A 144,179-nucleotide genomic window follows, 5' to 3' on the forward strand; every position below is an offset into this window, starting at 1 on the left:
TTGCTGTATACTATAGGGTGCTATACTGCATACTGTGGGGTGCTGTATACTATAGGGTGCTATACTGCATACTGTGGGGTGCTGTATACTATAGGGTGCTATACTGCATACTGTGGGGTGCTGTATACTATAGGGTGCTATACTGCATACTGTGGGGTGCTGGGGTGCACTATAACACTAGGGTGAGCCGAGCCCTGGTCTCCTTCCTGCAGATCGGTGCCCACTTCCAGCCTGAGCCCAGCTGCCCAGAGCACTGATCCTGAGCCGCTGGAGTCTTCAGAACTTGAAGTATTTACAGTCATTCACTGGACTCTACCAGATGTGTGGATTTTTTGTGTGTGTGTTGTGGTGGAGGGAGTGCTTGCCTGCTAAGGTGTGGGAAGGCGGGATCCAGGGGGCCCAAGTAAATTTTTGCCCAGGGTCCAATCAATATTAAAGACAGCCCTGACTGCACGTTGTAAAGGGAGGCTGTCAGCAGTTTTGACCTCATAGAACTGCTAACAGTACTAAGTAGGCGAGGGTTAAAGCAGTGTAGACCTACCAAGGTAGATGACCATGGCATGACCGAGGGAACCAAGTTTTAATTCAAAAGTATCATGTATGCAGACCCTATCATGTTCGGGGTCCCGGCTCTAAACGCCCCCCAGCCCCTCCACTGTAAGTGACAGCTCTGGAGGCCTTCCAGATGAACACTCTACAAAGTTCAGCTTCCTTCTCCTTAGATCAGGAATGAAAATGGTTAACTGTTTGCAAACTATACAGAAAGTGAAAGCAAGATATAAATAGACATCCTGGGGAAGGGCTTTTCTTTGCAACTTTTACTTGTTCTTCTCGTTACTTTACAAGTATGTAGCATGATGGGAGTTGTAGTTTTCCAGTCTAGGCTGTAGAAGATTACATCATTAGGTGTGTGACACACGGAAGAGGGCGTGCATACCTGGCTCACGGGCCTAGTGTGAAGCTGAATGAATGTGCTGCCTCGGCCTCGCTGAGGTGTCGTCCCGTCGTTGCAGAAGATGGGATTGAAAACGTGGATGGTTCTGCTTTGGATCCTTCTTTTTGTTAAAGGTAAGGCCGGATTCTATGTTACCTGGTTCATATGTTGACAAGGCAGCGTTGTGTTTGTCATTTCTTATCACATTGATATCATATATGTAGCTTTACCTACTGCAGTATCTTAAAGGAGCCCTGGGTCTAACGACCCAAACCAACAGCATCGTCAGGATCGGTGCGGCCGCACTGCAGCTGCTTAAATGAGGCCTAACGATTATTCACCTGCAAACTGAAGAGTTCTGCAGATTTTCATTGTATTTTGCATTTCATTGTTTTGAGGATCTCTGCCTGCTGCCAATGAATGGAAACTTTTAAGTTTACATCCAGAGCTGAAAACTTGTACAGACCTCATACTTCTCACAGCTGAGGGTTTGTTACAGTTACATCTAGTACTTAAGCAACACACAGGACTCCATACTTTGTGGCATGAGTGTCCAGTGTCCAGGAGGTAATGATTGCAGTGCAGCAGCCACCTAGCTGAAGATTTTTCAGGCTGAGATACCCAGCTTTTTTTCAAGCATTTGCCCCCTTTATCAGCAGGCCCCATCCCCATTACTCCGCCACTCCCTATGTTATTGGACACCGGGCCTGGCCCTGATTTTTGGGGAGTTTTGCTGACTCTTCCAGGAGTTCTCCCCTCTTTCCAGTAGAGTTGGTAAGTATTCATTCCTGCCCTGCACCATAATAGAACGTAGTGATAGCAAAGTAGTTAACACCAGCTACCGTACTATTATACTGTATTATATAGCTGGCATCCCGCTTTCACTGCTGGGATCAGAGTAAACTGTGATTCTGGCAGTTTAACCCTTTAGATGTTACTGGTTAGATAATGGTACATCCCCTACTATCAAAGAGTGAAATAAAATGTCGAGCCCTACAGTGAACATCATAAAAACAATAATAATAATGCCAACATTTTTTTTTTTTCAAAGACCTATTTAAAATGCAATAAAAAGTTATCAAAAAGTTGTATGTACCCTAAAATTGTCCCCCTCGGAAACCCCCACACACACACACAAATTTTGAATTCAGTGACCCTAAAGAAAAGTTTTTAATTGGTATTGCAGTAATTGTACTGACCCAGAGAAAACAAGTTATGATGTCACTAAGGCTACTTTCACACTTGCGTTCAGAGCGGATCCGTCTGTTGTCTGCACAGGCGGATCCGCTCCTATAATGCAGACTTTGGGATCCGTTCAAAACGGATCCGTCTGCATTATATTTCACTAAAAAAGTCTAAGTACAATTTGTATTCAGACGGATCCGTCTGCATTATAGTTTAGAAAAGTGTGAAAGTTGCTCAAACGGATCCGTCCAGACTTTACATTGAAAGTCAATGGGGGACGGATCAGTTTGAAAATTGAGCCATATTATGTCAACTTCAAACGGATCCGTCCCCATTGACTTACATTGTAAGTCTGGACGGATCCGTTTGCCTCCACACGGCCAGGCGGACACCCGAACGCTGCAAGCAGCGTTCAGGTGTCCGCTTGCTGAGTGGAGCGGAGGCTGAACGCTGTCAGACTGAGGCATTCTGAGCGGATCCGCGTCCACTCAGAATGCATTGGGGCTGTACGGATGCGTTCGGGGCCGCTTGTGAGAGCCTTCAAATGGAACTCACAAGCGGAACCCCAAACACAAGTGTGAAAGTAGCCTTATACTGCATAGTAAACACCACACGCACACACAACATTTAAAGGGGTTCTGCAGTTTTTTATAACTTATGATCTATCCTCTGAATAGATCATCAGCATCTGATCGGCGGGGGTCCGACACCCCTGCCGATCAGCTGTTTAAGAAGGCAATAGCGCCACGCGGCCTTCTCACTGTTTACCGCAGGCCCAGTGAGATCAAGTGAACACAGCTTAGCCGCTCCCAGGCCATTGATACCAGTCGTGACATCACTGGGCCTGCAGTAAACAGCGAGAAGGCCGCAGCGCTACTGCCAGCGCCGCTGTCTTCTCAAGCAGCTGATCGGCGGGGGGCCCGGGTGTCAGACCCCCGCTGATCAGATCCTGATGATCTATCCAGAAGATAGATCATCAGTTTAAAAAACTGTAGAACCCCTTTAAAAGAAAAGTTATGCAGTAGAGAAGTGGAAGGAAACTGATTCTGTCTAGAATAGTATAGCTGAGAAGACCTTCTACCGGGGAGGTAAGGACTATATTGTCAGCTGCCAGAAGGGGAAGGAGACTGATTGTTTCCAGGGCAGTATGGCTGACAAGACTGCTTCTGTAGGGGACATAAGAGGGGAATATATTTTCAGATGCTAGATGAAGACTTACATTATTATGTACAGGAGAAGACCACTTCTGCAGCAGATCAGACTACAGTATAATGTCAGCTGCTGAGGTGGAGTGGAGGGGGCACAGATTTTATCTGCTAGAACTTCTTTTAAATGGCTATTTCAAGACTTTTAGTAATACACTGTAACAAGCTCAACAGCTATTTGAGCAGGTGTGGATCAGGACAGGTCTGAAAAAACGGATCTCAGACGGAAATGGCTTAAACGGCTGACATCTGATGCAACAGCAATCGTCTGTTTGTTTTTTGTTTTGTTTTTTACAGAAAAAAACTGATCCTATGCACTAGGCCGCTTGTACACGGCCGTTGCAATATCCACACTTGAATAGGTCCGCAGTCCAGAAGGTGCAGTGCGGAACAGAGGCACAGAGCACTACGGAGTGCTTCCTTGGGGTTTCTCTCCATGCCGCCGCACCGCTAAAAAATAGCTGTGCGGACAGATTCGCCTATGACACCCGCTGGTACGGACTGGATCCGCCTGTGGCACCCGCACGGATGGTGCCTGTGCATTGGGGACAGCAAATTGACTGATACTACAGGATCCGATTTCTTTTTTTTTTTTTTTTTTTTTTTACAGTATCCTGTTTTTTTTGTTCTCTTCTTCTGACGGATCAGAAGAACGGAAAGCAAGCGGTTATGTGAACGCAGCCTTAGCATCCAATTTTGCACCAAAATGATGCTGATTCCCTTTTCAGGTGTTCTAGGAAAGATAGGTGACAACCCCTACAGGATGACCGCTGTATTACTTTATCAACCAGCTTTCCACAAGCAGCAACTGAAGGACTTGTATGTGCTTTGTTGTTTTAGGTGTGTCCTTTGCGGATAACTGTAGCGGACATAAGAATATCATGGTTTATCCGGGAGAAGCTATTATTCTTGACATTGATGAAGATGAGGTTAAGGAGAACGCCTTGATTGATGGCAACGGAAAGGACATTGCAAGGATAGAAAACGGAAATTTGACAATAATAGATGAGCGCTACAAAGATAATCTAACCGCCAAACGCTTCTCCTTCCACATAAAAAGTACCGCCATTGAGGGTAAAAAGAACTTTACTGCCAGTGTACTGTATACAAATGGAAGCCACTGTTCCCAGCACTATATGGTCACTGTCAAAGGTAAGTATACTTACTGTATTATAATAATCAGTACTTTCCTGTAGCTTAAAGGGTTTAAATATAAGGTGTATGAGGGAGCGTATGACTGCACCCTCGTCTAACGCACATCTATCACCTATATTATGAGGGCAGCAGAAGCTTCTTCCTTGCTCTTCACTGTAAAGAGCAGTTCAGAGATTTGCCCAGTGGACATAAGAATCTCAGCTTAAAATGACTTCACTGGCTTATTTTTACCACAGCCAGGATTACAATGGAAGGTAACATGTATATAGATAACACAGAATCCACTATTCGCAATAGAATGATATTACAGCTTATCTATTCCTCCTCCCTGCACAGTGACCTCTGCGCAGATCACACAGCATGTTCTCAACACTCTCCCTTAGAAGTCAATAGGTGACGGTCACAGCTCGCCTTCCCACCTCCCTGCACAATGACCGCTGCACAGAAAGGCACAAAGCTTCCTCCGATTTTATCTGGGACATACATGTTTTTTTATGTTTTTATAGACTGTGTGCGTTACATTTCACCTTCAGGGAAAGCTTACTTGTACTACACTGATTTTATTTCTCCTCCAGGCGGTGAGATCTGTAGTGAAATAAAGAAAATTACATTTACACTTGGCGACTATTTCACACTAGACTTTGATGCACCTGGAGTGGAGAACATCACCTGGCTGTTCGGCAGTAATAGAACCATTGCTGTCACCAAAGACAAAGCAAAACTACAGATTTTAGACAGTAATTATGAAGGAAGCTTGAGCGTCATAAATGCGTCCCTACGTAAATACTGTGCAACCAAAGAGGACGTTGGAGACTATACTGCCAGAGTAATATTCCACAATGGCACCCGGTGCCAGCAATACTATTCTGTCACTGAACAGGGTAAGTTCTCTTCTATTCTCCTCCACTGAACAAATAAGTGGAAATCTATTTTGATCATTACAGTGTACAATGTACCAGACCCTTCATCAGGGAGTTACATAATATTGTGCCGCCCACCGCTAAGAACAGTGATTTAAATTGATGACCTATGCCCAGTATAGGTCAGCAATATCTGATCGGCAAAGTTCTGACACCCGGGGTCCCCTCCGATCAGCTTCTTAGAAAGGAGGTGGCGCACCATATGAGAGCTGCTTCGTAGTCATTACACTGCCCGTTGTCTCGGAAGCGCAGTGTAATACAAGTACTTGCACCATTCACTTGAACAAACCAGTACTTGTAATTACACTACTCTACCGCTACAGGGGTAATGACGAGGAAGCAGTGCGCACGTAGAGCGCCGCCTCCTCTTCAAACAGCTGGTGCCGGGAGTCGGACCCCTGCCGATCAGATATTGATGGCTTCTCCTGACAATAGGTCATCAATATACAGTATATATAAGGCCTGTACAACTTCTTTAATTTCATTTTAATTAATTAAATTAGCTTTCATTTCTTTTAATCAAGTGAATTCTCCGTAGAGTAAAGATGAGCGAGTCGATTGTAAACTATTCAAATTCAACCTGAATTTTGTATAAAGCAGAATTTTTGGTTATTCCATTTTGGGCCAATTTAAAAAAAAAAAAAAAATGTCAAAAATGAGAAACAAGTGAGAGTTTTGTACACAAATTTTCTCGAAAATTGGAGCACCTTTAATTTAGATCCAAACCGAAGCAGACTACCGATTCAGTTGAATAAAACCGAATCTTGAGTGATTAGTTGATTTCTGTCCAGAAGATATAGCGGAGCTTGCATGGAGAAAGGCAGCAGCAGCAAGGCGAGGACAGCGGGTGAGACGCGCAGGTATGCGCAGCAGGGATAATTTAGAGAACCGCTTTGGGTTGGAATCTCCTTCCTGCTGGATCCACTTTTTGCCATTAAAAACTCTTCATGTGATAGACTGGGAAAGAACTGCCCCTAAAAAAGACTTTGGGGTATTGGTGAATAATTAGCAAGTAGTGCCAGGCAGCAGCTGCCAAGCCAAATAAAATAATAAGATGCATCAAATGAATTATAGATGCTCATTAAAAGAAGATAGATTTGCCTTTGGAAATTACTAGTCAGACCATGGAATATTGAGTATATTATTGGGCACCTGTATATAATATGGACTTAGATGAACTAGAGCGGGTGATCAAGGTAATTAAGTAAATGGGAGGACTGCTGTACCAACAAGTGTTATCAAACTTGGAGTGATTCAGCTCAGAAAAAAAGATCTCATTGCAATGTACAAATACATGAACAGACAATACAGAAATGTTTCTAATGACCCTTTTATACCTAGACCGGTAACCATGAGATGAGGACATTTTGTGCAGCTAGAGGAAATAAGGTTTCACCATCAATATAGACAGGAGTTCTTTACTGTAAGAGCAGAATGTTCTCTGCCAGAGGGTCTGGATGCCTTTCTTGAATGTAAAAATATTGAAGGTTATGATTTCTAGGGATTTATTCTGATTACCTGATTTGGAACATAATTTTCTCCTTTTTGCCATCCTCCTCATAGGAGTTCCTCTTAATCAACATGGTAGGATTATAGGATGGACATCTGTCTTTTTCCAACCTAACCTACTGTACCTATGTAAAATTTCCAAAGCATGTAGATTAAATTTTGTTAAAATCTTATCCACTCCACTGGTATTGTTATGCTTCAGATTATCCATAGGCATGCAGCTAGCTAATATAGTACGTGTACAGGTATCCTAGGTCTGCTGTGTCTCCTCCAGACAGTTCTGTCCCATCTCGGACCTCTCTGTCTCCTCCCGAGTCTTCTCTCTTCCCCAGACTACTCTGTCTCACCAGACTGTTCTGTCTTTTCCAGGATCCTCTTAACCCCCTCGGTTTCCCCCAGATCCCTTGGTCTCCTTGAGGCTCCACTATCTCCTTCTGAATGCTCTGTTTCCTCCATATCTTTTTTTTTTTATCTCTTTCAGGCTCCCCTGTATTCTCCAGATCCCTCTGTCTCCCTATACCACTTTGTCTCCTCCAGGTATCTCTTTCTTCCCCAGCCCCATTTATGCCCTTAGTCTCCTCTGTGTCCTTCAGAATACTCATCTCATCCAGGCTCCCTTACCTGTCTCAGACCTCTCTATCTCCTCAAGGCTCCTCTGTCTCTTCTAGGACCCTTTGTCTCCTCAAGATTCCTGTGTCTCCTCCAGGTTCTTCTGTCTCCTTTTTCCCCCAGGCCCCTCTTTCCCTCTCGATCTCTCTATCTCTTCTAGGTTCTTCTGTCTTCTCCAAACCCCTGTATTTGCTCAAAGCTCCTCTGTCTTCTTCAGACCTCTCTGTCCATACTTCTCTATCTCCTCCAGACTCCTCTGCAAATGGGTCATCTCCCTGAATCAAGATTCATGCTTCTTTTAATGTCTGTCAGCCTGCATCCATATTATGTACAAGTGTTTTCTCCATTCACTTGAAAGGAACAAGTACTTGTAATTACACAATGCCGCTGCTACAAGCAAAATGATGGACAGTGTAATGAAGAGGAAGTAGTGCTCGTGTAAGTGCCGTCTTCTCTTCAAATACCTGCTCGGCAAGATTGCTGGGTGCTCGACCCTCACCAATCAGATATTGATGACCTGTACTGAGCATAGGCCATCAATATGTGCCTGCGGAACAATCCCTTTAACGCCACAGCATTGGTGGGGGTAAACTGGGTAGTAGCTGGTGGTAATAAACAGCCTTTTAAATTAAAACATGGTCCTCATATTATCCCTTTTTGGTGGCAGATGCCTTCTTCTCAGATGTCTTCTTCTCAGATGTCTTCTGACCTGTAACAAGTTACCCACAATTTTAAGAGATTTGTTGAAAATGAATTGCAAAAAATTTAGATGCATCTGGAGTCCAAATTTTTCAAAATATTAGACAGATTTTATAACTTTAGAATTGTTTCGCTCGTCTCTTTGTCTCTATCTCTATCCCTCTCTATATGTCATATTTGTATGGGATGTCATGTAATTCTGTTTGTGGGAATTCTCTTTCAGATTACAGATGGTGGATTTTTTTTCCATTTAATCTAGATGTAAAAACACTAGCATTAGCCATATTCATATTTGCATTGGTAAGTCTCATCATTTTTCAATGATATATTTTATTAATTGTTTAGATATGAGGTACCTTCCCAGTTTTCACTACTTGGAGCCAAAGTAAAATTTTGACATAGTGAAGGCCGAAATGTGAGATGAATACCTGGTCTGACCTGGTGTAAAAAATATCAGAAGCACTAAACCGTATCCTCAAGGTGAAAACCCACAAAATTGCATATTACAGAGACCCAACATGGCCCCCATGCAGGTCTATAGATTGGTCTTAATGGAGTTAATTGCTCGAATAGCTCTTAATTACCAGTGATGTAATACTATGTGCCTGGCAGGAGTCCTCAGAGGACAAATATACTTTTATGGTGCTATGGCACTGTCACTGGACCATGGCTGTAATTCACATGATCAGTGATAACTTTGTCAGTAGTCACTACCAAGGGGAGGTGGCTTCCTCTGTCACCCCATTGGCTCCTACTCAATGCGATCAAAAGATGCCAATAGGTTGTCTTGGATCTAACAATGGCTTCCATGTGTGCCATCTTGTCTAGTGGGATGCACTGTCTCGCAGAAGTATTGCAGAGTATTATATGCAGTACATAGAAGTTTAATTCTGATAGAAAAAAAGTTTAACAAAATGCTTAAAATATTTTAAAAAAGCATAACGTACAAAAAAAATTCATGTCATGTTTCATGGTTTGTTTACTGTATTGCCAAAAGTGGTTAAAGGGGTTCTCCGGAAATTACATGTTGATGACCTATCCTCTGGACAGGTCATCAATATAAAATCGACGGGGGTCCGACTCCAGGAACTGCCTACGATCAGCTGTTTTATTTTAATTCTTTATTTAAGGGGAACCTCTCACCAGGGGTGTAACTACCATAGCGGCAGACCATGTAACTGCTATGGGGCCCAGGGCAAGAGGGGGCCCAGTCTTAGTTGGCATTAATTCCTCTTCTACTGGGGGTGAAAACTTGGTCAGGACTCTTCCCTCTAAATAAACAACTTTTAGCAAACGAGGCAGTGGAAAAAATGGCCGAAGGATCATTGAAAGGGGTTTAGGAGGAAATCCTTCGGTTCTGTGTGGGAGGCCTGACTTGATCCTTGCTATGGGGCCCTTACTTCTCTATGTACGCCACTGCCTGTCACCATAAAAATGTAGTGTAATCTGCAGGCAGCATGTTATAAAGCAGATGAAGCTGAGCAGATTGATAAAGAGTTTTAATATAACTTGTCATGTATTTATTTACTAGCAGAATAATGCAGCTTCCCATGGGTATATTTCAACTATTTCATTTGTGTGTGTGGTTAAAGGATATCCACAGCGTCCCCATAACAGTGACTTCCACAGCACCCCACACCCTTATCATTGACCTCCACAGTGCCCCACCTCCTTAACAATGACCTCCACAGCAGCCCGCCCCCTACAGTGCGCCACCCCCTTAATAGTGACTTCCACAGAGGCCTGCCCCTTAACAGTGACCTCTATGTAGCCCAACCTCTTAACAGTGACCTCCACAGAGGCCCACCTTTTAACAATGACATTGACAGTGGCCCACCCTCTTAACAAAGACCTCCATAGCACCCTGCACCCTTATCATTGACCTCCATAGTGGCCCGCCTCTTTAATAATGACCTCCATAGCACCCTGCCCTTTACATTGACCTCCACAGCAGCCCACCCCTTTACAATTGACCTCTCCAGTGTGCCACCCCCTTAACAGTGACCTTGATAGCACCTCGCCCTCTTAACTGTGACCTCCATCGCAGCTTACTCCATTAACTGTGACCCACCTCAGGTGGGTGCAGGAGATGCGCTCGCACAATCAGTTGCAGGGTACTGTGCCATATAAGGAGTTTTCAGAAGGAGGGGGCTCCCTCTGTCCCCCATTGGGTCCCTTCTGTTTTGTGGTGGGTCCCGATGGGTGCTATGGCAGCTCGATACCTTACACAGACTTCCAGGTCTGCCAGCTATGGAGGCCAATGAGGCCCGGACCCTCTGCTGGGTCGTATAGGTGAACTCTCAGTGTAATACAGACAGTAACAATGCATTACAATTGAAACAGGGATCAGACCCCCAAATGTTGAAGTCCCATAGTGGGAAAAAATAAAAAGTTATATAAAAAGTATTTTTCAAAAATAAAAAAGTTTTAAGTAAAAAAAAAATGCCCCTTTCCCCTCATCAAGTCATTTAAAATTTTAAAAAATTATAAAAATAAAAAAGCTTTATAAAAAATATCACATGAACTACCTAGAATGCCATAGTAAACCAGACAGAGCCATTTGTTGGTTACCTTGCCTCACAGAAAGTGTAACCTCAAGCAATCAAAAAGTCACAAGTACCCCACAATGGTACCAATCAAAACATCATCTCTACCCTTTAAAAAATCAGCCTGCACACAAGACAATTACCAGAAAAAAACATTTAAAAAAAATTACTTTCGGAAAATGGCGACACAAGAACAATATTATATTTTCAAAAATGCTTTTATTGTGTATAACTGAACAAAAATAAATATAGACATATCAGGTATCACAGCATCCATAATGACTGTTTTATAAAAAAAATTGGTCACCTCATCTCACAAAAAACTTAGTCACTGTACTTTCGCACAATTTCATTTAATAGAGAATGGTGTGAATAACACATTTCTAAATCACTTTATTTAAAAAATCTGCCTGCATCCATCTGAAAAAAGCTGTAAAGTCATGGCCACTAGGGGTCTCGCTTCCACCTAACGTACAGTTCACTGCCTTTTGACAGGAAGTGGAGCATGTCAGAGCTAGCTGAGATCATGAGCCTGATAAAACAACTGCTTCTGAACATCACAGGAGCCTCCTCCTTTTCTGTAAGTGTGATTTATCCCTCCTTATCAGCTTTCTGAGCTCTCAAGAAAAAAACAAACACAGAAGGGAAGTAAGGTCACTGCATACAGTACTGGCACATTCAAGAGATGGAAGCCACTTGCTGCTTGTGAGGGAAATGCATCTTGCTGTGCAGCTGAACCAGGGAATAATATGGCAGAAAGAGAATTTAGAGAAACCCAAACATAAGTGTTCCTTCACAGTTAAGATTGTACAAAGAAGCAAAACTCAGGTACTCTTGAATATAAAAACAGTACCAATGAAAATGTCACCTCATCCTGCAAAAAACAAGCCCTCACACAAGACCATCACCTAAAAAATAACAAAAATATGACTTTCAGAAAATGGCAACACAAAACTGGTATTTTATTTTTCAAAAATGCTAAATGTAGAATAATACCGATACCGCGCGCTCTAGAACTTAGTTTAATCAATTATTACAAAAGGAGGCGGGGTCAGGCGATGTGCTGCCCACCGTATTGCACACAAACATATATACAGACCAGCACGGCTATCTCCTGCACAAACAATGTACCTGTATGAGTGTTGGTCGATTCCTGCTGAAGGCAGATGTCGCTCCTCACTGAGGTCAGGGATCGCTGATATTGCCGGTGCCGAAGTCCGGAATGTGAGCCTGTTTGTAGTCCGCTATATGTATTCACCCCAGAGCCTCTCCAGTTGTCAGCTCAAGATGTGTAAATCACCACATTGGGCCTCATATACATGAAGGTCTTCTACCCCTGATTTCTGATGTATGTACAGGGAAAAGATTAGGGCCACATATAGGTTGTTTCTACAACCAGGAAGCCCAGCATAATGATAAAAGGGCTGACTTTTCACACTGGCACACGATGGGTACAACATATTGGACACTGAAATGCTATATCTGTGTAAGAGCTGCGATTTTTCACTTTGCACCATCTACTGTGAATTGATTTTTGCTAAACATCTGTGGGTCAAGATGCTCACTTCACCCCTTAGTAAATTCTGTTAGGAGTGTGGTTTCTAAAGTGGGGTCACTATTTTGGGAGTTTCTTTTTTATATTTTACCTCAGATCCTCTGCATTTGTTGGCCACTGCTGTATAAATCCCCAAACTACAGTAGGCCTCAAATGAACAAGGCGCTCCTTCCCTTCTGAGCCCTGCTGTGTGTCCATACAGTAGTTTATGACCACTTATGGGGAGTTGTTGTATTCAAAAGAAACTGAGCAATATTTTCTTGTAAAAAAAAAAAAGTAATTTTTCATTTTCCCAGTAAAGGGTTTCTATATTCTATAAAATGACTTTTGTGCTACAGTGATCACCAGGAGTGTTATGAAGTTTCCTAAATGGGCTCACTTTTTGGGGGTTTCCACTGCAGAGGTACCTCAGGGCGTCTTCAAATGCGACATTATGCCTAAAGACCATTCCAGCAACATCTGCCCTCCAAAATCTAATCTTCCTTTCTGAGCCCTGCTGTGTGCCCATACAGCAGTTTACGACCACATAGGGGTTTTTATTCTGTAAACTGCAGAATCAGGGTAATAAATATAGAGGTTGTTTTGCTGTTAACCCTTGCAGTCTTAGAGGAAAAATGGATTAAAAAATGCAAAATCTGCCAAAAAAAATGTAATTTTGAAATTTCACCTCCAGTTTTCTTTTAGGCTACTTTCACACTGGCGTTTTGAATTCCGTTTGTGAGATCCGTTTCAGGGCTCTCACAAACGGTTCAAAACTGATCAGTTTAGCCCCAATGCATTCTGAATGGATAACGATCCGTTCAGAATGCATCAATTTGTCTCCGTTCCGCCTCCATTCCGCTCTGGATGCTGCTTGCAGCATTTTGGTGTCCGCCTGGCGATGCGGAGCCAAACGGATCCGTCCTGACTTACAATGTAAGTCAATGGGGAAGGATCCGTTTTCACTGACACAATATGGTGCAGTTAAAAACTGATCTGTCCCCCATTGACTTTCAATGTAAGTCGGGAGGGATCCGTTTTGACTTATACTTTTTTTTTTTAAGAATAATGCAAACTGATCCGTTCTGAACGGATACAAGCGTTTGCATTATAGGTGCGGATCCGTCTGTGCAGATACCAGACGGATCCGCACCTAACGCAGGTGTGAAAGTAGCCTAAGGCTCCATTCACAAGTCCGCAAAATGGGTCCGCATCCGTTCCGCAATTTTGCAGAACGGGTGCGGACCCATTCATTCTCTATGGGGACGGAATGGATGCGGACAGCACACAGTGTGCTGTCCGCATCCGCATTTGCGGTGCGCGGTCCCGATCTTTAGGTCCGCAACTCCGCAAAAAGATAGAGCATGTCCTATTCTTGTCCGCAGCTTGCGGACAAGAATAGGCATTTCTATGGGGGTGACGGGCTGGTGTGAATGCAGCCTAATTCTTGTGGAACACAAGTTTCCAAAATGGGCTCATTTATGGCTGGTTTCTACTAAGTGACTTTATACCAAAATATTGAGAAAGAGGACGCTAAAATGGAGCAAAATAATAAATGTTTTATTAGTGCTTATATAGGAAGGGGGTGGAACCTATAGAAATCAACTAAGACTGAACCCGTCTACCCTAATATATCTGGCCTCTACTAAAATTGGGTATAACTCCCTAGCAATTAGGAGGACTATATTGATTATAATGAGGGGATAGACGGACTGATATCCCCTCATTATAATCAATATAGTCCTCCTAATTGCTAGGGAGTTATACCCAATTTTAGTAGAGGCCAGATATATTAGGGTAGACGGGTTCAGTCTTAGTTGATTTCTATAGGTTCCACCCCCTTCCTATATAAGCACTAATAAAACATTTATTATTTTGCTCCATTTTAGCGTCCTCTTTCTCAATATTTTGGTGTTATATCATAGGGACGTGTACCGTATATACACAATTTTCTTGTTTTGTAAGTGACTTTATAACTGAATTGGTTCTTTAAAAAAGTGGGTTTTGGAAATTTTCTTTAAAATTTTAATTGCTTCTGAAATTCTAAGTCTCTAATACTGTATAAAAAAAAGACATTTGCAAAATAATGGCAACATAAAGTAGACATATGGGGAATCAAATTGCACATTTTTCAAATGTGCATTAAATGTTTGAAAAAAGGTAAAATATATTGCATTTCTATGATTTATTTTCCAGGTTGGTTTAGGAATAAAAATTTATCGGTTAAAGAGGAAGAAAACACAAGCAAATAAGACCACACCGAGAAATGACAATATAATTATCGAAAAAGGTATTATATTCACCACAGAGTACAACAACCCTTATCATGTAATACTGAATCTCATTGTAAAATAACCTCCAGGGACAATGTGCCGGTTATCTGACTTATCTAAGCATGTGTGATACTGTCTGCTGAGCTGTGTATCTAATCCTATCCTGTGTGATACTGTCTGCTGAGCTGTGTATCTAATCCTGTCCTGTGTGATACTGTCTGCTGAGCTGTGTATCTAATCCTACCCTGTGTGATACAGTCTGCTGAGCTGTGTATCTAATCCTACCCTGTGTGATACTGTCTGCTGAGCTGTGTATCTAATCGTATCCTGTGTGATACTGCCTGCTGAGCTGTGTATCTGAACCCATCATGTGTGATACTGCCTGCTGAGCTGTGTATCTAATCGTATCCTGTGTGATACTGTCTGCTGAGCTGTGTATCTAATCCTATCCTGTGTGATACAGTCTGCTGAGCTGTGTATCTAATCCTGTCCTGTGTGATACTGTCTGCTGAGCCGTGTATCTAATCCTATCCTGTGTGATACTGTCTGCTGAGCCGTGTATCTAATCCTATCCTGTGTGATACTGTCTGCTGAGCTGTGTATCTAATCCTATCCTGTGTGATACTGTCTGCTGAGCTGTGTATCTAATCCTATCCTGTGTGATACTGTCTGCTGAGCTGTGTATCTAATCCTATCCTGTGTGATACTGTCTGCTGAGCTGTGTATCTGAACCCATCATGTGTGATACTGCCTGCTGAGCTGTGTATCTAATCGTATCCTGTGTGATACTGTCTGCTGAGCGGTGTATCTAATCCTATCCTGTTTGATACAGTCTGCTGAGCTGTGTATCTAATCCTATCCTGTGTGATACTGTCTGCTGAGCTCTGTATCTAATCCTGTCCTGTGTGATACTGTCTGCTGAGCTGTGTATCTAATCCTATCCTGTGTGATACTGTCTGCTGAGCTGTGTATCTAATCCTATAATGTGTAATACTGTCTGCTGAACTGTGTATCTAATTATATCCTGTGTGATACTGTCTGCTGAGCCGTGTATCTAATCCTATCCTGTGTGATACTGTCTGCTGAGCTGTGTATCTAATCCTATCCTGTGTGATACTGTCTGCTGAGCTGTGTATCTAATCCTATCCTGTGTGATACTGTCTGCTGAGCTGTGTATCTAATCCTATCCTGTGTGATACTGTCTGCTGAGCTGTGTATCTGAACCCATCATGTGTGATACTGCCTGCTGAGCTGTGTATCTAATCGTATCCTGTGTGATACTGTCTGCTGAGCTGTGTATCTAATCCTATCCTGTGTGATACAGTCTGCTGAGCTGTGTATCTAATCCTATCCTGTGTGATACTGTCTGCTGAGCTCTGTATCTAATCCTGTCCTGTGTGATACTGTCTGCTGAGCTGTGTATCTAATCCTATCCTGTGTGATACAGTCTGCTGAACTGTGTATCTAATTATATCCTGTGTGATACTGTCTGCTGAGCCGTGTATCTAATCCTATCCTGTGTGATACTGTCTGCTGAGCTGTGTATCTAATCCTATCCTGTGTGATACTGTCTGCTGAGCTGTGTATCTAATCCTATCCTGTGTGATACTGTCTGCTGAGCTGTGTATCTGAACCCATCATGTGTGATACTGCCTGCTGAGCTGTGTATCTAATCGTATCCTGTGTGATACTGTCTGCTGAGCGGTGTATCTAATCCTATCCTGTGTGATACTGAATGCTGAGCTGTGTATCTAATCCTATCCTGTGTGATACTGTCTGCTGAGCTGTGTATCTAATCCTATCCTGTGTGATACAGTCTGCTGAGCTGTGTATCTAATCCTATCCTGTGTCATACTGTCTGCTGAGCTGTGTATCTAATCCTATCCTGTGTGATACTGTCTGCTGAGCTGTGTATCTAATCCTATCCTGTGTGATACTGTCTGCTGAGCTGTGTATCTAATCCTATCCTGTGTGATACTGTCTGCTGAGCGGTGTATCTAATCCTATCCTGTGTGATACTGTCTGCTGAGCTGTGTATCTAATCCTATCCTGTGTGATACTGTCTGCTGAGCGGTGTATCTAATCCTATCCTGTGTGATACTGTCTGCTGAGCTGTGTATCTAATCCTATCCTGTGTGATACTGTCTGCTGAGCTGTGTATCTAATCCTATCCTGCGTGATACTGACTGCTGAGCTGTGTATCTAATCCTATCCTGTGTGATATTGTCTGCTGAGCTGTGTATCTAATCCTATCCTGTGTGATACTGTCTGCTGAGCTGTGTATCTAATCCTGTCCTGTGTGATACTGTCTGCTGAGCTGTGTATCTAATCCTATCCTGTGTGATACTGTCTGCTGAGCTGTGTATCTAATCCTATAATGTGTAATACTGTCTGCTGAACTGTGTATCTAATTATATCCTGTGTGATACTGTCTGCTGAGCCGTGTATCTAATCCTATCCTGTGTGATACTGTCTGCTGAGCTGTGTATCTAATCCTATCCTGTGTGATACTGTCTGCTGAGCTGTGTATCTAATCCTATCCTGTGTGATACTGTCTGCTGAGCTGTGTATCTAATCCTATCCTGTGTGATACTGTCTGCTGAGCTGTGTATCTGAACCCATCATGTGTGATACTGCCTGCTGAGCTGTGTATCTAATCGTATCCTGTGTGATACTGTCTGCTGAGCTGTGTATCTAATCCTATCCTGTGTGATACAGTCTGCTGAGCTGTGTATCTAATCCTATCCTGTGTGATACTGTCTGCTGAGCTGTGTATCTAATCCTATCCTGTGTGATACTGTCTGCTGAGCTGTGTATCTGAACCCATCATGTGTGATACTGCCTGCTGAGCTGTGTATCTAATCGTATCCTGTGTGATACTGTCTGCTGAGCGGTGTATCTAATCCTATCCTGTGTGATACTGAATGCTGAGCTGTGTATCTAATCCTATCCTGTGTGATACTGTCTGCTGAGCTGTGTATCTAATCCTATCCTGTGTGATACAGTCTGCTGAGCTGTGTATCTAATCCTATCCTGTGTGATACTGTCTGCTGAGCTGTGTATCTAATCCTATCCTGTGTGATACTGTCTGCTGAGCTGTGTATCTAATCCTATCCTGTGTGATACTGTCTGCTGAGCTGTGTATCTAATCCTATCCTGTGTGATGCTGTGTATCTAATCCTGTCCTGTGTGATACTGTCTGCTGATCTGTGTATCTAATCCTGTCCTGTGTGATACTGTCTGCTGAGCTGTGTATCTAATCCTATCCTGTGTGATACTGACTGCTGAGCTGTGTATCTAATCCTATCCTGTGTCATACTGTCTGCTGAGCTGTGTATCTAATCCTATCCTGTGTGATACTGTCTGCTGAGCTGTGTATCTAATCCTATCCTGTGTGATACTGTCTGCTGAGCTGTGTATCTAATCCTATCCTGTGTGATACTGTCTGCTGAGCTGTGTATCTAATCCTATCATGTATAAGGTCTTTATTCGTTATATGTTGCCCCCACTTCCTGTTGCTCCGCTCCTTCTACATTTATGTGGTCTTGGGGTTCCAGTATTAGGGTTAGCCAAAGTGTGATGTCCAAATGTCGCTGCAGTTCACTTCCGTCTCTTCCCATTTTTTTATTTATATTTTATGTTTTCTAGAAAATTCGCGTAATCGTCTCGTAGAGGAATACTGTCGGCGCAACTTCATGTCACAGAGCCAACCAGTCTGAGGCGTTCATTGCTGGTCCCAGTTCTCTCTCCTCACCCCCAGAACATCTCCCTGTCCTCCTCCAGTAGTATTTACATTGTCCATTCTTGTGGTGGACACAGTCATGTATGGCTGGCCTTGCTGTAATGTGTATGAGCACCTGGTTTGGGGCCACTAAACCGCCAGGATGCCGGGGTCCCAGCAAATGAATTTTAATTTACCTGGGAGAAGAGTCCAGTGATGTCACTATACCCATGAAGCTGGGCAGTACACCTTCCTTCACTGTGCATGTGCCTGACATGCAGCTCATGCGCTGTAAGGGAAGCTAGGTGTACTGCCCTTGACTGCATCTGTGCCCCTGATACCCCTAAAGGAGAATCCTGGACTCTTCCCCAGTATTTCCATATACAGTGATCCCTCAAGTTACAATATTAATTGGTTCCAGGACGACCATTGTGTGTTGAAACCATTGTAAGATGAGTAATCAATTCCAAAGCCCCAAAATGTCATCCAAGATAAGAGAAAATAAAGATTTGAGAAAAATAAGCAGATAACTAAGACAGATAAAACAAGTCCTTACATATAACAGTCAGGAATAGCTGCTAACTAGCAGATTATACATCTATTAGACCAGAGAAGTGACCTTTATTGGTTGGATCTGAGTTTGAGGCATTGTATGTGCAATGGCCAGAATACGGGTTATTAATGTTCAGTACTTATCGTGACGCCAATTGCAGCGTGCGCAGGGTACTATCCCAGGGCCCTTCCAAGGTGTTATCACGCACGTCCCAGATTAGGAATGCCAGAGTGGTGTAATGGCCTATAATGTCTCTATAGCTTGATGTTAGTTGTGTCACAGTGTCTCCTACCTGGGTACGGCCAGACTCCTGGCTCACTTGCAATAAATTTGACTGTAGTTATAGTAGGAGTAATAGAGGAATTTTGCAGAGCAAATGATGTCCAGACCTTTAGATGAAGTTCAAACGTTGCTTTACTTGAAATAACTTGCATCCAAGCGGTATACAGCTTTGGTCTTTTGGTCCCAGCAGGTTTTGGCAATGATTGGCAGGAATGAGTGCTTCTGCTTTAAATGTGACCTCTGCTGTGTGGGGGACAGACTAGCTGAGGAGGGAATAGCTTCTCCTAGGTCTCTGGACTTAGCTCTCAGATGGATTCTCAGGGGATGCTTTCTTCCTGGAACTCTGGAGTTTGTCTGTAGCTTTCTGCTTTTCTCATCCAGCTGAGCTGAAGGTGCTCAGACTGGGAATATGGCCAAGTCTCAGCCGAGACTCTGTCCTTGCTGTCTTCCCTATGCAGGGGAGCTCCCTACATACACACACACACACACACACACACACACACACACACACACCCTACCACTAGCAGGGGATGGGCTACACTAACTCTAACTTCCTTCTCCACCCATGCTGCAGAATGTGGGAACTGCCCACTTCTCTCACAAAGGGGGAGCTAAGCTGGAGTTGCCAATGAGTTGCCCGCCACCTACTGGTAACCAGGCAAATTACATGAATAATTAAATTTAACATGGATTTGTATGCACATTTGTGGAAGACATAAGCAAAATCACATCAGATGACAGTATAAAGCTCTTAGAAGATAGCGGGATAGAGTCGTGTAGTAACAACTCTGGGGTGTTACATATTTATGTTCAGTCTGGTTTCAACTTACGATGGATTGTATGTTGAAAATATTGTATCCTGACGCCATTGTATCTGGAGGGATCATTTGTACTTTTCTTTTGGGGAAAAGATTGTGTTTGCTATGGGCAGATATGGAACCCTAAATCCCATCTGCAGAACAACATGCTTTTTAGTCACCCCCAAATCACCCTTGAAGACTGCCTTTAAGTGCAGATATCCCCTTTTCTCTACGGGTATGGAAACACTTGAAATGCTTTCAGTGTTAATCCTCTCAGTATGCCATTTAAAAAATCAGGAGATTACCAAAATATTCTAAAAGTACATAAAGTGAGCCAAATTTCATACACTTTTTGCACCTTCCTCAACAGTTTGGAGAAGGGACTAGAAAAGTGGCAACGTAAAATGCAGCAAATGTATGAAATTATTATTTTTTTTTTAATCAACAACCGCTGCAGGACTGGGATCATGGGTTTGTTTCCTCCGACATTTCCATTATGAATTTAGGTTCCTTACTCTTAAGGAGCAGAAGAGACTCTAAGCATTGTAAGCGTTATGTCATGTCATTTCTCCCTTGTGTTTTGTAACTGTTTTACTTTTGTATGTCATTTTATTTTGACTTTTTTAACTTTTTGTAAGCACGGGGCCTTTTCCATAAAATCATAAAACATTAATGAGTTGGTCCTTGTATGCTCTAAAATAATCCATAGCCTTTCATACAGAGTTTAACCCTTTGGATGCTGGAGAGCAGTGTGTGGTCCAGACTTATCACTCATATTCAATAAGCGATGACAGCAAGTTGTGTAGTTGGGGTTTGTGGACTGATTTGGGCTGTAATTTATGTTACATTTGCAACCTGAGTGAAAGAAAAGTATAAGATTCTTGAATCAGTGGAAATGGATAACCCTATGTGGAGGCAAATACATGTCAAGGTGCTCTTGGTAAGTTGCTGGATAAATGCTCCAAATTAAAGGGATCCATCTCTGTGACAGATCTCTATGCACACTTTGTGATCCCACTCATACACATGTATGCTTGGCTTGGTCAATCATGGATGTGCTCTCAAAAGGGGGAGGGAAATAAGCTTCTGTTGGTTAAAATTTATCCAGGGGTTTTATGGTGCCAAGACTTGTCAGGTTGAGGCCTCAACCCATGTATATGCTGCCAAGCCATGGAAAGGCACTCTGAAAAGTGCCCCCCTGACTGCTGGATGTGGTTTTTAACTAAAACAAATGGCCTATTGGTGCCAGGAGTCTACCTCTGCAGCTGTGGACAACACCTCTGTAACTATGGGGAATGGAGATGTTTGAGCTGCAAAGGAGGGCTGCAGGCTAACTGCCATGGTGCTGTCTTCAGGGTAACATGACCCCTACGTTGGTATAATAACACTAGCGTCACAGCAACATTGAGATATTTACTAGGACAGAAGCACAAGGAAAAGGGCATAGGTTCTCCAAGCAATGCAAAGAACCAGACAGGCAAAAGCAGAGATGCGTTCCATGTGGACACCTCAGGTAAGTATTGTGAGATGGACACACAAAGCCAACCTACTGTATGAATGTGTTGGATTCAGAACCTCGATTCCAAGACCATTTAGAGAAGAGGGTTATAATGGCAGTTTAATCTTCAGAAATAGGAGTGAGATGGCTTTGTGTAAGCTTTAAAATTTGGAGTCGGGTCATATTTAATCCCATTCATAAGTCCTGTGGAGCAACAGCTATCTGACCGTTTACTACAAATGTCCAAACTATCACATTTATTGGGTACGTTCTGTCCTTAAAATACATAAGTTGCTTCTCTAGGTCATAAATCTATTAGACAGTTCTATACGACTACAGTAGATCTGTTTTTTCCACTTATGGTTGTGAAAGACATGAAGATAATTCTGCCGATGGACTTTGATTTACGGCAATGTTGTATTTGCATTCTTGGTCTTTTGTCATCAATACAATTGAAACATTAAACTGAATTTAACCAGGATTTTGCCACTGGTTGTGTGACCATGCCCAAAAATGTTGTGCAAAGTGCCTCAGATGCTTCAGACGCTATAGCACAGATACCTTAGAGAACATATCAGTTGCAGTAGTTTTTGTGTCAGTTTTAAGTCTATCTTTGCATTCTGTGATTGCGCAAATCTTTCGAAATAAGGCACCTTCATAATATATATGTTGTGTTTGCAATGTGTTATACACCTATATATGTATAAAAGTACACCAGGGGATTGTCTGGCATAGGTTGCGATTTTTTGGGTGACTTGCAAAAGTGGCATGTACGTAGTAAATGTGCCATAATCCACTTTTAGCTCTTATAGAGCAGTTCAAAAAGTGGCAAGGAAAACCAAATGGCGCAGAAAACACCTAAATCGTCATGACGTGTGACATTTTAGAGCCAAAAACAAGATGTAACTCATATGGCAAATGTCCCCCTTTGTGTTTTTAGGATAACCTCCTTGAATCCAACATGCCCAGTCCCCTCTCCTTCTGAATCTGCCAACTTCTACCATCAAGGAATAGTTGAACATCCTGATACACATTAGTAGTATGAAAGATCCTATCCATATCTGCAGACTTGACCAACCTTCATCTAAAACTGCTTATGCACATCAGATTAATGTCAGTCAAATCTGTCAGCTGTTATGATATTGGCTGTCCATGAGCCTCCTACCTTTCCCTTCAATGGCAGATGTCGGAGATAATAATACTAATGTAGAGCTAATATCTGAGAACATTCCTGCTGGGTATGATAGAAAGTTGTCAGTACAAACAGGACATTGCAGCTTGATGTATATAGGGCTGTGTAGTCGCAAAGTTGTCAGAGTACCCATTCTGACCCCTGTCCACTGCCGAAAGCACCTGCAGTGGGCATATGGGCATCAGAACTGGATCATGGAAGAATGGTAGGTGGCTTAGTCTGATGAATCAAGTCGATGACTCTTACCTGGGGAACAAGTGGCATAAGAATGTACTGTGAGAAGAAGACAAGCCAATGAAAACTGTTATTCTTTGTGCAATTTTCTGCTGGATACCTTGATGTTCATGAGAAGTAATGTTGAGCTTGGTACCTACCTCTATGTGCTAGAACATTTGAAAGGTAGAAATGGCTTCCCCCCACTGATAAAAGCTGGTCACCAGGGATAAGAGAGGCTGGAGCTGTGAGGTTCAGTTAGCTTTGTTTTAAAAAGGGTTAGCTTTCATGAGACAACTCATTTAAGGCCCAGCATAGCCTTAGGATAAGCAGGTTGAAGGCTAACTGTAAATTCAGCTTTAGGCCACATCCATGAACATATGCCATGTGCAGTATTTCCTATTCTGTCTTCCATAGAGTTTGTGCCACTAATGCTCAGGTCTCATGGCTAACATCGACTATAGCTGAGGCCTAGTAGAGGACAGTATGTCATCTCAGAAATGGTGATATTCAAGGAAGCAAAATCTGGGTGAGTTTCACAGCTCAACCGAACCTGAAACCTGAAATTTCTGTATAATCTATTTTTTTTTTTGCTATTTTTAAGTTTTGTAAAAAAAATACCACTCTAGGAATAAAAATGGGAAATGGAATGAAATGCAGTAAAGCAAAACTTTTAAAAATGTACTGAACCAGTTTTGCTGATTAAAACCAGAAATCTGATTTCTCTGGTAGCTGTAACTAGATGTTCTGTCTGTGAGGAATTTCCAGGGTGCAGTCATGTCCACCCAACCTCTAGGTCATGTAGGTCATTCTTTAACTTCAGGCCTATAGAACCTGTTTTTGAACCCCCAGTCCCCAATGATAAATGACCAAAAGTGGTGAAAAATGGTCAAGCTGGGCACATCCTGCCCCAGAACTTTTTGTCTTGGGTGTTGGAAAAGCACGACGATGCTGCTGTCTTCAGTGCTTTTCATGATGTTTATTCTTTGGCCATGTAAGCCTTCTTCTTTTATTGCTATGAATACAGAGATTTAGATATTTTAAATCTTGTAATCTGACATTTACAGAAACTAGAGTTCATATCTGTTAGTTCTGGTTCTGGTAAATCTACATTACAAGCAGTATTACTGACATTAGCCACCAAAGGGGTTATCAACTTTCCCTGATTCCTCTGACTTTACAGGACAACCAGGCACATTTTCATATGTAACGTAACCTGTATGATCTTAAATGGTGGTTATATTGGAAGTACTGTAAACAAGTTTCCCACTGTCATTCGTAGAGCTATAAAATTGTAGAGCTTGTATTCCTACTTTAAAATAGTAAGAAACGTGTGTTGGGAATTCCTGTTCTTGGAAGGTTGGTGGGTATAGGAACCAACATGAGAAGGAGTCCTCCCTTTGATTTTTGTTGAGGCCTCCACTCGTTCTTGAGGTGAAGTGTGAAGTCCAAGCAGGGGTCAAGTCCTGGGAAAAAAAAGTGTGGGAACTCACTCAAGATCCACTGCAAACCCCCCCCCCCCCCCCCCCCCCAAAAAAATATATATATTTCGCTGAAAATTCAGTGCAACATTTATTGTCAAGTGCCAGTTTACACAATCAAGTGCAAAATTAACATGAAACAAATATATATATATATAGAACAGTTGGAACAAATTAAATTAACACAGTGACACAGCCCATTAGAAAATATCCCACAAACTGGAATAACGTTGCCCTTGCCGTGCAAGATTTTCAACTTTCCTAGATTTATTATCATCTGCGCTGCGATGTGTGGTCAGCCATTTTGTGACGTATGGTAAAGGATCCCATAAATGCACAGGAGGCCCAATGAGACTGATAAACAAAAGAGAAGACGCGCGTTCAATGCCAAGCCCACTCCTAATGGGTGACATCACCAAATTCATTGTACTGAAGCCCCTTTCACAAACACCGGATGTCACTGGAAGACTGTTAACTGCTGTCACCACTGGTTTCAGATTTTCAGGAATCTCTACACCACCATTATCAATGTAGTCTCTGAAACCTTCACAGATGGATGCATAGTTGAGACGGAATCTTTTGCATAGCTGCTCCAGCTTCACTTCACCTTCAAACCACGGACTGTCCACATTGATTGGCCAGCGTTGTGAATTCCGGATGTCAATTTCAGAAACAAGAGTTTCAAATTCACCCGACTGTGATGAAGCGGCAGGTCTGTTGCTTGCAGTTAAAGCAAAGAGTCTGGAGCGTAAATTATCCACCAAACTTTGATAAAATTGAGGGAGATTTATCCTCACTTGGCCTTTTGAACTCTCTGGGTTGATGGTCACACCTTTGAAATTCCCTTTCTCCAGCGATTCCACGACTTCTTTCAGATGTTTGCCAGGCATGTCTTTAATTTTTTCAATTGCACGAACTGAACGATTGATCAGCTTATAAGCTCGGGGAAGTGTGATGTCCTCTCTTTGTAGCGCTTCAGATAACAGTCCCATTTCCTGAACTGCATCCACAACCCCTGCAAGGTTTAACAAATAATCTTCTGATGTCAAGACCTTGTTAAGACCACTAAATACAGATTTCTGCTTACTGTTATGAGCGGAGCTTACGCTTGCTTTCAGGAAATGACTGTGTAGTGCAGGATATGACTCCCAAACTGCTCGTTGAAGCAACCCATCTAACTGAAAAAACTTTTCCAATTTTAAGAATTTGTACTTCTAATTCTTTTGCACATTCTGAGAGCTCTGCTAGATTTTTTGGTGACTGATGATACACAGCATACAACTTCTCAAAAAATGATGTGACATGATGAAGACCAGGAACAGAATCAATTGTATCTGAAATGCACAATTCAAGCCTATGACACAAGCAGTGCCATTTCACAATCTGTGGATATTTTTGACTGAGTCGTTCCAGAACACCCGACTTTCTTCCAAGCATTACACTTGCACCATCACTGCAAGCTCCAATCCAGTTTTTGGCAAGAAAGTCATTACTGAACCCAAATTTAGAAAGACAAGCTAGAAGAGTGGCTTCAATAGACTGTGCATCTGCTTTAGGCGAATCAAGCAAATCGAGAAAGAAAGTGACTGGGTCTTTTCCATTAACAGAGGCACGGATATAAACGATTAACACTGAATGGGTAGAAACAATTGTAGACTCATCAATATAAACAGAAATTTTTGGAGCCTGCTCAACAATTGCTTTGCAAAGCTTTTTTCTCATGTCACTAGCAATGCAATCTATTATTTGTGCTGCTGTGTACTCACTATGGAGAATACATCCTAAGTCAGCTCCATTTGCAACTTGCAAGCTGATGAGGGCGATTTTTTTTTTTTGCACAAAAGTAGGCAGTGCGAAATACCTTAGTGGTTGACGCAAACTTATGCTTCTGCTGTTCTGCAATATTGGATTGCAGAATCTCCTTTCTGGATACTGCTTGGATATCTCCTGCCTTTACATGTGCTTCTGAAATCTTATGTATGTGGATTTTTTTACGTAGTGAAGTCAACATATCTTTTTTTGTTTTGCCATATGGAGTAATTGTACCAGTGCTCCATTCTTTAGAAATGGATACACCTTGCGAAACAGACACTTCAAGGTGTTTAACCTCCCGACACACTTTGCACCCTAAAAGACCATTGTCTACAAACAGCCAAGGGTACTTTTTTTTAAATTCTAGCCACTATTTCTGGTCCCAACATTCTGGAAGAATGTTATCACTGACATCGGCATCTTCAGCCACATCAGTAACCATGTCCACTACAGCCGATTCACTGACTGGTATAGTTTCTGAAGCGGACACCGCCGCCTGAAGCAAAGGCTCAGACTGAGTGGAGCAACTTGCAGAATCAGCATGTGATTTTTTTATTGGATGCCTTTGTGAAGAAATCCGTAATGCTGGTTTTTCGCTTACTCATTTCTGTACAAATAAAAATAATTTAAAAAAAATAGTGTAAAATCATTTTCTGAGTTTAAAAAAAAAAAAATATTCTGATAAAATGACCTCTTTAGGCAAAGAATTCCCCATCCGTTCTGTTATTACCTCTTATTGTGAAAAACTCTTTCCTTTGTTGTCTCTGGTGGCAGTGGTGGGGTGGTCCGGTGACTGTGAGGTGCAGGGTAAGGCACAAATCAGCACACTTGTATGAAATAAAATCTATCATTATTCTAAAAATTATTTTAAAAAAAGCCTAAATGATCTACCAATTAGTCTCATATATGAGTCTCCAGTTCAGTGGATGTGACACAGATATCTGTTATATTAACCCCTTAAGGACACATGATGGAAATATTCAGTCATTATTCCCTTTTATTCCAGAAGTTGTGTCCTTAAATACATATGGTTTGTGATTTTGTTTGCCACCCTTTAGTGACTGTGTTTTTAAACCCTTAAAGGGGTATTTCCATTTCAGACAATGGGGGCATATCGCTAGGATATGCCCCCATTGTCTGATAGGTGCGGGTCCCACCTCTGATATGCCCCCATTGTCTGAGATGGGAAAACCCCTTTAAAATACAATACATGTGAATGGGCTTTTGAAAGCACAGAAAAAGCACAGAAAATCTAGCATGCTGTAATTTGTGTCGCTGCGGACTGAGCCAAATGTACACATTGTGATCAAAACAAAACAAAAACTCCCCTTATATATAATTTACTTACAGATCTGAAGCCTCAGGGGTGCTGACAGGCTTGGCCTCGGGTGCTCTAGGCAGCTGGCCTCAGGGGTGCTCTAGGCAGCTGGCCTCAGGGGTGCTCTAGGCAGCTGGGCTCAGGGCTGGAAGTGGGCACCTCACAATAAGAAAAAAATATTTTTCATTACACCTCAGGTCAGACCAATCAGACCCCCAATGTTAATAAGACCCCAATAAGACCTCAGATCAGAACCCAATATGAATGACCAACAATCAGACCTCAGATAGCAGCCCCCAGTGCCTCTCCATCAGCCCCCCAGTGCCTCTACATTAGCCCCCCAGTGCCTCTCCATCAGCCCCCAGTGCCTCTACATTAGCCCCCCAGTGCCTCTCCATCAGCCCCCAGTGCCTCTCATCAGCCCCCCAGTGCCTCTCATCAGCCCCCCAGTGCCTCTCATCAGCCCCCCAGTGCCTCTCATCAGCCCCCCAGTGCCTCTCATCAGCCCCCCAGTGCCTCTCATCAGCCCCCAGAGCCTCTCCATTAGCGCCCAGTGCCTCTTACCAGCCCCCAGTGCCCCATTCACTAGCACCCAGTGCTGCCCCATCCACCAGCCCCGAGTGCCCCCTCCACCAGCCTCCAGTCAGTGCCTCTCCATTCAGCCTATACACCTTTAGTATAAAAAAATAAAATAAATTACACTTACCTCTCCTGCTCCTGGACGCAGACGCTCCTCTTCTACTGCTGTAGGCTGCGCACGAAGTGACGTCACAGAGCGACTCACTCGGCTCCTGTGCGCAGCCCCCACAGCCGACAGCCGAGGACCAGGAAGGTGGCGGTGAGCAGGGGCGTAGCTATTGCCTCCCTTAGGCAAGTGACAAACTTTTAAGATCCTACATCTCTGAAAATCAACATGTGTGGGTAAAATATCTTTCGCTGGCAGAATTTGCTATAAATAACCGTGTGAATTCTTCTACTGGGGTTTCCCCTTTCTTTTGTAACCTTGGAATGCATCCTCGATTTAACTCTAGCTCGTTGATACCTTCATCTAATCCTGAGGCTGATAGAGTAACTTCTGAACTGTGCACAGTTTGGGCACGGGTCCAAGTGAACCTGCAAAACGCCCAAGAACAACAAAAACGGATGGCTAATAGGAAGCGTTCTAAGGGGGTCAATTTTGAGCTTGGTGACAGGGTCTGGTTGTCTACTCGGAATCTACCGCTGAAGGTGTCTTCTAGGAAACTGGCGCCACGGTTTGTTGGGCCGTATGAGATTATCGGCGTTATTAATCCTGTATCTTTTAGATTGAGATTGCCGGACTCATTTTGTGTTCATAATGTTTTCCATAAATCGTTGCTTAAGAAATATATTGTTCCTTTGCAGTCAGCTCCTCCCATACAAATTGAAGATAAAGAGGAGTTTGTAGTCTCCAGAATTGTGGATGGTAGAAAGGTCCGAAACTCCTGGCAGTACCTTGTCCACTAGAAGGGTTATGGACCTGAGGAGAGGTCTTGGGTCCCAGCTACTGATATCCACCCCCCGAGGCTCATCAAGAAGTTTCATGATGAGCATCCTGGGAGATTTGTACCCAAGGGCTTGGGTCCTGTGGCCCCTCGTAAAAGGGGGGGGTACTGTAACGGGGCGCCGAAGGTGCACTCGGTCTCCCATCAGCCACAGACCTGCTGCTTAGCTTCGGGAGCGAGGATCTGTGTTCGGCCTTGTTCCCAGGGCGGCTTTGCTAGCTGGGAGGCTCCCTGCTCCTAGGTCTGCCTTGAGCGCTGAGCTGATCACTCAGTGCTCGACCTGTCTGTCGGTCATGTGATGCTGGCCACGTCACATGACCCTCACTCCCCACTATAAATACAGGCAACCTGCTGGCTACAGGTTGCCTGTGATACTGGTCCATTGGTGCTTCCTTGTTCCTTGGTTCTAGTCTGCGGCTGCTTGTTCTGATTGACCTCGACTTCGTCTCATCCTTTGTATGTATTTGCTCTCCTGGATTTGATCTCGGCCCTGACTGTTGACTTTTGCCTGCTCCATTTGTACTCCCGCTTCTCCTGGTTCTGACCCTTGGCTTGTTGACCTTCCGTATCTTTCCTCTGTGCACTTATGTAATTAAGGGACCGTCGCCTAGGGCGGGTAGTGTAAGTAGGCAGGGACAGGGGTTGTGGGTGGAGTCAGAGTGCACCCTCTTTCCTTCCTCTCTGTTCCCTGACATTTTCATAGTCCCTTATGGTAACAATGGAAAACTACTAGCTTCTCAGTGCATAGACTGGAAAGTCTCAAAGTCTCTCAGTATTAGCTGGCTTGTGCATTAACCTTTCCACACTGCAGTGCAAATACAGTCCAATAACAATGCAAATGAACAGGATCTATTACAATAAACATATAAAATGCAGTTCAACATTATGAAACATAAATCATACTGCAAGTTAACCCTTCAAAGTGCAATAAAGTAGGATGTTGGTAGCAGTAATAAGGGCAGATGGCCACAAATGTCCAGACTCCAAAGTACACTCGTTCCAGGTCACTATACTCTAAACCCCTGAAGCACACTGCCCACAATTCATCACTGTAAACCTTATTTCCATTTTAACTCAGATACTGGTTGGATGAAGGGTTTGCTTTACCCCTTCCCCATATTCATTTTGCCACTTAGAGACCAAGCTATTTTTTCATTGATTGGTCGGGCGTGACTTCATTGTAAAGGCGTGTGGCCACCAGAAATGGAGCTTAAGATGCAGTGATGTGGGCTAAAAAATGTGCCAAATTTGTGGTGCACATTTGTAGCATGAGGCCCATTCACATGACCGTAAAAAAAACGGATGCAACAGGGACGTCGTCAGTTTTTTTTGCAGATCCTCATTTTGCGGACCTCAAAATACATACAGTTGTGTAAATGCACCCCAAGTATGCCAACTAAAAGGTGTTAAACTAGACCAAATAGGTGTTAGACTATCTACCTATCTATTTAGGTTCACTAACTATATTGCTGAATGCATATAAACTAACTGCTTTACTGCTTAATACTATAATTTACTGTGGTTTTTTAAAGGCGTTAACCCACAAAATGTATTTATTACCTATACACAGAATAGATGATAAATATGGAATTGCAGGTGGTCCAACCATTAGGACCCAACATCGACCTGAGAATAGGGGGACAAGCTTCAATTCTGAATAGAACCATAGTGTGCATGTCGGTGCACCGCTTCTTTCACTTCTACGGGAACGATGTAGATACTTCCCCTTACTTCCTTACAAGAAGATACTGACAAAAATCAGCTTCTCCTTTTACACTCGACACCATTGTCTCTGTCCATCCATCATGTCCCCAGAGACGTCCGTCTTCTTACTCTGTAAGTACCAAGATCTTCATGTATTTCAGTCCCCATCTGATGGTGAGCAGCAAGAGGGGGTCCAATAATGTCATCTAAATAGCGGCCATAACTACAAGTTACTAGCTGCAGCCTATGTCCCATCATATATATCACTGTGCATAGTGCATAATGTCAGATGTGCACACTCACCAGATAACTCCATAACTATGTACTATTCACATATATTGTGCTTGTAAGATCTGGTTTCAGCTTTTTAAAACTGAAGTTATGGAGGACATAGCTATAATTATCACGACTACATATTGCTGGGAATGGTATCACTCTTGGCCACTCTCTCACGGTGGTATTAGTCAGTATGTTCCATTGGTAGAGGCTGATTCTTGTCCTGATCTTGTCCGGCTTTCAGGCTCTGATAAACTTCTCAAGTCAGGTCCCTGTGTCTGATGGACAGAAATACATGTCCTTGTTCACTGACAGCCTGCCTTCAGAATGGAGATGAAATAATAAGCAAACACAGTAACTACACCTTATAGGAATAAAAGAAGAAAAGCTGGCCTATGTAGGAACATACTAACACTGCCTGAATAGAACGTTAACATTATAATAATAAACCTTTATTGTACAGTTACATTTAAAATTGGAATCCGACACTCTCGCTTATAGAAATAGCGACTCAGGCTAGGGTGTCCCCCCGACTGGTGGAGGGGGGGACTGTTATATCACAGTAATTGTTTACTATCAGGAAATAAATACCTAATAGATAAATTGCCTCACTATACCCTAAATTTAAATAACGCGGTGTCAGCGTGTACTCGCTGCAGTGTTACTATATTGTAGCTTTTAAACACAGTACACATTGCCTGCTAGAACCTGACACCGAGTTACTGATCACTGCCTATTGGAATTCACAGATTATCCCTCATAAAACATAACCTTTATTAGGATTTATATTATTAAACACCCCCCCCCCCCCCCCCCCCCCCCAAGGAAAACAACCCAAAACAAAAATTAGACACTGTTATCACGGTCAGATGTAGTTTAGTTGATCGTCTTGTAGGTAGGGTGATGATGAAAAACTCGGGCACTGTCCCTATATGTGGCCCTGAGACTGTATACCCTGCCTACAATGACAGAATAGCCGCCCCGATAGGGGCGATCCCGTATCAGGAACCTCCTGGATGCCCTAGGATAGCCCTGATTCGGGATCACCTACAAAGATGGCCTATCACTAAATAAATGACCAGACTAACATAAGTACACAAAATAAAAACCAAAATTGTGCACTTGTGATAAATGAAAATGTGAACACAGTTAATAAATAGCAAAAATACCGCAACTAAAGCTTAAATGGTACAACCATGTAATCAAAGTTGTCCATCCATCTGTGGTTATGATGGTTGTTGGTAAAATAGTATATATATATATATAGTATATCAAATCTCTTTATATATGGTCCCAAGTTCCAACGCGTTTGGCCCTGTTCAATCTAGGGCTCCTTAAGGGGACGAAAAAAGGCAATACGTCACAATCGGTGTCACCAACACATACTCAGCACAGATCTAGTACAGGTTAATCATGCCCCGTGTGTCAGAACATTGACGATAACAGCTGGGTACATAATCACTATATGTCCAGATTCAAATATGTGCTGAATGCATTTCTAGATCACATTGTTTATGTAAGCTAGTCAATTGCTGAATACATATTGTTTAAGCTGATTACATATCAATAAGGCTTGTTTTCCTTGGGGTGGGGGGTTTAATAATTTGAAATCCTAATAAAGGTTAAGTTTTATGAGGGATAATATGTAAATTCTGATAACTATATTAGCTCAATGATTACACCTTTTGACGGGTAATTGTCCTAGCTGTGAAGTCTGTTTTTAAATTTATTTAACTGTAATATTATTTACACTCGATATCTTGGGAATGGCTGGATTCTTGAGTACAGAAATAGACAAAGACAGGTCGCTCTTAGAAGCAAATGAAATTTTTTAGGATAAAGAATCTGAGATTGTTTTCTCGTGACACATTGTACTTCAATTTCTCTACTTTTATAATAGACAGTGATACCTCATGTAATAGTTACTACTTTACATTTCCCATATGTCTACTTCATGTTTGGATCATTTTGAAAATGACATTTTATTTTTTGGGGACGTTACAAGGCTTAAAAGTTTGGAAGCAAATCTTGAAATTTTTCAGTAAATTTCCAAAACCCACTTTTTAAGGACCAGTTCAGGTCTGAAGTCACTTTGTGAGGCTTACCGTCGCGGTGGCGAGTGGGGGAAACTCCCCACCATACAATGTCACCAAGTACTGAGCCATAGGCAGGGAAAAGGAAGCTGGTCACCTCCCAAAGCTTCCCTGAAATAGCCCTAGTCTCCTGGCTGAGTCGCCTTCAATGGTAAGGGGCCTCATACCCACGAACCTAGAAGTCTAGGAATCCCTGCATCACCCTCAACATCGTGACAGGGCAGAGACCTCCTGTTCATCCATCACCACAGATGAAAGGCGTCTCCAGCGGCCCAGTAGCTGACAGGGAGAAAGCCAATGCAACCACTGCACGGCAGGTAAGAACACAATGTAACAACGGAACATCAAACACCTGCCGCAGCAAAGATGGAACAACCATACCAAAACAACCTGGACCAAGGTGGCTCCAGGCAAGGCTGCTAGTGTCTTTAGGTTCACCCCTCCGGGAAACCAATGGGACCCCCTTTCGGAGGAGGTAACACACACAAAGGAGACTTCATCTTTCCGCATGACAACGACCCAAAGCATACATCCAAATCAACCAAGGAATGGCTTCACCAGAAGAAGATGAAAGTTTTGGAATGGCCCAGCCAGAGCCCAGACCTGAATCCGATTGAAAATCTGTGGGGTGATCTGAAAAGGGCTGTGCCCAGGAGATGCCCTCGCAATCTGACAGATTTGGAGTATTTTTGCAAAGAAGAGTGGGCAAATCTTGCCAAGCCAAAATGTGCCATGCTGATAGACTCATACCCAAAAAGACTGAGTGCTGTAATAAAATCAAAAGGTGCTTCAACAAAGTATGAGTTTAAGGCCTCATGCACACGACCGTTGTTGTGTTCCGTTCCGCAAAATGGGGTTTCGTTGTTCCGTGATCCGTTTCAATTTTTGTTTCCGTGTGTCTTCCTTGACTTTTTTTTTTACTTTCCTTCATGTCTGGAGATCCTCCAAAAGTAAAGTTTGCCATGCAAATGATAGGAAAAAAACTGACGCGGACGCGGATGACAATCTTGTGTGCCTCCACGTTTTTTCACAGTCCACGTTTTTTCACAGTCCCATTTTCACGGTCCCGTGATTTCAGTCCGTCCAAAAAATATAACCTGTCCTATTTTTTTCACGGAAAACGGTTCGTGGACCACGAACCGTTTTCCGTGAAAAAAATAGGACAGGTTATATTTTTTGGACGGACTGAAATCACGGACGTGGATGACAAACGGTGTATTAGCCGAGTTTTCAACTGACCCATTAAAAGTCAATGGGTCCGCAGAAAATCACGAAAAATGGAACAACGGACACGGAATGAAACAACGGTCGTGTGCATGAGGCCTAAGGGTGTGCACACTTATGCAACCATATTATTTTATTTTTATATTTTTTCTTCCCTCCACCTAAAAGATTTCAGTTTGTTTTTCAATTGAGTTGTACAGTTTATAGGTCACATTAAAGGTGGAAAAAGTTCTGATTTATCTTTGTCTCATTTTTTTTTTTACATCACAGAAACCTGACATTTTAACAGGGGTGTGTAGACTTTTTATATACACTGTATGTGAAGCAAATTAACTGAAAAGAGTTGGAAGGGGAGTGTTGAAAGTGTCAGACCCCACTGATCCTGAGGAGAGGCCACCCTGGTCAGAAAGTCACTGGTTTATTACATGTGCACTTGCATGAACAAATAAGTATTGTTTCACCAAGGTAATTACAACTACATATTATAAGAAAATGTAGCCTTTAACCACTTCCCAACCAGGCGATTTTTCTTTTTTTGCATTTTTGTTTTTCATTCCCTGCCTTCCTGGAGCCATAACTCTTACATTTTTGAGGTTATTTAGCCATATGAAGGCTTGTTTTCTGTAGGAAAAGTTGCACTTTGTAATGGCACCGCTAATACTACTTACAGTGTAGTGGGAAGCTGGAAAAATTCCAAATGGTGAAATGTACTGTGTGTGTATGACTTTTAGATCAATTTTAATACATTTTTTTAAGCAGATGAACTGACAAAAAAGGACGAATCAGCTATTTAGATTTTTTTTCTCATTACGGCAATTACTGCATGGGAAAAATAGGCATATTTTAAGAGTACAAGTATTTTGGGATGCGGTAATGCCTATGAACCTTATTTTTTTTATTATTTACTTTTAATATAGGTAAAAGGGGTATTTTTCATTTTTAGATATATTTTTTACAACTTTTTTTTTTTTACCTTTTTCAAGTCTCCCTAGGGGACTTGCACATTCAATCATACCATAACTGGCTGCAGCAGGAGCCTCCCCCCAATCTTCAGTAGGACAAAATGAATGTTCAGCCCAACTCCCTCAGCTGGACTGTAGTGAAGATTGAACTGATCAGCAGGAGATCAACCCCTATATTTGTTTCCAAAAATGCTGCAGATTGACAATAGGGGAAGGAGTATTGCCTGTGTAGTTGTACCCTTTCTTTCTAGGTATAGTGTTTCTTTAACTTTTATTTACCACCTAAAAAGCTAATTTGTTTCTGAATATTAATTTAAGTGGCCAACAAAAAGGTACAGTAGTTAACATCTCCTTTGGTGCAGGTGTGGAGAGATAGCCATCAGGACAATTTTGCTGATAGTTGGTGTGGACCTTGGTTTAACTGACTCCAGATTTCCAAGCACGAACAGCTACACCTACAGAAGCATCTGTGAGTGGACATTGTGCTGGTCTTATACCTCCTGTTGGGTTACACTAATACTAGTTATACATTTACACTAAGGGTAGCAACTACAGGTGAGCAAAGTTCTCAAAACTTCGATTCGGCTGCTTCGCTGAATTTCACACAGCTGCCCCCTAGTCATTGAACCTCTCAAATGCCATCTTCATAGCTGATCGCGGCATCTGAGATGAATAAGAATTTAAATACTCACCTTATCCATTTGCTCAAGAAGAGTCTGCTGTGGCCATCTTAATTGAAGATCTGATCCAGCGCAAAATCTCACGCGGTGCGTGTGATGACGTCATCAAGCTGGCCGGCGAGGTGACATCATACTTCACCGAGAACAAGATTTCGCACTGGATCTTCAATCAAGATGGCCTTGGCGGCGTCTTTGCACGCAAATGGATGAGGTGAGCATAATTTTTTTTTACCGCCATTTTAGGGAAATTTGATTTGTTACCACGAAGCACAAGGAAATTTGGCTTTGCAGCAAATCTCATTTTCCCTGAAATTCGGATCAAAGTCCACTTTGTGAACTTCGATTCGCTCAACACTAGTAGCAACAACCTCCAATGAACCAGGACTATATGCTTGATAATGCTACTTCTCTTCTGTTTTACAGGTTTGGTTTTCCTACAAGAAGGTAAGCTTCATCCTTTCATGCTTTATTCTCTATACTAGAACCTTTATATGTGGAGAACCGTGATGTCACTTGTATCACACAATGCGCTGTGTAAGTTCATACTTGGAGGTTTAGTCCATGTTCTCGCCATTGTGGTATTTTACATGGATTAACATACAGGTAATTACCATTACATGGGCCAGCCTGGTGTAGCTATTACATTAAAGATGTACATAGACTTATTGTCACGGCCATGCCCATGACCGTGACTCCTTTACCGCAGGCAGTTGCCTGCGGTTTTGTATGGGTGTTCAACCACGGGTGAGGGCCGCTTGTCTGTGGCCTCACTTGTGGTTGGCGCGGGCAACCAGTGTTGTATTTTGCAGCAGAGCAGCCTGAGCGTCGCTAGGCAGCTTGCTGCCCTGGCATGCGGTCACACCTAGCTTCCTTTATGTTAGGTGTGTGTATGTTATGCACGTTGTATGTATTGTGTGCACTTCCCATTTATGTGTCTTTCCCTTCTGTGGTACTGGAAGGGTTAACTTCCTTCCCAGTGTGTGTGTGATGTCACTGGGTGTGTCCAACCCTTGGGTGTGGCCACTTGGGCCTATATAGACCCTCTCTCTAGCAGGGCTCAGTAGGTTGCTTCAGTCTTGCTAGCTGAGGCAGCCTCCTGTGTTTTCCATCCGCCTGTGAGAGCCACCACTGTGGTCATAGTTTATGTTTATGTCTTCTTGTATGTCATGTTGTATGTGATGTTCTGTTGGGACCTTCCTTGTTACTTTGTGCAGTTTACGGTTCTGGATTCCTGTTGCACAGGGATCCAGTCAGCAAGGCTGTGGCAGGTTGGTGGAACTTCTAGTTCGCCTGCCATACCCGTAAAGCTGTTTCTGTTCCCCTTTTTCCCAACAGCTTGGCCAGTGAGACTCCTGCTCCTCCGCGTCTAGGAGGAGTAGGTCGTCTTACCCTGACTCCTAGCGCAGGGACCGGACGGAGGGTGAGTTAGGGATCCGAGGTTCCTGCGCATGGGTCCTCCTACCTTTTAAGGTCGGCCCATGCAGTTAGGAGTTAGGGTCAGGGTAGGGACGCTGTTAGGAGGTGACCTGCTCCCTATCCTGTTCTCCTGGCCGAGTAGGCCAACAGCATCTGGCATCGCACGGCTGAGGATTTCCCCCATCCTCAGCCGTGACACTTATTATTTCAATAAAGTTGAGGAAACCTTCACTGAAAAGCTTACTTTTCAGTTTTCTGGCTTTCGGTCGAGTTCTCCCTTCAAGGGTTTCTGTGGGATTTTCATATTGATGGCTTACCCTCAAGATAGGTCATCAATATGAGATTGGTTGTGGCCTGACACCCGACACCGCCACCGATCAGCTGATTGAGGAAGCTACGGCGATCACCACAGCTCCGGTGAGGGCCGCGTCTTCCTTGCAGCACAGTGCCTTTCATTACATAGAAGCTGTGCCCGGTATTGGAGCTCAGCTCCACGACCTCTTAATACAGCTTACCAGGGTGCCAGGAGTCAGACCCTCACCAACCTGGTAATCAGGATAAGACATCAATATGAAAATCCCAGAAAACACCTTTAACAAACACCAACCAGAAAAAACTTGGGGGCAGGCTGACAATATTCTAATATGTATGGGGTAAGGATGAGCGAATCGATTCTGAACTAAAATGATTGGATTCAGTTTTTGAGAAATTCGGAACCAAAGTTTTCCTGATTTCCTCCAGACTAACCATATAAAACTACGCGTAGAGCCATTTTACTTTGAGAATTGGCAGGGAAATACCAGGAGAGAGGAAAAAGAAGGATGATCACATGACACTGGGAGGAAGAAAGGGGGAGAGATTGCCCTGATTGGTTCTCGGAAAATCCATTTGAAGACTGTCTACATTTCCTCAGTGTAATACATGATGTCTTATAGGAGCCTCCATCAGACCTGTGGTGACCTTCACTCCAAACTACAAGAAGATATTCACAACGGAGTCTATAACAATGACCTGTGATGTGGACTCTACTATAGGAGAAGACCTGAATTATATATGGTACAAAGACTAGGGATCGACCGATATTGATTTTTTAGGGCCGATACCGATAATTTGTCAACTTTCAGGCCGATAGCCGATAATTTATACCGATATTCTGGGTATTTTTATTTTTAAGGAAAAAAATAAATTTCCTACACAAATCTGCTGAAAATTAATGTTTATTGTTAACGTGTATTATTATTTTATTTTTTTTTGTAAATCTTTTTCATTTATACTTAATATTTTTGTGTTTTGTTTTTTTTACTAACTTTTAGCCCCCTTAGGGACTAGAACCCTTGTCCCATTCACCCTGATAGATCTCTATCAGGGTGAATAGGATCTCACACTCTCCCTGCTGCCCTGTGCTCTGTGCACACAGCAGCATGGAGCTGACTATGGCAGCCAGGGCTTCAATAGCGTCCTGGCTGCCATGGTAACTGATCGGAGCCCCAGGCTTACACTGCTGGGGCTCCGATCGGAGGAGCAGGGGAGAGGGGATCCTGTGGCCACTGCCACCAATGATTAGAACTGGGGGGGGGGGCACACTGCGCCACCAATGTTTTTACTATTGGGATGGGGGTGGGGGGCGCACTGCGCCACCAATGATTAATACTAGGGGGCTTGAGGGGTGGGGGGCGCACTGCGCCACCAATAAAGATACCTCTCTTTCATATACAGGAGGCGGGAGCTGGCTGCAGAATCACATAGCCGGCTCCCGACCTCTATGAGCGGTAGCTGCGATCCGCGGCACCTAAGAGGTTAACTACCGCGGACCGCAGCTGCCGTTCATAGAGGTCGGGAGCCGGCTATGTGATTCTGCAGCCAGCTCCCGCCTCCTGTATTTGAATTAATGAAAGACTCATCTTCATTGGTGGCGCAGCGGCCACAGCCCCTCCCCTCCTCTTGTCTTCCGTCCTGTCATTGGAGGCAGCGGCAGCAGCACAGGGGGAGGAGACACTGCTTCCTTCTCCCCTGTGCTGCGGAGGGAACACGGAGAGCGCTGAGAGCAGCGCGTTCTGTGTTCCCAATACGTTATCGGTATATCGGCAAAATAGATGCCGATACCGATAACGTTCAAAATCCTCAATATCGGCCGATAATATCGGCCAAACCGATAATCGGTCGATCCCTAACAAAGACCATGTGCAAGTGCACAGTGGAAAATCCTATACAATACAAAATGCTAAAACATCACACAGTGGAAATTACGGATGTCAGACCAGTACTGGAGAAAGAAGTGACCCCGCTAGACTGGATGTTAGTAATGGTGAGTAATTCCACCAGTTCACTAACTGCTACAGAGTGAATGTTGTGATTTATTGTTAATGTACCAATTTCCTTATGCACTAGTTATCAGTAATGGTTGTCTATGGGCAGTAATTAGTTTAAAACTGGCAATCTTGGTGCAATTGCCTGGGTGATGGGCTGGTTCCACCCCCTTGCTGAGCAGGCCTAGAGAAAGGGCACGTTAGTGTGAGCTACTAAAAGCTAGACCTAGTCCAGGGAACCTTCATCCCGAGACTGAAAGATGCCACGAAAAAACCTACTGAACAGAGAGACTACCCCTGAGAGAGAGAGAACTGACATTTTGAATGGTTTAGATCTACTTTCAAGGCTGTGCTTGGATAAAGACAGTAAGGTAATGCTTGTTTATGGCAAAACACTTTAGTGCATGTGGAAAGGGTTAATTGACTCTGGAGCCCACTACCCTAGTATCTGTACCAGGCAAAATGGGCATTGCAGAAAGTGTTAATGAAAATTGCACGCCTGTGGTTATTTGGGAAGGTTGAACTATAGAGAGAGGCTGTGGGAGGATTCCTAGTATTTTCACTGCCTATACACAGTTATTGGGAAAAGCTTACTCTGGAATATACCTCAGAACTGTGCCTATTGCTGCTATATGTACTGCAACTCCCATCATCTACTCAGCAAAGAGAGACTTTATGTATTGTATCCAAATGGGCTTGGTCATTGATTTCACCATCCATTTTCTATTATGGACTGCCACCAAAAAAGATACCACCTTCATCTTTGCCACTATCACAACTACTTTCCCCCTCCTGGGATTGCTGCCCACACAGCAGGTAATAAGAGGTCATACACGTCCCCTCGTCTTCTACACAGCAGGTAACAGGACTGATAAGAGATCATACACGTCCCCTCGTCTTATACACAGCAGGTAACAGGACTGATAAGAGGTCATACATGTCCCCTCGTCTTATACTCAGCAGGTAACAGGACTGATAAGAGGTCATACACGTCCCCTCGTCTTATACTCAGCAGGTAACAGGACTGATAAGAGATCATACACGTCCCCTCGTCTTATACACAGCAGGTAACAGGACTGATAAGAGATCATACACGTCCCCTCGTCTTATACACAGCAGGTAACAGGACTGATAAGAGATCATACACGTCCCCTCGTCTTATACACAGCAGGTAACAGGACTGATAAGAGATCATACACGTCCCCTCGTCTTATACTCAGCAGGTAACAGGACTGATAAGAGATCATACACGTCCCCTCGTCTTATACTCAGCAGGTAACAGGACTGATAAGAGATCATACACGTCCCCTCGTCTTATACACAGCAGGTAACAGGACTGATAAGAGATCATACACGTCCCCTCGTCTTATACACAGCAGGTAACAGGACTGATAAGAGATCATACACGTCCCCTCGTCTTATACTCAGCAGGTAACAGGACTGATAAGAGATCATACACGTCCCCTCGTCTTATACACAGCAGGTAACAGGACTGATAAGAGATCATACACGTCCCCTCGTCTTATACACAGCAGGTAACAGGACTGATAAGAGATCATACACGTCCCCTCGTCTTATACACAGCAGGTAACAGGACTGATAAGAGATCATACACGTCCCCTCGTCTTATACACCGCAGGTAACAGGACTGATAAGAGATCATACACGTCCCCTCCTCTTATACACAGCAGGTAACAGGACTGATAAGAGATCATACACGTCCCCTCGTCTTATACACCGCAGGTAACAGGACTGATAAGAGATCATACACGTCCCCTCGTCTTATACACCGCAGGTAACAGGACTGATAAGAGATCATACACGTCCCCACGTCTTATACACAGCAGATAACAGGACTGATAAGAGGTCATACACGTCCCCTCCTCTTATACACAGCAGGTAACAGGACTGATAAGAGATCATACACGTCCCCTCGTCTTATACACAGCAGGTAACAGGACTGATAAGAGATCATACACGTCCCCTCGTCTTATACACAGCAGGTAACAGGACTGATAAGAGGTCATACATGTCCCCTCGTCTTATACACAGCAGGTAACAGGACTGATAAGAGGTCATACACGTCCCCTCGTCTTATACACAGCAGGTAACAGGACTGATAAGAGGTCATACATGTCCCCTCGTCTTATACACAGCAGATAACAGGACTGATAAGAGGTCATACACGTCCCCTCGTCTTATACACTGCAGGTAACAGGACTGATAAGAGATCATACACGTCCCCACGTCTTATACACAGCAGGTAACAGGATTGATAAGAGGTCATACATGTCCCCTCGTCTTATACACAGCAGGTAACAGGACTGATAAGAGATCATACACGTCCCCTCGTCTTATACACAGCAGGTAACAGGACTGATAAGAGATCATACACGTCCCCTCGTCTTATCTTATTATGTATTACAGATTATCTCATCCTGCAGACCCCTCTATATGTCTATGAAGGAGATGCGATGACGTTACGATGTCACCACTGTCCTGGATATGGAGGAAGACAGACAACGTTTTACAAAGAGAACAAAGACATTACAGACGGGAGCACTGATAAGGAATTTAATATTAGTAATGTAGACAGGACAAGTGACGGGAAATACAAATGTACAAAAGAAGTCTATTATCGTTCATCGTCTGCATATGGAGCTGAAGCTTCTGTATCTGTAGAAGGTAAATCCAGGCAGGATGTGCACAAAACAATTGGAGCAACATGTATCCTGACAATTCACTACTGTGTCAGGTTGAGATCAGATTAGCCAAATTTGTGACTTTTCTATCCAATAATAATAATAATCTTCATTTATATAGCACCACCATATTCTGCAGCGCTTTGCAATTCATGGAGGAAACAAAATACATCACAACATAACTGGCTAATACACAGCACTAGGAGTCAGGGCCTTGCTCGCAAGAGCTTACAATCTATGATAAAGTGGGAGTGACACATAAGGTAGTTGATTGTGATATGTAGTAGTCAAGCCATTTTTGTACTGAAAGCAGTGGTATAGATCACATCCAGGCCTGAGGAGTTGGTGGGGGAGGGGTTTGAAGGTAGGGAAGTTGGGAATTGACCTGATATCCCGGGGCAGAGCATTCCAGAGAGTAGGTGCAGCTCGAGAAAAGTCTTGAAGACGGGAGTGAGAGTTACGAATTATGGTGGATTTTAATCTTAGATCACTGGCAGAACGGAGAGCACGAATAGGGTGATAGATGGTAATGAGGGAGATGTATGGAGGTGCAGCACTGTGAAGAGCACGAGTAGGGTGGTAGATGGAAATGAGGGAGGAGATGTATGGAGGTGCAGCACTGTGGAGAGCACGCGTAGGGTAGTGGACGGTAATGAGGGAGGAGATGTATGGAGGTGCAGCACTGTGAAGAGCACGAATAGGGTGGTAGATGGAAATGAGGGAGGAGATGTATGGAGGTGCAGCACGGTGGGAGAACGAGTAGGGTGGTAGACGTTAATGAGGGAGGAGATGTATGGAGGTGCAGCACTGTGGAGAGCACGAGTAGGGTGGTAGATGGAAATGAGGGAGGAGATGAATGGAGGTGCAGCACTGGAGAGCACGAATAGGGTGGTAGATGGAAATGAGGGAGGAGATGTATGGAGGTGCAGCACTGGAGAGCACGAATAGGGTGGTAGATGGAAATGAGGGAGGAGATGTACGGAGGTGCAGCACTGTGGAGAGCATGAGTAGGGTGGTAGATGGAAATGAGGGAGGAGATGTATGGAGGTGCAGCACTGTGGAGAGCACGAGTAGGGTGGTAGATGGAAATGAGGGAGGAGATGTATGGAGGTGAAGTTTGAACTGTATTCTGTGGTGGATGGGCAACCAGTGAAGTGACTGGCACAGGCTAGTACCATCAGTATAAGCGGTGGAAAGATAGATGAGCCAGGCTGCAGCATTTAGGACAAACTGAAGGGGGGGGGGGGGGGTTAGTGAGAGGGAATTTCCAATGCACTTGATGCTATATATGGTGAATATTTCTTCTAGATTTTGGTGCAGGCTTCACTTTTTGTCATGTTTAGGTTACAGCACCTGGGACGATAAAACTATGCCGGGTGAAGAGTTAGGGTGTGTCCACATGTAGTGAGTCTGCAGCGGATCTCCTAACATTTTCTAGTTTTTGCATTTTAAAAGGTAAATTCCGTGTAAAGTACAGTATCCCAAGGGTATTCTGACATGCGGCATATTTAAAATCCACACCCCACTGGAGCCAAAAGCAGCCGTGCTGCACAGAAAGTGACAACTCCTTGAAGTTTGTTAATGACTGTGTCATTTGCCAAATAATCTTGCATGGCCATTAAAGGGGCTATCCAAGATTTTCAAATTGATGGCTAATCATCAGGCTAAGTCATCAATTTCAGATTTGCAGGGGTCTGAATCCTGGCACCCTCACCAAACACTGTAATGCTTGCTAGAACTTTGGGAGTGCTGCAGCCTTGCCAAGTACAGTGCTGACTGGTCAATAGTGGCTGTGCTTGGTATTGCAGCTCAGCCCCATTCACTTAAACTGGACTGAGCTGCGCCTAAATCATGTGACAGATGAAAGTGGGGTCACATGGCCTAGGAAGAGGCATAAGCATTCATGGAGTACTATGGCGTCGTTGTACAGCAGATTGGTGAGGGTCCCGGGAGTCGCTCCGCTGCCGATCTCACGCTTTGGGTATAGCCACATGGTCAGCTTTCTTGGTGCATTTTTGGAAGCCAAAATCAGGAGTGGATCATAAGGGGGGGGGGGAGCATAAATAACAGATACTCCATTTTTTTGTTTTAATCTGCTCATGGTTTTGGCTTCCAAAACTGCACCAGAAAACCTGATTGTGTGGCTGTACCTTAAAGGGTTTCTACCATCAGAATTTCTGTTATGTAGCTGACTGACATTAGCGATGTGCTAATGTCAGCAGTACATAACAGTGTGTTTTTAACATTTGTCCTGCGGCACTGTGACGTAGTCGGCGCAGGCGCAGTGAGGAAGCCGGCACCAGGAGCACAGCCTTCACTCACTGCGCCTGCGCCGAATACAGAAGTGAACGGCACAGGCGCGGGATTTCCTCAACGATGCATCAATCAAGAGGAGCGGGGCGGGCAGAACGGAGGACCTGGGCGGGATACATGCTCAGTTCTTCGAGCCTCTAGGTGCTGAATCTACGCCCACGTAGCACCTAGAGGCTCATTAGCATATTGTAAAAGTGTGTATTTTAGCAAAACGGCCGCAGGGAGAAATGTAAAAAACACACTGCTATGTACTGCTGACATTAGCACATCGCTAATGTCAGAACTACATAACAGAAATTCTGATGGTAGAAACCCTTCAAGCTCTTTCCGTCTTCTCTATTTCACATGTATCAGTAAAATCGGATTGTGATTTAGGACAGCCCGAATTTGAATTTTTGGGGAAAATTTTTGAGAAATGTTTTGTACCCGGATGACATGCATAGTCTTCTCTACATTCTCCAATGTTGCTGTAATGTCAAAATGTTACTCGTGTCTATGAAATGTAGTCTACAAATACAAATCACCCTAATATTATATAGTTAACACTTTGTTTTTTTTCTAGAGCTGTTCACAACTCCGACCATAAAAGTGACCCCACATCCTGTTTTTGAGAAGAATAACATGACCCTAAAATGTGAGACAAGTCTCTATCCTTCCAGACAAAACACACAGATACAATTTGCTTTCTACATAGGAGGACGAGTTGTTCAGGGATTTGGTGACAAGGACATCTATGATGTCTCCATGGTACAGCTGGAGCATTCTGGGAAATATTCATGTGAAGTGCAAACCACAGATGGAAGAGTGAGGAAGAGAAGTGCAGAGGAACCAATCCAGATAGAAGGCCAGTATGAATACCATGGACCATGAATGAATTCAGTGTTGTTGAAAGTGTAAAATCACTCTATGTAATGTATTTTCCATCTCTTTCACATTTAGAGCTATTCTCACATCCAAATATAAAAGTGACCAGTGAATTTTTCGAAGGAGATGCCTTGACCCTGACCTGTCCCACAACTCTTAATCCATACACAAAGCCTACAGAAGTGCAGTTTGCCTTCTACAGAGATGGACAGATGGTAGGGGAATTTGATTCATCTAATAAGTATGAAGTTCAGACGGCTCACCTGGAGCATTCTGGGAATTATACCTGCGAAGTAAAATCCTTAACACACCCTACAAGGAAGATCAGTAATTGGTCTAAAATATTGGTAAAAGGTAAGCATTTCACATGTAAAATAAATTAAAACTTCACGCTATTGAGTATGGAACCACCTATGAGGTCTCACCTTGGAAACTGTTGATGTAACACAAGAACGAGATGTTGTAATTACTCTATAAAGTCATGATACATCAGAGACCACATAAGGACTACTTTCTTTTCCTTCATCATAAAATGTATAAGTTCTAAGGAAGATGAAATGATCGAAAAACTTGATGGCGATCTGTTCATCATCTGATCTAAAAGGATGGGTGCGACTGATTTCTAGTCACTATGGAGCACTACATGTAACTGGCATCATGGCATCAAAACAATTTATGGGCCCTTTAATATGACAAAATTCTAGGCTTCTGCATTTAAGATGCACTCATACATTTAACCTAGGTGAGCACAAGTGCCATGAGAAGTGGACAACACATGCAAGAGCTTTACAATTGCTAAACAAACAGAATATTGACAGCCACGAAAACCTAGCACGTGGTGTTCTGACAGCGGGTGGCAGATGAGTAATAAATACATAAGCTTACAAATGGCACCCATTGTTTGCCATGTATAGGAGCCTATTAAGACTCTGCTTTAGGCAGGACCTAATAGTTATTAATTAGCCATACACTGACAGACATAACACATAACAGTAGAAAAGTATTGCAGGAATACTGAAGCGGCCAAGGATTGCACGGCTAAATACCCTAGTGGGGCTAAAAAAATGTGAATAGAAAAGAACTCACATAAAATCTAGTGACATTTTTTAAAATAGTTTTAATTAGAAAACCATTTTTCCCTTACACGCTTTTATTTTTGAAAAAATATAAAAAAGTTTAAAAAAAAATACACATAATTAACCTTGCAATTTTTGTAAAGACTCATACTACATAACAATAACTCATTTATCTTGCATGGTAGGAAGCACCATAAAAAAAAAAATATAAGAAGAACAATTAGCCTTAATTTTGGTCCCCCCCCCCCCCCCAAAAAAAAAAAAAAGAGTAAGAAGTGATTAAAAACTCAGATGTGTATCCCTGAAAGATTCCAATAACAATTAGTCCAGCACAAAAGTTCTCACTGAACTCTGTTGATGGAATAATAATAATAAAAAAGGTATTGTTTTTGAAAAGCGATGAAACAAAACAAAAAGTTATTTTGTAAAAAAAAAGTGACTTTCTTGTGCAAAAGTAATAAGACATAAAACAGATATAAATTTTATATCTTCATAATGACCTTTACAATAAAGTTAGCATCTTATTGATACAGAGTGCTAAACTGCATAAACATGTAAAAAAATTGTCAAATTGCAGATTTTTTCATTTGCTCGCTCTTCCCCCCAAAAAAAAAATTTTTTTAAATCTCAACCCAGGGAAATTTGCATTTTTAAAATTCAGTGTCTTTGCTCTGCCTGACAGAGTTTGCTTCTTTTAGTTTAGGGGAATATAATTATATTGTGGTCACTATTACCTAGTGTTTCTCGAAGGACCTCTTCCAGTACCTGGAGCATGAAAGAATTTAGCTGTCCATAATGAAAGGTGGAATCTGATTGGTTGCTATAGGTTCCACTTTACACCAGGTTGATAAATTACCCCCTTAGTTTTGAGGAAAGTGTAACATAACCCTAGAGATGTATTACACGTTAATTTAACACCACAACAAGAGTCCTTGAAAAAGTCAGGTTAAGATTTACTACAGTTCTGCATTTAATATGGTAAGTGTAGTTTTTCTTTTAAAATGCTGCAGTTTTTGTGGCAATTATTCATTCAGTTTTTTTTACTCAAAGCTAGAACTGGATTCAGAAGGAATGGGGAATATAAAGGAAATACTCATACTTCTACAATACCCCAGACCTGGGGGTATCTGCAATTGTTTTGCCATGTTACGCATTTATGCCTTGTTACACCCAGTACACCAGCATGAGAGGTATGGTTGGCAAGGACAGGTTTAATCACCCAGTTCCTCCCTTCGTGGTAGAAGTGGGCTGATCCTATTTCCTGCCAGGAGGGGGAGTCCTAATCTAGTTAGTGTGGAGGAAGGAAGCACATGCTTGAGCTCCTACTCCAAGGGACCTTGTTCAGACCACTATTCTAAAGAGATTAGAAGAACCACTTCTATCTGAGAAGCTACAGCATGTTAGTCAGCAGAGGGAACAGCAACTACAGCTTTACAGCCTCTGCTGCAGGTGAAGGGATACAGTTCAGACACCCACCACCTAGATTACATCCAGGCCAGACTAACTCCAAGCCTGCATTACACAGTAGACACTTATATCCACAAGTGCCAGCATATTGCTGCTAGCCAGAAGTGAGAGAGAGTTATCATCAAGAAAGCACATCTGAGGTGTATCATTTTAGCAACCATCATGTCCCATCATCTGGGGTGCAGAAATTGCACTTTGTACATACTACTGCTGGGTATACCACAAGTTATATTTGGCACTGAGATACTTTCTTACTTATACTTCTGGCCTGATTCTTCAAATCACCTTTCCACTGCAGGGAGCAATGGCCTGAGGGTGTACATCAAGACACAACATCTTATCAGGGCCACTACCATGCCCATCCTCTGGGGTCCTCAGGGGCTCCCTGAACTTCTCCTTCCTGCTGGATACATTTCTGGCTTTAGCTCAGAAAAACTACATGAAAAACTGCAATGGCATTTTCCCAAAAGATGCTGTGTATGAATGAAATCTTAATGTTAAGTTAATGTTTGCTACATTCATATACACGTTCCCATCTATCCATCTACCTTTTACAAGCTGAGGACTGGGACAGTTATGTGGACAAACATTCGTACAAACGCTTATTCCTGAAAATTGACTGTAAAATGTTAATTTGTCGGCAGCGCACTGCCCTGTGTAAACAGGGATATGCTGCCAACAAACAATTAATCTTCATGGAGGCTAGCAATCACAGTAGCGATGTAATTATGACTGCTCTGTTCCATTTACTTTAATGGGATGGAGCAATTTTAATTATACTGTGCTGCTACTACAAGTGAGATGACACGCAGGTAATTTTGAAGATGAAGCAGTTGGACCGCTGCTATTCCTTCAAACAGCTGATCGGCGGGGGGGCGCCGTGTGTCGGACCCCCACCGATCTGATATTGATGATCTGTCCTGAAGATAAGTCATCAATATTAAACCACTGCACAACCCCTTTAAAGGCTATGGACACGTCAGCGGCATTTGTTATGTTTATTATCAGAGATCAGATCTCCAAATGACGGGACTCCAGAAAGTTATCTTAAAAATTTTAATAAAGAATTGTAAAAAACGATTTTTCCAAAATGAAAAGAATGCAAAAAAAAATTCCCCCTAAAAGTGTTAATAACATTTAACTTGTTACTTCATACCACACAGTAAACCAAAAATAATGGAAATAATAGTTGCTTTTTTGGATCCTCCTGCCTTCCCCAAAAATTATACGAATTAAGCAATAAACTATACAATCATCTAGTTGGGTACCTCTCTGGTATATAACTTGTTGTTATATTACTTCTAAATAAGTGTAGGGGTACCGCGCACCTCCACTGAACTACTGCACACTGTATTGGGAGACCACTACTCGATACCAAACATAAGGCAGGATTTACCTTATTATCTTTATTGGTCCTCCTCGCAGCTGCTTGTTAGTCCATGTGTGGAGTCGTTTTACTTTTATTCTTTAGAGAGCTCAACAGGGATCTCCTCTGATTGTAGGCAAAGTTTTTCAAAGCTCGCCCCGGCCGGTGGCGTAGCTTCTACTTTCATTTTTCGCTCACACTCACAGAATGGAGGATGTAGACATACACAGAATAAGAACCAAAAACGGGCACATATAGAAAATAAAAGTGGTATGTATAAGTACCAAATAAAAGATCACATATCCTGTAACACTAAGGGTGTCATTTACGCTATTAAATGCCCATGTCAAAAGATCTATATAGGCCGAACAAAGAGACCATTGAAGAAGAGGATAAATGAGCACATATATAATATAACAAAGAAAGTAGATGATCATCCGTTGTCAAGGCATTATAGGGAACAGCATAATGGTAGATTTGAAGGTTCTGTGTTTTGTGGGTTGGAAATAGTTAAAGTGGATATACAGTACAGACCAAAAGTTTGGACACACCTTCTCATTCAAAGAGTTTTCTTTATTTTCATGACTATGAAAATTGTAGATTCACACTGAAGGCATCAAAACTATGAATTAACACATGTGGAATTATATACATAACAAACAAGTGTGAAACAACTGAAAATATGTCATATTCTAGGTTCTTCAAAGTAGCCACCTTTTGCTTTGATTACTGCTTTGCACACTCTTGGCATTCTCTTGATGAGCTTCAAGAGGTAGTCCCCTGAAATGGTTTTCACTTCACAGGTGTGCCCTGTCAGGTTTAATAAGTGGGATTTCTTGCCTTATAAATGGGGTTGGGACCATCAATGGCGTTGATGAGAAGTCAGGTGGATACACAGCTGATAGTCCTACTGAATAGACTGTTAGAATTTGTATTATGGCAAGAAAAAAGCAGCTAAGTAAAGAAAAACGAGTGGCCATCATTACTTTAAGAAATGAAGGTCAGTCAGTCAGCCGAAAATTTGGGAAAACTTTGAAAGTAAGGGCTATTTGACCATGAAGGAGAGTGATGGGGTGCTGCGCCAGATGACCTGGCCTCCACAGTCACCAGACCTGAACCCAATCGAGATGGTTTGGGGTGAGCTGGACCGCAGAGTGAAGGCAAAAGGGCCAACAAGTGCTAAGCATCTCCGGGAACTCCTTCAAGACTGTTGGAAGACCATTTCAGGGGACTACCTCTTGAAGCTCATCAAGAGAATGCCAAGAGTGTGCAAAGCAGTAATCAAAGCAAAAGGTGGCTACTTTGAAGAACCTAGAATATGACATATTTTCAGTTGTTTCACACTTGTTTGTTATGTATAGAAATCCACATGTGTTAATTCATAGTTTTGATGCCTTCATAGTCATGAAAATAAAGAAAACTCTTTGAATGAGAAGGTGTGTCCAAACTTTTGGTCTGTACTGTACGTGGAGGAGATTACCTCAAATATATGTCAAAAAAAGAGACACAGTGGATTTTTAATATGGACACATCAGAACCGAGGGGGTAAAATAAAGAAATCGAGTTATTTGGGTTTGATTAAATTATTTACAGCAGAAGAAGGGTTAAACAGACAAGGATCGTAGCTGATAAAAGGTCGACAAAGAAGGCACCCAAGTGAATCCCTGACGAAGAGCACCGTAGTGCTAGAAACGCGTTGGATGATCCCTTTTGGTGTCTGTGAGGAACCGTAGCTCTGGTGACGTCACCCGCTCCATTCTGTGAGTGTGAGCGAAAAATGAAAGTAGAAGCTACGCCACCGGCCGGGGCGAGCATTGAAAAACTTTGCCTACAATCAGCGGAGATCCCTGTTGAGCTCTCTAAAGAATAAAAGTAAAACGACTCCACACATGGACTAACAAGCAGCTGCGAGGAGGACCAATAAAGATAATAAGGTAAATCCTGCCTTATATTTGGTATCGAGTAGTGGTCTCCCAATACAGTGTGCAGTAGTTCAGTGGAGGTGCGCGGTGCCCCTACACTTATTTAGAAGTTGTTTTTTATACAGTAACCACAGCGGAGGTACGGGGCTTTTTTGGAGCACTGCTGCAGAGTTGTAATGAGATAGCGCCGATGGATCGTGGTGTTGCTACACAGTAGATATTGTTGTTATATTAGACTTTTGTGTGTTCTTTCTGAAAATAAACTCACTGAACATTTTTTTCAGGCCCCACAGACAATATCGGGTACACTCGGCAGAATATAGTCCGCCTGACATTATCTGCATGCTTGGTAATAGCCGCTGCTCTATTTGTCTTCTATCATCTATCATATAAAGTGGATGAGGTCTATGGAAAAATCAGACCGCTCTACAACATGGGTAACAACAGAGTGGGTAACAAGATCAGTCAACAGGACATACCGCCATGTATATACCTGGAGCCACCGCATGTATTACTTCTCCAGATTGGACTGACCACACAATATACTACCTCTGTGCTGTGTATCATTCAATTCCAACTAAATGACTCGAAAAGAAAAATTGGGCACAAAAATTTCAAATAACCACATGGCAGCTTTACCACTGAAGACCTCAACCTGGAGGTCTATTTGAAGACATAAAAATGATAAAAGAACACATATGAGATTAAGTATTAAAGGGGCTCTCCAGAATTTACATATTGATTGCCTATACTCAGGATAGATCATCAATATGAGATCTGCAGGGATCTGAATTACAGCACCCCCGGTGATCAGCTGTTTGAGGAAGCTGTGGCACCCGGCCTCCTCACATATACCAAGCAGAGCGCCACCCATTTGATAGCTAGGACTGAGCTGCACCAAGGCCATGTGACCGATTTACATGACATCACTGGGACTCAACTTCACCAAGGCCATGTGACCGATTTACATGACATCACTGGGACTCAACTTCACCAAGGCCATGTGACCGATTTACATGACATCACTGGGACTCAACTTCACCAAGGCCATGTGACCGATTTACATGACATCACATTGGCTAGGAAGAGGCCTCATGTTGATGACCTTTACTGAGGATAGACCATCAATATGTATATCCCTGAAAACACCTTTAAACAAGTGTTAAGCAAACCAGAAAAAAGTTTTATATTTCAGATTTTTCAGTCACCACTTTTGCCTTTTGACAATGTTGACCACTCTTGGCGTTCTCTGTCAGCTTCATGAGGTAGTTGCCTAGAATGGTTTTCAATTAACAGTTCAAAAATGTATTTGTGAAATCAACATTATGGCAAGAACCACTCAACTAAATAAGTAAAGGGAAATGACCACCCATCATTAGAAAACCAGATCAATAAATCCCCCCTATATACAGTATATTGTGTCTAGTTGTAATATCTCCAGATGCTCATCTAAAGGGACTTGACGGTGCTTCTGGAGGTTGCACTCCCCATAGCTTCCAGGGCACCAACACCCAATGACTTTCCACTCCCAATCCCTTATTTTATGTTTTTCTGCTCCTTTGTCCTATGTAGTTATGTTTTGATAGTGAATCATCTACTATGGTTTACTACTTAGGCCAAGATCACTCTTCAGTTATTTGGTCAATTATTTCCATTCGTTATTGGGAGCCAAAACCAGGTGTGGGTCAGAAGCTGAGAACAGGTACAAATCTTCCCATTATACCTTATATCTGAGTAGGCTTCACTACTGGTTTTGATGGAAATAACTGACCAAATAACTGAGCTTGGCCTTCATTGCACATAGTCCCGTACCATCTGCACTTGCACAGTGCCTAACTGCTCTGCTTTGTTCAATTTACTATTTTTTTTTCACAGAATCAAATAAAAGTTCAAAAGTTTATAAAATCTACAAATTTGATGTTGAATAGTAATTTATTTTTTCTAAAACTGAAAGCAGCTGTTCCACAGTAAACAGGCAATGCCTACAGACCTAAGGCAGTTGGGACCAGTGGCGTAGCTATAGGGGTCGCAGCAGTCACAACTGCCCCACGTAGTGCATCTTATAAAGCAAATAGTAGTCTGCAAGAGGCGCGGGAGTAAGGAGGTCTCAGTATTCTCCTCTCCCTGCTAGCTCTTCTTCAGGTCTGCGCTGCACTGTCCTGACTGCGTACAGCGTCGGGACATACAGCGCACACTATGAGGCTGCAGGCAGTCAGGGGACAGTGCAGTGCTGGCCCAAAGAAGACCGCCAGCTCAGAATACAGGGGAGAATGCTGGACCTGGAGAGGAGCTGCGGAGCAAGAAGGGTAAGGGTCTGATGTCTGATCTAGTCTGACATGGAGGTCTGGTCTGAGGTCTGAAACTAGGGTCTGACACAGTGGTCTAAAAAGGCTTTGATCTGAGGTCTGGTATGGGGATTCTAACATGAAGGTCTGATGGGGAGGGTCTCATCTGAGGTTTGATATGGGGACTGATCTGAGATAGGGGTCTGATCTGAGATCTGATATGGGGGTCTGATCTGAGGGATTAGGGGGTATTTTTTATACTGGTGCACAATATAAAAGGGGTATTTTTGTACTGGCTCACATTATAAGGGGGTATTTGCACTGATGCATATTATAAGAGGGTAGTTGTTGTACAGCACACATTAAGGGGTATTTTTCTACTGGCACACATTATAAGAAGAAGTATTAGTACTGATGGACTACAGGGAACATGATCACTAGTATGGGCACAATAAGGGCATTATTACTATTAGTGGCACAGTTGACACATTGCACTCTGGCAGATAATTATTACTATTGGTGGGACTTTGGGGAGCACTATTACTTTGGAGGCACCCTGGCACAGTACCAGCTTAGCAAAATTATTTTTGGGGACAGTATGTTTACACTATTAGTGTTAGGGGCACTATTTTCTGGGTGCAGTTATTTTTAGAGCACTGTGTGCCAATAATTATTGAAGGGGCACTATCTGTGTGGTACTAGTATTTTCAGAGGGACTGTTTCAGCAGTATAGTATTGTGAAGCACAGTGGGCACAGTATTGGGGGTGGCAGGATGGGGTGTTCAGAAGGGCGGGAGGATGATGGGAAAGTAGAAAAATAAGATGTCTTTTTGTGAAACTGTGCAGGGAGAAGAGACGACTAAAAGAAATCATCATGGTGGTCTGGTCTGAATGGAAAATATGAGGACAGAGAACATCTACATCAGAGGAGACGTCTCTGTTACTCTGTATGTTTTGTAGTGTTGTATGTAATGTTTTCTAAGTATGTCTTTAAAGGGGTTGTCCACTTTTTACCATTGATGATCAGTGGAACATCTGATCGGCTATTTGAAGAGAAGATAGCACTGCTATGAGTGCTGCTTACTCTTCAAACAGCAAATCGGCAGGGTTGCTGTGTGTCTGACACAGCAACCCTGCCGAATTGCTGTTTGAAGAGAAAGCGGCTCTCATATGAGCGCTATCTTCTCTTCAAATAGCCGATCAGATGTTGATGACCTATCCCGAGTCTAGGTCTTCAATAGTAAAAAGCAACCCTTTTAACAGTAGGACTGGAGAAAATGTTTAGGCTGAGAATTTGTCATGAGGGGGAGCAGGAAGGCTAGGTGCACCCTTGCCACAAAGTATGGGAAGGGGGGCCCAAGCTGAAATCTTGCAACAGGGCCCATGAGTCTTTAGCTACGCCCCTGGTTGGGATAGATGCCCAGTTGCAGTCCTGCTGATGATTTTGCAGGCAATTGCGATTACCACTGCCTTTTTAACACTAATTAACTCATTAACACTAACGCTAAATTCCATCTGGTCCTTCCACTGTTTCGGGTCACAAGTCTATGTGCAGCCTGGCAATTATTGGTAAATCAGCAGCGCTAACCGTTTTCTCAACTGTATTACTGTATCTGGATGGCAGAGCGGCAGCAGGGTTGCCAACTGTACAGAAATTTCTGGATAGCCCTAAAAATTGGCAACTTTTTTCCTGTGTCCGTGAAAAAACATAGACGTGTCCATGAGTTTTTTGAGGCTTGTGGTACTTTCGATTATTTTGGTGGTAATTATTATCATCTCACAGCCCACTGTAAATGCTAGTAATGGGTTCTTATTACTAATAAATCAGGCTGGCTCACAGAATATTTGCATACACAAAATTTATTATCCCAATAAATGTATTATAAAAATAAAAAAATATTAAAATCAGCATATACAACATATAGATAAATATAATGCGGAGCTCACGCATGTATCTATAAAACTGGAGTACTCCAATAAATGTGACCTCTTTGCTTTCAGATGTTATCAGTTTTCTCCCATATACAAAGTAAGTCGACAACTTAAGATTATAACAATCGTATAACTAGGTGCGATTTTACCAGTAGTTGGAACCTATATGGTTCGAAGGAAAATGTCCTTGTTGCGATTTTTAAATGGTGAAAAATTTGCGCTCAACAACGCTTGCAGATGGTGGATACCTCGCTTTTCAGCCTTTGCTTGTACACTGCTGCCTCATTCACAGTGATCACTTGTGTCGGTCTACGTGGCGTCCCACGTGACGAACCAAGGAAAGGATTCGCTGATCCAGATAGATGTAATGGAATACGCGATTGACTGTTGTGTCACGTAGCTGGTATAGCAGAGTCCGATTGGCGTGATCGATATAGCCGAGGCCTAGAAAGCAGAGTTCGATTTGGTATAAAATTCGATTCGATGTGGCAGAGTCAAATCGGTACATAAAACATACCGGCACAGGCGGATCGGCTGAGATGGTATTTTAGCCTGGTGTCCATTGGTGACGGTATTGGACTCACCGCCCTCGATGTAAATAAATTCGATAGAATAAAAATATTAATAATAATAATCGCAAAGTCCTTTAGCGATAATTGGGAGAAATGCACAGAAAGCTGGGTCACATTCACACTAGATGCGTTTTCGGAACACAAGTTCCTTCCTCAGTAGTGAAATATAAAATGCTAAAATGGGAACCTGCTGGTCATGCCTATAAATACCCTATTTGGGCATATTGCAATACATGGACTGGATTCTGGATTCCACAATGGCAAACTGATTGCAAATTGCACACACACAGTCAATACTTTAGGTATATAGAAATAAAGATATAATATTAGATGAATAAAATAAAATTACATATTATTAAAAAATTACATATTATTATATATTACATATTATTACATATTATAAAACATGAAAATACAGAAATACAAAAAAAATGTTTTATAATATGTAATATATAATAATTAGAGTTGAGCGAACACCTGGATGTTCGGGTTCGAGAAGTTCGGCCGAACTTCCTGGAAATGTTCGGGTTCGGGATCCGAACTCGACCCGAACTTCGCCCCGAACCCGAACCCCATTGAAGTCAATGGGGACCCGAACTTTTCGGCACTAAAAAGGCTGTAAATCAGCCCAGGAAAGGGCTAGAGGGCTGCAAAAGGCAGCAACATGTAGGTAAATCCCCTGCAAACAAATGTGGATAGGGAAATGAATTAAAATAAAAATAAAATAAATAAAAATTAACCAATATCAATTGGAGAGAGGTCCCATAGCAGAGAATCAGGCTTCATGTCACCCACCACTGGAACAGGCCACTGTCAGATATTTAGGCCCCGGCACCCAGACAGAGGAGAGAGGTCCCATTGCAGAGAATCAGGCTTCATGTCATAGCAGAGAATCAGGCTTCACGTCATAGCAGAGAATCAGGCTTCATGTCACCCACCACTGGAACAGGCCACTGTCAGATATTTTTAGGCCCCGGCACCCAGACAGAGGAGAGAGGTCCCATAGCAGAGAATCAGGCTTCATGTCATAGCAGAGAATCAGGCTTCACGTCACCCACCACTGGAACAGGCCACTGTCACATATTTAGGCCCAGGCACCCAGACAGAGGAGAGAGGTCCCATAGCAGAGAATCAGACTTCATGTCAGCAGAGAATCAGGCTTCATGTCATAGCAGAGAATCAGGCTTCACGTCACCCACCACTGGAACAGGCCACTGTCACATATTTAGGCCCCGGCACCCAGACAGAGGAGAGGTTCATTCAACTTTGGGTTGCCCCGCAATATAATGGTAAAATGAAAATAAAAAGAGGATTGAATGAGGAAGTGCCCTGGAGTAGAATAATATATGGTTAAGGGGAGGTAGTTAATGTCTAATCTGCACAAGGGATGGACAGGTCCTGTGGGATCCATGCCTGGTTCATTTTTATGAACGTCAGCTTGTCTACATTGGCTGTAGACAGGCGGCTGCGTTTGTCTGTAATGACGCCCCCTGCCGTGCTGAATACACGTTCAGACAAAACGCTGGCCGCCGGGCAGGCCAGCACCTCCAAGGCATAAAAGGCTAGCTCTGGCCACGTGGACAATTTGGAGACCCAGAAGTTGAATGGGGCCGAACCATCAGTCAGTACGTGGAGGGGTGTGCACAGGTACTGTTCCACCATGTTAGTGAAATGTTGCCTCCTGCTAACACGTTTCGTATCAGGTGGTGGTGCAGTTAGCTGTGGCGTGGTGACGAAACTTTTCCACATCTCTGCCATGCTAACCCTGCCCTCAGAGGAGCTGGCTGTGACACAGCTGCGTTGGCGACCTCTTGCTCCTCCTCTGCCTTCGCCTTCGGCTTCCACTTGTTCCCCTGTGACATTTGGGAATGTTCTCAGTAGCGCGTCTACCAACGTGCGCTTGTACTCGCGCATCACACGCTCCAGTGCAGGAAGTAAGGTGGGCACATTGTCTTTGTACCGGGGATCCAGCAGGGTGGCAACCCAGTAGTCCGCACACGTTAAAATGTGGGCAACTCTGCTGTCGTTGCGCAGGCACTGCAGCATGTAGTCGCTCATGTGTGCCAGGCTGCCCAGAGGTAAGGACAAGCTGTCCTCTGTCGGAGGCGTATCGTCATCGTCCTGAGTTTCCCCCCAGCCATGCACCAGTGATTGGCCCAAGCTGCGTTGGGTGCCAGCCCGCTGTGAACATGCTTCATCCTCCTCCTCATCCTCGTCCTCCAGTAGTGGGCCCTGGCTGGCCACATTTGTACCTGGCCTCTGCTGTTGCAAAAAACCTCCCTCTGAGTCACTTCGAAGAGACTGGCCTGAAAGTGCTAAAAATGACCCCTCTTCCTCCTCCTCCTCCTGGGCCACCTCCTCTTCCATCATCGCCCTAAGTGTTTTCTCAAGGAGACATAGAAGTGGTATTGTAACGCTGATAACGGCGTCATCGCCACTGGCCATGTTGGTGGAGTACTCAAAACAGCGCAACAGGGCACACAGGTCTCGCATGGAGGCCCAGTCATTGGTGGTGAAGTGGTGCTGTTCCGCAGTGCGACTGACCCGTGCGTGCTGCAGCTGAAACTCCACTATGGCCTGCTGTTGCTCGCACAGTCTGTCCAGCATGTGCAAGGTGGTGAGCGGGAAAGCCGAAGTTACGCTGTAGCGCAGACAGGTGAGCAGCGGCAGGATGTGAACGCCGGAAGCGCGCACAGACGGCCCGCACTTTCTGCAGCAGCTCTGACATGTCGGGGTAGTTGTGAATGAATTTCTGCACCACCAAATTCAGCACATGTGCCAGGCAAGGGATGTGCGTCAAACCGGCTAGTCCCAGAGCTGCAACGAGATTTCGCCCATTATCGCACACCACCAGGCCGGGCTTGAGGCCCACTGGCAGAAACCACTTGTCGGTCTGTTGTTCTATACCCCGCCACAACTCCTGCGCAGTGTGGGGCCTGTCCCCCAAACACATCAGTTTCAGAACGGCCTGCTGACGTTTACCCCGGGCTGTGCTGAAGTTGGTGGTGAAGGTGTGTGGCTGACTGGATGAGCAGGTGGAAGAAGAGGAGGAGGAAGCCGAGTAGGAAGAGGAGGCAAAGAATGATGCCCTGCGATCCTTGGCGGCGGAAGGACGTGCGCCAAACAGCTCTCCGCCTGGGGCCCAGCCGCCACTACATTTACCCAGTGTGCAGTTAGGGAGATATAGCGTCCCTGGCCGTGCTTACTGGTCCACGTATCTGTGGTTAGGTGGACCTTGCCACAGATGGCGTTGCGCAGTGCACACTTGATTTTATCGGATACTTGGTTGTGCAGGGAAGGCACGGCTCTCTTGGAGAAGTAGTGGCGGCTGGGAACAACATACTGTGGGACAGCAAGCGACATGAGCTGTTTGAAGCTGTGTGTGTCCACCAGCCTGAATTACAGCATTTCAAAGGCCAGTAGTTTAGAAATGCTGGCATTTAGGGCCAGGGATCGAGGGTGGCTAGGTGGGAATTTACGCTTTCTCTCAAAGGTTTGTGAGATGGAGAGCTGAACGCTTCCGTGTGACATGGTGGAGATGTTTGGTGATGGAGGTGGTGTTGTTGGTGGCACATCCTCTGTTTGCTGGGCGGCAGGTGCCAACGTTCCTCCAGAGGCGGAGGAAGAGGCTGAGGCAGCAGCAGAAGAGGGAGCAGGAGGGGCCTGAGCCCTTTCTTGGTTTTGAAGGTGCTTACTCCACTGCAGCCCGTGTCTCGCATGTAGATGCCTGGTCATGCAGGTTGTGCTAAGGTTCAGAACGTTAATGCCTCGCTTCAGGCTCTGATGGCACAGCGTGCAAACCACTCGGGTCTTGTCGTCAGCACATTGTGTGAAGAAGTGCCATGCCAGGGAACTCCTTGAAGCTGCCTTTGGTGTGCTCGGTCCCTGGTGACGGTGGCCAGTAGCAGGCGAACTGTTTTGGCGACGGCTGCTCTGCTTTTGCACCCTGCTCCCGCTTTTGCTACGCTGTTGGCTCGGTCTCACCACTGCCTCTTCCACCTTTTTTATCTGATGCATTACATCATATACAATTAATTTTGTATGTATTATTCAATAAAGTATATTTATATTTTGCTACTATACCCGTTTTAGTCTCAGTTTATCTTTTGTTTGTGTATGTTTATGTACACTGAGTGGGAACGTTACTATAGGGTACTCTCTATCACATAGGATCACTATTAGCGAACGCAAATCTATGTGTATTTTGTGACTGTCGTATTTTAATCATTCTAGTTAAAGCAGACTTGGTAAATCTCAGAAAATGACAGGTGAAGATACCTAATCCCTTACACTGTCTATGATATGTCAAAATAAAAGGACAGATACACTTTAATAAGTACACTTCATGTACTTTAGTAACTTCCTGTGGTAGTCCCCGTAGATGTTGCTAAGCTCCTTCTAGTCTCCACATCCTGTCTCAGAAATTCTCATTTAATTACAAAGCTATGAAGATGCTGCTGCGTTTGCTGCTCTCCATGATGATTATCCATCAGCCATGTAAGTGTTCTTCGTAGATTGCTGTGAATATTTAAAATCAGGTTCTGCGACCTCTACAAAAACTAGAGTTCATTGGATGACGACCAATATGGCTGACATTCTTTGTGCTTTAGAGTATGTAGAGGTTGCGTATGAGGTGCTGGCTTATTTAATATCCAAATCATGGATTGCATATGTATCAAATCATTTTTTTTTACACAATAAAAGCACACAGAGCTATGGGGACTGGGTATTGCAGATGTGCTAGCGGCCATCTAGCAACCCATGTCCTCAGCTCTATACACAAAATCCCGATGACAGGTTCTCTTTAAAGGCTTGAATATTGACTTATAGGATAGCTGCCTTACATCTGGTGGCATCAGAGGCAGAGCTGGTTAAGAGCTCATTTGCATCCCTTCCTTCCCAGAATTCCAGAGGAGCATGTATAGCCTAGAAGTCTCCTCAAGCCGATTTAAGGTGCTCTCTCCCCAAGCTGAGATAGTACCCCCAAAATCTCAAATTAGACATTTTAGTCTGTTCTACTTTTCTGTATTTGGTGGAAAATCAAAATTATCATAGTAATAATCTTTATCTACGGTATATAGCACCCTGCTCGCAAGAGCTTACAATCTATGAGGAGATGAGCGTGACACAAAAGGTAAAATGGGATTATAAAGTCGTCCAACCATTTTTGTATTAGATAGAGTAGTGCAGACGGAGCTGCATGAGCTAGTACATTGAGTGTGGGGATAGCACTCGTTTCTGAAGAATGAGGGGGGGGGGGGGGGTAACGGGCAAGAGTCAGTTTAGGGAACATGATAAGCCTGCCTATTAATATTTTAAAGTGAAGGAAGTTGTGAATTAACCCCTGCTTGTCCAGGGTAGTGCATTCCAGAGGGCAGGTACAGCTTGAGAAAATTCTTTAAGATGTAAGTGTGAGGTTCAAATTATGGAGGATATTAATGTTAGATCAATGGCAGAATGGAGAGAACGAGTAGGGTGGTAGATGGAAATGAGGGAGGAGATGTATGGAGGTGCAGCAGAGTGGAGAGCACGGGTAGGGTGGTAGACGGAGATAAGGGAGGGGATGTATGGAGGTGCAGCACTGTGGAGAGCATGAGTAGGGTGGTAGATGGAAATGAGGGAGGAGATGTATGGAGGTGAAGCACTGTGGAGAGCATGAGTAGGGTGGTAGATGGAAATGAGGGAGGAGATGTATGGAGGTGCAGCACTGTGGAGAGCAGCTGTGTGAGGGCTTATATACGAGTTCTTACTGGTGGTATGATACTATGACTTTTTGATATTTTTGAGAGGCGAGGGGACATAAAACAGCATTTCTGTTCTCAAGATAGGTCATCAATATCAGATCGGCAGAGATCCTGAAAGTCAGCTGTGAGGATTTACACTTCTTGCTAGGCCAGTGACATCACTGTAGATAGGTCACATGACATAGTTGCAGCTCAGCCACCTTCAAGTCAGTGGGGCTCAGCTGTGATACTAAGCACAGACACTATACTATACATGACTCTTAGGTGAGCGCCTCAGCTCCTTAGAACAGCTGATCGGGAGGGGGGGTTGCTGGGACTCGGACCCCCGCCAATGTGATATTAATGACTTATCCGGAGGATAGATCATCAATATCATTTTTCTGATAAACTTTGATCCTGACCTTTGCAGTATGAGCCCAGCTGTGTATTACATTACTATTGCCCTACCACTTACCATGATGTAACAGTGCATGTTTACTTAAAGATTTACAAATTAATATTTTACAGAAAATAATTTTTTTGGGAAGAAATAAAAAAAAAACACAAATGGTGTTAAAGGATTTAACAAGTGATGGCCTATCTTCAGAGTATGCGCTGGTCCGACATCCAAATCAGCTGTTCTGTAGTAGCTCTGCACCAAAGTCTAAGTCAGAACTATATAGCTCCGTCCATTGTGTAGGTACCAGCTCTGTCCACTACAGAACGGACAGAGCGGTGTAGTTCCAGCGCTGAAGGAACTTGTGGTGTCAGACCCCTGACGATCAGATAGAGAGAGCAGATCCTGAGGATAGGCCATCACGTCTAAAATTGTGGAATGCCCATTTAAGTAAGACTAAAGTATTGAGTCCCGCCACAGAATAATCTACTGAGATTGCTTTCTATCAGGTGTCGTCTATGGTAAGCTCTGTGGACTGGAACATGTATCTGCTGCTGAAGGAGGAGAAGTCATTCTACGTGTCCCTCGGTCAGAGAACACATTCATCAACTGGATTTTGTTACCAAGTGGAACTGTTGTTGCTCCAACTGAGCCTGGAAAACCTATTAATGAAAATGCTTTGAGGAACGAGTATAGAGGAAGAGTGAGCAGTGAAGCTGATGGATCCTTACACATCAATCATTTATCACTGAAAGACCAGGGGATCTATAGAGCTCAATCACCAGATGACAGTATCTGTGTAGTGTTTAATCTCACGGTGTACGGTAGGTTACTCTGTCTTCTTCTCTGTCTTACCTGTCTACACCCCCATCTATCAGATGTAACACCTCTGAAGGTCTTGCTCATTGAAGCTTGGAGCACATCATGATACAGTTGCAAGAAAAAGTAAGTTGACCCTTTGGTGATACCAGAATTTCTTCACTGATGACTAATAAAAGTTGTCCCAATTACTCTCTAGGTCAGAATTATAGGCAAACACAATCTCACATAACTAATCACACCTAAACAGTTGTCTTGTTTGTGTGTTTTATTGAGCGCGCTGAACAAACATCAACATTGTAGGGAGAAAAAGTAAGTGAACCGCTGTGTGAATGACCTCTCCAAAAGTTAATTGGCTAAAGGTGGTATCGTTAAAGTTGTACTAATATGTATGGTATAATTGTACTATTTGTGTACAGAGTGGCCGAACTACATATGTGTATGGTAAGGTGATACTACTTATGTGTGTGGTATGGCAGTTCTACATACACTCACCTAAAGAATTATTAGTGCCCCCATACTAATACGGTGTTGGTCCCCCTTTTGCCTTCAGAACTGCCTTAATTCTACGTGGCATTGATTCCACAAGGTGCTGATAGCATTCTTTAGAAATGTTGGCCCATATTGATAGGATAGCATCTTACAGTTGATGGAGATTTGAGGGATGCACATCCAGGGCACGAAGCTCCCGTTCCACCACATCCCAAAGATGCTCTATTGGGTTGAGATCTGGTGACTGTGGGGGCCATTTTAGTACAGTGAACTCATTGTCATGTTCAAGAAACCAATTTGAAATGATTCGAGCTTTGTGACATGGTGCATTATCCTGCTGGAAGTAGCTATCAGAGGATGGATACATGTTCTCATTCTGTTTACGCCAAATTCGGACTCTACCATTTGAATGTCTCAACAGAAATCGAGACTCATCAGACCAGGCAACATTTTTCCAGTCTTCAACAGTCCAATTTTGGTGAGCTCGTGCAAATTGTAGCCTCTTTTTCCTATTTGTAGTGGAGATGAGTGGTACCCGGTGGGGTCTTCTGCTGTTGTAGCCCATCCGCCTCAAGGTTGTGCGTGTTGTGGCTTCACAAATGCTTTGCTGCATACCTCGGTTGTAACGAGTGGTTATTTCAGTCAACGTTGCTCTTCTATCAGCTTGAATCAGTCGGCCTATTCTCCTCTGACCTCTAGCATCCACAAGGCATTTTTGCCCACAGGACGGCCGCATACTGGATGTTTTTCCCTTTTCACACCATTCTTTGTAAACCCTAGAAATGGTTGTGCGTGAAAATCCCAGTAACTGAGCAGATTGTGAAATACTCAGACCGGCCCGTCTGGCACCAACAACCATGCCACGCTCAAAATTGCTTAAATCACCTTTCTTTCCCATTCTGACATTCAGTTTGGAGTTCAGGAGATTGTCTTGACCAGGAGCACCCCCCTAAATGCATTGAAGGAACTGCCATGTGATTGGTTGACTAGATAATTGCATTAATGAGAAATAGAACAGGTGTTCCTAATAATTCTTTAGGTGAGTGTATGTGTGTGGTATAATGGTACTATTTACATGTACAGTGTTGCAGTCCTACTTGTTTGTACTATATGGTACTATTTATTTGTTCAGTTTGGAAGTACTACTTATGTACACAGTATAGTGATACTACAGTATTTATGTATATGGTATAGCGAACCATGTTTACAGTGTAGAAGTATTGTTAATGTGTATTTATGTGTCTTTTACAGAGAACCTGTCACCTGGAGACATCAAGATCAACCACAGCCTCACCAGGAATGACATTTGCTCACTGAGTTTGTTGTGCGTCGTGGACAAACGAGATGTGGCTATAACATGGAGTACTGCACAGAGCTGCCACATCAATGTGACCGGAGGTGTCCTGTATGTACCTCCCAGTGATGTGAACTTCACCTATACCTGCACCGCACGTAACCCTGTCAGTAATGTCTCCAAGACTGTGATCCCCGGGGAATACTGCCGGAGAGGTAATTCTATGTCCACACTGGTGTCATTCATTGTGGTCCTACATGTAGAGGTGTGACAGCACTGACGGTCCCATAGGGATAATTCCAGATGAAATAAGTGGCGGTGCTAGCAGTGTCAGGCTCTAGCCCCAGAATGCATTTTTCTTGGTGAAAAAAAAACCACATCTCATATTTTGCAAAGAAGATAAGTGAGTGCTGCAGTATAATTCATTTTCTTCATCATTCATTGGGGGTGACCCTAATATAAAGCATATGTCCACCCTTCTTTGTTACACATAGGAATCTGCCTTCTTAACTGTGGGATGAAAACGCTAGTGACTACTAAGTATAGGGCTTCTTTGCACTGAGGACCATGATGCTGACGACACAAACCTAAAATGTTAATATAATCTCATTTAATACCAAAGAAAAAAGGGTTGTCTCATCTGGCCGTTACTTACCGGAAACGGCATATCTTGCTACTCTGTTTCTGTAGCTCTCACCTACCGCAATGGGAGCTACTGAAACAGCAATCGCTGGAGCGCTCTGCTGTTTCCCGGCCAGCTGGTGGTCGGGACCTTAGTATCGGCAAGATGAGACAACCCCTTTAATCATTTCATCTTTTTCAGATTTGACAAGACAAAACCAAAAGGATCTCGGTAGATTACATATGATACGTTGGGTGTTATCCGGTGTTGTGTTATTAATCACCTGCTATGTCTTCATTCATCACATAAAGAGTGAAGTCATACGACCTTCCAGTAGATGCTGAAGACGCCTCTTCAACTAGCTGTGCCTTATGGCAGGAAAGCGACCTTCTCACTTCTCAAAGTTATTTTCTTTACTATAAACCAAAAAGAAGACATTTTTGAAAGCTTGCTCAGCAAACAGCTCATTTTCATCACAGTTAGGGCTCATGCACACGAACGGTTGCAGACCGTTCCTTGCATTGGGGACTGCAAATTGCGGTCCCTAATGCACAAGCACTATCCATGTGGCTGCCGCATGCAGATGCAGGCCCATTCAACTTGAATAGGTCCGTGATCTGTCTGTACTGCAAAAAAATATAACATCTATTTTTTTGCGGTGTGGATGCATGGACAGAAAGCCACAGAAGCACTTCCGTGGGGTTCCATGCCTCCATTACGCACCACTCCTTCCGGATTGTGGACCCATTCACGTGAACTGGTGAACCCACTGTTTGCAGCCCGCAATATAGGCACTGGCCAACAACGGTCGTGTGCATGAGACCTTATCTCCAGCATCTTCATAGAAATGAATGGATCTGTGTCACACTTTTCCGGCCAGCTCCTCCGACCTTTTCAGGGCAGTTCTACAGGGTACGGGGCCACCATTCTCGTGATCGGTGGGGGTCACAGCGGTAAGACCCCCAGCGATCTGAAAGTTATCCCCTCGTTATAACCGGAATACCCCTTTAAGGGCGGGTTCACACTAGCGTTATGGAGTCTGTTATAGCTTTCCGTTATAACGGAACATAACGGAATCCATAGGATGGAATGCAAAACGGAAGCCTTTAAGATGCATTCCGTTTTGCTCCGTCCTAATAGAAGTCTATGGGAAAACATAACGGATCCATCTGGGTCCGGTTATGCAAGACTGAAAACAAAGTCCTGTCGACAGGACTTTGTTTTCCGTCTTGCATAACGGGAACCAGACGGATCCGTTTTGATTCCCATAGACTTCTATTAGGACGGAGAGCAAACGGAATGCCTTTTAAAGGCGTCCGTATTGCATATCGTCATAATGCAAGACTATGGGCAGTAAAACGGATCCACCCTTCCATCTTATGGATTCAACGGAAAGCCATAACAGACTCCATAACGCTAGTGTGAACCCACCCTAAGGAAGATGGAATAGTATGATATTCACCTGTGTCTTTTGTCCTTTCATAGAGCAAAAAATTTATTTCATGAATGTTTTTTTTTATTAAATAATTCATCTGTGTGGATCTTCAACCCCTTAAAGGGCAATTCTCATCTCAGACAATGGGGGCATATCACTAGGATGTACCCTCATTGTCTGATAGGTGCGGGTCCCACCACTGGGACCCACACCTATATCGAGAATGGAGCTGGAAAAGTGGTGGTTGGAGGACTCTGGTCCAGCCACCACCAAGCGCTTTCCCCATAGAAGTTATTGGGAGAACACTGCGCAGGACTGGCCACTTCTATGGGTCTGATGGAAATAGCCGAACCAGCTCTCGCCTATTTTCTGCGGCCCCATAGAAATTAATGGAGGCCGGCTGCGCATGCACAGTGCACCCTCCACCACTTCCAGGGCTCCGTTTAGGAGATACATGCGTCCCAGCAGCAATATGCCCCCATTGTCTCAAATAAGAAAACCCCTTTAAGGACCGGGACAATAATTGTTTTCATGTTTTACTTTTTAATTCTCTATCTTTCAAAAGTCACAACTTTCATTTTTCCAGTATGGTGTTTGTTATGCAGGAAAAATGTTTTGATATTTGAATAGTTTAGACATTTTCAGACATGTTGATACTTGTTATGTTTTTTTTTTTATTGTATATTTTAATATATAACATTAGGAAAGGAAATAATTAGTATTTATTTTTGGTTTTTTATTTTTTACTTTTTTAAAACATTTTCTTTTTTTTATTGTGATATTTTTGTCCCCTTAGCAGCGAACTTGAACATGTGATCTTTTGATCTCTTGTTCCATAGACTGCAATAGAATACTATTGCAGTCTATGGGATTTTCACAGGCTGCCTGTTAGGCTTTGCCACAGGCTTGGCTTTTTAGACTTTTCACTGGGAGTCCGTACAAGGACCCAGGCTGTCATGGCAACTGATAGGAGCCCCATAATTTAGCGGTGGTGACTCCAGTTGAAGGACAGGTCAGCCCGCACCCCCTGTCTAACCCTACAGGATTGCGCAGTCACTATGGACAGCGGCATCTGAGGGGTAAATGTCCAGGATCAGCATCATCTCTGACCCGGATCACTGCCGGACTACAAGTATTTAGTCCTTGTATGCCATTTAACCCCTTAGTGACCAGCCTGTTCTGCATTTTATTTTGCTGTTGATGTAGCTGTATGAGGGCTTGTTTTCAGCAGGACAAGTCATAGTTTTTAATACATAATTTTAGGGTAAACCTAACTTATTGATTAACTTTTATTAGCTCTTTCTCTGGGATGGGAAAAAAACAGCAATACCACCATTGATTTTTTAGGTTGTAAACATTCACTTTGCAGCATAAATAAAATGATAACTTTATTCTCTGGGTCAGTACAATTACAACAATACCAAATCTATATAGTTTTTATAAGTTTTATTGCTTGTGCATAATTAAAACCTTTTTTTTTGTTAAAGAATATATATTTTTGCATCCACACATCCCAAGACTCTGGAACTTTGTGACGGTTTGATTTTTCGGGATCAATCCCTGTGGAGACCACCCTGAAATGGACAAAGCGGCTGGTTGGACTACATGCTGCCGCTCCTTTCATTTCTAGTCGAGCTCTGTACTCGGCTGTCTCCCATAAAAAATGAATGGAGTGGCGACATGTATTTCAACTAGCCACTCTGTCCATTTCAGAGTGGGCTCCACAGGGTAAGGAGTCCCCATTTTCTTGATGGATTTGGATAGGGGATAAACTCTTTCAACTGGAATACGGCTTTAAGTCTTATGGTGCCTGGACACATCCTTGGAGCACATCCCTCAGAGGACACTGTGGAAGATTATATTGTTAGCATGGCAACCTGTAAAAAAGTTGCAGCGCTTACTCTGACGTTGCGGTCCACCCCATGATTGCATTGCAGATAGAGAAGTATTACACTCCATTCCTAGGTGCTGGTGCAAGAATTGGCTAGAAAAGTGCAGTGTAAGGAATATTGCTTCAAAGGGGTTTTCTGGGACTTATTATCTGGATAGGTTATCAGTATCTTAACACGTGGGGGTCAGACACCCAGGACCACCACCAATTAGCTGTTTGAGAAGGCACTGGCGCTTGTGTAGGAACTTCATCCTTCTCGCAGCTTACCAGGTACAGTACCATACACTGTATAGAGGCTGTGGTTGGCATTGGAGCTCAGAGGCATCCACATGAATGTGTCTGAACTATGCCTAGGCTATGTGACCGATGAATGTGACATCACTCCCTAGGGAAAGCAGCAATTGGCAGGGGTCCTTGGTGTCAGACCCCCAACAATCAGATAATGAAGATTAAAAAGTCTCTGACAACCCCTTTAAAGGGACATTTTGGCCCAATAACTACCTTTGCAGCCATGTGACCTGTACAAAACGGTGGAAAGTGCACTTATGTAACATCTGCCGGTCCATGCATGCTGAGAACTGTAACTGATGTGCCTCAGCTTGCATCTTCAGTACAGAAATGTTCCACTGCAAAACTGTTTCCGCCACTGTGCACCTCGCAATTTGTCACCATCAAGGGCATCGTGAACCATCAGAGGCAGGAGAACCCCAAGAGAAGGGTGTCTCCTGAAGGGAAGAAGGGTACATCCTTCCCATCACTGCACGGTGAGTGCTAACTACAACAACCATTCTTGCTACTATCACTCTTATCCTCTCCTCTGCTCTCCTCCTCCTGGGCTCTCTGCAGTACCAGCCTCTGCAGGTTCTTCCTGTCATGACCTCCACTCTTATGACTGTGTTCGGCAGATCACGTGATCTGATACACAGAACAGTTAGTCTGTTAACATTGCCTTGGTAACCCCAGAGCAAGCAAGAAAGCAGACAGCACTCTCATTTCTGCAGTTGTCAGGAGATGAGGATAATCGGGAGTATAATAAGAAAAGGAGCCTCAGAGGTTGGGGTAGTTAGCAATTACTATTTGCTACTGGAAAAAATTCAAGAATACCTTTTTTTTGGTGGAGGGAGAAAGTAAGAATACTCATATGCTTCCAAAGGTGAACATGCCACAATGGACCTCTCTCCAAGTTTTAATTGAGGGGTGCATGTTGCCAACCAGAGGTGATTCTGCTAATATGTGCTTTATAGAGAATGTTAGGTCATATTCAGAGGGCAGTAACATTTTAGCCTTCAATTTGTGAAAGTAAAAAATAAAATTATTAATATTTTATTCAAAAGTCCTAATAGCTCTTCGACACCGATTCTATCTGGAGACCTAGTCCTGTTGCATTCCCTATATTTTTGCCATGCTATATGTCAAAATTCATTGGCAAGTGTTAATGCAAAAATAAATAATAACTGAAAAAAAGCCTAAAATGGGAGGAAATGCTCAAAAACGCCAAACACTGTGGCGTGTTTATAACCAGTGGAGCAATTCCTCCTTATGTGATCCGCTGCTAACGGCTATCCCCAGCAGAAATGCATACAATGGAGGATGTCGACAGCGGACCACATGCACCACAAGAGCATCCTACACAAGATGGGATGCAAATATAAAAATACAGAAATCACTGCGAAAGGTGCACCACAATGATATGCAACTGACAACACTGTCTAATCCCTCAAGCTGACTGTAGCCAATGTATTCCAGTCAGGAACACATCGGAGCCCTTTTGCACCACCGTCAAGGTATCTCAGTGTGGCATGGGTTCCTACCACTAGACTACCTATGGTGTGTGAACACGGTCTAAAAGGTGCTAAGATCCAACTTACAGCCAAGCTCCCACATACCTCCATAGTGAAATCACTCAGGTAGTGGGAGAGATGATAAGGCTGTGAGCCCCATCTATAACAGGCCATGTGACACAGTCTACCAGGTGATTTATGTATTTTTATATTTGCATCCATACATTATCCCATCTTGTGTAGGATACCATTGTGATGCATGTGGTCCGCTGCGGACATCCTCCATTGTATGCATTTCTGCTGGGGATAGCCGTTAGCAGTGGATCACATGCAGAGGAATTGCTCCCCCGGTTATAAACACGCTACAGTGTTTGGGGTTTTTGAGCATTTCCTCCCATTTAGGGCACTTTATTTCAGTTTTTTTTCTTGATATGTTTAGAATGTGCCATTGCGTACTGCTGGTAACATTCTTTTGCACCTGGTAGACTGTGTCACATGGCCTGTTATAGATGGGGCTGACAGCCTTATCATCTCTCCCACTACATGAGTGATCTCACTATGGAGGTATGCTTGGCTGTAAGTTGTATCTTAGCACCTCTCAGACCGCGTTCATATGGCACTCTTGTCCCTTGGACTCTTCTCCCAGATTTTCATATACTATTCTTTGCAGAAACTGACATGTTTGCTGTGGGCAGGTTTGGGACCCTAATTTCCATCTGCATTGCAAGCATGCTGGTGGTTTAGTCACCGCCAAACCAAATGAGAGGTTCCCTTTAAGTGCAGTTACCCAATTTTCTCTTTGTGTGTAGAAACACTTGAAATGTTTTAAGTGTTCGTCCTAGAAATGAGCAAAATATGCTAAAACATGGTGTGTGCCAAATTTATGACACATTTCATACACTTTTTGCACTTTCCTCAACAGTTTTGAAAAGTGACTGGAAAAGACACATGACTAAGAGAAGTCATCAAGTGTAGCAGCTTTATAAATGGTGTGCACAAAAAAAAAAAAACGGACTCTTTTTTATAGACAACCCCTGCAGGTCTGGGGTCATAGGTTTGAATCCAACCAAGGTAAGATCTGTATATAGTTTTTATGTGTTTGTGAGGGGGTACTCCAATTTGTTCCCTCAATGAGAAGAGACTAAGGGCTGTATGTGTCATGACTTCCATGTGTTGAATTGTATGTCATTTCATGTTGTCTCTCTTTTTTAAATGTAAGCATGACACCTTTTCTGTTAAAGCATAAAACTTTAATGAGTTAGTCCTTGTATGCTCTAAGAATCCATAGCCTTTTATAGAGCATTTAATCCTTTGGGTGATGAAGATCAGTGTGACTGACTTATCACTCATATTCAATAAATGTAGCAGCAAGTTGTGTAGTTGGGGCATGTGGACTGAGCTGGATGTGATTTGTGCTCAGTTTGAAACCTGATTAAAAGAAGAGTAAGACTGAACAAGTGGAAATAGATTAATCCCTTGCAGTTGACGTGCATGTCACGTGCAGGGAAGTGTGTACGTGACAGTGTTATCTTGCTGGATAGATGCCTTAAATTAAAGGGATCTCTCTCTGTGACAGATCTCTATAAAGACCTTGCAATCTCATACACGTATATGCTTGCCTTGGTCGATTCATGCATGTATTTTTGATAGGGAGAGGGTATAAGCTGTTGGACATGTTAAAATTCTGCCAGGTTGAGGCCTGCAGAATCATGGAAACACATTTTGAAAAGTGGTCCCACACTGCTGGATGTGGTTTTTCACCAAAACAAAAAAAATGGTCTGTTGGTGCCAGTGGTCCTCCACTGCAGCCATGGCTAATAACTCTGTAACCATTGTTAGAATTAATGTGGGGAAAGGAGATGTTGGAACATTTTCGTAAAAGTCCGGGTTCGGTGTTCGGCGCTTTCTTGGCGCTTTTTGAAAGGCTGCAAAGCAGCCAATCAACAAGCATCATACTACTTGCCCCAAGAGGCCATCACAGCCTTGACTACTATTGGCATGGCTGTGATTGGCCAGTGCAGCATGTGACCCAGGCTCTATATAAGCTTGGGTCACGTAGCGCTGCACGTCACTCTGCTGATTCAAGCATAGGGAGAGGTTGCAGCTGCGACGTTAGGGCGAGATTAGGCAGATTAACTCCTCCAAAAGACTTCATTCAGTGATCGATCTACAGCTGTGGATCATTGAACTGCTGCTATTCAATTGCTCAGTGTTTTTAGGCTGCCCAGAGCGTTTTTCAGTCACTTTTTTCTGGGGTGATCGGCGGCCATTTTGTGGCTTGTGGTGCGCCAGCACAAGCTACCACCAAGTACATTTAACCATCAATAGTGTGGTTATTTTTTGCTATATCCTACATCAGGGTCAAGCTTTCATCAAGTGCATTTAACCATCAATAGTGTGGTTATTTTTTGGCCATATACTACATCAGGGGCAAGCTTTCATCGAGTGCATTTAACCATCAATAGTGTGGTTATTTTTTGGACATATACTACATCAGGGGCAAGTTGAGCCTGTCACCCAGCGCCTAAAAAATAGGCCTCACATTTATATTCATCCAAATCTGTACTGTTTTAGCTGGTCAAGTTATTTTTAGTGACCGTAAAAGCACAGTTTTTGTTCTGGGTTGAAAAACAATTCCCAAATTTGCAATTCTCAAAATTAGTGGTTTCTGCTGTATCAGGCCTACTTTAAATCTATCCCTAAAAGGGTATCTTAGATTCAAGGTGCTGATAGGGTAATTCTGAAAAACTTAACACACACGCTACAGTGCAGATCCAAGTCTAATTCTGTGATTAAACGTATACCTGTCACACAGCGCCTAAAAAATAGGCCTCACATTTATATTTAGCTAAATCTGTCATTACTGGTGTGCCTGTATTAGTGTAATACGGTACCTAAATAGATAGCCAGACAGTGTTAGGTGTCTGTAAAAAAAAGGCCTGAATTTTAATTCAATACATTGGCCCGAATAATATTTTTCTTATTGTGGTGAACGGTAACAATGAGGAAAACATCTAGTAAGGGACGTGGACGCGGACATGGTCGTGGTGGTGTTAGTGGACCCTCTGGTGCTGGGAGAGGACGTGGCCGTTCTGCCACAGCCACACGTCCTAGTGTACCAACTACCTCAGGTCCCAGTAGCCGCCAGAATTTACAGGGATATTTGGTGGGGCCCAATGCCGTTCTAAGGATGGTAAGGCCTGAGCAGGTACAGGCATTAGTCAATTGGGTGGCCGACAGTGCATCCAGCACGTTCACATTATCTCCCACCCAGTCTTCTGCAGAAAGCGCACAGATGGCGCATGAAAACCAAGCCCATCAGTCTGTCACATCACCCCCATGCATATCAGGGAAACTGTCTGAGCCTCAAGTTATGCAGCAGTCTCTTATGCTGTTTGAAGACTCTGCTGGCAGGGTTTCCCAAGGGCATCCACCTAGCCCTTCCCCAGGGGTGGAAGAGATAGAATGCACTAACGCACAACCACTTATGTTTCCTGATGATGAGGACATGGGAATACCACCTCAGCACGTCTCTGATGATGACGAAACACAGGTGCCAACTGCTGCGTCTTTCTGCAGTGTGCAGACTGAACAGGAGGTCAGGGATCAAGACTGGGTGGAAGACGATTCAGGGGACGATGAGGTCCTAGACCCCACATGGAATTAAGGTCGTGCCACTGACTTTCACAGTTCGGAGGAAGAGGCAGTGGTGAGACCGAGCCAACAGCGTAGCAAAAGACAAAGAGGGAGCAGTGGGCAAAAGCAGAACACCCGCCGCCAAGAGACTCCGCCTGCTACTGACCGCCGCCATCTGGGACCGAGCACCCCAAAGGCAGCTTCAAGGAGTTCCCTGGCATGGCACTTCTTCAAACAATGTGCTGACGACAAGACCCGAGTGGTTTGCACGCTGTGCCATCAGAGCCTGAAGCGAGGCATTAACGTTCTGAACCTTAGCACAACCTGCATGACCAGGCACCTGCATGCAAAGCATGAACTGCAGTGGAGTAAACACCTTAAAAACAAGGAAGTCACTCAGGCTCCCCCTGCTACCTCTTCTGCTGCTGCCGCCTCGGCCTCTTCTGCTGCTGCCGCCGCCTCGGCCTCTTCCTCCGCCTCTGGAGGAACGTTGGCACCTGCCGCCCAGCAAACATGGGATGTACCACCAACACCACCACCTGCGTCACCAAGCATCTCAACCATGTCACACGGCAGCGTTCAACTCTCCATCTCACAAACATTTGAGAGAAAGCGTAAATTCCCACCTAGCCACCCTCGATCCCTGGCCCTGAATGCCAGCATTTCTAAACTACTGGCCTATGAAATGCTGTCATTTAGGCTGGTGGACACAGACAGCTTCAAGCAGCTCATGTCGCTTGCTGTCCCACAGTATGTTGTTCCCAGCCGGCACTACTTCTCCAAGAGAGCCGTGCCTTCCCTGCACAACCAAGTATCCGATAAAATCAAGTGTGCACTGCGCAACGCCATCTGTGGCAAGGTCCACCTAACCACAGATACGTGGACCAGTAAGCACGGCCAGGGACGCTATATCTCCCTAACTGCACACTGGGTAAATGTAGTGGCGGCTGGGCCCCAGGCGGAGAGCTGTTTGGCGTACGTCCTTCCGCCGCCAAGGATTGCAGGGCAACATTCTTTGCCTCCTGTCTCCTCCTCCTCCTACTCAGCTTCCTCCTCCTCTTCTTCCACCTGCTCATCCAGTCAGCCACACACCTTCACCACCAACTTCAGCACAGCCCGGGGTAAACGTCAGCAGGCCGTTCTGAAACTCATATGTTTGGGGGACAGGCCCCACACCGCACAGGAGTTGTGGAGGGGTATAGAACAACAGACCGACGAGTGGTTGCTGCCGGTGAGCCTCAAGCCTGGCCTGGTGGTGTGCGATAATGGGCGAAATCACGTTGCAGCTCTGGGACTAGCCGGTTTGACGCACATCCTTTGCCTGCTGCATAAAGTGCGGGCCGTCTGTTCGCGCTTCCGGCGTTCACACCCTGCCGCTGCTCGACTGTCTGCGCTACAGCGTAACTTCGACCTTTCCGCTCACCGCCTCATATGCGACGTGCTCACCAGGTGGAACTCCACCTTGCACATGCTGGACAGACTGTGCGAGCAGCAGCAGGCCATAGTGGAGTTTCAGCTGCAGCAAGCACGGGTCAGTCGCACTGCGGATCAGCCCCACTTCACCACCAATGACTGGGCCTCCATGCGAGACCTGTGTGCCCTGTTGCGCTGTTTCGAGTACTCCACCAACATGGCCAGTGGCGATGACGCCGTTATCAGCGTTACAATACCACTTCTATGTCTCCTTGAGAAAACACTTAGGGCGATGATGGAAGAGGAGGTGGCCCAGGAGGAGGAGGAGGAATAGGGGTCATTTTTAGCACTTTCAGGCCAGTCTCTTCGAAGTGACTCAGAGGGAGGTTTTTTGCAACAGCAGAGGCCAGGTACAAATGTGTCCAGACAGGGCCCACTACAGGAGGACGAGGATGAGGAGGAGGAGGATGAGGATGAAGCAGGTTCACAGCGGGCTGGCACCCAACGCAGCTCGGGCCCATCACTGGTGCGTGGCTGGGGGGGAAACACAGGACGATGACGATACGCCTCCCACAGAGGACAGCTTGTCCTTACCTCTGGGCAGCCTGGCACACATGAGCGACTACATGCTGCAGTGCCTGCGCAACGACAGCAGAGTTGCCCACATTTTAACGTGTGCGGACTACTGGGTTGCCACGCTGCTGGATCCACGGTACAAAGACAATGTGCCCACCTTACTTCATGCACTGGAGCGTGATAGTAAGATGCGCAAGTACAAGCGCACGTTGGTAGACGCGCTACTGAGAGCATTCCCAAATGTCACAGGGGAACAAGTGGAAGCCCAAGGCGAAGGCAGAGGAGGAGCAAGAGGTCGCCAACGCAGCTGTGTCACGGCCAGCTCCTCTGAGGGCAGGGTTAGCATGGCAGAGATGTGGAAAAGTTTTGTCACCACGCCACAGCTAACTGCACCACCACCTGATACGGAACGTGTTAGCAGGAGGCAACATTTCAATAACATGGTGGAACAGTACCTGTGCACACCCCTCCACGTACTGACGGATGGTTCGGCCCCATTCAACTTCTGGGTCTCCAAATTGTCCACGTGGCCAGAGCTAGCCTTTTATGCCTTGGAGGTGCTGGCCTGCCCGGCGGCCAGCGTTTTGTCTGAACGTGTATTCAGCAAGGCAGGTGGCGTCATTACAGACAAACGCAGCCGCCTGTCTACAGCCAATGTGGACAAGCTGACGTTCATAAAAATGAACCAGGCATGGATCCCACAGGACCTGTCCATCCCTTGTGCAGATTAGATATTAACTACCTCCCCTTAACAATATATTATTGTACTCCAGGGCACTTCCTCATTCAATCCTATTTTTATTTTCATTTTACCATTATATTGCGGGGCAACCCAAAGTTGAATGAACCTCTCCTCTGTCTGGGTGCCGGGGCCTAAAAATATCTGACTGTGGCCTGTTCCAGTGGTGGGTGACATGAAGCCTGATTCTCTGCTATGATATGAAGACTGATTCTCTGCTTACATGAAGCCTGAATCTCTGTTATGGGACCTCTCTCCTCTGCCTGGGTGCCTGGGCCTAAATATGTGACTGGCCTGTTCCAGTGGTGGGTGACGTGAAGCCTGATTCTCTGCTATGACATGAAGACTGATTCTCTGCTGACATGAAGCCTGAATCTCTGTTATGGGACCTCTCTCCTCTGTCTGGGTGCCGGGGCCTAAAAATATCTGACAGTGGCCTGTTCCAGTGGTGGGTGACATGAAGCCTGATTCTCTGCTATGACATGAAGACTGATTCTCTGCTGACATGAAGCCAGATTCTCTGCTATGGGACCTCTCTCCTCTTGCCCGGGTGCCTGGGCCTAAATATGTGACAATGGACTGTTCCAGTGGTGGGTGACATGAAGCCTGATTCTCTGCCATGAGACCTCTCTCCAATTGATATTAGTTAATTTTAATTTATTTTATTTTAATTTTAATTCATTTCCCTATCCACATTTGTTTGCAGGGGATTTAACTACATTTTGCTGCCTTTTGCAGCCCTCTAGCCCTTTCCTGGGCTGTTTTACAGCCTTTTTAGTGCCGAAAAGTTCGGGTCCCCATTGACTTCAATGGGGTTCGGGTTCGGGACGAAGTTCGGGTCGGGTTCGGATCCCGAACCCGAACATTTCCGGGAAGTTCGGCCGAACTTCTCGAACCCGAACATCCAGGTGTTCGCTCAACTCTACAGAGATGCTTTCCATGAGGACATCTCAATTAAGTATTGTGAGCACATCCTGCTTCAGAACTTCTCTCTTCTTGGCTGTTCTAAAATCATGAAGATGCTGCGTTGTTTACTGCTTTCCATGATGTTTTTTCTTAAGTCATGTAAATCTTCTACTTTTATTGCTAGGAATATAGAAAATTTAGATTAGAAATCAGCAAATCGATTAGTTAGATTTGAAATTGGACCGGGATTCTGAAAAAAGAGAGAGACATTTGAAACACTTTCGATTTGGGTAGAATAAATTTTTACCTGAATCGAATTTCATGGCCAATTCGGGTGAATTGGACATCTCTAATTTAGATATTTGACATAATATTTTTTTAAAGTTTATGGAAACAAATTTATACCTGTTAGATCTGTTTCTGGTAAATCTGAATGACAACCAGTATGACTGATATTAAAGGACATCTGTCAGCGGATTTGTACCTCTGACACTGGTGACCTGTTGCCTGTGCTTTTGGCAGCTGAAGGCATCTGTGTTGGTCCCATGTTCATATGTGCCTGTATTGCTGAGAAAAATGATGTTTTAATATATGTAAATGAGCCTATAGGAGCCAAGCTGAAGATTCTGGTGCACACCAAGAGCGTAGTTTCTTTGCTTTGAGGACCATGACACTGAGGACAAACTCTTATTATCACCTCTTATAATTGTCAATGCCAAATTTTATCATTTCATCTTTTTCAGATTCTTCCTTGAGAAGACAAAGCCTAAAGGCTCTTGGTACAATTTATATGATACGTTGGGTGTTATCGGCTTTATGTTACTCACCACCTGCTGTGTCTTCATTGATTACATAAAGAGTGAAGTCATACAACCCTCCTGTAGACGCTAAAGGCCACTTTATCACTGAGTGGGATATATAAGGGGGCGGAGGGGGCAGAGGGGGGGGGGGGGATATGGTTAATCAGAATCTGCGACTAATGTTCTCAACTTTAACCAGAAAAGAAGGCAGATGTCAATGCCCATTTTTTTGTGCATTATTTGTGTTTTCAAATTTCGTTTTTTGTGTGTATTCTAACTATGCTAAAAAATTTATTCTAGGTTTTATCTTATATTTATAGTGCTGCATCTACTCTAAAGTGCCACCAAAAAAATTGGTGCATGACAAGAAGTCCATTAAATGGGTTTGTCACATCTTGACCAGTTTGTTCTTAAACTTGAACACCTTTCACCCCCTTATGATAAGAGCCAGGAGCCAATAGTTATGAAAACCTTGCCAAATGAAATGCGCTAAGAGACATTCGTCAAAACCATAAAAATTATTTTCCTCCCGAGAAAATTCTGCCATCAATCTCCTAGCTTAAAGAAAGTTTTGAATAAATTCTCTTCTTCACCCAGGATGTGGAGATGGCATTTGAAAGGATCCACTTGGAGAGCCACCTACTCACCTCTCCAAAAATTGTAATGGTTACCTCTCTGCCTTTTCTTTCACTATGATTAGACTTTCCATGAAAGCCAGTATTGCTCTCCGTGAAGAGCCATACCAAGTGGCACAGTGCTCAGCTAAGGTCTTCTGCTCCTAGTGTATTGGTGGGGTTCAGGTGCTGAGATCACTGTCTATGACACGTGAACATTTTTATAAAGTGACTGGTACAATTTAAGAAGCATACTTCATGCACTTTAGGAACTTCCTGTGGTAGTGCCAGAAGATGAGGTCAAGCTGCTACTAGTCTCCACATCCTGACTCAAAAATTCTCATTTCCTTACGAAGTCACAAAGATGCCGCTGCGTTTGCTGCTCTTCATGATGTTTATCCATCAGCTATGTAAGTGTTCTTCATAGATATCTTTTAGATCTGCCATTGGGAATTTTGGATGACGACCAATATGACTGACATATTCTTAGAGCTTTAGAGGATGTAGGAGTTGTAGTCTCACATGAGACATGGAAAGGGGGAATGAAAAGAATTTCTGTTCCAGGGTGGATGATGGTGGGTGACGAACCCGCATCAGAACGAGGTCTCATTTCCATTTGAGGCCTCTATTCCTCCATGTCCGCCCCACATATTTCTTTCTTTGGGTACAATGTAAAGAGCAGGGTTTTCCTAACCCCTTTCTGTCCACTCTATGAAAATTGGTGGGCTAATAGCAGAGTCCTTGTACCAGGAGCCATTTAATTTACAGGCTGTGCTTGATGGTGCTGCTTGCTCCTGAGCACTGTTGGCAGGATTGGGCTGTCGGATTGACTACTTGATCTTATACTTTGACAGGGAACTGAAAAAAATAAATCTCAATGCCCTGAAGAAACCCCTAAATCCAGCACTCATATTCCACTCTGTGTTTCCAAATGCAGAAGCCATCTCTTCTACCTGCAGGCAGTTGCTAACGATTCCCCCAATTATATAATAAGAATTCCCCGTGTACAGGGGGCTTGGAGGCAGCAGAGAAGACACCATCCACCATGAGCTGTTGTCATCAGATCTGTTAGCAGGAATCTGTACATGGGGGCAGAAGTGAACGCGTAGTGAAAAAAAAATTGATTCATTCATTAATATAGTAAAAAAAATTAAAAAAAATTGCATGCCGTTTTGGACCCTCATGGACCAATTGTAGATATCCTTGTAGATCATTACTTTTCCATCATACATAATGTATGCTACCCAAATAATTACCTCTGGCCATTACCTTTAGTCTACTCTACCCCAACCCAATCTACTTTGTTACCTTTACTAAAAAAATAAATTTGCCATAAAATCACTTCTTATTAGAAAAATCATTCGTTTTTTTTCTGTCGCCATATTCTAAGAACCTTAGCCTTTTTATTTTTCCTTCGAGGCAGCCTTCCAAAACCCTAACATTTTTATTTTCCCCTTGAGGCAGCTACATGAGGGCTTGTTCTTAGTGGGACGAGCTGTAGTTTTTACTGGTGGTACATTACATATGACTTTTTGATAACTTATTTTTTTATAAGTGGGGTGACCAAAACCAGCAATTCTGGCACCGTTTTATTTTCTTTTTTTTTGTGTGCGATATTACTCATACAGGATAAATAATCTTATCGCTTTATGGTTTGTTACCAGTTTTGTGTACTATATTTAAAAAAAATTCCTATAATGGAAAATGTATTATTATTAAAGGGTCAATTTGTTAAACGTTGAAGTTTTATTTTCACTTTCGCAAAACTTTTTTTTGTCCCAATAGGGGACTTGAACATCCAATGGTGGGTATAATACACTGCAATACTTGCTGTATTGTAATATACTTTACCTGTCAGTATTAGACCCTGATTATGGCTTCCATAGATAACAGGGTCATTATTTGGTCTTCCACTGAAATAGAAATCATCGGCACCCCATGATCTCATGATGGGGTCCAATGGAGTGACAGAGGTAGCCAACTACTGAGACATCTAGGGAGTTTAATGGAGCTCTGATCCCGACCTTTGCAAGGGGGCCCGGCTGTGTATTACAGCTCGCTCCCACTGCAGATGGTGAACTATTAATATTAATATTACTGCAGTTTGTGGCGATGGGCTGCTTACCATGATGTAATATTAAATCATGGGGCAGGAAGGAGTAAAGTCCTTTTACGGCCTGTTATTAAACAGTTAAAACACTGCTAGAAAAATAATATTTTATTGTCTATTGGTTCTGTCAATTTTTACTTAAAACTTGCAAATTAATTAATATCCTCCGTAATTTTACATAATAAGACAGGCACGTGTCCCGCAAAATAAATAGTGTAGTGGACAGAGCTGGTTGTTGCAGTGCTGATCCCGTTGAAGCGAGTGCGGCAGTTATCGGAGATTATTGGCACTGACTTCCAGTACCAGAGCTGCACTGAAACGACTAGTGCTGGGTGTCGAACCCCCACTGATCAGATCCTGAGGACAGGCCATCACTGGTAAAATCTCAGAATACCCATTTAAATAAAAATAAAGGATTCCTTCCTACCACCTAATAATCCAATATAATTACTTTGTATCAGGTGTCGTCTGTGGTAAAAACTGTGGATGGGAACATGTGTCTGCCACTGAAGGAGGAGAAGCCATTCTACGTGTCCATCAGACAGGTATTATATTGATCTACTGGGGGTTTTCACCAGAAGGAACTTTTATTGCTACAGCTGAACCTGGAAGACCTATTGATGATGATGATAAACAGGATAGAGTGAGAAGTGACGACGATGGATCCTTACACATCTATAACATATCGCTGCAAGATCAGGGGATCTATGAAGCAGATATACTACTGCGTCCAGAAGATTGGATCTTTGTTTGTTTTAATCTTACTGTATATGGTAGGTTATACCTTCTTGTATACTATATTAATCTGACCATACACATTAGATACATACCTGCTAATCTTGGTAGGACCCAGCTAACTATCTATGTGTATTGGGGTGTCCTGACTTTACCTCGACTGAACAAGTATATTTCAACATGTCCAATCCTTTTATTCTAGCGGAGAAAAGGCTCTGCCAGAGGTATCTGATAGCAGTTTACTCCTGTCTCCACATTGAGGACACAAGCCTACTTGGCTGAGCCCATCGTAGCAGATGAACAAGTGGTTGGGTAGCCAACAGCTATATCTTGTGTTCGGCCAATCTTAGATGTCTTCACAAATTAGAAACACTACCACTGAATCTATACATATTTATGGCAGTGCTACTTATGTGTGCAGTATAGCAGTGCCATTTATATGTTTAGTATGGCAGTTCTACTTACTGTACAGAAGTACTATAATGTGTATTTATATGTCTTTTATATAGAGAGTTTATCATCTGGAGACATCAAGATCAACCACAGCCTCACCAGGAATGATACTTGTGCACTAGGTTTGTTGTGCGTCGTGGACAAACGAGATGTGACTATAACATGGAGTACTGCACAGAGCGGCCACATTAATATGACCGGAGGGGTCCTGTATGTACCTCCCAGTGATGTGAACCTCAACTATACCTGCACCGCACGTAACCCTGTCAGTAATGTCTCCAAGACTGTGATCCCCGGGGAATACTGCAGGAAAGGTAATTCTATGTCCACACTGGTGTCATTCATTGTGGGTGATACTAATATAAGGCAGATATATCTTTGTCTACTTGAAGTGTCAGACACGGCCTTCAGCCATCTTAACTGTGAGCTGGAAATCCTGGTGACTGCTAAGTGTAAGGCTCTGAGGACCATGACGCTGAAGACAAAGGCCTAAACTCATATTATCATCTCTTATAGTTGTCAATTAAAACCAAACTTAATCGTTTCCTATTTTTCAGATTCTTCCTTGACAAGAAAAAACCATAAGGATCTCGGTAGATTACATATGATACGTTGGGTGTTATCCGGCGTTGTGTTATTCATCACCTGCTGTGTCTTTATTCATCACGTAAAGAGTGAAGTCATACAACCCTCTGGTAGATGCTGAAGACATTTATTCCATTAAGTGTGCCTTATTGGAGGAAAGTGACTCTCTGTTCTCAAAGTTATTTTCTTATTCTACTATAAAGCAGAAAGAAGACATTTAGCATTTCTTTATCTTTCACTGTGCTTGGTATCGGAGCTCAGCTCTTTTCTCTTCAATGGGGCTGAGCTGCACCTAGGCCATGTGACCAGTGAACGTGACGTCACATGTCCTAGGAAAGCCGGAGAAGGCCGTGGCACTACTGCGAGTGCCGATGCTTTCTCACACAGCTGATCTGTGGACCCCCACCAATCAGATACTGATGGTCTATCTAGAGGATAGAATTCCAGAAAACCCCTTTAATAGTTAAAATTTTTGGATGTGAGGATGCTTTTTATGTTTATTTTTTATTGTCTTTTTTATATAAAATTGTGAAAGGGGATGATTTTTTTAAATATATTAGTTTTTCTATAAACTTTTTTCTTTTTTTTCTTACTGTCATTTTTATTCCCCTTAGGGGACATCAACATGCAATCTTTTGTTTACTTGTCTCATAGACCACAAAAGAATGCTATGGAATTTTCACAGGTTGCCTGTCTGGCCGCAATTTTCAGGCAGCTCAGTATAACAGCACTGGGAGCCTTCACAAGACCCCAGCTTGTCATGGTAAATGATTGGAACCCCATGATTTTGCCGTGAGAGCTCCGATCTGGGGACCGGAGGAACGCCACTCCTTCTGTCTAACCCCACAGATGACACAATCATTATTGACAGAAGCATCTGAGGGGTTAAATGAATGAGATCAGAGTCATCATACAGCTTGTACCCGTCGTCTATAGAGTAAGCTCAGTATGTGAGCTCCATGTACAGCATTATGCATAAAGGGGTTAAACAAATAATATCAATAGCATAATTCGGTGGAATACTGTATGACATAAATAAAGAACTTTTGACAGCGATACGTTGTGTAGTTTTATAATGGGCCCACTTTGCCCAAAAAATAATATTGAAATCCAAATTAATGCTCAAGATTTTACAGAAATTAAGGAAAGTAATTAGTCCTTGTACGCCATTTAACCCCTTAGTAACCAGTCTCTTTTGCACCCTAGTGACCAAGCAATTTTTTCAATTTTTTGTTTGGCTTCCAAGAACTATAACTTTTTAATTTTTCTGTCAATGTAGCCATATGAGGGCTTAGTTTTTGGAGGGCAGGTTGTAGTTTTTTTAATGGCACCGTTTTGGGATACACAAAGTTATTGATTAACTCTTATTGAAACTCGGGGATGGAAAAAAACATCAATAACAATATTGAGTTTTTAATGTCTAAATTTTGCGACGTTCACTTTATAGCATAAATAATGTGATAACTTTACTCTCTGGGTCAGAATAATTACAGAGATAGCAAATACGTAGTTTTTTTTTGTTTTTTTTTACGTTTTACCACTTTTTTTCTTAAAAAAAAAAATGAAAATATTTTTCCATCACTGCATCCCAAGTGCTATGTAAGTTTTTCTTTTATTAAGTCATCCTGTATCCTAGAAAAAGACTGGCATATTTTATTACAAAATATTCCCCAGACACCCAGAAATCATTTTCCGAAGGGCCCCTACTGTCAAGAACATTTAGCACCTAGCTGCTTGAAACAGCACAAATTAGTCAACAAAGAGGAACCATCCAAGAAAAGGACTCTTTACGGTAAGAGCAGTGAGACTATGGAGCTCTCTGCCTGAGGAGGTGGTGATGGTGAGTACAATAAAGGAATTCCAGAGGGGCCTGGATGTATTTCTGGAGTGTAATAATATTACAGGCTATAGCTACTAGAGAGGGGTCGTTGATCCAGGGAGTTATTCTGATGTCTGATTGGAGTCGGGAAGGAATTTTTTATTCCCCTTAGGTGGGGGAAATTGGCTTCTACCTCACAGGTTTTTTGCCTTCCTCTGGATCAACTTGCAGGATAACAGGCCGAAGTGGATGGACAAATGTCTTTTTTCAGCCTTATATACTATGTTACTAATACACAAAATCCGGACAGTGTGTATGTGGCATGCAGTACGTTGGTTGCACCACACAAGAACTCCATAATCGCATCAACCAGCACCACCATAACATCAAAAAAAGTTTCTTGAAACAAGGGCTCTATAAGCTCTGGACCACAAAAAGATGCTAAGTGTATAATCCTCATTCCTATTGCTCATGTGCCTTTACAGACTTATAATCATTTTGTGGTACTTAGACATGAAATAGCTGAAACAGTGTTACAATGCATTTCTGTATAACACGCCAACTCAGTACCATACATACCTCATAGATTGTAAGCTCTTGCGAGCAGGGTCCTCATTCCTCTTGTTGTAATTGACTTGTCTGTTGCTATGTTATTGATGACTGTTTGTACACGAACCCCTGAACTGTAAAGCGCTGCGGAATACGTTGGCGCCATAGAAATAGAGATTATTATGGCCCATACAGGACTGACCTCTAGTGGCCAGTTTTTGGAATGACAGGCCCCTAGAATAAAAAAAGTGTGTGTTTGCAATTTTAATTTAATTTTATTTTCTGTATCTAAATTATTTTGTTTTAAACTGTAACTATTTATGGAAAGTTTCAACAATCAAAGTCCAACAGTACAGTGTCATAGGCAATCCAAATCTGTTGTCCATGCATGAAGTCCCAACTGCAAGCAGAGGAAGGACTAGTCCATGTGCCTGTGGCTTGGTCATTAAACAGATTTAAATAGTGGACAACCTGCCAAGGGAAGAAGGAGAAGAGAAAGGGAGGAGGAAAAGACAAGGAAGGGAGGATTGGGAAGCCAGAAAAGGGGAAACACATGAGGAAGGGGAGAAACTAGGCAGCAACAGTATCACCGAACCAATCTAAACCGTAATGAAGCAAGTGTGCATCATCAGAGATTGGGTATACACCTAGAATTTGCATTCAAATGAGATTGGGTAGTGAATGTGCAAATCTTTTCCCAGTTCATATATCCCAGCGAGCAAGTATTTTCATCCTGTGAGACAAAGAGTCAGCATAGAGGACCTCATGCTGCATGTACTCGCCACTCAGGCTGCCTATGGCAGTCCCTTATATTTGCAAAAGAAAATGAAAAGGAGTTATGCCGACAGGTGCAGAGTCCCAATGCTTGACCATAAGCATCCCAGCATGCATCGCTCAGGTTGCCATTATTAAAGGATAACTGTCCCATTTAGACCAAAATTTAAATTTTCAGATATGTAGTTACTAATAACAGGATATTCCCGAATCAATAACTATTAGACTGACTTACCCCATATTTAATAAGATTCAGCCCTTAGCAACCAGTCTGCACAAAACTACAATCTCACTCTCTTGTTAAGATGGCCGCTGATGCCCTCACCCTGAGACTAAGCCAGCCTGCCCTCACTACCCACAATGCATTCAGCTCCTCTCATGAACGAGCTTCTGCACCTCAACCAATCGGAGCTCTCCCCACTTAAACACGCCCCCCCCTCCTCCTCCATCACATACACTCCGATCTGATGGTATATTCTAACCCGGAGGCGTTCCCGTGGTGATGGGGACGCACCTCTGACAGGGCGCTTCCATCCGCGGCACCCGAGAGGTTAATTGCGCGACGGCAAAAAAATTGACAGTTATCCTTTAATTCAGTATGACAGCAGGGTGAACACTGTGACAAACTGAATTCATAGTCTTAATATAATTTCAATTCCTTTATAGAATGGCGTTGGCGCTTCATCATAAGTACAGACATAGATATACATAAGGTCACGTGTTATTGATACATTTTATATGAGTTTTCATTTTAGGTGGGTAAGTTAACAGTCACAATAACCTAAGTCTTATATTTTTTTGCCATCACCGTTCTGACATCTTGGGGGCTTGTCCGGGATCATCTATAGCCGGCACAAACTTGCCATTATGTATATGGCTATGACAGAACACCAACTCCTACCAAACAGATTGCATAACATGTCCAGTAACCATGAAAGGGGTTGTCCAGCATAATGATATGGCTTATCCTTAGGATGGGCCATCAATATCAGATCGACAGAGGTTTGACACCTGGAAAACCTGCCGATCAGCTGTTTTCTTGTAGGTTTGGTGCTGGAAAACGTCATGATACTACACAGCTCCATGCACTGGGCAGTAAACTGAGCTAGTGCCTACAACACGCTTTTTCCACTACACAATGGATGAGTTGGGCAGTTCTGGAACCCCAAAACAGCTGATCGCTGGGGTTGCTGTTGGACCGATCCTGAATATAGGCCATCAATATCAAAATCCTGGAATACCCCTGTAAAATGTAGTTTGGAATTGCCAGAGACAAACTTTTCTTGCCTTAGGAAGAACCACGAGTAAATAGTAATTTACTCTGTTTGGGACTGACAAAGATAACCAAGACCTGTACTCATCTATCTCTATCAGTCCTATACAGGTAGAGCAGCAGTGTGTATGCATTAGGCCTCTTTCCCACGGGCGTGTGCGCATTTGCGGATCCGCAATACACGGGCGCCGTTCCGTGGGCATTCCGCATCACGGATGCGGACCCATTCACTTCAATGGGTCCGCAAATCCGGAGATGCGGAATGGTGCGGAACGGAACCACGGAACTGAACCCTACGGAAGCACTACGGAGTGCTTCCGTTGAGTTTCGTCCCGTACTGCCGTTCCGCAAAAAGGTAGAACATATCCTATCTTTTTGCGGAATGGCCGGATCGCGGACTCATTCAAGTGAATGGGTCCACGATCCGCTGTGGCTGCCCCACGGACTGTACTCGTGCATGGTGGCCCGCAGCACGACCACGGGGCGTACAAACCTGTGGGAGAGAGGCCTATCTCCGCTTATACAGGGGACATACGATTTTTGTACTTGTGATCAGTGGAGGTCCAAGCCAACAATAAGACACTCTATTGTTAGCTCTATTGTGGAAGACTAAGATTTCTCAAGAAAAATTTTTGGAGAAAAATATTCAACTTATGTTTAATACACTATTTTGATTTGTATGTGTCATTTTACTATGAAGCCAGTAGGGTGCTCTAAAATACCACAAATTTCCAGTTCTTTTTGGCCGTTTCTTAAAATATATTTTTTACAATTGGGTTACTGTAGACCAAAAACCTAAAATAGTTCCTGAATTGTGATTGGTAGCCTAATTAACTCCTCACCACCTAAAAAAGCAAAATAAGTAAAAGTAAACCAAACAGATTATAACAAAACTGTATTGATCATAGATTCATTGACAATGAAGTAAATAGCGTAAATAAAATCCCGCACCAAGAAGGAGATGTTGGAATGAAACTTTCAATGTGTGAATGTAATGATGAGAGATGCAATTGGTGATTATAGATGAGCGAAGTTCTTAAAAATGTAATTCAGCTGCTCTGCCGAATAAAAAAAATTAATTGCTTAGTGATGAATTACGAACTGCATTACTTTGTAAGTAGCATGCGCAATGACGGGGAACGCGATTGCGCTGCCCCCCATCATTGAACCCCTCAGATGCTGTTCATCGCTGATCACGCCATCTGAGATAAATATTAAGGCCTTTCAGGGGTTGATCAGTTAAATAAAAAATAATTAAATTGTACTTACCTTATCCATTTGAGCGCAAAGAGACTGCTGCAGCCATCTTGCATGAAGATCCAGCGCAAAATCTCACACGGTGCATGATGACATCATCATGCTGGCCCGGCATGGTGACGTCAAGATTTTGCACTGGATCTTCAAGCAAGATGGCCGCCGCGAACTCTTCGCACTGATATGGAAGAGGTGAGTATGATCTTTTTTATTTTTACCACCATTTCAGAGAAAATTGATTCGTTACCACGAAGCACGAGGAAATTCGGCTTTGTGGCAAATCAGATTTTCCATGAAATTGGGATCGAAGTCCACTTAACACTAGTTAAGATATTAGTACAAAAGGATAAGTTTATTTTTGGAAAAACTGCACAATTGAAAGGAGACTCTAGGACCCTGTTGGGTGCCTCTAGACTGAATACAAGATAAGATACGGTTGGGCATGGAGGCATACAGGTTCTATATGGTATCCTGCAGCACATGTGCCCACAGATGTTACAGCTGGGCCTGTAGACCCTACACACTTTTAGGTTGCCGAAGATGGCGTCTAAGCTGATCCCATAAATGCTTGATTGGCGATAAATCACTGAGCAAGACAAGGATGTGCTGTATTCTGGTAGAGACCATGTGTGTGACCATTATTCTGCATGTGGCGGCAGGATGTCCTGCATATATCACTGAGCTGTAGGTGTCCCTTGTAGGGGTGACCGACTGTCGTATACGATGGCTTCCCAGATCATCACACCAACAGTTGGGGTAGAGTGTCACTCCACAGGAAAGTCAGGATTGAAGCACTCACCACGTGGCGTCCATACTCAAACCTGACCATCGTCAGATCCCAAACAGAACCTGGATTCATCACTGAACACGATGTTTCCAGTCCGTAGCAGTCCAGGTTTCTCGCTCACAACACCATTACAAACAAAGGCGAAGGGGGCTGGCTGTCAATGGCAGAAGGCATAATTGGCACTACGACACCTCATTTCTTTATGCTAAGTGCCTGGAAATGGTCCAGGTAGAAACAGGGTTGTGTAATGAAGGCGCCACCTGTGTCTGGATGATGGGTAATAAAACTGTGGGAGCAGCTCATGCTTGTCTGTGGATAAAACAATATTATGTACTGGTGATCTGTCTGGAGGCCCTCACGTAACACGGAGCTCCTAACAGCTAGGGTAGATGATGGACAATTTGTCGGAACGACCATCCTGCTTCTCTCAGTCCAATGATGCCCCCCTTTCAGCTGGGTAGAATCTTTTCAATCGTATTGTATAGACATGTCCAGTCATAATCTGAAAGCCTTTTTTTAGGGCATGGGGAAGCACATTTACACCCTCTTGTGGCAAGACCCAGTCTAATCGCATTAGATTTTTCTTTTGTGCCATGTTTTATTAAGGAAAAACTGTGAAAATTATGAAAGAAATGGATATTTTTCCTTTGTCTTCAATTTAATTCTGTTAAAAAAAAAAGATTTCAAGACAAATTATTTCTAAAACCATTACCCTATGTTTGTATTGCGGAAATGGGCATTTTTTGTATAATGTATCTACTGGATAGGCCCACAGCAAGACTTCAAAGAACCAGAGCAAATTTTGGCAGCTTTTTTTTCTATTGATGGTTTTATGGCACCGCACATCAGAACAGATGTTGTACAGGGCTAAAAGATTAGAAGCCCCTTCAAAGTGACTTTTTTATGTTGTCCTCCTAATTTAATTATCTTGGGGAAATTTGGACAAAAATATGTGCCCGTTTATATATATATATATATATATATATATATATATATATATATATATATATTACGCCACAAAAAAAAATAAACCCGCTATAGTAAATATAGCTAAAACGAATACCTAAATTTTTTCATTTTTTAAGAAAGTAAAAAGAAAAAAAATGTGTGTACGTTAGTATATTTTACACACAAAAAGGGGTCATATATTATCCAGAAGTACACCAATATTAGGCGTATTTCTATCGCAGATTGCACCGCAATGGTTAGTTGCTCTGCAATCTGCTACATTCCCCGCTCACGCCAGGTCTAAAAAAGTGGGTGTGGTGTGGATTCATAATTTTCTACGCCTGTTTTAGGCGTAGAAAATGGTCTAAATGTAAGCCAGCTAGAACACTGGATGTGCCAAAGTTATGTAGAGACCTGCGCCTCTTCATAACTTCGGCAGATCCACCGCCAGGTAAAGGGGTTATTAAGACCAGTGTCTAAAATGCTGGTCTTAATAAATGACCCCCAAAGTCAGCTTTACTAATTCTAAAACAAATATATTTTTTATTTTGTTTTTTTTATTAAAGAAAAAGGGGGGGGGGGAAATGTGTGTATATGTCTGTACGTAGTCTACTATACTATTGCTAATACTACTAACTATAGCTATAACTTTTTAATTTTCTTAAATTTTTAAATTTTTACTTTTTTTTTTTTTTTATGAAGAAAAGGGAATTATCCCCTTCCTTCCACAGTCAGGGCAGTAAGGGGGGGGGGGGGTAATTCAGTGAGTGCAGGCTCACAATTAATTTTACAGCCATTAGGGGTGCTCTCACGTCAAGAAGAGAGCTCCCCTCCCGGCTTTTTCACTTTATACTGCGCTGTATCGTTGTAGCACCCTGCTACAACAACGTCACAGGGAGACCACTTCGGCTGGTCTTAGGCATGCTTACTGCGACTGCAGCTCTCTAATGACAGCTCGGTCACAGAGATCTGCAGAGCCACAGGGCACCGCCAGATCGCTATGTAACCTTACACTTTATACGTTGGGTTACAGATAAGAGCCTACAGCCGTGACATATAAAGTCATGTTGCAGTTAACAAGTGGTTCATTAAAAAAGAAAAGAAAACAGGAGTTCTAGGAGACCTCTGGGTGTCATACACAACTTTTTCAGGCCAGTTGGAGACCTTCAACTCCAATCGAATCTATTTGAAGTCCAATAGAGCCAATTGACCGATTCTCTCAAATTGAACCCAAAGTGAATTTTAGGGAATTTGTTCATCACTGTTGGTGACATAGGGTAACACTGGCTGGTAAAACAATGTGGACAGAACACCCTTATTTCTTTAGTGTATTATCACTTTTATGGTGTCTACATATTCCACGAATTGTCACCACTCATGTTAGTCCCTTTCCCCAAGAGCTCAACAATCTCTATCCCGACCACATTTTGCATTATTTTGCAAATAATGTGACCACGCCTAAACTTCTAAGTCGAGAGGGGAAGTACAGACAGCATCGGCTTCCTCTCAGCTTGTCATTCATCATCACGATGCTGCTTCATCTGCTCATCCTAATGTTCATCTTACAGACTCGTGAGTGTTTGTAGTACTTATTATTTATGCATTATTACTATATTACATAAGAACTAGTTTTAAGATGTCACTATGAGCTTTCCTCTCTATCAGAAGTATTAGCTGTAAGTCCTATTGTGTTCTGTATAGAGCTGTGTGATGGGGAGGACCTCTGTGTACAACCGTGTGGTATAATTTATGTTACCTCAGTACGATCAGGTCAATACCCAATTTACATAGTTTTTTATGCTTTAGTATTTTTGCTTTTATTGCTATATTCTGAGAGCTGTTAGGCTACATTCACACGAACGTAAAAAGAAATGGGCATTTGATGACCGTTTAAGTAACGTCCGTCATACAGCCATTTTTAGAATTTTTTGTAGCTATTCACATGGCTATTTAATGGTCAGTGAATAGCAGCTGACAAAAAATAGGACATGTCCTATTTTTGGCTATTTTCAGGGCCTGATGGGCACGTTTTTAATGGGTGTTTAGACAGGAGTGCACCCTCTAACACCAATTAAAAAGAAGTACGTTAGATCAAAAAAGGTCCATACAGGGGTTAAATAAAAAATAAAATAAAAATCACCTCATCCTCTTAAACACACACGGACCTGATGCCTCCAAGGAGGAGCGAGCGTCCTTGTGCGTTCACATAGCTGAGATAAAAGAATTTGTGGGCACAAGCAGAATGGGGTTCAGAGGGTAGCATTCTTCATACTGGGGGTACTAATGTGGGCATTGTTTCTACTTAGGGACACAAATGAAGGACTTGTTTATACTGGGGGCCACTAATAAGAGCATTCATTATACCGGGGGCAACTAATGGGAGAATTAATCATATTTGGGGTACTATGGGGGCACTTGATGTCCAGGGAACACCGGGGCGGCATCATATATAGTGTAAAACTGCTTTTGTGCTCTCCTAAAATGAACAAATTCCTCCTGAGGTCATTCTGGGCACACAGGCACCTCTTTTGGCTGAACCCAGATTTACCCACAAGTTCACCCAAGCAGCTGGAGTGCGCAGGGCAAAGACATTTTATGGAGTTCTTGTGACGTACCGGGGTTGGTTCTGCTTTGAGAAAAGAAAACTTGGTTTTAAATGGTACCCATTGAAGTGAATGGGTCCGCAACCGTGATGCGGAAGGCCCACGGAACGGCACCCGTGTATTGAGGATCCACAATATGGCAACGGGGTGCACACGCCAGTGGGAAATAGGCCTAAATGGGAGGAAATGCTCAAAAACCCCAAACACTGTAGCGTGCTTATAACCGGGGGAGCAATCCCTCCGCATGTGATCCGTCGCTAACGGCAATCCCAACGAAAAAATGCATACAATGGAGGATGTCGGCAGCGGACCACATGCACCACAAAAGCATCCTACACAAGATGGAATAATGTGTGGATGAAAATGTGTGCTGCATCGGTCTTGATAGGGTCTGGGCTGTCAAGAGTAGGTACGCAGGCCTCATCATAAAGCTCTCCTCTGAAATCTACACCAGCTCAGAGCTGCCATAGATTTTATTCATTATTTATGCTATTTTCTGGCATTAATAATGATAATTGTGTTGAGGGCTGATGGCCCTGCCCACACTTCACCAAACCCTGTTTCGACTGCGTAAATTACTGGTTGCGTCTAATAAAAGAAGTTGCAATGGCATTTAAAAATTCACTAAACTGGTATTTACGAATTTTTAACACCAGAATGATAAATTCCACCCCCCCCTACATATTTGTCGAGATGAGCGAATCTCAATTTGAGCTCAATTTGACTGAATCAGTCTGCTGAATTGATTTTGCCCCAACTCGATTCTACCTGAATCCTAAGAGCTCCAAATGGTCTGAAAAGTTGTGTATGATACTCTAGGGTCTCAAAGGACTCGCATTTATTTCTCAAGTCTCTCAAAAATTCACTAGAATCAAATCACCAAAAATTTGGATGCTGAAGCATCGCATATCTTCAGTGCAGTGCTGGAAATGGTAGGGGGACTCGGGAGCGAGCTTACCTTCTTTTATTATTTTAACACATTTAGGGGCATGGGGTGGTCATATACTGTAACATGGATAAGCCCTTTAAGTTTACAGCAAAATGCCTTCTTGACATCACTAGTAGTTCCTCTCCTCCACTGCTTATCTGTGTTCCTTCAACTTTGGCTTCTTATCTTCTGATATTTGAAGCCAACCAAAATTGAATATCAGGCTCCTCAGGGGCAGGTCTTAATGCTAGCTTGGTGATGCTCTACTGCTCATTGCTATAATGGATCTGCAAGGGAAAAAAAATATATACATATGCACACAATCATCCTGCCACCTAATAATGTAGTATTATTACTTTCTATCAGGCGTCATCTATGGTAAACTCTGTGGACTGGAACATGTATCTGCTGCTGAAGGAGGAGAAGTCATTCTACGTGTCCCTCGGGCAGAGAACACAGTCATCAACTGGGTTTTTTTACTAAGTGGAACCTTTGTTGCTACAACTGAGCCTGGAAAACGTATTAATGAAAATGCTTTGAAGAACCAGTATAGAGGAAGAGTGAGCAGTGAAGCTGATGGATCCTTACACCTCAATCATTTATCACTGAAAGACCAGGGGGTCTATAGAGCTCAATCACCAGATGACAGTATCTGTGTAGTGTTTAATCTCACGGTGTACGGTAGGTTACTCTGTCTTCTTCTCTGTCTTACCTGTCTACACCCCCATCTATCAGATGTAACACCTCTGAAGGTCTTGCTCATTGAAGCTTGGAGCACATCATGATACAGTTGCAAGAAAAAGTAAGTTGACCCTTTGGTGATACCAGAATTTCTTCACTGATGACTAATAAAAGTTGTCCCAATTACTCTCTAGGTCAGAATTATAGGCAAACACAATCTCACATAACTAATCACACCTAAACAGTTGTCTTGTTTGTGTGTTTTATTGAGCGCGCTGAACAAACATCAACATTGTAGGGAGAAAAAGTAAGTGAACCGCTGTGTGAATGACCTCTCCAAAAGTTAATTGGCTAAAGGTGGTATCGTTAAAGTTGTACTAATATGTATGGTATAATTGTACTATTTGTGTACAGAGTGGCCGAACTACATATGTGTATGGTAAGGTGATACTACTTATGTGTGTGGTATGGCAGTTCTACATACACTCACCTAAAGAATTATTAGTGCCCCCATACTAATACGGTGTTGGTCCCCCTTTTGCCTTCAGAACTGCCTTAATTCTACGTGGCATTGATTCCACAAGGTGCTGATAGCATTCTTTAGAAATGTTGGCCCATATTGATAGGATAGCATCTTACAGTTGATGGAGATTTGAGGGATGCACATCCAGGGCACGAAGCTCCCGTTCCACCACATCCCAAAGATGCTCTATTGGGTTGAGATCTGGTGACTGTGGGGGCCATTTTAGTACAGTGAACTCATTGTCATGTTCAAGAAACCAATTTGAAATGATTCGAGCTTTGTGACATGGTGCATTATCCTGCTGGAAGTAGCTATCAGAGGATGGATACATGTTCTCATTCTGTTTACGCCAAATTCGGACTCTACCATTTGAATGTCTCAACAGAAATCGAGACTCATCAGACCAGGCAACATTTTTCCAGTCTTCAACAGTCCAATTTTGGTGAGCTCGTGCAAATTGTAGCCTCTTTTTCCTATTTGTAGTGGAGATGAGTGGTACCCGGTGGGGTCTTCTGCTGTTGTAGCCCATCCGCCTCAAGGTTGTGCGTGTTGTGGCTTCACAAATGCTTTGCTGCATACCTCGGTTGTAACGAGTGGTTATTTCAGTCAACGTTGCTCTTCTATCAGCTTGAATCAGTCGGCCTATTCTCCTCTGACCTCTAGCATCCACAAGGCATTTTTGCCCACAGGACGGCCGCATACTGGATGTTTTTCCCTTTTCACACCATTCTTTGTAAACCCTAGAAATGGTTGTGCGTGAAAATCCCAGTAACTGAGCAGATTGTGAAATACTCAGACCGGCCCGTCTGGCACCAACAACCATGCCACGCTCAAAATTGCTTAAATCACCTTTCTTTCCCATTCTGACATTCAGTTTGGAGTTCAGGAGATTGTCTTGACCAGGAGCACCCCCCTAAATGCATTGAAGGAACTGCCATGTGATTGGTTGACTAGATAATTGCATTAATGAGAAATAGAACAGGTGTTCCTAATAATTCTTTAGGTGAGTGTATGTGTGTGGTATAATGGTACTATTTACATGTACAGTGTTGCAGTCCTACTTGTTTGTACTATATGGTACTATTTATTTGTTCAGTTTGGAAGTACTACTTATGTACACAGTATAGTGATACTACAGTATTTATGTATATGGTATAGCGAACCATGTTTACAGTGTAGAAGTATTGTTAATGTGTATTTATGTGTCTTTTACAGAGAACCTGTCACCTGGAGACATCAAGATCAACCACAGCCTCACCAGGAATGACATTTGCTCACTGAGTTTGTTGTGCGTCGTGGACAAACGAGATGTGGCTATAACATGGAGTACTGCACAGAGCTGCCACATCAATGTGACCGGAGGTGTCCTGTATGTACCTCCCAGTGATGTGAACTTCACCTATACCTGCACCGCACGTAACCCTGTCAGTAATGTCTCCAAGACTGTGATCCCCGGGGAATACTGCCGGAGAGGTAATTCTATGTCCACACTGGTGTCATTCATTGTGGTCCTACATGTAGAGGTGTGACAGCACTGACGGTCCCATAGGGATAATTCCAGATGAAATAAGTGGCGGTGCTAGCAGTGTCAGGCTCTAGCCCCAGAATGCATTTTTCTTGGTGAAAAAAAAACCACATCTCATATTTTGCAAAGAAGATAAGTGAGTGCTGCAGTATAATTCATTTTCTTCATCATTCATTGGGGGTGACCCTAATATAAAGCATATGTCCACCCTTCTTTGTTACACATAGGAATCTGCCTTCTTAACTGTGGGATGAAAACGCTAGTGACTACTAAGTATAGGGCTTCTTTGCACTGAGGACCATGATGCTGACGACACAAACCTAAAATGTTAATATAATCTCATTTAATACCAAAGAAAAAAGGGTTGTCTCATCTGGCCGTTACTTACCGGAAACGGCATATCTTGCTACTCTGTTTCTGTAGCTCTCACCTACCGCAATGGGAGCTACTGAAACAGCAATCGCTGGAGCGCTCTGCTGTTTCCCGGCCAGCTGGTGGTCGGGACCTTAGTATCGGCAAGATGAGACAACCCCTTTAATCATTTCATCTTTTTCAGATTTGACAAGACAAAACCAAAAGGATCTCGGTAGATTACATATGATACGTTGGGTGTTATCCGGTGTTGTGTTATTAATCACCTGCTATGTCTTCATTCATCACATAAAGAGTGAAGTCATACGACCTTCCAGTAGATGCTGAAGACGCCTCTTCAACTAGCTGTGCCTTATGGCAGGAAAGCGACCTTCTCACTTCTCAAAGTTATTTTCTTTACTATAAACCAAAAAGAAGACATTTTTGAAAGCTTGCTCAGCAAACAGCTCATTTTCATCACAGTTAGGGCTCATGCACACGAACGGTTGCAGACCGTTCCTTGCATTGGGGACTGCAAATTGCGGTCCCTAATGCACAAGCACTATCCATGTGGCTGCCGCATGCAGATGCAGGCCCATTCAACTTGAATAGGTCCGTGATCTGTCTGTACTGCAAAAAAATATAACATCTATTTTTTTGCGGTGTGGATGCATGGACAGAAAGCCACAGAAGCACTTCCGTGGGGTTCCATGCCTCCATTACGCACCACTCCTTCCGGATTGTGGACCCATTCACGTGAACTGGTGAACCCACTGTTTGCAGCCCGCAATATAGGCACTGGCCAACAACGGTCGTGTGCATGAGACCTTATCTCCAGCATCTTCATAGAAATGAATGGATCTGTGTCACACTTTTCCGGCCAGCTCCTCCGACCTTTTCAGGGCAGTTCTACAGGGTACGGGGCCACCATTCTCGTGATCGGTGGGGGTCACAGCGGTAAGACCCCCAGCGATCTGAAAGTTATCCCCTCGTTATAACCGGAATACCCCTTTAAGGGCGGGTTCACACTAGCGTTATGGAGTCTGTTATAGCTTTCCGTTATAACGGAACATAACGGAATCCATAGGATGGAATGCAAAACGGAAGCCTTTAAGATGCATTCCGTTTTGCTCCGTCCTAATAGAAGTCTATGGGAAAACATAACGGATCCATCTGGGTCCGGTTATGCAAGACTGAAAACAAAGTCCTGTCGACAGGACTTTGTTTTCCGTCTTGCATAACGGGAACCAGACGGATCCGTTTTGATTCCCATAGACTTCTATTAGGACGGAGAGCAAACGGAATGCCTTTTAAAGGCGTCCGTATTGCATATCGTCATAATGCAAGACTATGGGCAGTAAAACGGATCCACCCTTCCATCTTATGGATTCAACGGAAAGCCATAACAGACTCCATAACGCTAGTGTGAACCCACCCTAAGGAAGATGGAATAGTATGATATTCACCTGTGTCTTTTGTCCTTTCATAGAGCAAAAAATTTATTTCATGAATGTTTTTTTTTATTAAATAATTCATCTGTGTGGATCTTCAACCCCTTAAAGGGCAATTCTCATCTCAGACAATGGGGGCATATCACTAGGATGTACCCTCATTGTCTGATAGGTGCGGGTCCCACCACTGGGACCCACACCTATATCGAGAATGGAGCTGGAAAAGTGGTGGTTGGAGGACTCTGGTCCAGCCACCACCAAGCGCTTTCCCCATAGAAGTTATTGGGAGAACACTGCGCAGGACTGGCCACTTCTATGGGTCTGATGGAAATAGCCGAACCAGCTCTCGCCTATTTTCTGCGGCCCCATAGAAATTAATGGAGGCCGGCTGCGCATGCACAGTGCACCCTCCACCACTTCCAGGGCTCCGTTTAGGAGATACATGCGTCCCAGCAGCAATATGCCCCCATTGTCTCAAATAAGAAAACCCCTTTAAGGACCGGGACAATAATTGTTTTCATGTTTTACTTTTTAATTCTCTATCTTTCAAAAGTCACAACTTTCATTTTTCCAGTATGGTGTTTGTTATGCAGGAAAAATGTTTTGATATTTGAATAGTTTAGACATTTTCAGACATGTTGATACTTGTTATGTTTTTTTTTTTATTGTATATTTTAATATATAACATTAGGAAAGGAAATAATTAGTATTTATTTTTGGTTTTTTATTTTTTACTTTTTTAAAACATTTTCTTTTTTTTATTGTGATATTTTTGTCCCCTTAGCAGCGAACTTGAACATGTGATCTTTTGATCTCTTGTTCCATAGACTGCAATAGAATACTATTGCAGTCTATGGGATTTTCACAGGCTGCCTGTTAGGCTTTGCCACAGGCTTGGCTTTTTAGACTTTTCACTGGGAGTCCGTACAAGGACCCAGGCTGTCATGGCAACTGATAGGAGCCCCATAATTTAGCGGTGGTGACTCCAGTTGAAGGACAGGTCAGCCCGCACCCCCTGTCTAACCCTACAGGATTGCGCAGTCACTATGGACAGCGGCATCTGAGGGGTAAATGTCCAGGATCAGCATCATCTCTGACCCGGATCACTGCCGGACTACAAGTATTTAGTCCTTGTATGCCATTTAACCCCTTAGTGACCAGCCTGTTCTGCATTTTATTTTGCTGTTGATGTAGCTGTATGAGGGCTTGTTTTCAGCAGGACAAGTCATAGTTTTTAATACATAATTTTAGGGTAAACCTAACTTATTGATTAACTTTTATTAGCTCTTTCTCTGGGATGGGAAAAAAACAGCAATACCACCATTGATTTTTTAGGTTGTAAACATTCACTTTGCAGCATAAATAAAATGATAACTTTATTCTCTGGGTCAGTACAATTACAACAATACCAAATCTATATAGTTTTTATAAGTTTTATTGCTTGTGCATAATTAAAACCTTTTTTTTTGTTAAAGAATATATATTTTTGCATCCACACATCCCAAGACTCTGGAACTTTGTGACGGTTTGATTTTTCGGGATCAATCCCTGTGGAGACCACCCTGAAATGGACAAAGCGGCTGGTTGGACTACATGCTGCCGCTCCTTTCATTTCTAGTCGAGCTCTGTACTCGGCTGTCTCCCATAAAAAATGAATGGAGTGGCGACATGTATTTCAACTAGCCACTCTGTCCATTTCAGAGTGGGCTCCACAGGGTAAGGAGTCCCCATTTTCTTGATGGATTTGGATAGGGGATAAACTCTTTCAACTGGAATACGGCTTTAAGTCTTATGGTGCCTGGACACATCCTTGGAGCACATCCCTCAGAGGACACTGTGGAAGATTATATTGTTAGCATGGCAACCTGTAAAAAAGTTGCAGCGCTTACTCTGACGTTGCGGTCCACCCCATGATTGCATTGCAGATAGAGAAGTATTACACTCCATTCCTAGGTGCTGGTGCAAGAATTGGCTAGAAAAGTGCAGTGTAAGGAATATTGCTTCAAAGGGGTTTTCTGGGACTTATTATCTGGATAGGTTATCAGTATCTTAACACGTGGGGGTCAGACACCCAGGACCACCACCAATTAGCTGTTTGAGAAGGCACTGGCGCTTGTGTAGGAACTTCATCCTTCTCGCAGCTTACCAGGTACAGTACCATACACTGTATAGAGGCTGTGGTTGGCATTGGAGCTCAGAGGCATCCACATGAATGTGTCTGAACTATGCCTAGGCTATGTGACCGATGAATGTGACATCACTCCCTAGGGAAAGCAGCAATTGGCAGGGGTCCTTGGTGTCAGACCCCCAACAATCAGATAATGAAGATTAAAAAGTCTCTGACAACCCCTTTAAAGGGACATTTTGGCCCAATAACTACCTTTGCAGCCATGTGACCTGTACAAAACGGTGGAAAGTGCACTTATGTAACATCTGCCGGTCCATGCATGCTGAGAACTGTAACTGATGTGCCTCAGCTTGCATCTTCAGTACAGAAATGTTCCACTGCAAAACTGTTTCCGCCACTGTGCACCTCGCAATTTGTCACCATCAAGGGCATCGTGAACCATCAGAGGCAGGAGAACCCCAAGAGAAGGGTGTCTCCTGAAGGGAAGAAGGGTACATCCTTCCCATCACTGCACGGTGAGTGCTAACTACAACAACCATTCTTGCTACTATCACTCTTATCCTCTCCTCTGCTCTCCTCCTCCTGGGCTCTCTGCAGTACCAGCCTCTGCAGGTTCTTCCTGTCATGACCTCCACTCTTATGACTGTGTTCGGCAGATCACGTGATCTGATACACAGAACAGTTAGTCTGTTAACATTGCCTTGGTAACCCCAGAGCAAGCAAGAAAGCAGACAGCACTCTCATTTCTGCAGTTGTCAGGAGATGAGGATAATCGGGAGTATAATAAGAAAAGGAGCCTCAGAGGTTGGGGTAGTTAGCAATTACTATTTGCTACTGGAAAAAATTCAAGAATACCTTTTTTTTGGTGGAGGGAGAAAGTAAGAATACTCATATGCTTCCAAAGGTGAACATGCCACAATGGACCTCTCTCCAAGTTTTAATTGAGGGGTGCATGTTGCCAACCAGAGGTGATTCTGCTAATATGTGCTTTATAGAGAATGTTAGGTCATATTCAGAGGGCAGTAACATTTTAGCCTTCAATTTGTGAAAGTAAAAAATAAAATTATTAATATTTTATTCAAAAGTCCTAATAGCTCTTCGACACCGATTCTATCTGGAGACCTAGTCCTGTTGCATTCCCTATATTTTTGCCATGCTATATGTCAAAATTCATTGGCAAGTGTTAATGCAAAAATAAATAATAACTGAAAAAAAGCCTAAAATGGGAGGAAATGCTCAAAAACGCCAAACACTGTGGCGTGTTTATAACCAGTGGAGCAATTCCTCCTTATGTGATCCGCTGCTAACGGCTATCCCCAGCAGAAATGCATACAATGGAGGATGTCGACAGCGGACCACATGCACCACAAGAGCATCCTACACAAGATGGGATGCAAATATAAAAATACAGAAATCACTGCGAAAGGTGCACCACAATGATATGCAACTGACAACACTGTCTAATCCCTCAAGCTGACTGTAGCCAATGTATTCCAGTCAGGAACACATCGGAGCCCTTTTGCACCACCGTCAAGGTATCTCAGTGTGGCATGGGTTCCTACCACTAGACTACCTATGGTGTGTGAACACGGTCTAAAAGGTGCTAAGATCCAACTTACAGCCAAGCTCCCACATACCTCCATAGTGAAATCACTCAGGTAGTGGGAGAGATGATAAGGCTGTGAGCCCCATCTATAACAGGCCATGTGACACAGTCTACCAGGTGATTTATGTATTTTTATATTTGCATCCATACATTATCCCATCTTGTGTAGGATACCATTGTGATGCATGTGGTCCGCTGCGGACATCCTCCATTGTATGCATTTCTGCTGGGGATAGCCGTTAGCAGTGGATCACATGCAGAGGAATTGCTCCCCCGGTTATAAACACGCTACAGTGTTTGGGGTTTTTGAGCATTTCCTCCCATTTAGGGCACTTTATTTCAGTTTTTTTTCTTGATATGTTTAGAATGTGCCATTGCGTACTGCTGGTAACATTCTTTTGCACCTGGTAGACTGTGTCACATGGCCTGTTATAGATGGGGCTGACAGCCTTATCATCTCTCCCACTACATGAGTGATCTCACTATGGAGGTATGCTTGGCTGTAAGTTGTATCTTAGCACCTCTCAGACCGCGTTCATATGGCACTCTTGTCCCTTGGACTCTTCTCCCAGATTTTCATATACTATTCTTTGCAGAAACTGACATGTTTGCTGTGGGCAGGTTTGGGACCCTAATTTCCATCTGCATTGCAAGCATGCTGGTGGTTTAGTCACCGCCAAACCAAATGAGAGGTTCCCTTTAAGTGCAGTTACCCAATTTTCTCTTTGTGTGTAGAAACACTTGAAATGTTTTAAGTGTTCGTCCTAGAAATGAGCAAAATATGCTAAAACATGGTGTGTGCCAAATTTATGACACATTTCATACACTTTTTGCACTTTCCTCAACAGTTTTGAAAAGTGACTGGAAAAGACACATGACTAAGAGAAGTCATCAAGTGTAGCAGCTTTATAAATGGTGTGCACAAAAAAAAAAAACGGACTCTTTTTTATAGACAACCCCTGCAGGTCTGGGGTCATAGGTTTGAATCCAACCAAGGTAAGATCTGTATATAGTTTTTATGTGTTTGTGAGGGGGTACTCCAATTTGTTCCCTCAATGAGAAGAGACTAAGGGCTGTATGTGTCATGACTTCCATGTGTTGAATTGTATGTCATTTCATGTTGTCTCTCTTTTTTAAATGTAAGCATGACACCTTTTCTGTTAAAGCATAAAACTTTAATGAGTTAGTCCTTGTATGCTCTAAGAATCCATAGCCTTTTATAGAGCATTTAATCCTTTGGGTGATGAAGATCAGTGTGACTGACTTATCACTCATATTCAATAAATGTAGCAGCAAGTTGTGTAGTTGGGGCATGTGGACTGAGCTGGATGTGATTTGTGCTCAGTTTGAAACCTGATTAAAAGAAGAGTAAGACTGAACAAGTGGAAATAGATTAATCCCTTGCAGTTGACGTGCATGTCACGTGCAGGGAAGTGTGTACGTGACAGTGTTATCTTGCTGGATAGATGCCTTAAATTAAAGGGATCTCTCTCTGTGACAGATCTCTATAAAGACCTTGCAATCTCATACACGTATATGCTTGCCTTGGTCGATTCATGCATGTATTTTTGATAGGGAGAGGGTATAAGCTGTTGGACATGTTAAAATTCTGCCAGGTTGAGGCCTGCAGAATCATGGAAACACATTTTGAAAAGTGGTCCCACACTGCTGGATGTGGTTTTTCACCAAAACAAAAAAAATGGTCTGTTGGTGCCAGTGGTCCTCCACTGCAGCCATGGCTAATAACTCTGTAACCATTGTTAGAATTAATGTGGGGAAAGGAGATGTTGGAACATTTTCGTAAAAGTCCGGGTTCGGTGTTCGGCGCTTTCTTGGCGCTTTTTGAAAGGCTGCAAAGCAGCCAATCAACAAGCATCATACTACTTGCCCCAAGAGGCCATCACAGCCTTGACTACTATTGGCATGGCTGTGATTGGCCAGTGCAGCATGTGACCCAGGCTCTATATAAGCTTGGGTCACGTAGCGCTGCACGTCACTCTGCTGATTCAAGCATAGGGAGAGGTTGCAGCTGCGACGTTAGGGCGAGATTAGGCAGATTAACTCCTCCAAAAGACTTCATTCAGTGATCGATCTACAGCTGTGGATCATTGAACTGCTGCTATTCAATTGCTCAGTGTTTTTAGGCTGCCCAGAGCGTTTTTCAGTCACTTTTTTCTGGGGTGATCGGCGGCCATTTTGTGGCTTGTGGTGCGCCAGCACAAGCTACCACCAAGTACATTTAACCATCAATAGTGTGGTTATTTTTTGCTATATCCTACATCAGGGTCAAGCTTTCATCAAGTGCATTTAACCATCAATAGTGTGGTTATTTTTTGGCCATATACTACATCAGGGGCAAGCTTTCATCGAGTGCATTTAACCATCAATAGTGTGGTTATTTTTTGGACATATACTACATCAGGGGCAAGTTGAGCCTGTCACCCAGCGCCTAAAAAATAGGCCTCACATTTATATTCATCCAAATCTGTACTGTTTTAGCTGGTCAAGTTATTTTTAGTGACCGTAAAAGCACAGTTTTTGTTCTGGGTTGAAAAACAATTCCCAAATTTGCAATTCTCAAAATTAGTGGTTTCTGCTGTATCAGGCCTACTTTAAATCTATCCCTAAAAGGGTATCTTAGATTCAAGGTGCTGATAGGGTAATTCTGAAAAACTTAACACACACGCTACAGTGCAGATCCAAGTCTAATTCTGTGATTAAACGTATACCTGTCACACAGCGCCTAAAAAATAGGCCTCACATTTATATTTAGCTAAATCTGTCATTACTGGTGTGCCTGTATTAGTGTAATACGGTACCTAAATAGATAGCCAGACAGTGTTAGGTGTCTGTAAAAAAAAGGCCTGAATTTTAATTCAATACATTGGCCCGAATAATATTTTTCTTATTGTGGTGAACGGTAACAATGAGGAAAACATCTAGTAAGGGACGTGGACGCGGACATGGTCGTGGTGGTGTTAGTGGACCCTCTGGTGCTGGGAGAGGACGTGGCCGTTCTGCCACAGCCACACGTCCTAGTGTACCAACTACCTCAGGTCCCAGTAGCCGCCAGAATTTACAGGGATATTTGGTGGGGCCCAATGCCGTTCTAAGGATGGTAAGGCCTGAGCAGGTACAGGCATTAGTCAATTGGGTGGCCGACAGTGCATCCAGCACGTTCACATTATCTCCCACCCAGTCTTCTGCAGAAAGCGCACAGATGGCGCATGAAAACCAAGCCCATCAGTCTGTCACATCACCCCCATGCATATCAGGGAAACTGTCTGAGCCTCAAGTTATGCAGCAGTCTCTTATGCTGTTTGAAGACTCTGCTGGCAGGGTTTCCCAAGGGCATCCACCTAGCCCTTCCCCAGGGGTGGAAGAGATAGAATGCACTAACGCACAACCACTTATGTTTCCTGATGATGAGGACATGCGAATACCACCTCAGCACGTCTCTGATGATGACGAAACACAGGTGCCAACTGCTGCGTCTTTCTGCAGTGTGCAGACTGAACAGGAGGTCAGGGATCAAGACTGGGTGGAAGACGATTCAGGGGACGATGAGGTCCTAGACCCCACATGGAATTAAGGTCGTGCCACTGACTTTCACAGTTCGGAGGAAGAGGCAGTGGTGAGACCGAGCCAACAGCGTAGCAAAAGACAAAGAGGGAGCAGTGGGCAAAAGCAGAACACCCGCCGCCAAGAGACTCCGCCTGCTACTGACCGCCGCCATCTGGGACCGAGCACCCCAAAGGCAGCTTCAAGGAGTTCCCTGGCATGGCACTTCTTCAAACAATGTGCTGACGACAAGACCCGAGTGGTTTGCACGCTGTGCCATCAGAGCCTGAAGCGAGGCATTAACGTTCTGAACCTTAGCACAACCTGCATGACCAGGCACCTGCATGCAAAGCATGAACTGCAGTGGAGTAAACACCTTAAAAACAAGGAAGTCACTCAGGCTCCCCCTGCTACCTCTTCTGCTGCTGCCGCCTCGGCCTCTTCTGCTGCTGCCGCCGCCTCGGCCTCTTCCTCCGCCTCTGGAGGAACGTTGGCACCTGCCGCCCAGCAAACATGGGATGTACCACCAACACCACCACCTGCGTCACCAAGCATCTCAACCATGTCACACGGCAGCGTTCAACTCTCCATCTCACAAACATTTGAGAGAAAGCGTAAATTCCCACCTAGCCACCCTCGATCCCTGGCCCTGAATGCCAGCATTTCTAAACTACTGGCCTATGAAATGCTGTCATTTAGGCTGGTGGACACAGACAGCTTCAAGCAGCTCATGTCGCTTGCTGTCCCACAGTATGTTGTTCCCAGCCGGCACTACTTCTCCAAGAGAGCCGTGCCTTCCCTGCACAACCAAGTATCCGATAAAATCAAGTGTGCACTGCGCAACGCCATCTGTGGCAAGGTCCACCTAACCACAGATACGTGGACCAGTAAGCACGGCCAGGGACGCTATATCTCCCTAACTGCACACTGGGTAAATGTAGTGGCGGCTGGGCCCCAGGCGGAGAGCTGTTTGGCGTACGTCCTTCCGCCGCCAAGGATTGCAGGGCAACATTCTTTGCCTCCTGTCTCCTCCTCCTCCTACTCAGCTTCCTCCTCCTCTTCTTCCACCTGCTCATCCAGTCAGCCACACACCTTCACCACCAACTTCAGCACAGCCCGGGGTAAACGTCAGCAGGCCGTTCTGAAACTCATATGTTTGGGGGACAGGCCCCACACCGCACAGGAGTTGTGGAGGGGTATAGAACAACAGACCGACGAGTGGTTGCTGCCGGTGAGCCTCAAGCCTGGCCTGGTGGTGTGCGATAATGGGCGAAATCACGTTGCAGCTCTGGGACTAGCCGGTTTGACGCACATCCCTTGCCTGGCACATGTGCTGAATTTGGTGGTGCAGAAATTCATTCACAACTACCCCGACATGTCAGAGCTGCTGCAGAAAGTGCGGGCCGTCTGTGCGCGCTTCCGGCGTTCACATCCTGCCGCTGCTCACCTGTCTGCGCTACAGCGTAACTTCGGCTTTCCCGCTCACCACCTTGCACATGCTGGACAGACTGTGCGAGCAACAGCAGGCCGGGCTTGAGGCCCACTGGCAGAAACCACTTGTCGGTCTGTTGTTCTATACCCCGCCACAACTCCTGCGCAGTGTGGGGCCTGTCCCCCAAACACATCAGTTTCAGAACGGCCTGCTGACGTTTACCCCGGGCTGTGCTGAAGTTGGTGGTGAAGGTGTGTGGCTGACTGGATGAGCAGGTGGAAGAAGAGGAGGAGGAAGCCGAGTAGGAAGAGGAGGCAAAGAATGATGCCCTGCGATCCTTGGCGGCGGAAGGACGTGCGCCAAACAGCTCTCCGCCTGGGGCCCAGCCGCCACTACATTTACCCAGTGTGCAGTTAGGGAGATATAGCGTCCCTGGCCGTGCTTACTGGTCCACGTATCTGTGGTTAGGTGGACCTTGCCACAGATGGCGTTGCGCAGTGCACACTTGATTTTATCGGATACTTGGTTGTGCAGGGAAGGCACGGCTCTCTTGGAGAAGTAGTGGCGGCTGGGAACAACATACTGTGGGACAGCAAGCGACATGAGCTGTTTGAAGCTGTGTGTGTCCACCAGCCTGAATTACAGCATTTCAAAGGCCAGTAGTTTAGAAATGCTGGCATTTAGGGCCAGGGATCGAGGGTGGCTAGGTGGGAATTTACGCTTTCTCTCAAAGGTTTGTGAGATGGAGAGCTGAACGCTTCCGTGTGACATGGTGGAGATGTTTGGTGATGGAGGTGGTGTTGTTGGTGGCACATCCTCTGTTTGCTGGGCGGCAGGTGCCAACGTTCCTCCAGAGGCGGAGGAAGAGGCTGAGGCAGCAGCAGAAGAGGGAGCAGGAGGGGCCTGAGCCCTTTCTTGGTTTTGAAGGTGCTTACTCCACTGCAGCCCGTGTCTCGCATGTAGATGCCTGGTCATGCAGGTTGTGCTAAGGTTCAGAACGTTAATGCCTCGCTTCAGGCTCTGATGGCACAGCGTGCAAACCACTCGGGTCTTGTCGTCAGCACATTGTGTGAAGAAGTGCCATGCCAGGGAACTCCTTGAAGCTGCCTTTGGTGTGCTCGGTCCCTGGTGACGGTGGCCAGTAGCAGGCGAACTGTTTTGGCGACGGCTGCTCTGCTTTTGCACCCTGCTCCCGCTTTTGCTACGCTGTTGGCTCGGTCTCACCACTGCCTCTTCCACCTTTTTTATCTGATGCATTACATCATATACAATTAATTTTGTATGTATTATTCAATAAAGTATATTTATATTTTGCTACTATACCCGTTTTAGTCTCAGTTTATCTTTTGTTTGTGTATGTTTATGTACACTGAGTGGGAACGTTACTATAGGGTACTCTCTATCACATAGGATCACTATTAGCGAACGCAAATCTATGTGTATTTTGTGACTGTCGTATTTTAATCATTCTAGTTAAAGCAGACTTGGTAAATCTCAGAAAATGACAGGTGAAGATACCTAATCCCTTACACTGTCTATGATATGTCAAAATAAAAGGACAGATACACTTTAATAAGTACACTTCATGTACTTTAGTAACTTCCTGTGGTAGTCCCCGTAGATGTTGCTAAGCTCCTTCTAGTCTCCACATCCTGTCTCAGAAATTCTCATTTAATTACAAAGCTATGAAGATGCTGCTGCGTTTGCTGCTCTCCATGATGATTATCCATCAGCCATGTAAGTGTTCTTCGTAGATTGCTGTGAATATTTAAAATCAGGTTCTGCGACCTCTACAAAAACTAGAGTTCATTGGATGACGACCAATATGGCTGACATTCTTTGTGCTTTAGAGTATGTAGAGGTTGCGTATGAGGTGCTGGCTTATTTAATATCCAAATCATGGATTGCATATGTATCAAATCATTTTTTTTTACACAATAAAAGCACACAGAGCTATGGGGACTGGGTATTGCAGATGTGCTAGCGGCCATCTAGCAACCCATGTCCTCAGCTCTATACACAAAATCCCGATGACAGGTTCTCTTTAAAGGCTTGAATATTGACTTATAGGATAGCTGCCTTACATCTGGTGGCATCAGAGGCAGAGCTGGTTAAGAGCTCATTTGCATCCCTTCCTTCCCAGAATTCCAGAGGAGCATGTATAGCCTAGAAGTCTCCTCAAGCCGATTTAAGGTGCTCTCTCCCCAAGCTGAGATAGTACCCCCAAAATCTCAAATTAGACATTTTAGTCTGTTCTACTTTTCTGTATTTGGTGGAAAATCAAAATTATCATAGTAATAATCTTTATCTACGGTATATAGCACCCTGCTCGCAAGAGCTTACAATCTATGAGGAGATGAGCGTGACACAAAAGGTAAAATGGGATTATAAAGTCGTCCAACCATTTTTGTATTAGATAGAGTAGTGCAGACGGAGCTGCATGAGCTAGTACATTGAGTGTGGGGATAGCACTCGTTTCTGAAGAATGAGGGGGGGGGGGGGGTAACGGGCAAGAGTCAGTTTAGGGAACATGATAAGCCTGCCTATTAATATTTTAAAGTGAAGGAAGTTGTGAATTAACCCCTGCTTGTCCAGGGTAGTGCATTCCAGAGGGCAGGTACAGCTTGAGAAAATTCTTTAAGATGTAAGTGTGAGGTTCAAATTATGGAGGATATTAATGTTAGATCAATGGCAGAATGGAGAGAACGAGTAGGGTGGTAGATGGAAATGAGGGAGGAGATGTATGGAGGTGCAGCAGAGTGGAGAGCACGGGTAGGGTGGTAGACGGAGATAAGGGAGGGGATGTATGGAGGTGCAGCACTGTGGAGAGCATGAGTAGGGTGGTAGATGGAAATGAGGGAGGAGATGTATGGAGGTGAAGCACTGTGGAGAGCATGAGTAGGGTGGTAGATGGAAATGAGGGAGGAGATGTATGGAGGTGCAGCACTGTGGAGAGCAGCTGTGTGAGGGCTTATATACGAGTTCTTACTGGTGGTATGATACTATGACTTTTTGATATTTTTGAGAGGCGAGGGGACATAAAACAGCATTTCTGTTCTCAAGATAGGTCATCAATATCAGATCGGCAGAGATCCTGAAAGTCAGCTGTGAGGATTTACACTTCTTGCTAGGCCAGTGACATCACTGTAGATAGGTCACATGACATAGTTGCAGCTCAGCCACCTTCAAGTCAGTGGGGCTCAGCTGTGATACTAAGCACAGACACTATACTATACATGACTCTTAGGTGAGCGCCTCAGCTCCTTAGAACAGCTGATCGGGAGGGGGGGTTGCTGGGACTCGGACCCCCGCCAATGTGATATTAATGACTTATCCGGAGGATAGATCATCAATATCATTTTTCTGATAAACTTTGATCCTGACCTTTGCAGTATGAGCCCAGCTGTGTATTACATTACTATTGCCCTACCACTTACCATGATGTAACAGTGCATGTTTACTTAAAGATTTACAAATTAATATTTTACAGAAAATAATTTTTTTGGGAAGAAATAAAAAAAAAACACAAATGGTGTTAAAGGATTTAACAAGTGATGGCCTATCTTCAGAGTATGCGCTGGTCCGACATCCAAATCAGCTGTTCTGTAGTAGCTCTGCACCAAAGTCTAAGTCAGAACTATATAGCTCCGTCCATTGTGTAGGTACCAGCTCTGTCCACTACAGAACGGACAGAGCGGTGTAGTTCCAGCGCTGAAGGAACTTGTGGTGTCAGACCCCTGACGATCAGATAGAGAGAGCAGATCCTGAGGATAGGCCATCACGTCTAAAATTGTGGAATGCCCATTTAAGTAAGACTAAAGTATTGAGTCCCGCCACAGAATAATCTACTGAGATTGCTTTCTATCAGGTGTCGTCTATGGTAAGCTCTGTGGACTGGAACATGTATCTGCTGCTGAAGGAGGAGAAGTCATTCTACGTGTCCCTCGGTCAGAGAACACATTCATCAACTGGATTTTGTTACCAAGTGGAACTGTTGTTGCTCCAACTGAGCCTGGAAAACCTATTAATGAAAATGCTTTGAGGAACGAGTATAGAGGAAGAGTGAGCAGTGAAGCTGATGGATCCTTACACATCAATCATTTATCACTGAAAGACCAGGGGGTCTATAGAGCTCAATCAACAGATGACAGGATCTGTGTAGTGTTTAATCTCACGCTGTACGGTAGGTTACTCTGTCTTCTTCTCTGTCTTACCTGTCTACACCACCATGTATCAGATGTAACACCTCTGAAGGTCTTGCTCATTGAAGCTTGGAGCACATCATGATACAGTTGCAAGAAAAAGTAAGTTGACCCTTTGGTGATCTCACGGTGTAAGGTAAGTCACTGCCAAAACATATAGGCAGACATTTATCAAACTGGTGTAAAGTAGAACTGGCTTAGTTACCCATAGCAACCAATCAGATTCCACTTTTTATTTTCCAAAGGAGCTGTCAAAAATGAAAGGTAGTTCTACTTTACACCAGTTTGATAAATCTCCACCATACTCTATCTTAACTACAAAAAACCATTCATGAGAACATGAGCCTCAAACCTACAAAAATATTTATTTCTGCTCCATTAGACTGCAGTTTAAAAAAAATGGACAACTCTTTTACCCCTTGTATACTTTATAGTCAATAGGAACATTATATTTTTTAGAGTGATTCGCTGTAGGAGAAATTAGGGGCCAAAGAGAAAATGAGATGCAAGGTGGGGGCCTCAGAAGCCAAGCCCATGGCAATCACCTCATTGCTGCCGATCTCATATTGTGATGAGGCCCACACCTGCATCTTTTTGAGAGGACATAAAATTACATTTGGCCCTCCTGTATATGCCGTTGATATTATGTCACCCCTCTACCAAACTTACCAACGTTTTAGTTGGTAAATTTAGGACATGTAACCCCTGGCCTGGGACCCCCCACTTCTAGGCAGTGCTTACTTTGGCCCCATCCAAAGTGAATATTAGACTGTTCAAAAAAATAGCAGTGTTTGTATTCTTCTTTACAAACTTAAACACTCACTATATAAACTGAGAAATGTTTGAAGATTTTCTTTCCTCTGAATCCCGTCACTAATATTTAGTTGTATAACCGCTGTTTCTGAGAACTGCTGGACATCTGTGTTGCTCGGAGTCACCACCTTCTGCCCCTGTGACCAGGTATTCCAGCCCAGGATGATTGGACTACATGCCACAGTTCTTCTCTATTTCTTGGTTTTGCCTCAGAAACTGCATTTTTGATGTCACCCCACAAGTCTTCTATTGGATTAAGATCCGGGGATTGGGCTGGCCACTCCATAACGTCAATCTTGTTGGGCTGGAGCCAAGATGTTGCCCGTTTACTGGTGTGTTTGGGGTCGTTGTCTTGTTGGAACACCCATTTCAAGGGCATTTCCTCTTCAGCATAAGGCAGCATGACCTCGTCCAGTATTCTGATGGATTCACACTGATCCATGATCCCTGGTATGCGATAAATAGGCCCAACACCGTAGTTTGAGAAGCATCCCCATATCATGATGCTTGCCCACCATGCTTCACTGTCTTCACAGTGTACTGTGGCTTGAATTCAGTGTTTGGGGGTCGTCTGACAAACTGTCTCCGGCCACTAGACCCAAAAAGAACAATCTTACTTTCTTCAGTCCACAGAATGTCTCTTTAGGCCCGGTCAATGTGCTCTTTGGCCAATTGTAACCTCTTCAGCACACGTCTTTTTTCCAACAGTGGGACTTTGTGGGGGCTTCTTGCAGATAGCTCGGCTTCACATCGGCATCTTCTAATTGTTACATAACTCACAGGTAACTTTACACCTTCTCTGATCTTCCTGGAGCTGATTGTTGGCCGAGTCCTCGCCATTTTGGCTATTCTTCTATCCATTTGAATGGTAGTTTTTCGCTTTCTTCCACGTCTTTCAGGTTTTGGTTGCCATTTTAAAGCATTTGCGATCATTTTAGCTGAGCAGCCTGTCATTTTCTGCACTTCTTTATATGTTTCCCTTCTCCAGTCAACTTTTTAATCAAGATACGCTGTTCTTCTGAACAATGTCTGGAACGACCCATATTCCTACGAATTTCAGAGAGAAATGCACTGTAACCAACATGTACAACATTTGCTGCCTTCCTTCCTTAAATAAGGGCAATAATTGCCACCTGTTTTTCAAAGAATGAATGACCTCACTCATTGAAATCCACACTGCTATTATTTTGAACATGCCCCTTTCAATAAGTGATTGAATTACAGAGACTCAGCAGCATGCATGGCATTACTGTTGGGTTTCTATTACTCTACTACACCTGCTAGTAAATTATTTGCCATGTAGAAATATAATTTCTACTAAAAACAGTGATTGATCAGGTTAGTGATATCTGACTGCTATTATTTTGAACACAACTGTATGTGTTACGACCAGAGGATGTGGATCCTCTGGGTCAGCGGATAGAGGACTGGACTTTAGCCCTGTATTGCTGACTCTTAGAGACAGGATATTGGTGTTTTGCACCAGTCACCCAGGACACTGCTAACCGCAGCAGTGTGAACAGAGTCTAGTACAGGCAGATAAATGGAACAGAAGAACTTTACTGGTAAACAACAGTCACTTGCAGTAGAGGCAAATATAGTCCAGAGTAATGCAGTGTGCAGATTCAAGTGGTCTCGTTGTCAGGCGGTGCAGGGTCAGGAATCCAGACAGACATAGGCTACTTTCACACTCGCGTTTTGTGCGGATCCGTCATGGACGGATCCGTTCAGATAATACAACCGTCTGCTTCCGTTCAGAACAAATCCGGTTGTATTATCTTTAACATAGCCAAGATGGATCCGACTTGAACACCATTGAAAGTCAATAGAGGACAGATCCGTTTTCTATTGTGCCAGATTGTGTCAGTGAAAACGGATCCGTCCCCATTGACTTAAATTGTGTGTCAGGACGGATCCGTTTGGCTCAGTTTCATCAGACGGACACCAAAACGCTGCAAGCAGCGTTTTATTGTCCGTCTCCAAAGCGGAATGGAGACTGAACTGATAGATTCTGAGTGGATCCCTTTCCATTTAGAATGCATTAGAATGCAAACTGATCCGTTTTGGACCGCTTGTGAGAGCCCTGAACGGATCTCACAAACGGAAAGCCAAAACGCGAGTGTGAAAGTAGCCTTACAGGAGGCGATGGGCGGATACGTAGTCAGGCGTTGCAGAGGTCGGTAATCCAGGTGATCCAATAAACAGACGGCAGGCAGATTCGTAGTCAAACTGAGCAGAGCTCAATAGTCCAGGCAATCCAGCAAGTAGGCAGAGTCAGGGTCAAACGAAGAAGAGGTCGGAATCCAGGAAATCCAAAAAACAGACAGTCCAGAACACTGTAGGACGCTTCAGCGGGAGTCAAGAGGCACAACAACCACGCTTGGGCACTTCCTCCTAGTGAAGCTGCCTTAAATACTCAAAGTCTCGCCTCCAGATGGGGACAATAATCAGGACCCAGCTTCCTACTCTATGAAGTATATATCTCTTGCCTATACTCTATATTCTGCCAACTCTGCTTTCCAAACGTGCCAGTAGTACATGCCCATGATTCATTGGTCTGTGTTGTGTAGGACTATGAATACCACCCAAATGTCTACTGTTGTTGCTAGAAAATGGTTCCTTCCCTGCTCCAGCTTGATTTTTGTGATGTTTAGTTTCACCCAGTGTGACTTCAACTTTGTCCATGTATGCCTGTGTCCTCCTACTGTGAGAGTGTGCCCGGGGGCTGCATATGTGTTCTGCTTGACCACGTTGCACTGTATTCGTGTTGTTTATTCTATTGTAATGTGAAAGTCTTTTAGCTGTGGTGTTTACCCCCGGGCAAGGGGTGACCTGAGTGGCCAATTCCAGGTGCAACTTTAGTCCAGGCTACTATTTCCAGGAGATTGGTCACATGTTCCAACATTTTGGAGCCTTCAATGATCTTAGAAATGGTGTGTGCGTGTGCTGTAACGTTCATTGGGTGGTCACTATTTCCCAGGTGTCCCTCAACCTGCACGTCTGTTGTTCTGTCAGGTCTATTGGTTAATACAGTCCTGATCAAAAGTTTAAGACCACTTGAAAAATGGCAAAAAATCATATTTAGCATGGCTGGATCTTAACAAGGTTCCAAGTAGAGCTTCAACATGCAACAAGAAGAAATGGGAGTGAGACAAAACATTTTTTGAGCATTCAATTTAATGAAAACAACGAATAAACTGAAACAGGCTGTTTTTCAGCTGATCAAAAGTTTAGGACCACACCTCCAAAAAAAAACTAAACCCCCCCAAAACAGAAATCCAACTTCCAAACATGAACTCAGTAATGAGTAGCTCCGCCATTATTGTTTCGGCATGCTTGATGCAAGCATTTCCATGAGGTGAGTGGGAACATTTCTCCAAGTGGTGAAGACGGCCGCACGAAGGCCATCTACTGTCTGGAACTGTTGTCCATTTTTGTAAACTTCCCTTGCCATCCATCACCAAAGGTTCTCAATTGGATTTAGATCAGGGGAACACGCAGGATGGGCCAAAAGAGTGATGTTATTCTCCTGGAAGAAGTCCCTTGTCCTGCGGGCATTGTGTACTGTAGCGTTGTCCTGTTGAAAAACCCAGTCGTTACCACACAGGCGAGGGCTGTGTGGTCTGCCTATATGGTAGGTACGCCACTGCCCCAGGTCTCTATCCGCACTATCTTCCCATCCTTTAATGCAACCCCCCTTCCCCGTCCCTAGTTTATACATTCCTCCAGCCTTCTAGCCATCTTCTCCCCCAACACAGCTGCCCCTTCCCCATTGAGGTGCAGCCCATCCCTACGATAGCCTGTAGCCGACAGAGAAGTCGGCCCAGTTCGCCAGGAACCCAAACCCCTCCTTCCTTCACCAGTTCTTCAGCCACTTGTTAACCTCCCTAATCTCCCGCTGCCTTTCTGGTGTGGCTCGTGGTACAGGCAGTATTTCAGAAAACACTACCTGTGAGGTCCTTGCTCTGAGCTTGTGACCTAAATACCTATAGTCAATTTAAGGACCTTCTACCTAACTCTAACTTTGTCAATTGATACCGATGTGCACCATGACCGCTGGGTCTTCCACAGTACTTCCCAGTAATCTATCAACCTGATCCACGATATGTGGAACTCGAGCGCCAGGAAGACAACACACCGTTCATTGATCCTGGTCTTTGTGACAGATTGCCCTATCTGTACCCCAAATAATAGAGTCTCCCACTTCCAGCCCCTGTCTGGCCTGCCCTGCTCTCCTGGCCCCCTGCTTACTGGAGCTGACATTCCCCTGACTGGCAGAGGAAGGGTCCGGTTTCAGCAGTGCTATCCCAGGGCTAACATCCCCCTCATCTGCCAACCGTGTTGGGGTGTCTCAGATCAGGTCTAGCCTCCCTGGCACGCTTCCCTCTACCTTACTTTCTGTTACCCAGCTACCTACCTCACTTCCATACTACCACCCTCCACCCAATTCTACCCCATAGAGTGTCTGCTAAGTGAGCAGCTAATTATTTTCCATATTGACAAGGTATCGCAGTGTTTGCTCATTTAGATACAGGATCTGGGCTGCAATTTGCTCACATTGTGTACAGCAATATGCACCTCCAATGGTTTACTGTCATCAAATGAAGATTTTTTGTGTTAACATTAAAGATCTGATGAGACTATTGATGCGGTGTTAAGACAGGCCAATGATCAATCACTTCTTCAGATCAGTCTGAAGGGCCTTTAGACTCCGTAACTCAGTCATGGCCAGCTCTATCTACTGGGACCACAGATTATTTTCTCCTCGGCCATTACAGCCCAACACTTTTTGGTGCAGCCTTCATAGCTTTAGGCCTGCATTGAATAAAAAGTTAAGACATTTAGCACCAAGTTAAAATTTACCAAAATTTTCCTCTATTTTTGATGACAGAAAACGGCTCAAAAAAGACACGTTCTATAACTGTGCCTCAATGTCTTCTCATGTCTTCTCATTGAGAAGTTTCGTTCCCACGCCACTTCCTTCTCCATTTATGGTCAACATATTTCTAAGCCTTGCTTTCCGATGTCTTTTACAGAGAACCTGACATCTGGAGACATCAAGATCAACCACAACCTTACCAGGAATGACACTTGCGCACTGAGTTTGTTGTGTGCAGTGGACAAACGAGATGTGACTATAACATGGAGTACCGAACAGAGTGGTCACATCAATATGACCGGAGGTCTCCTGTATGTACCTCCCAGTGATGTGAACTTCACCTATACCTGCACCGCACGTAACCCTGTCAGTAATGTCTCCAAGATTGTGATCCCCAGGAAATACTGCAGGAAAGGTAATTCTATGTCCACACTGGTATCTCTACTATACATAGATGTCTGCAGACACATATCACATATAGCATCATCCCCCACCTCACCAAGTGCCTCGTTTCTTCTAGTTTTTGCCACCTCTACCTTTATAGTTAGGGCAGACTTATGAACAGCTGCTGGTTTGAAAGTTCTATTCATTTTAGAGGTGCTGGCCACTCTACTACACGTATATCAATGCCTATCAGGAGGACAATATTCAAGCAATCGGTCATCCCAATCCTCTGCGTACTGTAATGGTGGATTTAGATGAGGTGACTAGAAGCCGATTGTTGGGAAGGAAGCGTTGGCTGCTTGTTCTGTGGAGGTGAAGCAGTGGATTTACATGCAGCGATCACCTCCATAGTATGAGGGATCGCTCTTGTGATCGCTCGTCCGTATGCACCTGCATGGTTTCTGCCACCAGATCACAGTTTAGACAGGACAATCTGCTGCCCAGAATTGATCATTTAGGTGCCTGCGGGAACGACGGGGTCACCCAATGAAGGAATGAAACGCTTGATCGTCAGGAATGAGTGTTCGCAGGAACCTTCATCCCCAATATTCTGCCCGAAAATCGCCCCGTCTAAATCCACCTTTACAAAGGGGCTAATCTCAGCAGTGCTGTAAAGTGAGATCACTCCTCACCTACCAGAGGACAGTTATCTCTGTGTGAGCAGAGACGAGCTTGAATTCAATTCTTAAAGGCATAAGACAAGCGAAACTGAGAACACAAAGCCCAAAAATATAAAAGAAATCTGTTTAAAAAAAAAAAAAAAACTCCTTTCTGATTGAAGTGTCCCTTTAAAGTTAGATATATCTGAGCAATAATCATTATTATGTGATGGATTCAGTGTAATCTTCTCCTCGTCAGGTGACAGCAACTCAAACAACTCATCGATGTTAGGGAAAAGATGGTCCTATGGAGTTTACACTGCAATCGCTCTCAGTATTATACTCACTGCAGTTCTCTGTATATGGTGCAAGAAAAGTAAGTGAAACACCCTCAGGTCATTCTCCTGTACCCCAAGTGTCAGTGTCATTCTCCTGTACCCCAAGTGTCAGTGTTATTCTCCTGTACCCCAAGTGTCAGTGTCATTATCCTGTACCCCAAGTGTCAGTGTCATTATCCTGTACCCCAAGTGTCAGTGTCATTATCCTGTACCCCGAGTGTCAGTGTCATTATCCTGCACCCCAAGTGTCAGTGTCATTATCCTGTACCCCGAGTGTCAGCGTCATTATCCTGTACCCCAAGTGTCAGTGTCATTATCCTGTACCCCAAGTGTCAGTGTCATTATCCTGTACCCCAAGTGTCAGTGTCATTATCCTGTACCCCAAGTGTCAGTGTCATTATCCTGTACCCCAAGTGTCAGTGTCATTATCCTGTACCCCAAGTGTCAGTGTCATTATCCTGCACCCCAAGTGTCAGTGTCATTATCCTGTACCCCGAGTGTCAGTGTCATTATCCTGTACCCCAAGTGTCAGCGTCATTATCCTGCACCCCAAGTGTCTGTGTCATTATCCTGTACCCCCAGTGTCAGTGTCATTATCCTGTACCCCAAGTGTCAGTGTCATTATCCTGTACCCCAAGTGTCAGTGTCATTATCCTGTACCCCAAGTGTCAGTGTCATTCTCCTGTACCCCAAGTGTCAGTGTCATTCTCCTGTACCCCAAGTGTCAGTGTCATTCTCCTGTACCCCAAGTGTCAGTGTCATTATCCTGTACCCCAAGTGTCAGTGTCATTATCCTGTACCCCAAGTGTCAGTGTCATTATCCTGTACCCCAAGTGTCAGTGTCATTATCCTGTACCCCAAGTGTCAGTGTCATTATCCTGTACCCCAAGTGTCAGTGTCATTATCCTGTACCCCAAGTGTCAGTGTCATTATCCTGTACCCCAAATGTCAGTGTCATTATCCTGTACCCCAAGTGTCAGTGTCATTATCCTGCACCCCAAGTGTCAGTGTCATTATCCTGTACCCCCAGTGTCAGTGTCATTATCCTGTACCCCAAGTGTCAGTGTCATTATCCTGTACCCCAAGTGTCAGTGTGTCATTATCCTGTACCCTAAGTGTCAGTGTCATTATCCTGTACCCCGAGTGTCAGTGTCATTATCCTGTACCCCAAATGTCAGCGTCATTATCCTGTACCCCAAGCTTCATCATCCTGTACCCCGAGTGTCAGCGTCATTATCCTGTACCCCAAGTGTCAGTGTCATTATCCTGCACCCCAAGTGTCTGTGTCATTATCCTGTACCCCCAGTGTCAGTGTCATTATCCTGTACCCCAAGTGTCAGTGTCATTATCCTGTACCCCGAGTGTCAGTGTCATTATCCTGTACCCCAAGTGTCAGTGTCATTATCCTGTACCCCGAGTGTCAGTGTCATTATCCTGCACCCCGAGTGTCAGTGTCATTATCCTGTACCCCAAATGTCAGCGTCATTATCCTGTACCCCAAGCTTCATCATCCTGTACCCCGAGTGTCAGCGTCATTATCCTGTACCCCAAGTGTCAGTGTCATTATCCTGTACCCCCAGTGTCAGTGTCATTATCCTGTACCCCAAGTGTCAGTGTCATTATCCTGTACCCCAAGTGTCAGTGTCATTATCCTGTACCCCAAGTGTCAGTGTCATTATCCTGTACCCCAAGTGTCAGTGTCATTATCCTGTACCCCGAGTGTCAGTGTCATTATCCTGTACCCCAAGTGTCAGTGTCATTATCCTGTACCCCGAGTGTCAGTGTCATTATCCTGTACCCCGAGTGTCAGTGTCATTATCCTGTACCCCAAGTGTCAGTGTCATTATCCTGTACCCCAAGTGTCAGTGTCATTATCCTGTACCCCAAGTGTCAGTGTCATTATCCTGTACCCCAAGTGTCAGTGTCATTATCCTGTACCCCAAGTGTCAGTGTCATTATCCTGTACCCCAAGTGTCAGTGTCATTATCCTGTACCCCGAGTGTCAGTGTCATTATCCTGTACCCCAAGTGTCAGTGTCATTATCCTGTACCTCGAGTGTCAGTGTCATTATCCTGTACCCCAAGTGTCAGTGTCATTATCCTGTACCCCCAGTGTCAGTGTCATTATCCTGTACCCCAAATGTCAGCGTCATTATCCTGTACCCCAAGCTTCATCATCCTGTACCCCGAGTGTCAGTGTCATTATCCTGTACCCCGAGTGTCAGTGTCATTATCCTGTACCCCGAGTGTCAGTGTCATTATCCTGTACCCCAAGTGTCAGTGTCATTATCCTGTACCCCAAGTGTCAGTGTCATTATCCTGTACCCCAAGTGTCAGTGTCATTATCCTGTACCCCGAGTGTCAGTGTCATTATCCTGTACCCCAAGTGTCAGTGTCATTATCCTGTACCCCAAGTGTCAGTGTCATTATCCTGTACCCCAAGTGTCAGTGTCATTATCCTGTACCCCAAGTGTCAGTGTAATTATCCTGTACCCCAAGTGTCAGTGTAATTATCCTGTACCCCATGTGTCAGTGTCATTATCCTACAACTCTTATAAAAAGTTAAAGGGGTTACCCCACTAATAAAAAAAAATGAAACCTATAGTAATACACACAGTTTTTAAACAATATCTATGCAAAAATATACTGCTTTACAGTGTAATTTGGCTATTTTTGGGTTCTTATTTACCTGCAGTTTGTGTTTGTTATTTTTTTTTGCTTTCCTTTCTGTGGTTGGGCAGCAGCTCATCAAGCAGTTGTATCTCCCAGGAATGAGGTATATTTCCACTGGACTCGAGGGTCGAGTGGAGGGGTGGACCATAGGCGCAAAAACGCAACCAGAGTTTTTACAAACCAATAAGATTTTTTATTGTTATCGTGACAACGCAATTCGGGGTTCTGCGGACCCCTTTTTCAAGTCGGTGGGTGATGCCGCTGGTGGAGAGTGCGCTGCTCCCAGCTCCTGGCAAGTGCTAACTTATTTAGGCCTCCTGCACACGAATGTATTTTTTTGCGGTCCGCAAAAACGGGTCCCGTTTTTCCGTGATCCGTGACCGTTTTTTCGTCCGTGGGTCTTCCTTGATTTTTGGAGGATCCACGGACATGAAAAAAAAGTCGTTTTGGTGTCCGCCTGGCCGTGCAGAGCCAAACGGATCCGTCCTGAATTACAATGCAAGTCAATGGGGACGGATCCGTTTGACGTTGACACAATATGGTGCCATTTCAAACGGATCCGTCCCCATTGACTTTCAATGTAAAGTCAGGAGTTAATATACCATAGGATGGGAGTTTTCTCCAATCCGATGGTATATTTTAACTTGAAGCGTGCCCATCACCATGGGAACGCCTCTATGTTAGAATATACTGTCGGATATGAGTTAGATCGTGAAACCTCATTTCTGACAGTATATTCTAACACAGAGGTGTTCCCATGGTGATGGGGACGCTTCTAGTTAGAATATACTACAAACTGTGTACATGACTGCCCCCTGCTGCCTAGCAGCATCCGATCTCTAACAGGGGGCCGTGATCAGCACAATTAACCCCTCAAGTGCCGCACCTGAAGGGGTTAATTGTACTATCATATCCCCCTGTAAGAGATCAGGGCTGTCAGGCAGCAGGGGGCCAGTGTGGCCCCCCCCCCCCTTCCTCCCTCTATTGTAATAAATCGTTGGTGGCACAGTGTGCGCCCCCCGCCCCCCCCCCTTCCTCCCTCTATTGTAATAAATCGTTTGGTGCACAGTGTGCGCCCCCCCCCTTCCTCCCTCTATTGTAATAATTCGTTGGTGGCACAGTGTGCGCCCCCCCCCCCTTCCTCCCTCTATTGTAATAATTCGTTGGTGGCACAGTGTGCGCCCCCCCCCCCTTCCTCCCTCTATTGTAATAAATCGTTGGTGGCACAGTGTGCGCCCCCCATCGGCCCCCCCTCCCTCTATAGCATTAACAACATTGGTGGCCAGTGTGCGGCCTCCCATCTCCCCCCCCCCCGATCATTGGTGGCAGCGGGTTACTAGCAATAGTACAATAGTAAAAGATTCATACTTACCTGGGAGCTGTGATGTTCGTGTCCGGCCGGGAGCTCCTCCTACTGGTAAGTGACAGTTCATTTAGCAATGCGCCGCACAGACCTGAGGCTGTCACTTACCAGTAGGTGGAGCTCCCGGCCGGACACGAACATCGCAGCAGCAGGTAAGTATGAATCTTCTACTATTGTACTATTGCTAAGTAACCATGGCAACCAGGACTGTAGTAGCGTCCTGGTTGCCATGGTTACCGATCGGAGCCACAGCGATTAAACTGGGACTCCGATCGGAACTCCGCTGCCACCAATGATGGGGGGGGGGAAGATGGGAGGCCGCACACTGGCCACCAATGTTGTTAATGCTATAGAGGGAGGGGGGGCCGATGGGGGGCGCACACTGGGCCACCAACGAATTATTACAATAGAGGGGGGGGGGGAGGCCGCACTGGCCATCAATGATATTCAAACTGGGGAGGGGGGGGGGGGTGTCTGCCCCCTGCTGCCTGGCAGCCCTGATCTCTTACAGGGGGATATGATAGTACAATTAACCCTTTCAGGTGCCGCACCTGAAGGGGTTAATTGTGCTGATCACGGCCCCCTGTAAGAGATCGGGTGCTGCCAGGCAGCAGGGGGCAGTCTTGTACACAGTTTGTAGTGTATTCTAACTAGAAGCGTCCCCATCACCATGGGAACGCCTCTGTGTTAGAATATACTGTCGGTTCTGAGTTTTCACGAAGTGAAAACTCAGCTTTGAAAAAGCTTTATGCAGACGGATCTTCGGATCCGTCTGTATAAAAACTAACCTACGGCCACGGATCACGGACACGGATGCCAATCTTGTGTGCATCCGTGTTCTTTCATGGACCCATTGACTTGAATGGGTCCGTGAACCGTTGGCCGTGAAAAAAATAGGACAGGTCATATTTTTTTCACGGCCAGGAAACACGGATCACGGATGCGGCTGCAAAACGGTGCATTTTCCGTTTTTTCCACGGACCCATTGAAAGTCAATGGGTCCGCGAAAAAAAAACGGAAAACGGCACAACGGGCCACGGGTGCACACAACGGTCGTGTGCAGGAGGCCTTACCCTATGAGCGCCTTTTTCTTCCTGTGGCCACATTTTACTATCTCCCAGGAAGGGATTGCAGTCAGCTCATGTTAACCCCTTCCTCCAACATCCCCACAATTTCCTTCTCCACTGCCTAGAAAGAGGTATAGCTACTGTATATACAACCCCAGTTCCAAAAAGTAGAGATGCTGTGTAAAATGTAAGTAAATGTAAAAAACAACCAAATGCAATGATTTACAAATCTCATAGACCCATAAATTATTCACAGTAGATCATAGAACACCTATCAGATGTTGAAAATGAGACATTTTACCATTTCCTGAAAAATTAATTTAGAACTTGATGGCTGCAACACATCTCAAAACAGTCGGGATAGGGCCATGTCTAGCATTGTGTAGCATCCCCTTTTCTTTTAATAGCAGTCTGTAACCGTCTGGACAGTGTGGAGACCAATTGATGGAGTTTTGGGAGAGGAATGTTGCCCCATTCTTGATGTAGGATTCTAGTTACTCAACAGTCCTGTGTCTTCTTTGCTGGAAGTTTTCTATTGGTGAAAGGTCTGGACTGCAGACGGCCAGTTCAGCACCCAGAGTCTTCTTCTGAGAAGCCATGGTGTTGTGATGGATGCAGTGTGTGGTTTAGCATTGTCTTGCTGAAATATGTAAGGTCTTCTCTGAAAGAGACGTTGTCTCAATGTGAGCATATGTTGTCCTAAAACCTTTATATACCGTTCAGCATTAATAGCCCCTTTCCAGATGTGTAAGCTGTCCACGCTATAGGAACTAATGCAACCTTATACTATGAGTGTAACACCTGTAGGTAGGGACAGACACAGACAGTGAGCCCTGACCTGCTTGCAGTTTAAGCCCTAGGTAGCAAGACTGCAACTGGTCGACGGTCTCTATGCTACTAAGATACAGAGACAGACAAACACCAAGAGACAAAAACAGCACACAGGGATAGGTGTACCAAAATGGATCAGATTCAGGAAGACAACGCAGCCCAAAAATTATAGACAAAGAGTGGTCAAAAGACAAGCCAAGATCAAATACCAGACGGGATGACAGTACAAATCAAGTGAGACAGAGAGTGGTTAAAAGTCAAGCCAAGGTCAAAAGCACAAACAAATCCAAATAAATCCAAGAACCAGGAACCTAGTTCATGAGCCCAAACAAGACTATCACTGGCACTGGTGTATGGCCAGGAAGGGTTTTAATACAGCACCAAGTCCATGATGAGAATCTGATAGATCATGACTCTCCATTAGTCAGAGACACTAGTACACAGGAATAGAGCAGCTGAGCAATCATCCCACTGCTAGTCTCCTCCAGCATATGCGGGGAGAAACAGAACACTGCATCCTGTTGCTATGGATGCTGCCGAATCCCCAGGGGGCATGGCTTAGCAAGGCGTCTCTCCCAGTGCGTTTGCGCCAAAGCTAGAGGTCTTGCCGATGGAGCCCAGACAGGTAAGTCTGTGACAATCAGAGATGCAGGATTTTGAACTGTGTGCTGACAACAAGCTGGATGGACACTGCAGGACATGGCTTTAGCCCAGAGAAGACGGTGGCATTTCTGGATCGTGTTGACATATGGCTTCTTCTTTGCCTGATACAGATTTAACTTGCATTTGTGGATTGCACAACAAATTGTGGTCACAGACGATAAATTCTGGAAGTGCTCTTGAGCTCGTGAGGACTTCTCTCCTTGACCTTTGCTTCTAAGAGACTCTTCCTCTCTAACATGCTTTTATACCAAGTCATGTGACTCAATTGCAAATTGCTTCTCCGGCTCTAAATGAGATTATTTTTTTGTAAAATGTCTTACTTTGAACATCGGATATGTCTTCTATTGTGAATAAAATATGGATCTATGAGATTTGCAAATGATTGAATTCTGTTTCTACTCCAAAATAATATGAAGCATGGCACTCACCCTCGGGAATTGGGGTGTATCACAGCGGTGCCAGCCCCCATCATTTATTTATAATTTAGACAGGGCCCCAACTTTTTTGGAATTGGTGTTGTAATATTAGGAACTGAAAAGTAGGGATGTATGAATGAAAAGTGTCTGAGCAGGGTGGCTACTGGGCATGTTAGTCCACGACTGATTGCAGGAGAAGGTGGACCAGAATTTCAGCCGCAGGAGAAACAGCAGAGGGCGGTACACCAGCGGAAAATGTAATGTGTAAACAAAAAATATTTTTAGGGCATATACAGTATATTGCAGTAATTCTTCACATACAGTAACATACCCTGTTCATGGCACAGTCATACTTTTTGTGAAATTACCCCTTGATTTGTTATTCTTACTTTTGTTTTAGGAAAAAGCCAAAAAGCTGAAATGACAAGGACAGAGATGACGACAACGGAGTACGCTAAGGTTATAAACCCCTATTTATCCAGTCATGTAAAATATCTAGAAAATGTGAAGCTGATCAGATGTGATTGTAGGTTGTGTCTTGGATTATTTGACTATGTTTATAGTGTTTCCTATGTCCTCCATGAATCTGGGTTTTGGTTATTATGTGGTTACCCGGCCAAGGATGCTTTGAGAGATACCAGAGAATTTCCTGTTAATTACTGAACCATCTTATGACTAGGAGGAAGGCCTTCAAAATCCTTATTATGAGAGTCAAGGAGAGAATCAAGGATCTGTAAGTCTCTACAGCGAGGTCCAGCATGCCAAGGTACGTATGTTATCCAGAAAGCTTCTGGTTCTTATAGGTGAAGTCCCCTGAGTGTGCCAGATATGCCTCCCCAGTTAGGAGGACAATCCTCTCTAGCACCACCTAGAGGCAGCGACCCTGTAAGTGAGCGGCTGACCCCAACAAGAAACACTACAATGTACAATTACCTTTCCTGGGGAGTAAATCACTGAAAATAAGACGCCATTGACTAAAAAATGTTGCGTGACAGTGCTGCGACGTGAACGCCACGTGACACGTCACAATGTAGTTGCACCCTTTTTGCGCGATTTATCTATCTCATATCTATCATCTATCTATCATATTTCATATCTATTTATCTATTTCATATCTATCTATAGTGATGGACGAACATCGGCCAGGACGGTTCGCGAACGCTATCAAATGTTTGCGAACCGCAAGTTCGCGGCGGGCCCTATTCACTTTAATGGCAAAAAAACCTTCAGCTCATATTTTCAGCAAGCAAACACTTACAAATAGTCCCACAACATGGACAGTGACATACCAGAGGGGGATCATTGGCAAAAATTCCCACAAAAAATATGTATTTTAATCAGGGGCCATTTTTATGCGTCTTAAAGAGAAACTCTCAAAAATGTGCCCTGCTGCAGCCTAGAAATGTTTTATTTCCTATTGGTTTGATGCATACAAAGTCCATTAAAAAAATGCATACGTTAACGTAAATTTTTTTCTACCATGGAACTGTATGGTGAACGGACGCCACTGTATGGCATCAGTCTGAGGCATCTGTTAACGTATACATTTTTGGCATTAAATGGATGGCAAAAATAGGCAGTGAACCCAGCCCTTGTGTCAGAATAAGCACCAGTACACATCGGAGCAGCGTGGCGGATGGGGAGGGCGCCATGTACTGACAGAGCGCTACCTGGTCCTGGTGGTCAGGGATGAGGACTGTGTTTCCCAAGGATCATTTTCTACTGGGAAATACAGGACACAGTATAATACACTAGAATCTATATAATATAAAGATATTAGCCCTACCCCCGAATAATAATACAATTAGGTGATTATTTATTATATAGAAATACGTCTATGTTAGGCGTATTTCTGACACAGATTGTGGCGCAAAGGTCCTTAGCACCGCAATCTGCATATCTTTCCCGTTAATGCCACTTCTAAAAAAGGATGGCGTGGGCAGGGAAAGGGATACAGTTATGGCCATCCAGATAATGATACCAAGGCCTGGAAGTGCTGCATTCTGACAGCCCTCTGTGATGGTGGTAACATTTCCGCCATTTTGTGTTTGTACATGGGGTCTAAGTACGTTGCCACCCAGTACTGGTCCTTGCCCTTTATTCTTTTTATACAGGGGTCCCTCTTCAAACACTGGAGCATGAAGGCCCCCATTTGCACTAAACTAGAAGCGGTGTAGTGGCCTGGCTCCTGCTCATCATCCAGGATAATGTCGGCCTCGTACTCCTCCCCCATCCACGGACAACACCAGGGATCCCAGAAAAGTTTAAAGCCTGCTCTTCTTGCTCCTCCTCCGCCCAGGCACCATCCTCCTCTGACTCGTCTTCAGACTCCTGCTGACTTGTCTCAGATGGCGTAGCCCCCCCTAGGAATTCATCCAGCATTGCGACTTCCTCATCTTCCTGCTCCTCGACTGCTTGATCAATGACACGACGCAATGCACGCTCCAGAAAGAAGGCGTAAGGTACGATGTCACTGATGGCACCCTGACTGTGACTGACCAGTTTGGTGATCTCATCAAATGGCTGCAAAAGTCTGCATGCGTCGCGCATGAGCAGCCACTGGTGCAGTGGAAAAAAAAACAAGCTCCCCAGAACCTGTCCTGCTGCAGAGTTCGTATAGGTAGTCGTTAACTGCATGTTTCTGCTGGAGCAGCCTATCGAGCATATACAAGATGGAGTTCCAGCGCGTCGGGCTGTCACAAATCAGACGTCTGACAGGCAGGTGGTGTCACTGCTGAATATCAGCAAGGCGAACCATGGCCATGTAAGATCTTCTAATATGGCCAGAGATTTTCCTGGCCTGCCGCAAGACGTCCTGGACCCCGGGGTATTTGGCAACGAATCGCTGCACGACTAAGTTCAGGATGTGTGCCATGCACGTGCCGTGTGTCATTTTGCCCTGTTAAAGCGCGCTCAGCAGATTGGCACCGCTGTCGCACACCACTTTACCAACTGTCAAATTAAGCGGGGTTAGCCACTGATCGGCCTGTGGCCGCAAAGCTGAAAGGAGTGCAGGACCGGTGTGGCTCTTGGCTTCCAGGCACAACAGACGCAGCACAGCATGGCAACGTCTCACCTGCCACGTCGATCAGGTTCTGGGGAGCTTGGGGGGCACAGCGGAAGATGGTAGCCGCGGAAAAGGAGGAGTCAGCCGAGGAGGACAGGGAGGATGGAGTAGGAAGAGGAGAAGAAAAGAGGCAGGCCTGCATGCAATCCATGGCGGTAATACCAAATCTACACAGGTGGCACGGGTTGCATGCTTGATGGCCGTCAGAAGGTTCACCCAGTGGGCAGTAAAAGTTATGTACCTTCCCTGCCCATCTGTGGTCAGATGTATCTTGGCACCGACACTGTGTGCCAGAGATACATTCACTTGACGCTGAATGTGGCCATATAGCTCTGGGATGCCCTTCTCTGAGAAATATTTCCTTCCGGGGACCTTCCATTGCGGTGTTCCAATGGCCACAAATTTTCTAAAGGCCTCCGAGTCCATCAGTTTATATGGCAGTAGTTGGCGGGCTAGCAGTTCTGACAAGCCAGCTGTCAGCCGTTGGGCAAGAGGGTTATCCGGCATCATCAACTTTTTTCACTCGAACATTTGGACAAGGAAGCCTGCCTTTTGCCAGATGAATGCGACGATTGCACGGTGGAGAAGGAGAAGAGGCAGGACGGGGAGCTCCGGGAGTGTGGCTTTGTGGGTTCTGACGGCGTTGCTCCCACTGTTCTCGGTGATGGGAGGCAAGGTGCCTTCTTAAGGCGGTCGTCCCTATGTGAGTGTTGGGCTTACTGGGACTTATGTGTTGACAGCACTGTCACGGCCTATGGTGTACGCTGTGACACTGTTGCCACACTTGCGGTTGCCCACGGCAACGTGTTGCTGTTAGAGCATGCGGTGGCAGGGTCTCGGCCTTCTGGGTGATTGCCATGACATGGTTGCCACGCATGTTGTTTCCGGCGGCAACGTGTAGCTTCCTATGCTTGTGTGTGCACTTCCCGTTTAAGTGGCTTCCTTCCCTTGTCTGGTGTTGGAAGGGTTAACTCCCTTCCTAGTGTTTTGTTAACACTGGGTTTATGTGTGTGTGGGTGCGGCTGCTTGGGCTATTTAGCCTCTGCTGGATGCCTGAAGCTGGGGGGTACTCCAGCCATGGTGTGTGCTGGAGCTATCCTCCTGGTCTTCATATTCCATCTGTCCAGTGAGGGCCCCCCTTGTGGTCATAGATGTTCTTATGGTGTCTCACGTTTATTGCAGCTATGGTTATCCTGGTTTGTGGTGTATGCTGTGTCCTTTTAATGTTGGTGTGGACACCAGCACTTGTGCACGGGTTCCAGTCAGTGTGTCTGTGGCAGGTAAGTGTGTAAGGCTACTTTCACACTTGCGGTAGAGAGATCCGGCAAGCAGTTCCGTCGCCGGAACTGCCTGCCGGATCAGGCAAAATGTATGCTAACTGATGGCATTAGTAAGACTGATCAGGATCCTGATCAGTCTTAAAAATGCCTGATCAGTCGAAAAAATACATTGAAATGCCGGATCCGTCTTTCCGGTGTCATCCGGCAAAAACGGATCCGGCATTTATTTTTTCACCTTTTTTTCAGTCTGCGCATGCGCATACCGGAACGACGGATCCGGCATTCCGGTATTCTGAATGCCGGATCCGGCACTAATACATTCCTATGGGAAAAAATGCCTGATCCGGCGTTCAGGCAAGTCTTCAGTTTTTTTAGCCGGAGATAAAACCGTAGCATGCTACGGTTTTCTCTTTTGCCTGATCAGTCAAAACGACTGAACTGAAGACATCCTGATGCAAACTGAACGGATTACTCTCCATTCAGAATGCATGGGGACATACCTGATCAGTTCTTTTCCGGTATAGAGCCCCTGTGACGGAACTCTATGCCGGAAAAGAACAACGCAAGTGTGAAAGTAGCCTTACTGGTTTCACTTACCTGCCATCTCCTTATAGCTGTATGTGTTCCCCTCTCCTTGCAGCCTGGCCTCAGATAGAGACTCCTGTTCCTCCATGACTGGGATGAACAGGTTGTCTCTCCCCTGCTCCTAAGTGAGGGATTACCAGGGCGACTTAGGGTTTCTAGGTATCCTGAGTATGAGTTGTCCTACCCTCGGGGTCCGCTCATACGGAGAGGAGTCAGGGAGAAGATTAGGGACGCGGTAGGAGGTGACCTGCTCCCTTATTACTCCTTTTGGCCAGGCTGATCCCTTTGACACCGCACGGTGGGGGGTTACCCCCACTCCCCACCGTGACAAGCACAGGCTGCAGATGGCAACACTATTGTCAGCAGCGGACACGTTAAAAAAAAGCCCACACTGCGGAGCCATGTGCCGGCGTCCTGGGAGCGCCAGATATGACCGTGCATGGTGGATGGCTCGTTCCAGATACATTAGCAGTCTGCTTTTTGCCTCCTGTGCACTGCGAGTTCTGCCTGCTTCTCCTCCTTTTCCTCCCTATCTGCTGTTCCGTCTCTCCCTCTGAACTCCCCTCCTCTTCCTCTCTTGTGGGCACCCACGCGATGTCCATAGACACGTCACCTTCACCACCACTGACATTAGAGATCTCGGAGTAGGCAGCAACAGCGGGGACCACCCTGCTTGGGCTGATCTGGGTGCTGTCGTCAGACCGCTGGGTGGCGGCCATTGCTACCTCCTCTTCCTCATCCGATGCCAAGAATGGCTGTGCATTGGTAAGGTCTGGGAATGGATGGAAAAATAATTCCTCTGACTCGAGCGGAGGGGATATGGTGGTGGTGGTGTCTTTGGGGGTGCACAATGCCGAGAGTGAATAGGGTGCAGATAGAGAGGATGATGAGGGTGCAGAAGCGGAAGTCTGGTGCGTCCTTTGAGTTAACTGCATGCACCTTCTGCAACTTCCCACTTAGGCTCCAGCCTGGTGCACCTGCCCGACCCCTACCACCCCTGCGGAATGGCCTGCCTCTTCCTCTGCCTGTCATTTTCAAAATGACCCTGGGACAAAAGTCCCTATAGAAGAGCAGTATTTGTGGAAGAAGGTATATCACACCCCTGCCTCAATCAGTTTTTTCGGGGGGGGGGGGGCAAAAAATGGTAAATCACACCAGTAGAAATTATTGGTTACAATAGTGTTTGTCACTCTGTGTAGATGCGGTAACGGAGCAAAACCGCAGACAAATGCTGCACTACCTAAATGCACTATATAGAACGTATATTATTGGTATATAACACCCCTGCTTCAATCAGATTATTTGGGGGGCAACTGGTAAATCGCACCAGTAGAAATGATTTGTTCCTAGAGCGTTTGTCCCTCTGTGTAGCTGCTGTATCTCAGTAGAACCGCACACAACTGCTGCACAATACAATTGCACTATAATATACTTTCTCTGTTAGAAAGTATATTATAAGTATATCACACCCCTCAGTAAGTCACACCTATCGATAGCGCACCTATACCAGTCCTTAAAAGGACTTTTGTGGCCCTATTAGTTAGCGTTGTGTCCCTAACAGCCTGTCCGTGCTCCACACAGCAACCTCTCCCTACACTGGCAAAAGACTGAATGTAAAATGGTGGCCAGATCGGGTTTATTTATAAGGTAGGGGGTGTGTCCATGTGCTGAAACGTCTCAATTGGCTGTCCTGTACCACCTGATGGACGTGTCATGGGTCAAAGTTCTTCACAAGGTAAAAGAATATGGCGAGTGCGAATATCGCCATATGTTCGCCCATTCGGCGAACAGCGAACGAGCAAAGTTCGCCGTGAAACGGCTGCTGGGCGACCCGGAAGGCCATCTCTATCTATCTCATATCTATCTATTATCTATCTATCTATCTATCTATCTATCTATCTATCTATCTCATATCTATCTATCTCATATCTATCTATCTCATATCTATCTATCTATCTATCTATTATCTATCTATCTCATATCTATCTATCTATTTATCTATCTATCTCATATCTATCTATCTATCTCATATCTATCTATCTATCTATTATCTATCTATCTCATATCTATCTCATATCTATCTATCTATCTATCTATCTATCTATCTATCTATCTATCTATCTATCTCATTATCTATCTCATATCTATCTCATATCTATCTCATATCTATCTCATATCTATCTATCTATCTATCTATCTATCTATCTATCTATCTATCTATCTATCTATCTATCTCCTATCTATCTATCTATCTATCTATCTATCTATCTAATATCTATCTATCTCATATCTATCTATCTATTTATCTATCTATCTATTATCTATCTATCTCATATCTATCTATCTATCTCATATCTATCTATCTATCTATTATCTATCTATCTCATTATCTATCTCATATCTATCTCATATCTATCTCATATCTATCTCATATCTATCTCATATCTATCTATCTATCTATCTCATTATCTATCTCATATCTATCTATCTATCTATCTATCTATCTATCTATCTATCTATCTATCTCCTATCTATCTATCTCCTATCTATCTATCTATCTATCTATCTATCTATCTATCTATCTATCTATCTATCTATCTCATATCTATCTATCTAATCATTTATTTATATCATATCTATCTCTCTATCTATTATAATATAGAAGACATAAGATACAAGTAATAACCAGACTTATTCCTCATATTTCATATTTTTATGTCAGAAAACAACAAATTCTCCCAAAAAGTTGGCCGAGAACAAGGCAAAAACAGGAGAAACAGTTTACAGCGTGGTTTCATTAGCCAAGGTATGTCACATATCCAGGTGTCCTTGTCCTGTTCTCCAAGTGTCTGTGGCAGGCGGTAAGACAACTGGCTGCAGCCGGTGCCTCCCTGTTTGTCCTGTCCTTAGTATGATACAGAGATGTATAATTTAAACCCTATCATCCACTTAAGAGCCAAATATGGGCAATGATCTATCTATCTCATATCTATATATCTATCTATCTCTCTCTCATATCTATCTATCTCATATCTATCTCATATCTCATATCTATCTCTCTATCTCATATCTATCTATCTCTTATAATACTGAAGTTAGAAGATACAAGTCATAACCAGAAACATTACCCATGTGTTATTTTTTGTCAGCAAACAAAAAATTCTCAAAAGAAGTTGGCCGAGAAAGAGGCAAATCCAGTAGAAACAGTTTACAGCACGGTCTCATTACCCAAGGTATGTTACATATCCAGGTGTCCTTGTCCTGTTCCCCAAGTGTCTGTGTGTCATTGTCCTGTACACTGTGAAGCACATGAGGAAGAAAATAAACTGTGACAATTTTTGGCAAACCACACACTACAACCCGACACTACTACATGGAAGCCCAACCTAAACTTCTGACACGTTTTATCTCTGAACTGATGAAGCTCTTTACTCCCCTACTGATATTGAAGACTCAGCTCTACATGACTTCTCTTATTTATCCCAAAATGTCTATGTATTTTTGGGGAAAAATATGTTATACCCTGTTTTTCAAATCCGTGTCAGGAAGGGACATGTCTCTTTTTCCATGGCTTCTGGTGGGAAACTACTGGGTTAGCCTCATTTAATGTGATCAGGTCCACAGCATTCAAACTAAAAATCTACGAGAGAAAGGGTCAGACTTGGATTTCTGTCAAATACATGTTGGATTTTCCTATGTGTATTTTTACTGTATGGAAATACCCTAAGTAATCTCAAAGCATTTTATCATCATCATTTCAAGTTGAAGTCTCAACTCCAAAGAATTGTAATATTCACCTTTTAGTAAAACATATTCATTTCTTTAACAACTCTTTCAGAAGGCCATACATGTGGCGTGGTAAGATGTCTTGAGATTATGAAAATGAAGCAGGAAACACATTGCTAAGAATAGATAGAAAACGGGTTGTGAAAAGTTGCTGTGAGTACAAGATAATCTCAAAACAACGAGAAAATGTAAAAAACTCAACGAGTCAGGGCATTTACACAAAAAGACCTTGCAGAAATAGAAGAAATACAGTGATATACAGTAACGGTTTTATGAATCAAAGTCTAAGGTCACATGTATGTGAGGATCTGTGTTTGTGGAGACTGGATGGAGACACATAGAGTTCCTAGATCCGTAATGGCTAATCTCCAGCACTCCAGCTGTGGTGAAACTACGACTCCCAGCATGCTCCATTCATTTCTATTGAGTTCTCATTACAGCCAAGCGAACATCTTGGCAGTCGTAGTTTTACCACAGCTGGAGTGCCAGAGGTGCCTCCTAGAGGAGACTATGTCTGTAATATGGCATCCCATGGAGGATGCCACATTTTCCATATGGTATTCCAGGCAGTATGGCCTCATAGATTGCTTTATGTAGCTTAGAGCTTGTATGGAACTGTAATAATTCTATGTTTTTAAGCGCTTATACTCTTTGATGAACTTCTAAAATTGGCTCTCCAAAAACCATCTCACCCAGAGGTGGTTGGGCCTATTGAAACAGTCAAGAGGGCTCTTCTGAACTGTTTTTCCCATTCATTTGGGAGCTATGGAAACAGCCTGGAACAGGCTCCCTATTCTGACCATCTGTTGCCGCTGGATGGCGGTGGACTAGGTTGGACATATCTCAGTCTAGAGATTGGTACCAGAGGTGGTATTAATGTGTCTTAATTTCTGTAAAAGTCACTGAGGGCCTATTTTGTATTTTATACAGGTATGATGAGAACATAAAACAGCTTTACGGTATTATCAGATGGTGTCCTATAGACTATGCCTACAGCAATTGTTGCAGAGCCCAGATGAGGTGTCTATACTGGATTCATAATAACCAGGAATGTTTTGGACAAGTTCTGAAATTTTTTGACCACTTCATCAACCCTCCAGCCAAAATCTGAATGAACCAAAGCTCTCCTACCAATTGCTCAAACAAACAACCACATGAACAATTAACTACTACTTACGATTGTTCACATGATCGTTTATTTTCAATATTGTCGGCCCAGCAGAACCCCTGTTTCCACAGAGTGAGGTGCTGATGACAAAATAATAATTTTTATGTGCACATAAAGGATGAGCTCATCGACAAACTGTCTCGTTGTCGTCTGACGGCTAGGACCGTCTATGTTTCTATGTTTCAAAAACAAAGCATTATGGCAAGACTGGAAGGAACTTGGTTGTCAGGTCTGCATGGTGGCTAGAAGATTGGCCCTGGTTTTGTCTTCTGATCCACTGCCTCTTGATTTGACTGTGGAGTGATTTTGACCAAGGACAATCTACATGAAGTTTGGATGTTCTCTTGGATGGCTTTGGGTTGCTCATATATTCAAAAAATTCACACTGGTAGGTTTATAGAAATTGGGCTTATGTAATAAAACTGTCAGCCCCACTGGGGACAGAGACTGATGTGAATGATAACAATCCCAAACAATGACTTGAAAGTTACTTCTCCAAAGGGACATTGGTGTTGTGGCACAGTGATACCTTAAAACCAAAACCGAGTTCGGGAAATGTTTTTTTACAGTATAAATTGATTTATGAAGTTATTATGCGAAGTCTCGCAAGACTTCGCCAAGTAATAACTTCATCTCATCGGAGCCAATACATTCTAATACTGTACGGAGCTCCTGCTCCATACAGTATTAGAACAAAGTTTTATGTGAATCGACTTCAGATGTTTCATCCAAAGTCACAGCCAAAGACAGACCCCAAAATTAACACGTTTTTTGTTAGTTTAACTAAGGTTGGGAAATTCTACAAAACTGTACACCCGAAAAAACCACAGTCTAAAAATATAACTAAGATGTGATATTGAGATACCACAGAACTGTGCTACTTCTTGTAACTTACACAGAAGTCTCAGCTCAAGCCAAGCAGCAGTCATCAGCTCATCACCGCAGGACCACTAGAGCAGCGTTGTTGGGGATGCAGGGGATTTAACATGAGTTATTGCTGTTTTATATGTTATCACATTTCCTGCTCTTACACAACTTTTTTAAAAGCTTGGACATCCTCTTTAACACTTATCCTTAGGCCTCATGCACACAGACTTTTTTTTTTTGCGGTCCGCAAAACGGATTTCCGTTGTTCCGTGATCCGTGACAGTTTTTTCGTCCGTGGGTCTTCCTTGATTTTTGGAGTCGTTTTGGTGTCCGCCTGGCCGTGCGGAGCCAAACGGATCCGTCCGGACTTACAATGCAAGTCAATGGGGACGGATCCGTTTGACGTTGACACAATATGGTGCAATTGCAAACGGATCCGTCCCCATTGACTTTCAATGTAAAGTCAGGAGTCCCTATTATACCATCGGATCTGAGTTTTCTCCAATCCGATGGTATATTTTAACTTGAAGCGTCCCCATCACCATGGGAACGCCTCTATGTTAGAATATACCATTGGATTTGAGTTAGATCGTGAAACTCAGATCCGACAGTATATTCTAACACAGAGGTGTTCCCATGGTGATGGGGACGCTTCAGGTTAGAATATACTAAAAGAACTGTGTACATGACTGCCCCCTGCTGCCTGGCAGGTGCTTCCAGGCAGCAGGGGGCAGACCCCCCCTCCCCCCCCCCTATATTTAACTCATTGGTGGCCAGTGCGGCCGGCCCCCCTCCCTCCCTTGTATTTAACACATTGGTGGCCAGTGAGGCCGCCCCCCCCCTAATTAAAATGACCGACCCCCCCATCATTGGTGGCAGCGGAGAGTTCCGATCTGAGTCCCAGTTTAATCGCTGTGACTCCGATCGGTAACCATGGCACTACTGCAGTCCTGGCTGCCATGGTTACTTAGCAATTTTAGAAGCATTATACTTACCTGCGATGTCTGTGACCGGCCGGGTGCTCCTCCTACTGGTAAGTGAAAGGTCTGTGCAATAAGCAATGCGCCGCACAGACCTTTCAATTACCAGTAGGAGGAGCGCCCGGCCGGTCACAGACATCGCAGGCAAGTATAATGCTTCTAAAATTGCTAAGTAACCATGGCAGCCAGGACTGCAGTAGCGTCTTGGCTGCCATGGTAACCGATCGGAGCCCCAGCGATTAAACTGGGACTCCGATCGGAACTCTCCGCTGCCACCAATGATGGGGGGTCGGTCATTTTAATTAGGGGGGGGGGGAGGGAGGGGGGACCGGCCGCGCTGGCCACCAATGTGTTAAATACAGGGGGGGGAGGGGGGGGTCTGCCCCCTGCTGCCTGGAAGCACCTGCCAGGCAGCAGGGGGCAGTCATGTACACAGTTCTTTTAGTATTTTCTAACCTGAAGCGTCCCTATCACCATGGGAACGCCTCTGTGTTAGAATATACTGTCGGATCAGAGTTTTCACGAAGTGAAAAATCAGATCTAAAAAGCTTTTATGCAGACGGATCAGCGGATCCGTCTGTGTGAAAGTAGCCTACGGACAAGGATGACGGACGCGGATGGCAATCTTGTGTGCATCCGTGTTTTTTCACGGATCCATTGACTTGAATGGGTCCGTGAACCGTTGTCCGTCAAAAAAATAAAACAGGTCATATTTTTTTGACGGACAGGAAACACGGATCACGGATGCGGCTGCAAAACGGTGCATTTTCCGATTTTTCCACGGACCCATTGAAAGTCAATGGGTCCACGAAAAAAAACGGAAAACGGAACAACGGCCGCGGATGCACACAACGGTCGTGTGCATAAGGCCTAACTTAAAGGAGCATTCCCCGGATGACAACTTAACACTAATCCACAGGATAGGTGATACGTGTCCGATCAGTGTAGGTCCAACTGTTGAGAGTCCTACTGATTATGGGAATGGGGGTCTCCAAGTCCACTGTGTGAATTGAATGGCAGTGTGCATACTTGACCAACATTCCATTCAAACAGGGGACATTGAACCCTTGTTCTCATGACTGATGTGGGTCCCAGTGGTCAGACTGTAAGGAGTGGAATGGTCCACTTGGGAGGTGGCTTGGACTGTGATATTATGGACACTTGTTTGTGTGTGGTTCAAATGAACTGGTATTTTACATTATGTAAGTGTGAAGTGGCTGCTTCTTCAAGAGCACCTAGAATTACCAGGCCAAGGAGTAATTGCTCACCTATGAGACAAGAATAAAAAGAGGGGTGGGTTTGTCCTGTTGTTGTCACAGTGTGAACATACAAGTTGTGGGAGAGGCAGGGTTCAGCAAGTCAAGCCAGAACTCTAAAGGGTTGAGACTGGTAGGCCAACTTGGTGGAGGCCCTATAGATCACAAAGCTGATAAGAGCAAGCACTTATTTTATTGTAGCCTGTGATTAAAGAGGTTTTCTGAGATTCCTATATTGATGACCTATGCTCAGAATAAGTAATCAATATCAGATCGACGGGGTTCCAACACTCGGTGACCCTGACGATGAGCTTATTTGAGTAGGCAACAGCCTCCATGCATCTTACCAAGCACAGCACCATCCATTGGATAGCGGCTGTACTTGGTATTGCAAAAAAGCCCTATTCACTTAAAACAGACCAGCGTCAGACTGGGGTGCCTAGGGCCCACTAGTAAAATTCATTCTGGGGGCCAAATGTACAGCTACATGCAAATACTACCTCCTCATACAGTGGTAGGTGGCAGCAGAATGCTCAAGATGATTGATTATGGGGTCCATGCAGAGACTTCGAGAAAGCATATTCCTGGGGAAAGAGGATACTGGCTTGCCTGCCTCTGTAACTAGAAGTCATTTCAGCCACCAATGCATATATAATGATAAACTGGGTAGTTTCTTCAATAATCTACCGAGTTTTTTATATGCATGGTTGAGATCCTGCGGGCTTCCTATTTGTATGTAGCGCAGTCAGTCTACTGTGTCATGTGCCACTTGTGCATGGGGTGTGGGACTAGGGGCCCACCCTTGGTCAGGGGCCCACTGGGGGATACATCTGTTCCACTGTATGCCAGTCCAACCCTGGATGGGTCTAAGCTGCACCTAGGCCATGTGACCAATGAATGTGATGTCACTAGCCTAGGAGGAGACCACAGCATTCACCGGAGTGCCGCAGCCTTTTCAAACAGCTGATTGTCAGGATGCCAGGAGCCTCCAACGATCTGATATTGATGACCCAACCTAAGAATAGGTCATCAATATAAAAATCTCAGGCAACACCTTTAACAAAGGAGGAACCGCCTGAGCCTCTGCACCATTTCTTCAAGTGTTGTGCCCATTTGAGAACCGTTATGCTTCTGTGCCTTTATATGGAAGAATGCAACTGTTAAGATTGTAAGCCTTGGAAATGTGAAGTTATCTATGTCTATTACCATGCCAAGACTAGATAAGGGGAGTTGCCCAGTCCCCTCTCTGGACCTATTACAAGACCCTCATCACACAGACATTTATTACCTATCCTGTGGAGAAATAATAAGTTGTCATTCAGGGAATACCTCTTTAAAGGGAATGCCCTGTGTATTTCATTTAAGCGTCATTCATTAGATTTCATGTTATAGGTGTAAAATGGGTGTGCTCTTTTTTAAATTTTGCAGCTGATTATTATTTAAGAAATCTTCTCTGGAGACGGCCATATTGGACAAGAACATGTTCTTCCTGTATTGTCTATATAGACAGTGCAGCAGGACATGTGTGCTTTATAGCAGCTGAAATGAATGGCTCAATTGTCCGAGAAATGTCATGGATTATTGCAGTCTTGAATATGTGATGGAGGACAGGACCTTCTCAAGAAACAAGGGATAGACAGCCTCGCATTAGTATATAGAGCTAGTGTTACTTTCCTGAAATATCTAGGCCTCCAGCAGTAAACACCCTGCTCCAGTCTATACAGCAAAGTTGAAAATTAAACTTCATAAAACATTATGTATCATGCTTTTATGTACACCCTAGTGAGAACTGCAGTATTCTGGGATGTTATCAGTATGTCATCTGTATTGCATCTGTATTTAGGGCTCATGCACACGACCGTGCCGCGTTTTGCGGTCTGAAAATTGTGGATCCGCAAAACACGGATGCCAGCCGTGTGCGTTCTGCAATTTGCAGAACTGAATGGGTGGCTCATGATAGAAATGCCTTTTCGTGTGCATGAGCCCTTAATCCGTGGCTGTCCTTAAAGCCAGTATTAGTGGTTTGCCGTACTGAATTTACAGTATACTGATAATATCTGGTGCAATATCATCCCTTTCAGTTTACGTGTTTCTTATACTAATTATTTTATTAAAGGGGTTTTAAAGACTTAAATACTGATGACCTATCCTCTGGACAGCTCCTCGCACCTTTTCCTAGGCCACAGAAAGCCACAGTGCTCACAGGAGCACAAAAATCTGATCGGGACCCTCACCAATCAGATACTGATGACCTTTTATACAATTTTTTTTTATTAATCTTTTACTATTTTTATTATAATCTGTTATGTATGTGCATTATACTAATTATTTTATTAAACTTTTCCTTTTTTTTTTTTTTTATCCATTGTTAAACCTGTTGCACAATGTACAGGTAGCTAAACGGAGACAGTATTGTTAGTCCCAGGATTCTCCCGGCAATCAGCCTTGTGACTGCTATTAGGGCAAAAATTTAAGGGGACTCCCTTCCCTTGTGATCCCATGATGATTGCATCATCACGAAGGATAAACAGAGTTCTATCTGGCCCTGGATCATGTGTGGGTGATCGCAAGCCACAAGCACTTTGCTTATGTTATCACAACTTTCTAAGGGACCTTTTACCTTGAATGTGTGCTGATGCATGTTGATCGACGCTCATTTAAAGGGTCCTAACTGTCTGGAAATGCTAGGTAACCACAGGCGTTTAAGACCACAATGTGTAGAAAAGGGTAGGAAGGAGTAAAAATGGAACTCTACTCGAAGCTAACAACTCACTTCTGTATTCTCTGCGGCTACAGACAGGAAATGTGAAGATAGATGTGACGTGTGTGGAAACATGCACTCCACTAGGCAACTTGTGTGACAACATCTTTCTGTGTAAAAACCAATAGAAATCCACCTAAGACCACAAGTATGGTCAGGCAGTGTGAAATGAAGCTCAAAACTACAGTTCTCACCAGAGGTTGCATTTGCCGAGACACTTTTATAATCTTTTGCATTTTTTTAATATGTATTAATATGGTCTTGTGTCTTCATCTCTCAAGCAAAGTTATGTGTCTCCATGGTAACAGACTACAAACAAACCCTGTGTAGCCTGACCCCTCCATCTGTCCTGTGCTAATGTATGTTGAAAAGAAGCAGAGGACAGATATAAGTCAGTGTACAATTGGAAGCTCAGACTACACAGGATATGTTTTGTAGTCTGTTGCCATAGAGATGAATAGGTAATTTTAGCAACTACAGATACCAAACGTGAATATATTTTAAATCTAGGCTCATTACAAATTTCCTTTTTTTATTTTAGATGAATGGCAGAATGTTTGCAAAGGTGTCTATACCCTTAAACCCAAAGAGGAGGCATGTGCATTTCTCACTGAGCTCCTGAGAACCTACACATGGATGATGATGTGGACATTCCCACCTGAGAGTAGATGTTCCTTCCTCTTATTTACAGAATTGTGACTAAATGAGTAAAAACTTCCGTGTATAGGGAGGTAAAAAGGATGAGACAGCAATATATATAGATCTATACAGCTGTATGGAGACTTGGGGACCAAAGCTCTCCATAACCTCCAAAGTAGATGATTAAGGACTCAACTTCCTGTCCCTAGTTCATGTAGAATTTAAAATGCTGAAGGGTCTTTCTAAAGATTTTGAGAATTCCTTTTAAGCTCTGTAACTATTCATAATGGGGGTAAAATCTCATACTGTATATATACACTGTATATATCAAGAGTCCAAAAAGGGTCAAGCGTTTGCTGAAGTAATATCTTCTCCGTTTCGAAAGATGTAAGAAAATATATAAATTTTTCTGCTTTACGCAACAGTCTGGGAAAAATTTTTCTTGAGTTTGTACATATATAAAAGGAACAATGTGTCATGTGTCTGTATTAGTTACTGGATTATACCGTAGAAAGAGGACCTATTACCAAAAATGCTGTGCAATCTGAAAGCACCATGTTACAGAGCAGGAGAAGATGAGCCGATTGATACATATTTCTGTGGGAAAAGATTGAGTATAATTTTTGCATTTACATCTGCAGCCCTGTGAAGGACTATCGGTACAGGGAGAAGGTGCTATCAAAATGGTGTCAGTCACTGATAACACCTCCCTCCTGTGCCAATGCTCTTCACAGAGATATAAATGAATACATCACAGGTTTTACAAAATCTTTTCCTATATACAGTATATCAATCTTCTCGGCTTCTCCTGCTCTACAACATGGTGCTGTCAGATTGCATTGCATTTTTTGGTGAGAGGTCCTCTTTAATATACAGATTCTCAATTTTCTAGAGATGAGTGAATTTTTAGAATTTCGCTTCAGGTCCGATTAGAACAAATCAGTCAGGACATCCGATTTGGGTACGAATAAATTCGATCCAAATCCAAAAAGCTTAGATAGCCCTGAAAAGTCATGTTTGACACTCTGGGGTCTCGTCAAAAGGTATCCAACCCCTTTCAAGCTCTTTAATGCCAAGACAGCATTAGTAATGTCAAAGTGACTGCGACATATGTGGCTACGGGTAAATAGATGGTGGCCAGTGGTAACACACATGGTAGTATCTTAAGAAGAATTGTCATGTTTAGTACAATTGGCACCAAAATTATCCCTTTATGAGGAGTAAGTAGCAACAGGTTGTCACGACTGTGACTGATCCAGACAGGTCTGGGAGGAGAAGGTCGCAGCGACTTGCTACTCGCGATAGCTTGTGAGATTGCTCCATGGTTCAGGGTATGTCATCCGGGTTTTGCCTTGTGAACCTTTTTGTCCTGACTGGGAGTTTGTAGGCATCCTTCTCAGGTGAGTCCTGTCTGCCACTCCCAGCTACTATATTAGTTTCAGTTTCACTTGCAGTCATTGCCAGATATAGTCCTTACTTCCAGTTCTATTCTGACCTTTGAAGGAGATCGTTTGATGGTGTTGCTGTGGAGCTCTTGTCCGGCGTGGACTGTCGTGATTGGGATCGCCTTCTCTGCTCGTGACTGGATAAGTCTTTCTCTGCTATAGTTTGTTTGTTGCTGTCTCCCCTGCTGTTCTCCTAGACATGAGTGATGGTGACTAGTGCTCCCATCGGCCGTTCCCCAGTCTAGTCTTGTTAGGGTGACTGAGGGTTTAGGCATCCTGCTCGCCTTACGGGTTCACACCCAGTCTAGGGTATCAGGGCAGACAGGTGCCAGCTTAGGGTTAGTCAGGGGTGGCCATACTATTCCCATCCGTAGATAAGGGTCCCCCTTCCCCTCCGTCTGGTGCGTCACGACTGCTGCTGGGATAGCGGCCGTGACAGTATATCTGGCCATTTAAAGAGACATTTATTTTTTTGCTTGCTGTTTTGCTTTGTATTTTTCTGTTCCACTATGGATCCGGTTATGGTTTTGGCGAAACAATTACAGGGATTATCCCTTGAAGTGGCAGGATTAAAAGCAACAGTGCTGCAGCAGCAGCAGCCATCCTTGGGTTCCACCGTTGCTACGGGAAACCAAGGTACTCCTGAGCCAAAAGTGGCTTTACCTGATAGGTTCTCAGGAGGGAGAGACCAATTTGTAACCTTCAGAGAAGCTTGCAAATTG

At 43.9% G+C, this 144,179-nt stretch overlaps 4 protein-coding genes and 1 long non-coding RNA gene across 6 annotated transcripts; all 5 read left to right on the top strand.

Annotated features, from left to right (window-relative positions):
- The first annotated feature begins 691 nt into the window (after nucleotides 1-691).
- On the top strand, nucleotides 692-18,745 carry LOC120982242. Its single transcript, XM_040412254.1, has 6 exons — nucleotides 692-1,068; nucleotides 4,165-4,476; nucleotides 5,055-5,360; nucleotides 8,440-8,516; nucleotides 14,493-14,586; nucleotides 18,218-18,745. Exons 1-6 carry the CDS (start codon nucleotides 1,017-1,019, stop codon nucleotides 18,286-18,288), a joined length of 912 nt encoding a protein of 303 aa, XP_040268188.1. The 5' UTR covers nucleotides 692-1,016; the 3' UTR covers nucleotides 18,289-18,745.
- Nucleotides 18,746-30,569: 11,824 nt separating this feature from the next.
- Nucleotides 30,570-38,383, top strand: LOC120982113. Its single transcript, XR_005774847.1, has 3 exons — nucleotides 30,570-30,798; nucleotides 36,325-36,345; nucleotides 38,253-38,383. It is a non-coding gene; the product is annotated as an uncharacterized LOC120982113 (long non-coding RNA).
- A 1,111-nt stretch (nucleotides 38,384-39,494) lies between these two features.
- On the top strand, nucleotides 39,495-84,327 carry LOC120982111 (Fc receptor-like protein 5). The gene is made up of 6 exons (XM_040412061.1): nucleotides 39,495-39,622; nucleotides 42,051-42,308; nucleotides 45,201-45,482; nucleotides 45,578-45,856; nucleotides 82,615-82,872; nucleotides 83,116-84,327. Exons 2-6 carry the CDS (start codon nucleotides 42,098-42,100, stop codon nucleotides 83,262-83,264), a joined length of 1,179 nt encoding a protein of 392 aa, XP_040267995.1. The 5' UTR covers nucleotides 39,495-39,622; nucleotides 42,051-42,097; the 3' UTR covers nucleotides 83,265-84,327.
- LOC120982112 (SLAM family member 9-like) lies at nucleotides 60,563-65,906 on the top strand. The gene is made up of 4 exons (XM_040412062.1): nucleotides 60,563-60,619; nucleotides 62,752-63,066; nucleotides 64,805-65,062; nucleotides 65,671-65,906. The coding sequence occupies exons 1-4, from the start codon at nucleotides 60,568-60,570 to the stop codon at nucleotides 65,811-65,813; spliced, it is 768 nt and encodes a 255-aa protein (XP_040267996.1). The 5' UTR covers nucleotides 60,563-60,567; the 3' UTR covers nucleotides 65,814-65,906.
- A 7,729-nt stretch (nucleotides 84,328-92,056) lies between the features above and the next one.
- LOC120981975 (SLAM family member 9-like) lies at nucleotides 92,057-135,428 on the top strand. Of its 2 annotated transcripts, none has more exons than XM_040411805.1 (9): nucleotides 92,057-92,119; nucleotides 111,205-111,519; nucleotides 117,388-117,645; nucleotides 118,533-118,649; nucleotides 126,024-126,082; nucleotides 126,303-126,389; nucleotides 133,278-133,361; nucleotides 133,705-133,788; nucleotides 135,272-135,428. In XM_040411805.1, exons 1-9 carry the CDS (start codon nucleotides 92,077-92,079, stop codon nucleotides 135,275-135,277), a joined length of 1,053 nt encoding a protein of 350 aa, XP_040267739.1. In that variant the 5' UTR covers nucleotides 92,057-92,076; the 3' UTR covers nucleotides 135,278-135,428. The 2 variants fall into 2 exon arrangements, with proteins under 2 accessions (XP_040267739.1, XP_040267738.1); XM_040411804.1 differs by lacking the exon at nucleotides 92,057-92,119 and adding an exon at nucleotides 109,017-109,073.
- Nucleotides 135,429-144,179: the final 8,751 nt, after the last annotated feature.

The sequence above is a fragment of the Bufo bufo genome, chromosome 11, assembly GCF_905171765.1.
Source record: "Bufo bufo chromosome 11, aBufBuf1.1, whole genome shotgun sequence".
Lineage (NCBI taxonomy): Eukaryota > Metazoa > Chordata > Amphibia > Anura > Bufonidae > Bufo > Bufo bufo.

Coding starts and splice junctions, on each gene's coding strand:
- LOC120982242 (XM_040412254.1), top strand. CDS start 1,017: ATGGGATTGAAAACGTGGATGGTTCTGCTTTGGATCCTTCTTTTTGTT. Junction 1,069..4,164: donor GATCCTTCTTTTTGTTAAAG/GTAAGGCCGGAT, acceptor TTGTTGTTTTAG/GTGTGTCCTTTGCGGATAAC. Junction 5,361..8,439: donor CTATTCTGTCACTGAACAGG/GTAAGTTCTCTT, acceptor ATTCTCTTTCAG/ATTACAGATGGTGGATTTTT.
- LOC120982111 (XM_040412061.1), top strand. CDS start 42,098: ATGACGTTACGATGTCACCACTGTCCTGGATATGGAGGAAGACAGACA. Junction 42,309..45,200: donor AGCTTCTGTATCTGTAGAAG/GTAAATCCAGGC, acceptor TTTTTTTTCTAG/AGCTGTTCACAACTCCGACC. Junction 82,873..83,115: donor CGGGGAATACTGCAGGAAAG/GTAATTCTATGT, acceptor CCTATTTTTCAG/ATTCTTCCTTGACAAGAAAA.
- LOC120982112 (XM_040412062.1), top strand. CDS start 60,568: ATGAAGATGCTGCTGCGTTTGCTGCTCTCCATGATGATTATCCATCAG. Junction 60,620..62,751: donor GATGATTATCCATCAGCCAT/GTAAGTGTTCTT, acceptor GCTTTCTATCAG/GTGTCGTCTATGGTAAGCTC. Junction 63,067..64,804: donor GTTTAATCTCACGGTGTACG/GTAGGTTACTCT, acceptor TGTCTTTTACAG/AGAACCTGTCACCTGGAGAC.
- LOC120981975 (XM_040411804.1), top strand. CDS start 109,022: ATGAAGATGCTGCTGCGTTTGCTGCTCTCCATGATGATTATCCATCAG. Junction 126,083..126,302: donor CGACAACGGAGTACGCTAAG/GTTATAAACCCC, acceptor TCTTATGACTAG/GAGGAAGGCCTTCAAAATCC. Junction 126,390..133,277: donor GCGAGGTCCAGCATGCCAAG/GTACGTATGTTA, acceptor TTTTTATGTCAG/AAAACAACAAATTCTCCCAA.